We start from the raw sequence: 144,179 nt of genomic DNA on the forward strand, positions 1-144,179 counted from the left end.
TCAGTGTTTAGCTGTGGGTGTCTGCCTCTGCTTCCATCAGCCACTGGATGAGGGCTCTAGGATGGCAAATAAAGCAGTCATCAGTCTCATTATAGGGGAAGGGCATTTAGGGTAACCATCCACCATTGCCTAGATTGTCAGTTGGTGTCATCCTTGTAGATCTCTGGAAATCTCCCTAGTGCCAGATTTCTCCTTGAACCTGAAAAAGGCTCCCTCTGTTATAGTATCTCTCATCCTGCTCCTCTCTATTCTTCCCCTGACTCAACCTTCCTGCTCCTCCATTTCCTCCTCTCCCCTCCTCTTCTCCCCTTCTCATTCCACCAGCTCTCTCTTCCCTACACTCATGCTCCAGTCACAAAAAGACAAACATGGTATATACTCACTCATATATGAATTTCAGACATAGAGAAAAGGATTTCCAGCCTACAATCCTCATCACCAAAGGAACTAGGAAACAAGAAGGACTCTAAGTGAAGAATGCATGGACCCTGGAGAAGGGGAAGGGGCAGGATCTCCTGAGCAAATAAATTTTTGGAAAGTGTGACCCTGTGTCCACTTACTGCTCTCAGTGCTGGTACTCTATCTGGAAGTTCACTTGTACATCAGTCCTTTTGTGTCAAGAAGACACTTCCTATTTGGAGTTATCCATCACCTCTGACTCTCAGGATCTTTCTGTCATCTCTTTTGCATAGATTTCTGATTCTTGAGCAGAGCAGTTTGGTAAAGAGGTCCCATTTAGCATTGAGCTTTCAAGAGTCTCACACTCAGATCCTTGTCCAGCTGTGGAGCTCTGTGTTAATTTCCATCTACTGCAAGAAGAATCTTCTCTGTAGTAGAAAGCTGAGCTAGGCATTGATTTCATTCACAGCCTAGTGTGGCTACTTGGGGTCCCTAGTAGAGAGTGTTTCTATGGGTATAATGTAATGGAAAAAGACTAGAAGAAAAGACTGAAAGGGGAAGTAGAAAAGAACTTGGGGGAACCTGCATCAACATGAAAAAGCAGAATCCCAAGAGCAGCTTTTAAGTTTTATGAGGTCATATTTCTTAATTACTGAACTTAATTCATAGGCAAATGAAGTTCTACTAATACCATTTATAAAGCACTTTCCCATACCTGTGTCATATAGAATATTGCATATATATTCTTCTAGATATTACATTATTTCAGTTTTCACATTAAAATATTTTATGCATTTGGAATTGATATTTGTACAGGGTGGTAGATAAGGTATAATTTCATTCTTTAGCAAGTAGGCATCCCATTTTTCCTGAAGGTGCTGTCTTTTCTTCAGTCTCTGGTTTTTGCATCTTTCTAAAAATCTGATTACTTTAATTGTGTGTGTTCATACTTGGTCTTTTAATTTCATTCCATTGATCTACATGGTTGGTTTTGTGTCGGTGCAATGACATTTCTATTTCTATCCCTCTGTATTAAATTTTGAGGTCTACAGTAGACCTGTCACTTTACCCAGGATTGCATTGGATATACCCTCCCTTTCTCAATCTCCTACTTCCTTTTTATCCCCCACCCTTTATCTCCATTCCATATGAATTTTAGGATTTTCCTGTTTCCATACACCAAGAAGAAACATGTTCAGAAAGAGATCATAAACACACTCATTCTCACAATAGTCTAAAAAATATGAAGGAATTAATCTAGCCCAAGAAGTGAATAACCTCTGAAGAGATTGAAGAAAGCACTAAAAGATGGAAAGACCTCCCATGCTCTAGGTTCAAAACTTAATATTATGAAAGTGATCATTCTACCAAAAATAACTTGCATATTTGATGCTTATCTTTTACAAAGTAATAGCCAGAATTTTAGTGCTAATTCATTGTTTTAAATAACCACAGAATATTTGAATAAGCTATATCACATGTTTTCATTGAAGTAAAGGATATGTTTACAAAAAGATATTTTATAAGTTGTAAAGTTTATTGCATTTTAACAAACTGAAAAGAATCCCAAATCAAGAGTACATAGCTTCTCTTATTGTGACATATTTTTGATTATTTAATTATAAAATATTTCGCAGATGCAGAAACTACTTTAACAGATATTCTATTTAGCAATCAATTATATATATATATATATATATATATATATATATATATATATATATATATATAAGCATTATGTCCTCTGTGTTTGAAACTTGGCTAGTTTCAAAGAGCAGGTAAGTGATAAGCCATGCTAAGATGTTTTCTTCAGCATTGACAACATTAATAATAGAAAGTCATTTAATGTAAGTTTTTTCTGGAATTATTGTTACACTGATTAAAGTAGTCTTCAATATGGTGGAATGTATCATCTAATATGGATAGAACAAGTTATCAGATGTTCATAATAACAAAAACAAGTATGAATGTATAATGCACAGTATATAATACAGGGTGTTAAGGAGTAAATTTTTCTACTCTTGGTAATTTCAACAGAAATATCACTACTGTAAATGTACTACATTCACTTTCACCCCAGCTTACAGGTATTAAATTGCTAGGGCTAGGGAATGTCTGGTTTCTTTCTCCAAGAGCACCTTGTGTCAGAGCTCTATAGAACAGAATGTAAACAAGTGAAAAAGGAACCTTCAGCTTGCTAAATATGTGGCCTATTTTTGGAATAATAGTGGAATGTTTCTCTAGAACATCTTATTCTGCTCTCAAATTTACTGACATAACCTCTCTTTCTGTGAAGGAACTGTAAAGTCACCTGAAACATTTCTTCCTCGTCACGGAAGTGGTCATCATACCATAGTTCTGTGATTATAAATGTAACAAATGAGATATCTGAGATGAATTCATCTTTTAAAACAGTTCAAAATTGAGTTGGATGGGTTTCAGATAATGAAAGTAGAGCTAGTACACAAATTCCCTTTAGAGAAGATACATATAAACCTGGAAAAAGTTACACTATTAATTTTGCAACAGATTTTCATGTACGAATTGACAGGAATATGTGGCCTTTGGGATTGGAGTGAATTTCTTTATGCGTGTTCCAGTTTGGCTATGAAAATCAGCATGCTTACTGACATAGACAATGAATTCAGATGTGGGGCTTAATATACAGCATGAAGGTGGAATACACAAAGACAGCTGACCCCAAATCATGGGATCTCACTGATTTTAGACCAACAGCTAGGAAGTCTGCATGGGGAATAAAACTAGGCCCTCTGCATGTGGGTTATAGTTGTATATACTGGTCTGATTGTGGGACCCCTAGCAGTGGGATCAAGATCCATCCCCAGTGCATGAGCTGGCTTTTTGGAGTCCATTCCTTATGGTAGGATGACTTGCTCAGCCTTGATGCAGGAGGAAGGGTCTTTATTCTGATTCAATTGAACATGCCTGACTTTGTTGATTCCCCATGGGAAGCCTTATCATTTCTGGGGGAAAGTAGAGGGGAAGCAGGAGAAGGCGAGGGAGGCAGAACTGTAGCTGGTATGAAAATGAATAAAAAACAGAAAATATATAACAACTACCCAAAGCATAGCTTCTTATTTTTGTTGAGCAACTGTTTCTGAGCATGGGGACTATTCTGGTGTGCAACTGATATACACAGTGTCTCTCCATTGAAGGAAACAATTTTCACTCTTCCAGCAGTTATCATTTGTAAAGAGCTTCCCGCATAGAGAAGAGAGCTTGTGTCTACTTTCCCTCTTTTGTCCTAGGATTTTGTCAGGCTTGAGCTTCGGTGGGACTTAGGTACATTATCACAGCCTCTGAGAGTTAATGCATACACCTGTCCTGTTGTGTCTGCAAAATGATTTTTCTTTATAATTATCCCCTCTGGGTTATATAATCATTCTTTCCCCTTTCCATATAGGGCCCTGAGCCTTGAAAGAACAGCTGTGATAGAGAAACCCTATTACTAGATGAGTACTCCAACATCTAATCTACAGTATGCTTATTACATCTATAGTAAGCTACAGAGGTACCTGCTCATTTTCATTGCTGCTCCAATTTAGTAGGCAGAAATTGGGTTTAGCCAAGACAACCACCAACTAACGAATGGATAATGAAAATGTGGTGACAGAAACAGTTGACCTGACCAAGTGGAAGCACATGGACCCCCAGTCGTAAAGCTGAGGAACCAGCTTTGGACAAAACCAAGCCTTCTGAATGTGGGTGTCAGTTAGGAGGCCTGGGAAGTCTATGGGACCTTTGACAGTGAAACAAGTATTTATCCCTAGTGCACAAATGGACTTTGGGAGCCCAATCCTCATGGAGGACCACTCTCTTGGCTTACATGAACGGGGGAGGGCCTACTCCCCCAAATGATATGACAGACTTTGGTGATCACCCAGGGAAGGCCTCACCCTCCCTGGGGAGTGGATAGGGGTGGGATGGGGGGTCAGGGGGGGCATGGGAGTATGGGAGGGAGAGTTTTGATATGTAAAATAAGATTGTTTCTAAATTAAATTTAAAAAAGATTTACAAAAAAGGAAAGAAAATGTGATGAATTTACATAATGGAATGTTGCTCAACTGTTAAGAAAAATGAAACTAAAATAACTCCAGGTAATTGGATGGATCTAGAATCAATAATTCTGGAAGAAACAACAAAGAATTCAAACATTGCACACTTTCTCTTAAATGTCAATGTATATAGATAGATAGATAGATAGATAGATGGATAGATAGATAGATAGATAGATAGATAATTAGATAAATATTAAGGGACTCAGGAAGGATGGAATCTGGTAAGGAAAGTCATATAGAACATAGTATCTTAAAAGGATAAAGGGGGAATTAGAATAAGGGTATTAAATGGGTAGGGTTTGGGAGTACAAAGTATTCGTCTACTTTGGGGAGGGATAACTAATACTAAAGGCCATTTGAAAAGCAATATGGAAACCATATATATATATATATATATATATATATATATATATATATGTATATATATATATAATGATTTTATATATAGTAAGAGAGAGAGCATGGAGGGGTGGCATATACCTTTAATCCCAACATTTGGGATGCAGAGGCAGATGGGTCTCTGTGACTTTTAGGCCAGCTTGGTTGACAGAGGGAGTTCCAGAACAGCAATTTCTACACAGAGAAAACAGGTCTCCAAAAAACCTGTGTGTGTGTGTGTGTGTGTGTGTGTGTGTGTGTGTGTGTGTGTGTGTGTGTGTATACAGATATGAGTCACCCTCTCCTAGGTGAAGCAGTACCCTAACTAGTCAGCATATAGTACCAAACAAAACCTCCAGTATTAGAAATGTGCTACATCTTGCTGAGTTGAGTCATAGGCCAAAGCTGTGCCATAGACTTCCTCCCACCAAACACTATAGTTTATTGCTAATGCTATTGATTAATCTCAACATCTTGACAGTAAGACCATATTGCTGAGGACATTTATGGCACATGTACTGGTTAGATTTTTTTCAGCTTAACACAAACCAGAATCATCTGGGAATAGCAACTTCAATTGAGAAAATACCTTCATCAATCTCCTGTAGGCAAATCTGAGGGGGAAATTTTCTGGATTAGTGATTAATGTGGGAAGGCATGTTCACTATGAACTGTGGCATTTCTTATCAGGCATGCTTGTTTGTTGTAAGAAAACAGACTGAGAAACTCATGAGGAGTAAGTCAGTGAGCAGAATTGCTCTACAGCTTCTGCTTCAGTTCCTGACTTCAGGTTCCTGTCTCAGTCTCAGCCCTGACTTTTCTTGATGATGGACTGTGATTAAAATATGTAAGCCAAGTAAACACTTTCATCTTCAAATTGGTTTAGTCATAGTGTTTTATCATAGCATTAAAACACTTAGCAATGATATAGAATGTGGATAAATCAAACTGGAAGTTTCGCCTTTACTGACTGTAATTCATAATGCTAGAAAGTTCTATACATACTACTGAAAGGAAAAAAATAATACAGAAAGGAAATAATAATGACCTGATTGTAAGACATGCACACTGTTGCCATGAATGTTAGAAGATTAACCAACCAATATTTAATTGAAATTAAGGCCCACTTTGTGAGAAAGAACCCATGCCTGATACTGTTAATGAGGCCAAGGACATGAGACTAGATAAATCATGGGCCTGAGGTAATGCTTAATAATAATATAATAATATAATAATGCTATTATTATTATTATAAATGAAAATGACAATGAAATAATCCCATATTCACAGATCAGTACCTCACTCAACCATAAGTAGAGAAACTTCTTATTGAAGTAGATGGAAATTAACACAAAGACCCACCAATTGACAACATTCAGAGAAAAACAAATTTTGGAATGTCTCACAAACTTTTAATTTAAAAATTACTCTTTACTCTGATTCAGCTCTCTCAACTCCACTATTTTTCCATTATTTAACATCAAACATTGATTTGACTGTCTATCTCTGGCATGCTCTGTTCTTAACCCCCATTTCCCTATCATTTGGTCCTCTTATTTTCCTCTATTGTTTTCTTTTGATAGAAAAATATAGGCTATAAATGTGTGTAAGTTCTCCATACATCTACATTTTAGGGCCAGAAATCTTTACCTCACATTATTTGGCCTACTTTTGGCAATGCTTTTGTATTATTTCCAGTTCATACTGGTCTCCCTTCTCCTTGCTTTTTCTTAGACCACTTTTTGCTCAGCCAATCAAATATAATTACTAGTATTATCCTACTTTTGTCTATTTATCCCTACACATAGTATCAATATTTCACTGACAAATGAATAAAAGTGACTAAAAACTCCTCATGCAACAACCTAAAGCAAGATGCACAAATCCCAATGGGCAAGCACAAGCAACTGGAAAACCAAGGAAATATGACTTCTCCAAAAATTACTTATTCCATGCTATTCTCATTTATTCATAGAAATATATCAAATTCCAAGTGAACATTCAAAAGAACAATTATATTAAGTAAAAATGAAAAAAGACACAAATACATTCCTGAATGAATTACAAGAAAACAAAAACAAAGAAAGGAATGAAATAAGAATGTCAATAGAGGATATGAACATCAAGTTCATTAAAAGCTACAAATACTAAAGTGAAATCCTCAAATCTAAATATCAGAAAGTAGAAAATAAACTAGTCAAATAAAAAAATGGGTCACCAATGAAATAGATCAAGGGTAGTGTGCAATATCAGGTCTTGAAGACAAGGTCAATGATTTAAAGTTTCATAAAATGACAAGAATAATTTAATACCATCTAAACCAAAGATTTGGTGGATATTGGAAATTAAGAAGAGACATAATCTATGTAAGAATCTTAGTCATAGAAGGAGAAAAAAGTCATATAGAAGACAAATAAAACATTTTCAATAAAATCTCAGAAGAAACAGTTTCAAATTTAGTGAAAAGGATGTCCATCCATGTAACTGAGGTGCTTAACACACCACACAGAAGTATAACATACTAAAACTACTAAAAATGAAAAACAAAGTATATTGATAATTGTAAGAGGAAAACACCAAGCTATATATAAAGGCATGGTGAGTAACTTTAAAGATCAGGAATGTTCAGAATGATGGAATTCAAGATCCAAAGACGATTAGCAACCTGGACTTATTTGTTGTGGAATATTTTATTACAATGTGAAGAAGTATCTTTGCCAACGTGCCTTTAGATTGGTTAATAAAGAGATAAATGGCCAATAGCTAGGTGGGAAGAAATTAGGTGGAACTTCAAGGGTACAGAGAGGACTCTGGGAAGTAGAAAGAAGACACAAGCCAGACACAGAGTAAGTCGGATACATAGAATGGAATAGAGATAAAAGCCACCTGATATAACATAGATTAATAAAAATATGGGTTAATTTGGTATAAGAGGTAGTTGAAAATAAGCCTAAATCAAAGGCCAAACTTTCATAATTAATAATAAGTTTCTGTGTCATTAATTTGGGAGCTAGTGGCCCAAAGACACTTAGGAAAATCTATGTCATAATTAAAGGAAAAATATGAACAATGAATATAGGCTGACTGAATTGGTAACAGCTAAAACAGAGATGCAGAGGATACTTGAAGGAATCTTTCAGTCTAAAGAGAAATATAAACATGCCCATGAATCAACAGTAAAACCAAACCATACCAGAACGTAGTTAAACAAATGAAGAATAACAATACTCCAAATACTGTAAATTTTTCAAAGGAAAGAAATAGTATATATTAATATATGCTAGATAGTCTATCATGTTACTTTAGAAGAGGATATATATATATATATATATATATATATATATTGTATATAATATAATATATATTCAATCATTATATATATATATATATATATATATATTAAATGAATGAAAAGAGTAAAAATTGAGCTACCTTATAATTGGTCAATAATGCCCCTCCCAGACACCAGAGGCTAACAAAAACTCAGATCCAAGAATGAGTAACCACTTCAGAGTTGTTTGCCAATTTGATTCCATTGACTCCCAAACATTCTAGATATTCTTGATTATCTTAGCTATTATTAGCTATTGATAAGGACAACACATACTTGAACCATACAATATGGAAAAATCAAACCATTACTAACTTGGAAACTTCATCCTTACTGGCTAGCTTTCATAGAGCTGTGGTGTGTCATGTGCACTATTGGAAGAGAAAAGTAATTGTCAGTTTACCTAGCTGTGAACTCTGTAAGTTACAATAATGACTGGCCTGGTAAGACATGACCATTGGTACAATACTGGAATTGACATCCTGTGAGTAACCAAACACTAAATGGTTGGATTAAAGTCCTTCACAGTATGAAAATCATACTTGGCACCATTATCAAGCCAAGACCCAGTGGTTTGCCAGGTCATAGGTCCTAGGGGATATCCTACTACTCATATTCTGTCAAATGAACATAATATTAAGCTAACTCCTAATGATTTGTCACTATAACCATAAATTAATGCATCTTAATTTAGATAGATTTATATAAAAATTAAACAAATTCGGCTCTCTGGACCCTAATCAGAGAGCTTCTATTTGCAATAGGTGGTGGTGAGCACACAGACTTACAACTGGTCAGGGAGCAGATCATATTCGGCTTCAGAATGCTCAGCCTTAAATGGAACATATATACAGTACGCCTTCTTCCAAACCTTGTGGATAACTTTAGAAGAGAGGATAGAAACATTGAAAGAGCTGATGTGGTAGAAACAGAATCTTCTGGATATAACAACTCAACTATGCATATGAATATATAGTTGCCATAGCAACATGAACAAACACTATATGAGCTCAATCCACACAAAATCACAGTATGAGAGCTCAGATGGACACAGAACACATCTTTGTAACAAAGGTTATTGCCAACATTTACACAATGGAGTATTACTCAGCAGTAAAAATCAATGGCATCTTGAAATGTGCAGGCAAATGAATAGAACTATGCAGAGCACATGAGCCAGTCAATGGTGGTACTGAGGGGAAGTCAGATGGAAGATTCCTGAGTAGTTTACAAAACAAGATGATGATTGGTTGCCTAGATCCAATCAGATGAGGTTCACTAGGTAAAGCCTAGTGCCTGGGTGAGTGATAGGCTGACCTTTAAAGTCACTGGCTGTCTATTTTCCCCATTCTGCTATTTTTTCTTTAAAATATGTTTGCTGTGTGGTAATAAAGTTTCTGCTTGAGTAGACTCCCTGTTGCATCTGATTGTCTTCAAGATTCAGGGAGGCTGAGAACAGATGAGCAGCGCACTTAATCTTCCTCAGACCCAGCTCAACTGTCTGTGGTTGGGCTAAGACCCTGCAGAATTAGAAAAGAATATCCTGAGTGAGGTAACCCAGACTAGAAAGACACAGTATGTACTCACTCATATGTGCATACTAGATATAGAACTATGGATAACAAGATTATAATCCACAACCCCGAGAAGCTAGGTAAAAGGGGGACCCTAAGAGGGACACATGGATCTTTCTGGGAAGCAGAATTAGATGAGGTCTTCTGGGTAAACTAGGGGCAAAGGGGGTAGTAAAGGGGAGGGAGTGGGGGATGATACCTTGAGGAAATGGAATGGTGGAGTTGGGGGAGGTACATGGTGGGAGAGCAATGAAAGAGATATCTTGATACAGTCATTATGGTGTTAGGGAGAAACCTGGCAATAGGGAAATTCACAGAAATCTACAACAATGACCCCAGGTAAGACAATCCTAGCAATAGTGAAGAGCTTGCCAGAATTGACCTTCCCCTATATTCAGATTGGTGAACACCTCAACTGTCATTATAGAACCTTCATCCAATAATTGATGGAACTAGACACAGAGATCTATAACCACGCACCAGGCCGAGCTCTGTAAATCCAGTTGAAGAGAGGGATGAGGGAATTTATGAGCAAGGGAGATCAAGATCATGAAGGGGAAATCTACGGAAACAGCTGAACCAAGCTTTTGGATACTCATGAACTCTAGACTGGCAGCTGTGAAGCCTCCATTGGACCAAGCTAAGCCCCCTGCATGTGGGAGACAGTTGTGAAGCTTGGTCTGTCTGAGGGGCCTCTGGCAGTAGGACCAGGATCTATCCCTGGTTCATAAGCTAGCTTGTTGGAGTCCATTCCCTATGGTGGGATGCCTTGCTCAGCCCTAATGCAGAGGGGAGTGTCTTGGTACTACCTCAAATTAATGGGCCAGGCTTTGTTGACTCCTCATGGGACACTTTACCCTTTGAGAAGAGTGAATGGGGGATGGGATGGGGGAAACCAGAGGGCTGGAGGAGGAGTGGAAGGGAGAACTGTTATTGTAATATAAAATGAAATTAAAATAAATAAATAAAAATATAGAAACAAGATAACCTATTCAATATACAATGCTGTAAAACCTGGATATGCACATACATGAGAAGGAAGCTAGATCATTATGTCTTAACCTCCACAAAAATGAGCTCCAAATGGATCAAAACTTTAACATAAGACATGATACTGAAACTTTAAGAAGAAAATGTAAAGGAAAAGATTCATGGTATAGACATAGGCACAGACTTTCTAAGTAGAACTCTGGTCACTAGGGAAATAATGCCCACAATTGACAAATGAGATATCATGAAATTACAAAGCTTCTGTATAGCAAAGAAAACAGTTAATCAAGTGAAGAGACAGCCTACAGAATGCGACAAAGTCTTTTCCAGGTATATATGTGACAAATGATTAATATCTAGACTATACAAAGAACTAAAAAAACTAAGCAACAATAAATCAAACAACCTAATCAATAAATGAGCTAATGAAATGAACAGACAGTTCTCAAAAGATAAAATACAAATGTCCAATAAACAGATAAAAATGTTCAACCTCACTAGTCATCAGATAAATGCAAATTAAAACCACATTTAGTTTTTAACTCACCTCAGTCAGAAAGGTAGTAGTTAAGGAAAAATTTCTCGTGAGAGTGAACCAAGAACATCTTCATACGCTGCTAATGGGAATGTAAACTAGTCCAGCTACCAGATATTTATGAAGGTTTCTCAAAAAACAAAAATATATCTACCATATTACCAATCTGTACCATTCCTAAAAGAGCATAAGCAAACATATGAGATACTTGTACATATATGTCTATTGGGACACCACAATACCTAAGTATTGAATCCAGCCTAGATGTTCACCAAAAGAAAGATGGATAAAGAATGTATAGAATATATACAAATGGACTTTTAGCCATGAAGAATAATGAATTAGTGTTATTTTTAAGAAAATAGATGCAAGTGGAAATAACCACAGTAAGTTAATGAAGTCACTGCCTGTAAGATAGATCTTAAAGGCTTTCACTCTTTGCCATTTCTAGATTGTATATAGATTCATAAAATTGTGTATGTATATACAACATGAAATTAAATACAAAACTCTGTGTCTGAAAGCAGTAATGGGAATGTGAAGGGTAAGAAAAAGAAGAGTAGTGGGTATAGTAGAAAATGTCCTTATTGTGAAATAAATCCTTTTAGGGAACTGTCCTCATGAAACAAAATAACTCAGGCACATGCACACAAACACATATAATGCACACTCGCTCGTGCCTCCCCCCACACACAAATGAGACATTTTATTTTGGCTAAATCATTTTCTGAGACAGGGTTTCTCTGTGTAGCTTTGGAGATCCACCTGCCTCTGCCTCCCGAGTGCTGGAATTAAAGGCTTCTGCCACCAACACCTGGCTTGTTTTTAATCCCACCAAATGTATTTAGTTGTGCCTGTATGTGCATGGATGTAAGGTCATCTAATGGAGAATTGTAGCCTCTCAGGAACTTTATCCCTAAAAGAAAGCAAAATCTTTTTCCCCCCAGAAGCCACCAATTGTCAATAGTTTCTCAGCTAGAGATGAGAGAGACTTCATGAGCCCATCCTCCATCCATGCTGGGATTTTATTTTTTGAAATTAAAATGTAATTACATTATTTCCCTTTATGTCTCCTCTCTCCAGTCACTTCAATGAGCATCTCACTACCTTATTTTCTCTGTCAAATTCCAAGTAGTCAGCTCTGAACTTATATACATACAAGGAATGCTATATGGAATATATATTTAGGAATATATATGCAGGTGTGTATATTTACGCTATATTATATATATGGAGTGGTTGCATAAGAGCAATTAAATAGTAAAAGGCCAGGAACCATGTTGGATCTTTGATGGCTTGATGTTATGAAGGCATTGTTCATGCAGGCACTATGAATTCATGTGTATAAAAGCAACCATCCTACAATATGTAGCAAATACTATTTAACAGCTGACATATGCTGCTTCTGACTCTAAAAATTTCTCAATAAAAAGGAAATAGATTTTATAAAACTGTGGAAATTAATGGAAGAATATGAAGGTAAATTACTATTAAGTTTTTAAGGAGAAAATTTGTAAGATTAATAATGTCAAAATATAAGCTGCAGTAATTGAAAGAAGAGAAACAAAAAGAAACATGTCTATGGATATAGTAATTCAGTATATGGCTGTCAGGGGTTGAGGAGAGTGTGGAATGTACAGTGACACATAATGGGTCCCAGATTTAATTCTATGGTGTTGTGAGTGACTGTTCTTTCAGTGGAGCAACTGCCATCTTGGGGTAACCTTATTGCAAATGGCTCATGCCAGCTGGGCTAGCATATACGGGCCTGCAAAGACTAGGGGAGGGGCATTTCATCAATATGGCTTTAAGGAAGCTTTTGCTCTTGGTGAGTGAAGGCTTTCCAAATGTGATCTGTTAGGGTTTTTAGAGGCTCCGCCTCCCCCTTGTAAGTCACTCCTTACCTATTCTCTGTGAGGAAGCCCAATAGACTAATTAATTGGTTCCCCAGAGTAAACTTTGGTGGAATCATGCCTTGGTTTCCCATTGGAACTTTTAGAAGGGGTAGATGCTGCATATATCTTCCATAGAAAAGACTTTCAGCAACAGATGATGAAGCAAGTATCCTAGGGATACAGATTGCTAATGGTGACAAATCTTTGTGAACCTGCTAGTGACCATTGGATTGTGTACTTCAGTAAGGTGCATTTTACCTTAATAAATTATATCTCAATAAAAACAGTCAACACCTTCATGGTGGGAAGGGCATTTTGAAAAGGAGATGTTCATGCCATAGTGCCTAGGAAGAAAGACCTCTAGAGAACTGGTGGGTTTCTATTTTCTCTTTAAGGTCTACCTCACAAATAAGCATAGTGGAGGAGTTTAGTGTTTTCCTAGGCATATCTCAAACCATTCAAGTTTACAAGATTTACCACTGAATGGTACATCAAGTATGGGAGCTTGCTTACAGCTAAATCACACAAAGAGAAAACAAAATTAAAATAGACTGACAAGGCATTTACCAAGGAATAGAAAGATAGTAAGGAACAAGTTATTTCTTGTGAGTCTATGAAAATTAAAATTAAAAGATGACAATTAACAGTTAAATTTCAGGAAGGTCAAATTAGATGGAAAACTTTTCAAAATTCATTTGATTCAGTAATTAGAAGAACACCATTGATAACCTATAGCAAGACTATAAATGGATAAAGATAAGGATAGTGCAGTAGATTGAAGAAGGAATGTAGAATACTAAGGATAGAATACAAACTCATACACCTTTTGGTTTTGGATGAAGAGACAGTGTGTGGTGGTGGGGGTTAAGCACCACATTTGTTTTGTTATTAATTCATATGTTGAGTATCAAAAATTAAGGTAATAATATTCTTAAATTCACATTGGAAAAGGACTTTAATAAATGAAAAATTAAAACACAGAAATGTAAAAGTAGGTAAATGCAGCACCCATATGATCAAATGGTATTCAAAAAACACAGATACACCTGAAAAGTTAACATGTCATACAGATATTGAGGGAGAGAGATAAGGTAGGAGGAGCCGGTTTTCATCACTGATATATTGCTGTTGTCTAGATTCCTCAGTTCAGAAGGAATTTGTTTAATACCAGCTTTTCTGTGGGGATAGAACTATAGCCATCATTACAATGATGTGTCATAACAGCAGAATACTTGCTATTTACACTAATCACCAGAAAAGAGACCTAATTCTGTTAAAATCTGCCTGTCTTTTCTTGGAAAATTAAACTCTTACCTCATTTTGGATTTTAGATAAAATGAGGCAAATGATTACATTAAAGTTCTCTAAAGTCTGTTGTGAATGGAAAATACATAATGTTTTGAATTTATTGAGAGCATCTCTGTGACAGAATTTCTGCCGGATTGAAATTATTTTCTCATGTCCTATTTGACTGTGGGTATCCATGGTTTCAAGGCTGAGTACAAAAGGTATTTCCAATGTCAAATATAATTTGAAAGTTATGATTCATTTGTTGGGATTCTGTTTTGCTTCTGCTTGGAACCAAATTTTAAGGCCTTGGTGGCATTACTGAAATCTTGATTTTTTTGTTTTTTATAAATAAAATTTAAAGGCTCTCTTACATCTAAAAGCACACACACATATATATATATATATATATATATATATATATATGTGTGTGTGTGTGTGTGTGTGTGTGTGTTGTGTGTGTGTGTGTGTGTGTTGTGTGTGTGTGTATCCAAAAGTTGTTTTCTTTTATTTTGTAATGTGGTAACATAACTGAACACTTCAGTATGGGTTAAAAATTCTGAAAAAAATATTATTCTGAGATTTGCTTTAATACATTCCTTCCAAAACAATAACAATAAAACTGGAGACATAGGTGGAATCAAATTGGAATGTTACTTGGAACTATTGAACCTGTTTGAATTGGATTAGAACTTGTTATCTATTACATTATTATAGCTTTGTTTATAATGACTCCAAATATTTATAATTATGAAAGGAATTACAGGTTACATGTAGTTTTTACCTGCCTGATGTTTTGCTTTGCTTTGTGCAGATTCATACCATTAGCCTTGAGTTGGCTGAGTCTACTGGCTGACAACAAAGCAATGTTTTTCCATTAAAAATATAAGTTACACTACCTCTGTGCTATGGGTTGTGAGTTCCCAAATTTCCATATGGTTGAGACTTGTTCTGTACTTTGGAGAGTTGGTAAATCCTTAAGATGTGAGGCCTGGCATTAGGTTTTCAAGTAATTAGGAAGTATTCTGTGAAAGTTGATTGTGAGACCCTGGTCTTTTCCATTTTCTTTCAAGTTCAAGTCATGATATAAACAGCTTTTCTAGGCAAAAGGCTTTTCACTGTAATGTACTACTTGCACACAGATTCAAAAGCAGCGGGGCTGTATTAGCTTCTTTTCTTGCTGCTGTGATAAAATACTTAGTAAAGGCGACTTAAGGAAAGGTTTATTTTGACTCACAGTTTGAGACAAGATATAATCTCGAATAGTGTGGAAGGCATTGCAGCAGGAGTGTTATGTGCTGGGTCATATTTCATCTAGAGTCAGGAAGCCGAGGAAAATGAATGCTGGTGCTCACCTAGCTTTCTCTTGCTATTCTGTCTGGGACCGAAGTGCATGGAATTGTGCCACTCACATTTAGGGTAGGTATTTCTTCTTCATTTATACCCCTTTGAAAGCAGTCTTATACACACACACACAGAGGTGTGTTTCTATGGTGATTCTAAATAATAAAGAAAAGTTTACAAGTTTAACCATCATAAGAACTAACTGACTATAGATTGGAACATCTGAAACTGTGAACCCACTCTAATTTAACAAGCTTTCATCTCAGGATTATAGGTAATGGTGTCATTCTCTCTTAATTTTTTTCAACTTTTTTTTTATTTGAATTAGAACAGGATTGTTTGACATGTCAATCCCAGTTCCCTTCTTCCTCCCGTCCTCCCCTAGCACCCCCACCCAATTAAAATCCTACTTATCACATATCCTTTCTGCTCCCCCTGGATGGTGAGGCCTTCCATAGGGTGTCATCAGAGCCTATTGTATCCTTTGGGATAGGGCCTAGGCCCACCCCCGGGTGTCTTGGCTGAGGGAGCATTCCTCTATATGGAATGGGCTCCCAAAGTCCACACCTATGCTAGGGATAAGTACTGAACTTCTACAGGAGGTCCCGTAGATTTTCGAGGTTTCCTCACAGAAACCCAGGTTCCTGGGGTCTGGATCAGTCCCATGCTGTTATTGCAGCTATCATTCTGGGGAGCAAGTGTTCCCCGATGTTCAGGTCGGCTGTTTCCGTGGGTTTCACCAGCCTGGTCTGGACCCCTTTGCTCTTCACTCGTCCTTCTCTGCAGCTGGGTTCCAGTTCAGTTCGGTGATTATCTGTCTTAATTTTATAGTTCAATTTTAAAAGTACATTTTAAAAATTAATATACAAAATATTGTTTCATTAAGGCATTTTCAACATAATTTATTTTGTTGATTCTCTTTCTCCCATAATACCTCATTCATCTGTCCCCACTGTACCTTTCTACCACCAGTAGACTCATTTTTTTCCTTTTTATGTTACATGTGTTCTCCCCCTTTCTCAACTCTTATATTTCCTTTTGCATATTTCCCTTTCTAGATTCATAACATATACTCAAACTCTATGCCACATACATGTACCATAAAATAAATGTTTCATATATATACATATGTGTGTGTACATATTAAATTCTACACTTTTGATGACAGAGCACATGTATTATTTGTCTTTCTGAGCTGGAGTTTCTTTGCTTAATATAGTAATTTCCAGATATATCCATGAAAATTGTTCCATTTTTATTCATGACTGAAGAAAATGCCATTATATAATACATTTTCATTGTATATTCATCTTTTAATAGACATCCAGGCTAATTCATTATCATTGCTATTGTGAATAGTGAAGCAGCAAGCTTGTATCTCTGTGGTGGGATATCACCATGGAATGATACAACTGGGTCATACAGCAGCTCTGTTTTGTATTGTTTTCAGAAAATTCCCCATTGATTTTTCATAATGACAACAACTTTTACAATCTCACCAGCAGTGAATAAGGATAAACTTTCCTCACATTCTTGTAAGCATCTGTTGCCATTTGATTTCTTAGTAATAGCCATTCTGTCTGGGAAGGAGATAAAGTTGCAAAATCGTTTTACTGTGTATTATACTGATTGACTAAAGATGTTGAATACCTGTAAAAGTTATTTTTTAGTCATTGTGTGTTTTCCTTTGAAAAGGGTCTGCTCATTTCATTCATCCAATTATTAGTCTGGGCTTTGGATTTGGGAGAGAGTATTTAATTTTCTTTATTTATTCTATATGCTAGTTTTTTTTATATATTTTAAACATTAATCCCCTGACTGAAGTGTTGCTGATAAAATTGTTCTCTGCTTCTATATGCTGATTGTTTATTCTTTTAACAGTTTATTTTGTTGTACAACTCTTTTGATTCCACATAATTCCATTTCTTAATCCTTAGAGCTATTTATTGTTATTAGAAACCTTTGTTGCATATACATAAACATTTAAGTGTTTTCTCTGTGTTGTCTTTGACCACTTTCAGCTTTTTAGGCTTTAAAACTTCATTCTAGCCTTAATTGATCTTTGGGAAGTACAGGAGATAATGGATCTAACTTAGTTTTGTATGAATTTATTCAAAGTACTCTAATTTCTTCCATTGCTCTACCTGTTCATATTTTATACCAATACCATCTGGTCACCATGACTATGTAGTAAAATTTGAGGTCAGATTTTGTGAAAACTTCAACAGTGTTCTTTCTTCTTAATACAGCTTTGACTGCTCATGGAATTTGTTTCCATATGAATTTCAGGATTGTTTTTCCTACTTCTGTAAAGATTATTATTGGAATTTTAATGAGTATTGCATTGAACCCATGTATTACTTTTCACAATACAATCATTTTCAAAGCATTAATTTTGCAAATTCAGGAGGTCACTATATCATCTGCTGTTTATAATCACACCAGCATTGAATAAGGATAAACTTTAGTTGAATTCTTGTACCCAGCTGTTGCCCTAGTTGGTGCATTTTTCAATATTTTAGAATTTTTGTTGCAGGGTTCTCCTTGTAGTATGGTTTTTTTTCTCCCCTGGACCTTACATAATTCCTTCTTGGAGCAGAAAATACCTTGTTCAAGTAGCCTCGGTAATGCATTGAGATGAACAATAAAGAGAGATAAGTATATGGAAATGGTAATGGGGCTATTGATACTTTCTAGCATATGGAGAAGAGAATCACAAGATCTCATTTAGGAATCCAGCCATTATAAATTCCCATCTCCCAACACCTACAAATGTTCTTTGGAAATACTAAAATATATAATAAATAAAAATCATCAACCATGATATGGTGGTACTTTGTTGTGATGCAACTGCTTAAGGGTCACTGATAATCCTGTTAGTAACCCCTTACCATTGCTCTGTAATAAGCCCAATTAACTCATTTTCCAAGTTTTTCCTTAATGAAAACATTATTTTGGTCTGACAATGATACCTAATTTGGGTGAGTAGACATTTGTTCATGTCTTCCCAGGAAAAGTTAATGTAACAAATTGATACCTAACACTGGATATAACAAAACCCAAGATTAATTTTGGAGAAATAATTGCATGGCTTTTGTATTTCCATGTAAAGTTATGTAACCAAGGATATGGAACTCAAGATCTGGAGCTAGAGTAGCAATGACGGACATCCTATGGTCATTATATTCTATGCAGACCTCCCTTATGACTGAGGTCTACCAGATGACTGTGAGGGTATCCTGAAAGCAATTGAAGGTATACAGCACACATTGCAATTCTTAAGGATAGAATAGTTGTGACAAGATTGTTGAAAAAAAAACATTGTGATAGTTCTGTGACCAATGTGATTGGTAATAAGACAAGCACTGATGCCAAGATGTCTGTCAAGTGAGAAGTTTCTTGTGTAGATGTAAGATTACAATGAAAAAGTTACACAACACTAATTCTTCTATGTTAACTTCTGGTTCATTTTTTGAAATTGATAAAAGGAAGGATGGGATGAGGTTTAGATTGTCACTTCTTACATCTCGAGGTCCAAAAAATAAAGAGTTTAAATTAGATATGTGCTAATTGGGAAGAGTTAGCTACAAAAAAGGGACTAGATGGTATAGGAATGTTAGAAGATACCCATCAGGTCTAAATGTTAATATAGAGCAAGGAAAAGAAATCATTGATTTGGTACACAGATGGTGGTTTTAATAATGACATGGTGTAGGAAACCATTATACTCAGGGACTATTCTGTCTCCGAAGTCCTTGAATTTAGAAGCAGGAAGTGAAATAAAATCAGGTGGTGGTGTCACATGCCTTTAATCCCAGCATTTGAGAGGCAGATGCAGGTGGACCTCTGTGATTTGTAGGCCAGCCAGGTCTTCAGATCTACAGAGCTAGTTCCAGAAGAGCCAGGGCTACACAAAGAAACCCTGTCTAGAAAAAACAAAAACAACAAAGAAGAAAAAGTAAAAGAAATGTTCATAACCTGATTTGTGAGTCTATGAGATATGGATGCAGATGGAATCAGTCTGAGCCCTGTGAAGCAGAGAAACAGAAGAGTATACCATTCATTCCTCCTTGAAACAAAAGTTCCATAACATGAAGAAATTTGAGGTAAACCAGTCCCTGATGTACTAATTCACATGATCCAACAGAGACAGGTGGTTATCACAGTGTGGGGTCTCAAAGTATTTCAGGTACTGGAAGATAACAGAGAACCTACAGGAACTACTGAGGTAATTTGACACTCAGTTCACTGGGCCCAATAAGAATGTGCTTACCAGAGAATTAAGAAACAAATTATTTCAGTTGGGACATTGGGACTGGGATCGGGCTAATTTTGCTAAGGCTCATGCTAGGGTATGGTCTTTATGCAGTGATACAGACATTGTTTGGTCTAAATGACTTAAATGATATGTAAATCAGATCTGCTATGTCAATAAAAACTTCTAAGTGCTAAAGAAATCTAGAGATGAGAAACAGGCAAAACAGACAAATGCATCTGATCTGTCTGAGTCACTCAAAGGAATATGTAGCAAGATTTATGTTGAACTAGAGTTTTCAAGGGAAAAATGATAGAAAGCCAAATGTGCTAGTGAGCTTTTGGTAGGTTTTAAAGTCAAAAGAGTTTATGGAAGGCAAAAATGATAATGTGGTGAAAATGAAAAAAGACCATACTTTTCCTTGGGGCAAGCCATTACCCACACAATAAACTGTGTGCACTTCTCTCCTAAAAAAAGTGTATGCTGCTATTGATATTGTTTAGCCTGCCTAGGGCCCTATGAGCAGCTACATGTGGCTTGTGGTGAAACAATTACAACTGCACCCATAGTGTCATTCTAGAGCCTACCAAAGACCCATGACCCACGTTGAATATATGTCACAATAGATGCAAGCATGGCCTTACCTGGTCCTGGCCTTATTAGAGCAGACTGAGCTAATTCCTCAAAGATGATTTAAGCATGGAGAAATTAATGAAGGCTCCATTGAAGTACTCCAGGATGAAAAGGAGAAGTGGCACATGGACAATGATCACAGATTCAGAGACCTAAATAAGGTAGTGTGTCCCATCCATACCACAGTATCTAATGTGACTCCTTTTGAGGAAAAAATGATATAAACAATGGACTCCTTTCATTCTGTATTAGACTTTACCAATATTTTTCTTTAAAACATTCTAATCTAGTGATTACTAACATCAAACATACTTTGAAAGGTTGGTAGCAAGCTTTCAGAGATCTTGTTGATCTTCTGTAAAAAGGTTTTTACACAAATAATATAATACTAACCTCTCAAATTCTTACAGATTGTCCACGCTAGTGTGTTATTGACTTGACACAAGTTAGAGTTATCTGAGAAGACAGAACCACAGTTGAGAAAATTTCTTTATGAAATTGACTTATTGGCAAGTCTTTGTGACATTTTCTCTGTTTTGAAAGGAAAGTAAATCTTTATTTCAAGTTAAGTTCAATTTTCAGTTATTTAATTAAAGTAAGATATAATTACATTAAGTATTTAAATTAAATTAAGAATTTAAGCAGAAATGCAAATGCACCTTTTTCTTTTATTAATTTTTTATTTAATTTTAAAACAATCCTATTTACATACCAATCCCAGTTCCCTCTCCCTCCAATCGTCCCCCTCTCCCTATCCCACCCCAATGCACTCCTCAGAGAGGGTGAGGCCTCCCATGTGGGATCATCAAAATCAGTCACATAATTTGGGGCAGGACCGAAGTCTTCCTCCTTGTATCTAGGCTGAGAGGGTATCCGTCCATAGGGAATGGACTCCAAAAAGCCAGTTCATGCACTAGGTATAAATACTGGGAGGAGTGATGAACAAAAAGGTTAAGACCATGCTGGAAACCAACAAAAACAGCTGACCTGAGCAAATAGGAGCTCAGGGACTCCAGACTTACAGCTAGGGAACCTGCATAAGACAGAACTAGGCCTCCTAAATGTGGGTGTCAGTTGGGTGACTTGGGCAGTCTATAGGGCCACTAGCAGTGGGACATTTTCTTAATTGGTAACTGATTTGTGATGATCTAACTCATTGTTGGTGGTGCCACCCCTGGGCAAGTAATCATGAGAATGAACCAGTAAACAGTATTTCCCTCATGAGCTCTGCATAAATTCCTGCCTCTGGGTACCTGCCTTGATTTTTTTGCCCTGACTTCTTTTGATGATGGACTGTGATTTGGAACTGTATGCTGAAATAACCCTTTCCTCCTTAAGATGCTTTTGGTCATGATTTTTTTTTTATCACAGCTGTAGAAACTTTAACTAAAACATAGATCTGGAAAAATTCCTGGAAAAACAATAAAACAGCAGATTTAAAGTGTGGATGGAGGGGTCTTGTATGGGTGCCTTTTCAGCACTCCCAGAAATCATAATGTTAAATGAAGAACATAGTGTCAGGAATGGACTGCCTTCCTATGGGTTGTTGGCCAAATGATCCACAGAAAATCTCAAAATGAGAAAGGTTGTTGCCATTGCTGGTTTTTTTTTTTTTTTTTTTTTTTGTATGCCAAAACTACGTAGTAAGATACTGTTGCTGAAGATGACACACACTTTGGTTTCAGGACATAGAGAAATCAGACTGGGAACAAGTTCTAATCTGCCTAGCTACTGGCTGGCTGTAATTGTAACAGAATGGGCAGTGAAGGCTGCTGGAAAAGGACTTTTACCAACAATGCTACTCAGCTCTACCTTCTGCATATCATGCTACTGAAATGTAATGTGCCCCATGGCAAGGTGTGTCAGCTGGTGAAACAGTGTCATGAAATTTTACAAGAACAACCCACCTTCTGTTTGAAGGTGAGGCCCACTCCAGAAGACAGAATTCACATTTAATACTATAAGGATAGAACAACAAAACTGGGAAAGTCCTAGTAGGGAAGCAACTTCTATTTGTTGCTTTTATTTACTGGATGTGATATGCTTGTCTAACTGCCTTTTAAACATCTATATTTATGCTCATAGAGTACTGATGCAATTTGCCTTGAAGAACTTCTTATAGTGAGTGGTATTTGTTATTAGAAGGATTAATAACTAGTTAAACCATTGAAAATAAGTGACTGTTGTAGAGGTCATGGCTTTCCAATGCTCAACAAAGGATCATGGACATGCCACACATTCCAAGGAACACAGCATTCAGGGAACACAGCAGAAAAGGGGGTTAAAGGACTGTAAGAGCGTGAGGATAAGGATGCAGCCTTGAAGTATGGCCATATGCTTTCAGGCATAATGTGGTGCCGTCTTTGATAGACAATATCTTTTCCACGTGTCCATGGCAAATAATTAAAAAACAATAGCAATAACTACATTTATGGTAACAGTAGCAGAGCTATTGACAATATTGAGTAGTGGATGTCTAGCCCATACTTCTGCCAGTAACAATTGCCCTAGCTACTAGTGGTCTTAGGAGATGCTATGGCATATAGAAAGTGGAAAAAAAATAAGTATAAGGGTCTTAGTAAGATATAAAGATAAAACAAGTCTAATAGAATGGTCAAGGACAGTAAAAACAGGTTTGGGGGATACTGTAAATCAGTGGAAAATATATGATAGTATTACAAAGGAGCAAGAATGCAATAAGAGAAGACAAAGAAAAGCTGGTGAAAAGAGAGGCTAAGTGACTGGCTATGGTTGTAGGTTATCAGTAGTCAAGAAGTTTCTCGATATGAATAAAGAGAGTACAGAGGGGACTTTGACTACATGTACAATTGTAAGAATAGAACACACATTGCTATTTCTGGTCTGAGCCGAACATTGATTAGAAAAAAATTAATATAGTTTAAATTGGAAGTATTAGAATGGATCTGTTACAATTATCTAAATCTTCATCTAAAGTAAATATCAAAGTGGAGGGAAGAACTCAGAAGAAGAGCAAGGAAAGAGATACCTTAACAGAGGGAGCCATTATAGGTCTAAAGGGAAATCTTGCACTAAAAAACTGTCCAGGAATCCACAAGGATGACCCCAACTAAAAAATCTAAGCAATGGTGGAGAGGCTACTTTAAATGTTCTTCCCCTATAATGAGATTGGTTACTACATTAAATGCCATCCTAGAGCCTTCACTCAGTAGCTGATGGACTAGAAGCAGAGATCCACAGCTAAAACTGAACTGAACTCCTGGAATCCAGTTGTAGAGAGGGAGGAGTGATGAGCAAAGGGGTCAAGACCAGACTGGAGAAACCCACAACAACAGATGATTTGAGCAAGTGGGAGTGCATGGACCCCAGTCTGACAGCTGAGGAACCAGCATAAGACCAAACCAGGCCCCCTGAACATGGGGGTCAGTTGTAGGGCCTGGGCAGTCTATGAGGTCTCTGGCAGTGGAGCCAGTATTTATCCCTAGTGCACAAATGGACTTTGGGAGCCCATTCCCTAGGGAGGAATACTCTTTCAGCCTAGATACACAAGGGAGGGCCTAAGTCCTGCCTCAAATAATAGGCTAGACTTTGATTATCCCGCATGGGAGGCCTTACCCTCCCTGGGGAGACAATTGGGGATGGGATGGGGCCTTCGTGCAGGGCATGGGAGGGAGAGAGGAAGAGGGAACTGAGATAGGTATGTAAAATAAGATTATTTTTATTTAAATAAAAAAATTTAAAAAGAAAAAAATAACTATAAGGGGTCTTCATGATTCATCTCATCAGTGATGTGCTGCAACTTTGTGGTGATGCAGCTGCTTGGGGTCATATACACTCAAATAAGTACTATAACCTTTTGCTTGTGTTCTCTAAACCTATTTAGTGCATTGGCTTAGCAAACTCAAACTGGGGTTTGATGGAACCATTATATGGTACCTCATTGGTGCTCTGTCCACATTTTATATACTTATATTTACTTGATTGCAATGTTGATGCATACTCTCCATGTTTGCTTTCAACAGCCTTATTACCTTTTTCTCTGAGGCTGTTTCACTGACAGAAACAATACTGATCAGTGGGGTGGCTGCAATGGTGGTAGTTGGGACAGTGGAAGTATAGATGGTAGTGGTGGTCAACAGGGGCCTATTCATGGAAGAAAATAATTGGCAGTGCCTTTGGGGGCCAGTTCACTGGCCTAATCTATGCGTGATATAGTTCCAGCAGCTGCAGCACAGCAGCAATGGGTACCCAAGTCCTTTTGTGGGAGTTCACTCTTGTGCAGAGCAAATGATGATCAGAGATCCAGGAGCTGGCAACAACAGCTTGACCCATTGATACAACAGCCCAGTCTTCCTTTCTTTAACAGTATTCAGTCACTCAGTCACAGCTTCTAGCTTCAAACCTGTCAATTGATCCCACCCCACCTTATCCTAGTGACCAATCAATCTCCCTCACATTGTCCTTCCATGTGGTCACTTCTCAACAAGGACTAACAGTGTTATGTTTAGAAAGGTGCAAAAGTATAATCATTATATTTATATTTATATTTATATTTATATTTATATTTATATCTTCTGTGTCACTTCTCCTCTGACCCTTTTTTTCTATTAGTGTATATTATTATTATTATTATTATTATTATTATTATTATTATTATTAATTCAAGTTAGGGAACAGGCTTGTTTCACATGTACTTCCCCTCTCCCTCTCCCTCCCCTCACCCCCATTCCTTCTCCCCCACCTCCAACCTACCCCCCACCCCATCCACCCGCCACTCCCCAGGCAGGGTAGGGCCCCCAATCGGGGCTCCACCAAGTCCACCAAATCTTCCTGTGCTGGGCCTAGGCCCCTCCCCATGTGTTCAGAGACAGAGCGAATCCCTTCAAGTGGGATGGGCTCTCGAAGTCCCCCCCACCCAGCAGGGCAAAACGCCAGTCCACCGCCAGAGGCTCCCAGGAGTGCAGGGGCCTCCCCATTGGCATCCATGATCAGGGGGCTGGATTAGTCCAGTACTGGCCTCCCAAAGAGCATCTGGGGTCTGACCCTTTCTTTATGATATCCTTTATTTTCCTTCCCCGCCTTTTGGAAGTGTACCTTTTACTGAATCCAATAGTTGGAGAAACTACAATCCCTAGAGCACTTTTAATTCCACATGCTTGTTCCTGCAGCAACAATGTGGCCATGCCAGGAAGAGGTTTTGTTTAATCAAGTTTAATTCACAGGCTGTTGCTTCTAAAGTCAGTATGTCCTTTTTAGGCTACTGGCTACTAAATTGCTCTTTTGGAACTTAAAATAGTACAGGGGGCGTCTGCATTGATGAAGAAACAGCTTTCATTGCGTTTAACTTTATTTAATTTTAATTGGGCACATACATGGACACAAAGGATTCACAAAGGGTTGTAGTTTTAAACACTGAAAAAATATTCCAATCAAAATATACTCAAGTACAAAACCCAGCTGACACACTATATTCACAGTCAGCCAACTCTAAACCCTTAATTTGACCCCTCTTCCCTTTTGTCCAGATCATCTTAACATATCTACAGAGTAGGGCTTGGAGGCCCAGAACTTCATAATTCACTCTTGCTGCTTGTCAAGCAGGACAGTTTCAGAAACAGTTACTGTGTCTAGGTGAAGGGTTTCTATCAACTGTAACCTGTTTTAGATACATACCATAGTAGTACTCTGTTCCAAAGTCCAACATCAATATTCAGTCTTTTGGGGGAGTTTCAGTGTTCCATATAAACAAGCACATATAAGTAAAACAGATATTTTTTTTTCTTTTTTTCTTTTTTTGTTTTTTTCTTTTCTTTTTTTCTTTTTTGCAGTTTGTTTGCGAACTATTTTGGCAGGAAAATGGTACAATTTAACACCATAAAACACTTGAAGCACACTTCAGAAGAGCACCGTAATGAGTACTATTACACTTAATATATTACTATGATATCTAAAACATTGACAAATATAAATATGTATACAATTATTGAGAATTACATTGAATCATAAATAAAAGGAGTTCTTAGAAAAGACATGACAATTCAGAATAGAAACCCTGTGTCATTTCTATACTTTGTAAACACTTTACCTCTTTCAAGTTTTGTCCTTTGATTTCTTATCTGCCACTCTTCTCAGAGCAGAAGTGCTAAACTACTGAAAAACCTACTTAAGAGACTAACTCAAAATTATTCATTTCCCTATTACTTGGCTTGTGCTTCTTCTATTCAGTTGCCTAGAACTCAACTAGTGTCTCTGCTCTGGAAATCTCTTTCCTCTCAGCAGTATTCTGCCCAATGTAGTTTCAAGTAATCTAAACAGGCAGTAGAAGCTTCTCTTCTTCCACCAATGAGATATATCAAGTCATCTTTTCTTAAATATCTGCATAGCCTTCTGAGTTGTATACAGGTCAGCACTTCAAGGGGAGCACACCAACATCAATTTAACAATGTTAATTTAACAATATTTAACAATAAAGGTAGGAACATTTACAATTAGAGTAATATTAACAGCAATAATCACAAGGTGGGTAACAAGAAAATGAACCTATTAGCAATAATAATACCTGTTATCACAGATAACTCTTACAATAGCCCTATAAGGTAGCAGGTATTATTATCCACCTTTTATAGATGAGGAAACTGGGACACACTAAGGCCACATGACTTGCCTAAGGTCACACAAATACTTGACTCAAGAACAAAGAAGTCCTTGTCCCATTAGTCTGAGTCTGGGCTTGTTTCCATTATAGAACCTTCTTTCCTTATGTCAAAATCAAAGCACAAAGTGCTTTTAATAGTATACATGCTGTTTCTATCACACAAATTGAATATGTGCTAGATTTCTTTCAGTAACAGGATTCTTGGAGCCATTCACTCTCTGCTAAAGTAAATCAATCACATCACCAAAGGTCCCATACCTAAGGTAAAGTTTGTGGCCATGAATACATTTGTATTATACATAAAGTTAGCTGAAATCAGTTCACAATGATACAGTTCTTAAATTTATAAGCAGATACTAATGCCTACATTTATAATCAGATATTAAATTATAACTATTCACAAAGAAAACATAAGCAAACATTTAGCTAGAAAGAACAATCTCATTAAGGAATGCTGACATCTCAAGGAAACTGTTAGACTTTTCTCAATATCCTTGCACATGGTGCCCTCTGATGGGTTTTCTAAGCCAACATAATATACAAGAACAATAATGTTCACTCATGCTCACTTTTCTCCTTGGTAGGAAGGGAATGTCTGTGACAAAAAAGTGAAGAAACTCAAAGAGGGAAATCTGTGTAGAGGGAAAACCAAAAAGGGAATAATGAATTAATATAGACTTAGATCAACACCAAGGAGAGGAGAGAAGGAAGAAAGGAAGGAAGGGAGGGAGGAAGAGAGAGAAAGAGAGAGGAAGGTAGGAAGGATGGAAGGGGAAAGGAGGGAGGGGAGAGAAAAGGAGAGGGATAGAGAGGGAAAGTGGGGGAGAAAGAAAGCAATGCAGGGGAAGCAAACAGAAAGACTAGAGTCTATGATGAAACAAAGCACCGGAAATGAGGAGGCTTCAATTAGTGACGTGATGATTAGCCTCAGCACAGGGAGTTGTGAACCTCTGGTTAAGGCAGCAACCAAAATCCAAGATAAATATCCCAGAAAAAAAAATATGGAAAAGTGAGCACCGGGTGAAATGTTGGAAGGAGAGAGAACCAGTGTTGATTTATATGAGGGTACTTCTGAAAGGGAGTGTATAACACACCCTATTGTGAGACTGACAAAATTAATTAAAAATAATATAGAATATTAATTAAAGTGAATTGAGTTGAAATGGGTATATGAGAAAGGGAAATAAAATGAAAGCCACTGATAAGTGATAACTTGATATAGTTAGAGAAAAGCTTAGAAATAGCAAAGAATGGAGTTAGCAATAAGAGCACAAATTACATTATGAATCTGTACAATTTTCACAGGGAAATATACAACATCAAAAATAAATAAAATCAAACAAAAGATGAAGCACCAACTGTAAATAAATGCTGATTCCAAAGGCAAAGCATTGCCACACTCTCAGAGCCTCCAAGACTTCACTTTAAGGCATGAAATCTTGTCTAGGCTCAGTTAGCATGAAAATTACAGGTAGAAATAAGTGAGAGCACCAGGCAGGTGAATAGCATGAGGGGTAACAAGGAGCAATATATACATGCTTATACCTGTGTTAACATAAAAGTGTATGTATGTGTGTACATGTATGCACTTGATTATGTCATGTTTAGATGCAACAAATTATAGTTGATAGGGAATACTTTGGGGGGTGGAGATGCTGATCTGTTTGTCTTTAAAGTATTAGGAGAAAGATATGACCACAAGTCAGTGAATAATCAACTCAGATAACCAGTTCTGATAGGAAAGGTCAAAAAATTCATCAGAGAACACATATGCCAGTATACACTACTTAAATTAACTAATACAAACCCAAGTAGTTCTTCCAGATAAAGTCCACAGTTATATACAAGATGAGATATCTGAAGCTGGGGAAATCACTCTAAAAGCAAAGATCTGTAGGCTGGGTTTACAGAGTCACATTTACAAAGGCGGGGTAATAGAAGTCCAGAGTGGCTCCCCAGTATTTCTTGTTCCTTAAAATGAGTATTTACTTCAAACTAAGTTGACACAGAAAGCAATTATATGAGAGCACCAAGTCGGTGCATAAGGGCAGTGAAGACAAAGGTGTTCCTATGGCACAGAGCGGCTAGCACGTAGTCTTTCTAGTAATTCTTTACACAGATCTCTTTCAATCAAAGTTCCTCCATCTCATGATCACTGCTAGCAATAACCACAGGTCAAAGCTGCAGGCAAAGCAATAATCTTATTCAGGGAATCTAGTTCCCATGAATTCATCTGCAAAGTAAGTTAGGTAAGTAAATCAACAAGTTCCTTCAGGGTCTGGCACAGTAAGTTATCTACATTATGGTACAGTGGACCTATCAAGTAGAGTTCTAATGCCAGATCTGAGACTCAAACCATAACAATATTCAGAGAGATGGATCTGTGAGGGGGCACATGATAGCAAGACACTCTACTCAATATCTAAGTTATAGGTTATCCCATCTCTGACTGAATTGCCTGTGCCAAAGTACTAATTATACAAGATTCCAATGGATAAAATGGGTGCCCAACTTAGTGACTGCTAGTCTGCATGTGGATGCAAAAGTAAGCATCCTGGGTTGAGGGCCCTGCTGTTGCTGCCGCTGCCACCACCACCACTGCTGCTGCCTCTTCATCTAGGGAGGGATCTGGATCTTCCCACTCCCCTTGAACAGAAACCTGGGAATTATCCCCTGTAGCCAAACTGGGATCCTCAAATACCGGGGGCTCTGGAACAGCCAGAGGAACTCGCAGCAGTGAAGATGTCGGGAGTTCCCGAAGCTCATGACTCTCCTGTGGCTTTATATGCTGAACCTGGGAGCTCCCACACATAAACAGCGCCTGCACCCTGAAAGATGTAATGGATCTTAGTTTGGCACGGAAGCTCCTATTGAGCCAGCAGTAGATGAAAGGATTGTAGCAGGTGCTGCTCATTGCAAACCAGTGAAAGGCATAGAAAAGCACACTGTCATTTTCTACTCCTGCATTGGAAATAAGAACCACATAGAAATTAAGTGGAAACCAACAAACTGCAAAGACCAACACAATAAGGATCAGCATCCGGATGCTCTTCTTCCTCTTCTGGTAGTGTGCCATAAGTTGACGAGCAGATGCATCACCAATAGCATTCTGGATCCACAACCTCTTTCCTAGGTGAGAATAGGTTACAACAATCACCATAAGTGGGAGGATGTACAATAAGACAAATGTCCCAAGGTCCACATATTTCGAAACCAACTTGCTGGGCCCAGGAAAGGCAGGGAGGCAGTAGCTCCTGGAAGTACCATCCCTGGAGGAAAGCAGAACAAAAGTTACAATCATAACACTAACTGAAAGGACCCCAGAAAGCTTCTACATCTTCCATAACAAGTCCCGCCCAGTCCCTTGAAACTTTAGGTCTTAATTTCTTCAATTTTAAAATTAAGGGAATGAACTAAAATGTCATCTCTTATGGGCCCAGTCTAGGTATAAATCAATCTGAAAACAGGCAAATTCTTCATTTGCAGTGATCTTAATTTGGTGGCCCATTCTGTTGGTTCCACTAACACCTTAGAATTAGAAAATGACACCATATCTTCTAATCAGGAAAATGGGGAATGGATGAAAATGAAGTTAAAAGCATTGCAAATGTCAACTTCCTGGGAGTCTCTGGAAAGAAGAAAAGGTGAAATTACCCATTATGTCTGACTTACATGCCGATGAAAGTGAACATGTTTTGGTAAATTGCATGTGGAAGAGCCAGGAACACTGCAATACTCCAGATCACGGCAACAACTATGAGGCTTTGGGTGTGTGTCAGCCTTGGTTTCATTGGGTGCAGAATTACCTACAAAAGACAAACAACACCCTTCCTGAATCAGCCCAGGTCAGTGTGGTTTGCATAATCCCACAGGTTGATGAGTTTCTGATTTGATTGAAGAGTTTTCTTGGACTATTAATTTACCTGATTCCAATATGAACACAGAAGGATTGAAGGTAGTTTAGAGGGAAAAGAGACAACGTATAAAACATACATATGGTGCTGAAACTCTGAAATTCAAAACAGTATCCAGCTGTAGGAGTATGTATGATAGCTGGGAGAAGTGTCTAGCCAGTCCACAAACATGTTCTATTCTCAAATATGGCTCCACCCTGTAGATTTCTGCAAGATATCTAACTTTCCTGGCCATTTTGCATTCCTTGATCCTTTATTCAAAAGTGTCCTCAAGTGGTCTTACCCGGTGCCGGTCCATGGCAACTGCCATCAGTGTAAGAGTTGAAACGTGGAGGGAGCAGTACTGAGCAAAACGACTTACATGGCACATGATCCTACCAAATACCCATTGTCCAGTCAGGAAACGAGCCTAGGGTATGAAACCAAGAAAAAAAGGTAGGTTATTTATTAAAATATTGTCCACAAGCATTGAAGAGAAGCTAGAGTCTAGAATGGAGGCTCTATGCATGCTTATTCTCTTTGATTTTCTTAGTCTCATCACCCCCCTCTAAAGTGGAGCGGCCTCTTTTTATGTGTTGAAACCAACTCTATATAAATCACTCACCACAGCAAATGGACTGTTGAGCAGGATTATCAAAATGTCAGATATCGCCAGATTGAAGATGAGAAGGCCTGTTGACTTCTTGATTTCCTTGTGCTTGACAAAAACTTGGCATACCAGGGAGTTGCCAAAGAGAGATATCATTATGATGACAGCATATGCCAAAGACAGCACAATCTTTGCCACGATGTGGGGATTGCCTCCTATCCATCTCTTCAATGATCCTGGTGGTCCTCCCCATTCTGTACTGGAAACATTGGTTGCATTCAGATTTGTCTGATTGCAACTTAGATCCTCGATGAATGGAACCCAACTGACATTTTGTCCGAGACAATCAGTGGAACCTTCCATCTGTGACAGCAAAGAGATGTTCATTTCTGTTTAGGGAGAAGAATTTAACAGGTGTCAAGAGACCAGAAAGGATACAGACGATGGAGTTCTTTTCCAAGTCGTGGCAAACAGAAACTCCTGACCCAAAATGGAGAGGATTAAATACTTTAGCATTTTATAGAATAATGAGTCCAAAAAAGCAAGGATCTAACGTCTTCATCTTTTTGTAAGAGAAGCCAGCAGGCTTGCTAGTCAACCCACATTCACTAAGATGATGGAATCCTGTGAAGCCAATTAGATCACCCATATAGGAGATAGCTATACCAGCCTATTTTATTACCAGGATAGTGTATAAATCTTGTCTGAGTCACTGCCTTCTAATACATATTCCATTAATTAATTGCTTAGTAATTAATGCCTAATCAGAGTTGCATTATTGCAGTGTAGCAGAATAGGTAACTAGATTATTGCCATACAGTTGTAGGGTTATGAGAGTCTGACCTTGCTACCTTGCCTTGTGAAAGCAAAGATAGGTCTTTGACTGTTTTGACTTGTGCTGAGAATTTTACATAAATAAAAAGATCAAGCCAGAAGAAATGGGCTTCTAAATAGATGACTTGTCTCCAGCTGCAGGAACTGACACCTATTTAATAATGTGCATGTTAACATACATGTAAAAGGGTAGGATGTCAGAGACTGTAAATCTTAAAGCAAGATTTTGTTTACATTTCTATACTACCCACTCCTGTCACTAGCTTGCAGTATGACTGTGCAAATAACTATGATTAACAAAAATTAGTTACATATTTCTAAATTTCAGAAAGACCTTCGAATATTTTCACTATAAAGAAATGGTAAATTTATGAGATAAAATGTATGCCAATTACCAAAGTCTAATACATTTTTCACAGTGTACATTTCTCAAAATGTAATAATATACCCATAAATATGCATAATCATTGTATAAACCAAAAATTAAAACCAAATACTTAAAAGCATTTTTGTCTTGGTTTCTCAAACTACTCAATGACAATTATATATACTTCATAAGCTGGTGGAGAAGATTAAATTAACATGCATGAAAAAAATGTTTACCATTCAAACACCTTCCTCATGATGGAAAAATCTCTGGCTTTCCTAATATTGGAAACCTACTTTTTGTTTTTATTGTTGTTCTGAAGCAAGTAAGTTCTGGCCAAAAGGGAGAAAATAGGTGTGTGTGTGTGTGTGTGTGTGTGTGTGTGTGTGTGTGTGTGTGTGTTTTTATGTGAAGTGTTTTGTTGTTAGTTCATGTCCATGGAGGTTTGCATAGACAATTATGTATATGTGTTTTGTGTGACTTATTTGTTTTAGAAAGGTATGTTCTATTTCATATGTGAACTCATACGTAACATTACTATATTTCCACAATGCAGACTTGCATTTTCTAAATAACACCTGTGTTCATTTGTGTGATATGCTTTCATGCTGTGTATTTGTGTGATGAGTTTCTCTGCTGTACATGAACTTGTATGGTATGTTTTGCTGCATGTGTCTGGTATATGTTTGTGTAGAACAAAAATGTAGTGCTGTCTGTGATATTGGTAATACTGGGGAGGAGCCACAGATTTTCCTTCTTTTTTTCCTCTCTACTTCCCATCTCTTTCTGTCTCCTCCACTCCACAAAATTTACTATGGAAAATTGGGGATGTAGCTGAGTCACATTTGGTTTTTCACTGGGTTCCATATCCAACACTCCACAATTAAATCACAAATACTTTTTAACCAGACAGAGTGCTCCCCACTTGTTAATCCAGTAGCAGCAATGTAAAAGCAGAAGAACCATAAGCTTGAGGAAAGCCTGGGCTATAATAACCAGTTTCAGGTGGAACTGCATAGTGGGAGCCAGCCTTAATAATAATGTGGTATGGGGCAAACAAGGAGAATCCTTATGCTAAAGCTAGGGATCCCGTTCACCACATATTTTCCCTGAATTTCCTTTCTGACTGGGGGGCTGTCAAGCTATGGTGGGTGGCTCCTCTAAGCAAGGGCTACATAGCATTTAAATGAGCCAAGCTTTGGGCCTTAAAGGTTTGAGCCTCTGCCCCTCCCTTCGTTTCAGGGAAGTATGGGGGAGGAGGGAGCTCTACGCAGTTTCTGGCATTTTCTAGGCCTTCAAGTGAGGAAGGGATTTAAAAAAAAATAGATTATTTATTTTGTGAAGAACTACTTCTCCCGAGAAAGACTTCTCTTTAGCCAAATGATCAGAAGGGGGCAGTGGAGAGGAATAGGTAATAGCATTCATAGCCCCTTCCTCAAATTTCAGGAGGGCGGGGCTTTAAGGAACTGCGTCATCTAGAGACCTCTTAGATTCCTGAGGGTGGTTGCTATTGGTGACCACCCCTTAACCTCTAGCAACACCCTGGAGACTAAGAATCTATAGTTCTAATTACAGAGATTTTTCTCTTTTCTGTCTTGTGGGTAGAAATGATGGTGAACACTGATTCATCCCTACCCTATGCTGGGGCCCCCTCCCCAGGTATGGAGCAAATTATTCCAGCGGGGAAGGAAAGGGTTCCTGTGGGAGAAGACTTAGCCCCTGACCACAGTCTTTTCCAGCCCACTTTCTCCCTGGAGAGGGAGATGGGGAGGATGTTGTAGGGTCTGGGGGAGGGGGACAGAGACCCTGCATCTCTGAAACTGGCAGTCGCGAGGTCAAGCTTACAGTTTGAGTGTACTTTGACGCGCAAGAAATCACCACCACCACAACAACGACAACAACATTTCATTGGGAAGCGTGACAGTATGGGGGGCTAAAACACTCTTAGAAGCACGAGAATGGGATGGGATGGAGTGAATAAGGAGGGCTTTCCAGAGGGTTTTGGAGCAGATATCCTCACTTTTCAGGAGTGCCAGGATCCCTGCTGATAGGAACAAACAAAAATCAGGAGGGAAAGTCTAGGGATTCACCCAGAGCTCTTAAGAATTGAGTATTTTGCGCTTGAGGATAACCTGTGGAAGAAATGCATCCTGAAAACAAACAAACAAACAGGTTGAGGACTAGGGGCTGTCGGCGCGTGGACTTGGGGATTCCATTCCATGCCCCCAAAACCCTTCCATTACATGGGCAGTCTGCCCATTTCCCTGTTTACCTGGTTTCAGACGCAGCAACAGCAGCTCACCCCCAGATATCTCCAGTCTTTCCTGTAAATGTTGAGACTTACCTTAGAACGTTCTATCCGGAGAAGGACTGGAAATCCAGGAGCCTACCAGCCTCAGTGTGCTGCTCAGGCAGAGGAGAGATGAAGACTGACTAGCGGACTAGCCGCCAGTCCAGGTCTCAGCGCGCCTCAGAGCCCGAGGTGTCTCTGGCTCTGCGCACAGCCTACTGCTGCAGGCAAGGAGTCGTGCGCACTCCCCCGCGTCAGTGGGACTGGGTAGTGACCCTCAGCAATAGGGGGCGGGGCCCCGCGAGGGCTGGCAGAGCTTTGCGCGAGACTTTGAGGGCTGGCAAACACACCAGGGGGGGAGGGGGGGGGGGGGGGGGATGTGGGGGGGGGCACAGGTGGCCTCCGCTGCTAGATCAGAGCTAGTTTATTTTCCACATTTCCACTGTGTGACTGGGGCTCTAGTGTTCCCTACCAAGGCGCAAGCACTCTGAGGGCTAGACCAGACAGTACATCTGGATTTGGCGGAGAGCGGTTGCTGCCGATGGGGTAAATTCCTCTTTAAAAAGCAAAAACAAAAAACAAAAAGCCCCTCACTCATCTAAATATGCCCATTTCAGTTCAGCAACCAGGATGTAATTAACATACACCCCTCTACTCAAGTTCTTTCATACCTAATCTCCTGCTTCCCACCTCCCCAAGGTAATTTGGCCTTCGATTTTATTTATTTATTTATTTATTTACCTGCATGGAGCCATACCCAAGCAAACACTATGGAGCCTTCAGAAACGCAGATTCTGGGAATCTGGAGGTGGAAGGTAGCAGGTGAATGGGAAAAACAGTTAGGGAAAGGGCATCCATCTTCAGAAAGCTGTCTTTGAGTGTACTTGCAGTGGTGCCAAACAAAATCTGTGATATAAAAACTATTCATGAGCTTTTGCAAAACCAGTGTGGGGAATGATTGCCGTGCTTCCATTTTTTTTTCATTGAAAAAGGAAAGCAGAGGGGAAAACACAAAGAAGATGAGAAGAGAGAAGCAGGAGGCTCCTGGCATAAAATTCTCACTAAAAAATAAAACAAAAACCATTATTTGGATCACTTGAGGTTCGGCTATTTTATTTCTAGAAAATTTTTTTCTGCCCTTTTGTGTATATTAAGCTAGATAAAATAGCCTCAGACTGTATTTTTAATTCACAGACCGGGTTCCTCATTTCCTCCATGATCTGTCTTCTGAATTTTCTCGAAGGACTATGTAAACAATCAGAGCTCATATGTGCGTGACTCACCAAGCCTCCCTGGGTAGAAGAGAGATGCCCTTAATCTTTGCACATCTGATTTTCACCTTTACAGGTTTCTGTAAAGCTGGATCTTTCAGGTAGTGCAAAAATCCCATCCCCCCCCCCCCTTTACAGCACATTTCTCATGAAACAGTGCAGGAGTAACGCCATCTGTCAAATTCACCAAGTATCTTCCCCAAAGACAGAGTTTTTTTATTGTTTGTTTTTTGTTTTTAATTTTTCCCCCACACCCTGGATTTCCTTCAAAGACTGCAAGAGAACCCCACCCCACGTTCTATCTTTCCATGAACTTGTGTGATAAACCTCCACCCCCACCAGTTACCTCTGGCTTTCAATAAAAGGAAATCTTCAGGATGGGAACACCCCATAATTTTTCCTCACCCCAACTTTTCCCAGGAGACATCTACAATGGGTAAAATATTTACATAAAATGTGGGTTTACCCAAAACAGAGTGGAAACAAGTTTATCATTACAGCATCTAAGATTCCTTTTGTGACCAGTTCAGCAACATTGCAGTGTCTGCTGTACGTGACCAATTCACTACACACAGGGCCAGGAGACATTCAATCTTTCCTGAACATCAAATTTATCAAAATATCCAACGTATCTTCTTGGATGTCTCATACAACTAAATTTTAGTCCTAGGCAATATTGAAGGATCCCCTTTCTTCTCACACCTTTTCCAAATACCTCTCAACAAAAAGAAACCAGCATCTTCACCTGACTCAGCATTTCCTCTTTAAAGGGCCTATCTGTTAATTTGTTGTACACTGGAAGAGAAGCCAAGTAATCTAGAAACATTGTCAACTATCCCTCCACTTTACTAAATTCCAGTAACACAATTTTTGTCTACCTATGACAGCCACGGACCAAACCCCTACATGCTCACAATGTCTTCAGACTCTAAAAGTCCCCTTGACCAACAATGTGATATCCACAACAGTGCACAGCCCAAATTATCACTTCTTAGGAGTGCCTGAGGGCAAACAATGATTTCTAGATCTAGAAGGCAGACATTTTGGTAAGAACAAGCTAGCTTTCTTTCACCCTGCAATAGCCTTGAAGTAACTGCCTGAAGATCACACAACTCTATCTAGCTTAACTGTGTCCATTCCCTTCCTGCTCCTTGTGCCTATCCTAGGTAGACAGGCAATACCATCACTAACCTACTCTTTTTTACCCTGCCAGGCTTTGATACAGTGAAGACACAGCTCTCCCTCCCATTAAGAGCCCAGGATTTGAGATGGATCTTCAGGTCGTTTCTAAAGCTGGGTTTCCTGCACTACTTGGTAGTCTTGCGAAATCTTCCATCTAAGAAACGCAGCGGCTGCACGTGTGGTTCACGGAGAGTTAGCTCAGAGCAGCCAATCAAGGGCTGAGGCAGGAGAGCACCAGCTCCAGAGCTGCCAGGCTCTTCCCACAGATCAAAGCTCTCCTGGTAACAGATTTATAGCATTTCACAGGGAAGGACAGTGTGGGCGGCGCTCCAGACTATTGGTTCAGAGAAGGGGCGCGCGGGGGGGGGAGTGGGGAGAGGCTGAGGGCTCTGTGGCTTCTTTTGCTGCCCACGGAGTGCCAGTTTTGGATGCTTTAACATGGCAAGAGGTCTTCCAAGTCACTGTTTACCGAGAATTCAGGTTCAAACACAGGCAAAATGTCTGCATTTATCTTCCACTCCACCACAACCTGAACATCTCTCTAAGGCACAGCTCTGGTCCAACAAAAAGAGATAGGGAAAATTGGCTTTGGGGTTTTTATTTTTTGTTTGTTTGGGGGTGGTGGTGGCAAACACAGGAGCACACCTGGCACTTAGACTTATGCATTGGTAATTATTTTATAATTTTTAAATCAAAATGAGAGTGGATTTTCGTTTTCACAAAAGCAAACATTTTATCTTTTTAGAAAACAGACAAAAGGGCAAATAATATTTTAAGTGGGGATATGAGTGGGCTTTCCAGGCTGCCCCTTACACAATATTATTTTAGGCATTTCCATGATACCTCAAGATAAATTCTCTGAAGTGATTTTATGGATTTATTTTAATCATATGTTACACATTTAGGAATACCCGTATATTGCGTTTATACGAGATAATTTTGTAATTTGTGTATTTTTTGTCAGCAAGTAAATGTAGCTTGCTGCAGAGATAAAGTCAAGCTAACATCTTCCGTTTCTTTTAACTTGAGACTGTTTTTAGCCTACTAAATTACCTGACCCCGTGGGTGTTTGCTTCCACATATATGTGAATTGTTAAATTAACATACTCTAATTAAAAAGTAAAACATTAAGTGACTGGAGAGGTGGCGATTAAGATCACAGTCGAAGATAGGGAGAAGTGATAATATGAGAAAAGGGGTGAGGACAATTTTGGGGGTACCCACAGAAACAGCTGACCTGAGCTAGTGGTATCTCGTTGACTCTGAATGGCAGCAGGAGAAGCTGCATAGGACCAAACTAGGCCCTTTCAATGTGAGAGTTGTGTGAGTTGGTTACTGTGGAGCCACTGGCAGTGGGAACAGGATTGATCCCTAGTGCTTGAACCAGGTTTTGGGTGCCCATATCTTTGGAGGGATACCTTGCTCATCCTAGATATGGGGGGTGGCAGCTTCTTGGTCCTGCCTCAAAGTGATGTGCCACACTTTGTTGACTCCCCATGTGAAGCCTTACCTTCTCTGAGAAGTGGATGGGAGTAGGCTGGGGGCAGGTGCGAAGACCAAGAGCGGGAGGGAGTAGAAACTGGGATTGGTATGTAAGATAAGAAAAGATTGTTTTAAGTGTAATAAAAAGATAAAAAGAATACTTACTGCTCTTCCAGTGGACCTGGGCTTGGTTCTCAGAAACCAAATAGTGGCTTACAATCTGTAACCCCCAGTTTCAGAGTATCTATTGTTTTCTTTAGGACTCTGAGGACCAAAGGAAAACAACCACCTCTTTGTAATTAACCTTCGCCACGTTACCAAACACTTCAGACTACTATATTTAAGAGCTTACTAACTCATCGTTCTGACTTCCCTCCTCCCTGCATCCCTGGATATTGATAATTGTGGTTCATCAAAGTCAGATTAATCTAAATACAGATTGTTTATGTCATTCTCACTGCATATGCAGCTTTAATGGCTTTCATGTCCCTTGAGTTCTGTCTCTCCAGAGGCTGTTCTAAAATTTGCCTTCACATCATCCAAAACTTTTCCTCAGGCACTGGCCATAACATATCTAGTTTTTAGGTTTCCACCTTCAATTATAGTTCTCAGTAAAACCTTCCTTGCCTTTTTTCTAGTGGTATATTTAAATATAGTTCACACAATATACAAATGTCCCAAGTAAGCGATTTTTGGGTTGTTGGAATACATTCTAGAACCTTTTCATGACAATAAAAGAAAAAACATGCTACCCATTTCTTCCAATTTGCACCTAAAGCATCCCTCAACCTTAAAAAATAACTAATGTACTTTCTGCATATAGAATTATTCAATATATGATTTTATGACCAGATTGTTTTACATAAAATAGTGGTTTCCTTTATAAAATATTACTATACTTTATATGTATATGTGTTGTGCCTGCATACATGTATGTGTACCATATGCGTACATGGTGCCCTCAGAGGCCCAAAGAAGACACTGGATACTCTGGAAATGGAGTTACAGATTGTAAGCCATCATGTGGGTCGTGGGAACCAGACCCAGGGCCTCTGGAAGAGCAGTCAGTACCCTTAATCACTGGCCCATCTCTCCAGCCACTTTATTTTTAAATTAGAGTATGTTAGTTTAACATGGGAATGAGTTTCATTGTGGTATTTTCATATGGATATGTAATGTACATTGGTCATAATTCTCCCTCCTATTTGTCTCCTTCTACATCACTAATAGTTTCTGTCCCTCAACTTTAATATCATGTCTTTTTTAATTCCTCTAAATTCCACACAAAAGAGAAAATAAAAGGCTTATTATGTTTTTAGATTTGAAGGGAACTAGACCTACCAAGGACACAAGTCTCTGGGTATGACTACAAGGGACTGTTTAGGTGTTGATAATTGAGGTGTGATGACCTACCTAGAATATGACTGGCACCATTACATGGGCAACAGTCCTGGACTGAATGAGAAGGAAAGGTAGGATGAGCATACATATTTATTTTTCTCTGCTTCTTGAGTACAGATACAATATAAGCAGCTGCCTCATGCTGTTTTCACCATGACTTCCTCACTATAAAAGACTGTGAGGTAAACCTTGAGAACTCTGAGCCAAAACAAACCCTTTCTCTCTTAAGTTTCCTTTGTCAGGTATTCTATTATATTAACAAGACAAAAGTCTAATAGTCTTGTCTTCCTGAGTCTGGCTTATTTCACCTTACAGGGTGATCTCAATTTCTATTGAATTTCCTGCAGATGACAAAATTTCATTCCTTTTGGTTTTTTTTGGCTGAATAGAACCCTTAGGTAAATATATACTACATTTTTAAGGATATATTTTATTATTAATGGTGTGTGTGTGTGTGTGTGTGTGTGTGTGTGTGTGTGTGTGTGTACGCTCACATGTGCATGCATGTACCAACACACATGTATATACATGAATGCAGGTTCCTCCTGAAGCTGGAAGAGGAAATTGGATTCCTCAGAGATGGAGTTATACACCTGGCTAATATGGGTACTAAGAACAGGTTTCCAGTCCTCTAAAAGAGCAAGAATTGCTGTTAACTGTTGAGTCATCTCTCCAGCCCTCTACCACATTTTATTAATCCATCTGCTGACGGGCACCAAAGTTAATCTCTTCATTTAAATATATAAACAGTACTATAGTAGGAAATTACCAATATGGAGTCAGGTAGAAATATAAGGGTATTTAATGGCTACAGCTTCCCCTACACAGTACTATAATAAACATGTGTGAGACATGTTACATTGATTTGATTCTTTTTGCATACATGAAGATGTGATAGAGCTGAAATGCTTTATAAGTCTATTTTTTTAGTGTTTTGAGGAAAGACCATCCTAATTTCTATACTTACTGGAATAATTCATGTTCTTACCAGAATTTTACAACTTTTAAAAATACCTTACATCTTCATCAACATTTACCATTATCTACTTTCTTAATTATAATCATTTTGACTACTCTATTTACTTTTTGTTTGTTTTAAGCTAGACTAGTTATATTGTGCAGGCCATCCTGCACTCATAATCCTTTTTCTTCACTCAGCCTATGCTAGGATGGCAGGCCAGCAGTACATTCTCCATGTAATGTTGATTTATATGTGTCTGGTAGTTAAAGGCCTTGAACATTTTTCATTTAGATTTGACCATTTGTTCTCCCTTGTTTGAAGATGGATGTTCACTTCATTTGCTCGTTCATTAATTAAGATATTTGCTCATTGGTATTTGTTCACTTTTTTATGTCCTGGATATTAATTTCTCTCTCAATCTTAGATATTTACTTTTCCTCTTGAGGTGTTGAGAACAGGATTCTTTCTAATTTCTTTCACAGTGAGTCATTTCCCCCTATACTTGCATTTCTTTTTATAAATATGTATTATCTTCCTTACAGCTATCATAGTGTGCATGAATTATGATCTCACAGTGGTGTTTATTTGCAATTCTGCAGTCACAGATGTTGTTTAGTATCTCTTTATGTGACAGGTAACAATTTGCATATCTTCATTGTAGAAGTTTCTATTTAAATATTTTGCTTATTCTAATTTTTTGATTTTTCAGTTATTGAATCTTTTGTCTTGTTTATGCATTGTGAATTTAAGTCCTTTATTTTATATATGATTTATCAATAGTTTCTCTTCTAAGTTTTTTCTCCATTGATAAATTGAAACACAAGATACTTTACTTTTTATTATATTCACTGTATTTAATTCACTTTTATTACTGAGCTTTTTGGTGCCACATGTAAGAAACAATCTTTTTCTTATTTATTTATTTTACATACTGACTGCATTTTCCCCACCCTCCTCTCCTCCCATCCCCTTCCTCCACCCCCCCCCAATACACTCCTCTGTTTCCTTTCAGAAAGGTGCAGGCCACACAGGATTATCAACAAAGTATGGGATATCAAGTTAAAGCAAGACATGCACCTCCTTCGTGTTTAGGCTGGGCAAGGCAATCCAATATGAGGAATAGGTTCCCATGAGCCAGCCAAAGCATTAGGGACAGCCCCTGCTCATATTGTTAGATGCCCCATAAATAGACCATGTTTATCTGTCACTTATCTGTAAAGGGCTTATATAGGTCCCATGCAGAAACCTGGTTGTTGGTTCAGACTCTCTGAGTTTCTATGAGTCAGTTGTTTCTATGAGTTAGTTGTTTCTGTGAGTTTTTTGTGATGTCCTTGACCCCTCTGTCTCCTACAACCCTTCCACCCTCTCTTCTTCAGTTACTGGATGAAGTCTCTCTGATAACAATTGGACTAGTCACCAATCTGATCACAGGAGATGGCAAGTTCAGCCTACGTATCCACTATTGCTAGGAGTCTTAGCTGGGGTCTTACTTGTAGATTCCTGGGAGTTTCCCTTTTATCAGGTTTCTACCTGTCCCCATGTAAAGTTTTTCCTTTCTAGTCATCTCTTTCAGTACGCTCCCCTCCAGACACACACCCCAAACAATTCCCTCAAGTTCCTGTCCCCACCTGCCTAGTTGTCAGGATGGCTGAAGGGCCTCAGTTGCTGCATTCAGAAAACATCACTTAATGCAAGGTCATAAAGATTTATTCCTATCATTTTAAAAATAAAATTTTCAGTTTTATGCATTTGAGATTTTGTTCCTTTATAAGTGAATTGCTGAATGCCATATGAAATATGGGTCCTATTTCCTTTATCCGCATGTAATAGTCTGTAAAATACCATTTGTTGAAAATATTATTCTTCCTTCAGTACATTCCTTGGAATATTTTTGAAAATCAGTTCACTGTAAACATAAAAAGTAATTTTTGAATTCTCAATTTTGTTCTCCTGATACCTATATAACATTATCTCACCATCCTGATTGCTATAACTTTGTAGTAAATTTTAAATAGGTATTTGTGCATCAGATGTTTTCATTGTACAAGAATGATTTTGTTCTTATGCATTCCTCAGATATTCATGCAAATTCTGGGATCAGCTGTTCAGTTTGGATAAAAATAGCCAGTCAGAAGTTTGATAAGGATTCCATTGATATATACCTACCTATTGTGAAGAGCTTTAACATCTTAATATTTTACCCTCTAATCTAAGAATATGGGAAAAGCAGGATATCTTTCAGCTTATTTACATTTCATTTAATTTTTCAACAATGATTCACAGACTTCAAGTAAATACATTTGTATTTCTCTTGTTAAATTTATATTTTTGTTATTTTTACTAGAGACCTTCTAGTAATAAAGTGCTACAGTATGTCTTTATACAGACTATGAATGCATAACAGATATTTCTGTACTTTTATATTTTATCACTTTCATTTAAAAATGTTGTTTAGGTCTACATACAATTCTTAGATAACAGGTTATAGTACTTTTGGTATACTCTCCCTCTACCTTCTGAACTTAATTTCTGATTTTCATCTTATTGAAGGTTCCTTTGTATTAGAAAGATACCTTTGTTGTGTAACTTTGAGTTTGGAAACACACAGAGGGGAGTGGGAGACTGTCTTTGCATTCAGCATTTAAACTAATACACATTAAGTTATGGATCTCTAAGTTTACTTTGAATTAATTGATGGGTTTTTTATTTAGCATCATTAATTTTTCTTTCTGTTAGAATTATATAATCTCTATTGACCTATCTTCAAAATGTTAGTTCTACAGTACAAATTTGTTGTATCACTCTAGTAAATTTTCATGGTTCATGGCACTTTTTCTGTAGAACTTATACATGCTTATTTTTATTTATTGATATACTGTAATTTAAAGCATTGTAATTGAAACTTCTTTTATTTAACTAGGCACATTCCCTTTAGTTAAATTGCTATCTGTTGAATTCAAATTCAAAAATGCTGCTTCTCAGAGGAAGTTTCCATTGCCAGTATTTTCTCCTGTGGATTTCTGCATGCGTCACATGGTGGGTATCTTTTTTTTAAGTGCATGTTTTAGATAATCTATTGTGTAAACTCTATAACTAAAAGTAGAAATTGTTATTTGCTTATTTATTTGTTTTATTGAACGGACTGTACAGTTTCAGTGAAGTAAATTTCCACTACAACAATCAGCCTCTGATGTTGCTGTTCAGTGAGTTCAGGCTTAGATACTGCACAGTCATTCTGGGATGACAGTGGTGTTAGCAAGAATGTTTTTGCCTCTTTTCCTGATCTCTTTCTTTCATCTGTCTGCTCTGATGGTATCATACCCAGGTATTAACTTTCAGTGATTGCCAGATGATTGCAATATTGTTTTCAACAATGCCCTGGAAAATAAATTGCTCTACAGTGATGCAATTAAATGTGGACTTCTTTGCAGGGTTAGAGTTTTAAGGCCAGACTCCGAGACCCTCTCTAAAGTGCAGGTTGAAGATTGTTTTTAGCCATCTAATTTCCTGGCTCTTGCTTTTAATCTAGCTAATCTAAGGCTTAGGTTATTTTTCTTATTGGGCCACCAGATATATTTGCATTGTTTATTATCTAACTCTCTAGATTTCAGTAACTTTAAGGATTGACTTTCCTTATTTTCAAAGAATGTTATATTTGAGAGGGATATTTAACTACTATTCTTGTGTACTGCCTTTCCCTTTGTATAAAACCTCTGTATCACTGTTCCAGATCCAGAGGAAGGAAGTGTCTTTATCCTGGAGAGACACTTGCTTTATAAGCAGAATGCTAAGCAGGGTGATAACCATTAATCATGTACACCTACCTCTTCTGCCTTGGATTCTCTTTCTCACAAACTAAATGAAGATCAGTTTTTACTGTTTGTGTCTCACCCTTGACTGGGATATACCTTGTATTATTTTTGCAGGTTTGAGGCATTCTAAAACTCACAGCTTTTATCTGTATTAGACGTTCGGAAACACAGATGTTAAATGGGTAAGAAATATTGCGTTCCTACCCTGTTTCAGAAGATGTTATGCTTATATATTGGCATCTTGGAAGAAAGGAGACTTGCATTTTGGATGCTTCTGTCCATTATAGAGCATTGATCTTACAAAGCTGGGGATGGGAGAAAGGAGCAGGTCAGAGTTCAAACTCAACAGTTTTCATTATGACCAAGAATTACTGAATTTTCTTGAATGAAAGTCTTATAATTTGTGGCTTGTCCTTAGGGTAATTTGTAGAAATGTTAGTGGGCTATATGATTATTTCTAACTTTTACTAGGGTAGTGGTTTAACTAGAGTAAATCAGTTAGGATACTTGTCACTTTGACAAAATACCCTCCATAAACAACTTGAAAATTTTATTCTGGCTTATGCTTACATGTGTTTCAATCAATAATTGACTAGCTCCAATTGTTTCTGGACTGTGGTGAGAAGGATAATTATGGAGACAAAATGTGGAGTAGTCAATTAGCTTACCTCTCTGTGGTGATGTGTTATTTATGATTTATTAAAGCTTACCTGGGGGTATAGAAGGCAAAGCTAGCCACAAGCCACAGTAACAGGTAATGGTGATAAACAGCTTTGATCCCAGAAGCCATACTAGCTAGCCATAGAGCCAGGCAGTGGTGGCACACACCTTAATCCCAGGACTCAAGAAACTACCAGATGGATATCTGTCAGTTCACGACCACAATGAGCTACATGAAGTTGATCCAGTCCCAAATTGAAACAGCTCACACGGTGGTGATCTGAGTACTTGGGATCACATGCCTTTCTTTAATCCCTGCACTAGGGTGTTATGAAAGGAAGAACCAAAGGGTCTTATAAAGATATAGTCTCCAGCCACATTGTGGAGAAGATTTCAGTCTGAGGATTTGTGGAGCTAGCCCGATCACCCTTTCAGTCTGAGGTAGAGGTAAGAGCTAGTGGCTGCCTGCTTTGCTTATCTGACCGGCAGCTTGAACCCCAATATCAGTCTCTGGGCTTTTATTATTCCTGTTACATCTCACAGCAGACTGGAAACAGAGAGAATGCTTCTGATTTCCCCTCTTTTAGTCTGTCACAACTCATTGCCTTTTGGGTGGTACCACCCACATTCACAATGAGTGTTCCCCATTAGTTAATTCTCTCGGGAAATGCTCTGCCCTAGTGGTTGGTTCTCTTTATCCATTTTCTTGCTGCTTAACAACATCCTCAATATAAAACATCACAGTAAGCATAAGGGACCTCCACACATCACCACTCCAAACAGCATTCATTCCCTCTTCTTGACATTTTAAATCAATATACAACACAAGGCAGAAAGTAAAATATATACACGTACATGTTTGTGCTTATATTATGTATATACATGTGTATATAATTTTTATCCTCTCTCTTTTCTAATTTTCTATAAATTCTTTTCCTTAATTAAACAGAAAAACTATATAGATACTCTTACACTGCTTCATCATAAATCCTTGTAATGTTATAACTGTTTTCTTATTGCCTACTCTGTGCTGTGCCTAGAAATGAAGGTAAACAGGAAGATGCAAGGCTTAATTAGACACAGTCCCTATCCAATATTACCAAAAAGATAAATATGGACATGACTTAAAACAAGGCAAAGTATGATCACTTACGCAGAGATGCATAAAGAAAATGCTCTCTAAAAAGCCTAAACTTTTGTTCTTTTTCTCCCCGTCACTTGGATATAGAGTTAGGGTCTCCATATTGTTTAATAGTCTCTGATTCTAGAAGATGGCATTTAACTTGTACCTTCCTTAATGGGCCAGGAACTAATTGATGGAGGTGGTAAAGAGAAAATTATAAGCAAAGTAAAAATAGCTTTTAGGATCTGAATTAGGCAGGCTAGACAAAGAGAACTCGGCCAAATTATGAAGTCCTTGAAAAACCAGGCTTTGGAGTTGAAATTTCCTTCTGTAGACAGCCCAGTATTATAACATATTTTAATATAAAAATGGCATGATTGGTTGAGAAGGTTAAGGTGTGCAACAGCAGAATGAAAGATGGGTGTTTCAGGAATGGTAATGAAGAGTAAGGATATCAACGAAAAAGGAAACTATTACTACTTTCTACAGGACAAATGAGAAGGATTTAATTTCCAGCAATAAACAATGGGTGAACAAGTGAAAATAGTGAAAGGCCAGTGTGATCTTTTAAAACTGATAGTACAAGCTTTCAAAACTAATTTCATGACTATAAACTTGGAATGAAGGTTCAAAGTTCAAGTGATTCCAAGACCTGTAGGCATATCCATATGCTATAATGATTAAGACCTGATTAATTTTAGAATAGAAACTTAAGCACCACTTGGCAGTCTGTATCCACTTACCACTTCAGAGGAATATTTCAAGAACGCAGAAGTAATGTCAAGTCATTAGTCCTTTATGGAATAGAAAGGGAAGACACTTTAAAGTTTATTCATGCTTCTAAGATGATTTGGAATACACATTTATAAGGTAGTTTAAATTTTTTAAATTTAGGTATTTTACCCCAAGGTCTAACAAAGAAGGCTTTGTATGAAACTACCTCACAAATAGCTGCTGAATAGAATATAACCAGGTGTTACGATATAATATTTTATGCAGGAAGACTAAACAAATCAAGCCAGACAAAGCATTTCTGGATAATATTCAAATATGATATTAAATATACAAAGAATTCATGTAGTCTTTTTTAAATTTTTTATTTATTTAAAAGTTTTTATTTCATTTTACATACCAACTACCGTACTCCCTCCCTCTCAATCTCCCACTCCTTCCACCTTACCCCCATCCCACCCTTATCCTCTCCTCAATAATGATTAAGCCTCCCATGGGGAGTCAACAAAGTGTGGCATATCATGTTGAGGAAGGACCAAGCCCCTTACCCATGTATCTAGTCTGAGCAAGGTATCTCTCCATAGGGAATGGGCTTCAAAAAGTCAGTTCATGTACTAGGGATAAATCCTGGTCCCACTGCCAGTGGACCCACAGACTTCTTAAGCCACAGAACTGTCACCCACATGTAGAGGGCCTAGTTCAGTACTATGCAAGTTCCTCAGCTATCAGTCTAGAGTCAGTGAGCTCTCACTAACTTGGGTCACCTGTCTCAAAGGGTTTCCCCATCATGATCTTGACATCTTTCCTCATATATTCCCTCCTCCCACTATTTACCAGACTCTGGGAGCTCAGCCCAGTGCTTAGCTATGGATCTTTGTATCTGCTTCCATCAGTTACTGGATATAGGGTTATGATGACAATTATGGTAGTTATTAATCTGATTATAGGGGAAGGCCAGTTCAGGCACCTTCTCCACTATTGCTAGGAATCTTAGCTGGGGTCATCCTTGTGGATGCCTTGGAGTTTCCCTAGCACCAGATTTCTACCTAACTCCATAAAGGATCCCACTATCAAGATATCTCTTTCCTTGCTCTCCCTCTCTGTCCCTACCCCAACTTAACTATTCTGTTCCCTCAAGTTCTCCTTTCCACTCCCCTTCATCCTTTCCTCCCCACACTTGAAATTCATTCAGGAGATCTTATCTATTTCCCCTTACGGGGCCATTTATGCATGTCTCTTTTAGGGTCCTCTTTGTTACTTAGGTTCTCAGGGTTATGGATTGTAGCCTGGTTATCCTTTTCTTTGTGTCTAATATTCACTTATGAGTGAGTACATACTGTGTTTGTCTTTCTGGATCTGTGTTATCTCACTCAGGATGGTTTTATCTAGTTCCAAACATTTTCCTGCAAATTTCAAGATGTCATTATTTTTACTGCTGAGTAATACTCCATTGTGTAAATGTACCACATTTTCTTTATCCATTTTTGGTTGAGAGGTTGTTTCCAGGTTTTGGCTATTTTGGCTATAACAAATAATACTTCCATGAACATAGTTGAACATATGTCCTTCTTGTATGAATGTGCATCCTTTCTGGTATATACCCAAGAGTGGCATTGCTACGTCTTGAGGTAGAGTGATTTCCAACTTTATGAGAAACCACCATACTGATTTCTAAAGTGACTGTACAAGTTTGAACTCCCACAAGCAGTGGAGGAATGTTTCCTTGACTCCACATCCTCTCCAACATAAGCTGTCATCAGTGTTTTTTGATCTTAGCCATTCTGACAGGTGTAAGATGGTATCTCACAGTCTTTTGGTTTGCAATTTACTGATGGCTAAGGATGCTGAGCAACTCCTTAGAAGTCCTTCAGCCATTTGAATTTCTTCTGTAAAGAATTCTCTGTTTAGCTCTGAACCCCATTTCTTAATTGGATTATTTGGTATTTTTATGCCTAGCTTTCTGAGTTTTTAAAATATATTTTGGATATCAGCTATCTGTCTGATGTGGGGTTGGTGAAGATTTTTTTCCCATTCTGTAGGCTGCCATGTGCTTTGCCTTAGAGAAGTTTCTCAGTTTCAGGAGGTCCTGTTTATTCATTGTTTTTATCAGTGTTTGTGGTACTGGTGCTATATTTAGGAAGCAGTCCCCTGTGCCAATGTATTCAATGCTATTTCCCAGTTTCTCTTCTGTTAGGTTCAGTGGAACTAGATTTATGTTGAGGTCTTCGATCTATTTGGACTTCAGTTTTGTGTATGGATCTATTCGCATTATTCTGCATGTTCACATCCAATTATGTCAATACCATTAGTAGAAGATTCTTTTTTATCCACTGTAAAATTTTGGCTTCTTTGTCAAAAATCAGGTGTTCACAGGTGTGTGAATGAATTAATGTCAGGCTCTTTGATTGGATTCATGTGGTCTTAAGTGAAGGGTATAAAATCATAGAAAGAGCAACTGTATATTCATTTAGTCTGTAGTGAAAGGGAGAAAAATAGAGCAGATTCAGAAATAGACAATTAAAAGGGATTGGAAAAATGGAAGATCAATTATGTGTGTATAAATCCGGAGAAATTCTGTATATGGACTGGAGTATATATTACCTTTGGGTTAAAATGCACAGCAATGCAGAAGTAGCCATGTGTGAACATGCCATAGAGTATTACATCAATTTTTTGTTGAAACCATTCTACAAATAATGTATACCTATTGTGCACTAGGCATTGTATTAGATGTAAATAAAATGACCAGTAAATGATGAAATAGAATGGAAAGATAATTAAGGCACCATTGGTAACTATGGTGAGCAGAAAGGAGACAACAAGAAGGAATGACTTGTCATGAGGACCATTCAAATTTAAAAATATTTGACTATTGCTTAGTTTCTATTTCAACACAGACTTTTGTCTTAAATTTAAATACATCTTGTCTCAAAAATCTCTAAGGGAAGTGAGGGCACATGAAGCCACTTGAGACCTCTACCCTCTATGTGCCAGTTAAAAAAAAAAACTTCAGGATGCTTGTGACAATGCTATGGTAAAGATCTGGAGAGTGGCAATATCAATTTTCAATTATGAGTTATATTCATGCATATTCTGTTGTCCTATAAATTTTAGACTTTGTAGGAACAAGTATCAGAAATATAAGTCTATCTCCTTCTCCATCTCTTTAGATGGACTTAAAGACCCATACCTGTGGAGGGGAAAATTGTCAACAATAGGCAGCAAAATCACCAAGAGCTACATGAATCGTGTATACAGTAAGGACTATGGAAATTCTGAGCAGAGAGAGAGGGGTATTATAATTTGCAAACTGATACAATAATAATCTAGATAATACAGGACTTTATAAGACTCTTGTAGGCCAGGAAATGTTTCAAGATTTGTAGAGATAAATATGGAATATGGCAGGCTGAGCAAAGTACTAGCTTTTGGGTAATGGGTTGAAGAATGAAATTTTAATTATTATGGTAGTGCGATAAAATTATGTCAGATATCAGTACAAGTGAAGCAAGAGGAGAAAAAAATTTATTTAAATTTCACAGAATTATTGAATACAAAGTTTAAATAATTAGGTTGTCATGGATAGCGATGGTTAATGCTATGGTTACCTACTGCCAGCTATGCATCAGGCACAGTGATAGTCTGGCTATGACTCAGATATTTCTGATTTTCTTGCTGTTATAACTACCCTCTAGAGAAATCTAGAGTCTTCGTGTAACTGTATGTTAACTTGACACAAATGAGAGTCATTTTGGAAGAAAGAACCTCAGTTGAGAAATTGTTCCCACCAAATTGTTCTTCAGGAAAGCCTGTGGTGCATTTCCTGGATTGATGTAGGAGGCCCCAGTTCACTGTGGGCAGTTCCACTTCTATACTGGTGTATCAGAAGAAGGAAGACTGAGCAAACCATGAGGATCAAGGCAGGAAACAGCATCCCTCCACGGTTTCTGCCTCCAGGTTTCTGGTTGATGTTCCTATCTGACTTCTCTCCAGGATGGCCTATTAGTTTTAAGCTGAAATAAACTCTTTCCTCCTCATGTTTCTTTTGGGTATGGTGTTTTATCACAAATAACCCTAAGAAAAGTATAGAGTCTTCCCTATGTTGTTGAGTACTAGCAGATGTTTTGGAGCATGACACATTCATTGCTAAAATTTGGGGGAAATCAGGCACAAAAAATCCATAATTGTCATGTTGATTCATTCTGTTTCCCTATTATCTCCTTTTTTCTTTCCTTGCCTCTTTCTGTACTCTGTCTACATCCCAAACATGTCCTTTCTATGAACCTCAAACCTTCACTCCATTCTTTCTGTGTGTTCCAATGTCCATATGTGCAGCTCCAGAGCAATATGGAAAGATTTGGGTTATATATAACATTATTTTTGAACTGAGAATAACAAGGGTATCTTGACCAGAATCCTCTAAAATGAGAGATTAAACGTCAAGAAAAGTCTAATTTCCATTACTGACTGAAGAAGCTGTAACATTAAAACTCCTAATAGCTAGTGTGAATAATATGAAAACATATGAAGTATGCAACCTCAATATAACATATTTTATATCAACTTCAAAATAATTATGCACAGTAGTGTGTCTTTATGGCAATTAGGCATGTTTCCAAGAAGATCCTTAACATTTGTATTTAATGCTCACATATATACACAAACAGTACACATCTTACCCATCTATGTGCATATATTCATCTTTATTTTCAATATGGAAGTAAACTAGGCCAGCAAGACAATGTGAACTGGAAGCAGCTTGTGGTTTTCCTTTGTAGAAAACTGGAAGACAACAGATGACACTCAAGCATGGTTTGATAGAGTCTCCAGGGAATAATCTGGGGAAAGATGAAAAAACAGCTGGTTGTTGACTCTGGTGTTTCATATATGAAAGTCAATGCAAAAATATAGCAAAACCCTGAAAAATGGAGACTACATGTCTCCTCCAAAACAATAATTATGGCAATGAGAGTGACTTAGAAAAATTTCCACATAAGGGATTGAAAACAATTTGCTATAAATGTGTTACAAGAAATCAAAGAAAATGGGGAAAAAACCTTCCTTGAAGTTCAAAGAAAACACACATATACTCACACACACACACACACACACACACACACACACACACATATACTCACACACACACACACACACACACACACACACACACACACACACACACACACACTTTCTCTCATACAAACTCATACCAAATGAATGAAATGAGAAGTCAAGGCAAGATATGTAACTGTAATTTAATAAACAGAAATAGTGAAGAAAAGTGAAACTGAAGTGCTGGAAGTGATATTTTTAATCATTCAAATAAACAGCTAAGTGAGAAGTTTCCCCAACAGAATGGATGACACGGAGGAGAGAAGATGAGGTCTGGAGAGAAGGTAGGGGAATTGGAAGACTCAAGCAAGAACAAAAAAAATAATAAAAATATATGGTTGGAACTTAAGAGATCATTAAGACATAATGAAAAGATGAAATTTCCAATAATGGCATTAGACGAAAGAGAATAATTCCATGGCAAAGGTCAAGAAAATATTTTTGAAGAAATCAAAGCACTGAACTGAACTGGACACCAGTTGCAGAAAAGGATGAGTGATGAGCAAAGGGGTCCAGACCAGGCTGGTGAAACCCACAGAAATAGTTGACCTGAACAAGGGGGAGCTCTTGTTCCCCAGACTGATAGCTGGGATGACAGCATGGGACTGATCCAGACCCCAGGAACATGGGTGTCAGTGAAGAGACCTCGGAAATCTATGGGACCTCCTGTAGTAGTTCAGTACTTATCCCCAGCATAGGTGTGGGCTTTGAGAGCCCATTCCACATAGAGGGACACTCCCTGAGCCAAGACACACAGGGGTGGGTATAGGCCCTATCCCAAAGGATATGATAGACTCTGATGACACCCTATGGAAGGCCTCACCCTTCCTGGGTAGCAGAAAGGATATGTGATAGGTAGGGTTTTAGTTGGGGGGGTGGTAAGGGAAGAAGGGAGGGAGAGGGAACTGGGATTGACTTGTAAAACAATCTTGCTTCTAATTCAAATAAAAAAAATCTGCAAAAAAAAATTCTCAGTCTTTGTGTAAGAGATGCTGTATCAGTCAAGGTTCTCTAGAGAAACATATATACGAACATGATCACATGTGCATGATTGCACACACACACACACACACACACACACACACACACACACACACACACACACGGATTTATTATATTGTCTTACATGCTATGGGTCCAAATCTTCCCCCAATGGCAGTCTCCCAAAGTAAAGTTGAAGAACCTAGTAGATGTTCAGAATACAAGACTCTATGTCTCACTTGTTCTCCAGTATATACCAAAATCCTGAAGATGTAGGCTCTAATGTCAGTGAAGGAATGAACTTGCCAGTGAGAATAGGAAGAAGCAGGCAAAGAGAGAGCAAGTTTCCGTCTTCTGTGTCCTTTATATAGGCCATCAGCAGAAGGTGTGGTCCACATAAAAGATGGGTCATCTCACCTCAAAACATCTGGATTTAAAGTGAGTCTTTCCATTACAAATAATTCAATCAAGAAAAAGCCTTTGCCAGTGTAGCCAGCCAGATACTTGGGTTTAGTTAATTCAGATGTAGATTAAGTTGTTAACAAAGAATAGCCATAACAGATGCTTAACCATGCAGAACACTAGCATATATAACACTGAGTAGAAAAGACAAGAATAAAACTTCCTTACATCATACTGTAGTTGAAAAATACATAACAAAGGATATTTATTAAAAGTTGTAAGAGAGAAACACCAACAGTTCCCTCAAGAGCAAATGTGCTTAGAATGTTGTATTTAAACTTATGAAAGACCAGAGCTAACAACTGAGAATAATACAATATCCCCCTGCAAAAAAAGAAAAGAAATACTTATAATAATTTAAAGCCAAGAGAAATGTGTCCATGTTCCAATGAGGGCAAAAGAATTTATTACCATCAAGCCAGCTCTGCAGAAGATACTGAATTGGAATAATCAGAGGAGAGAGATGAAAACACACTAGAGGTTACAGGAAATAATAAAACATGATAAAACAGTAGTTAAGCAAATTATAACTAAGAAAACACCAAAACAATGCTAATGAAATGAAAGGAATTGATTCGCATTTTCCAATAATAGTCCAGATTATCATGGTCTCAACAATACCTTTCTAAAGGCATAAGAATAAACATGTGCAAAACTTAAAATTGTTAGAATTGAATAAAAAACGAAAGCACAACACACAAACTCTTACAATAACACAAAATAAAATGGTATCAAAACGAGATATGTAGGAATATCTACCTTGAAACAAAAACTAAGGAACAATAAGAACAATCAAATATTAACATGAACCTTGGGATTTGAGAGGAAAAGAATCAGTCAAACAGGAAGTCAGTAGACAGGGAGAAAGAATTAAGATAAAAAAATGAGATAGAAAAAATAACAAATACAATATATTGTACCAACAAAGTGAGTTCGTTCTTTGGAAAAATAAATAGGATCAATAAACTTTTAGCCAAACTCACCAAAATCAAGCAAAGATACACATCAATAGAATTATAGGTGCTGGGCAGTGGTGTCACATGCCTTCAATTCCAGCACTTGGGAGGCAGAGGCAGGCAGATCTCTGTGAGTTCGAGACCAGCTTGGTCTACAAGAGCTAGTTCCAGGAAAGGCTCCAAAGCAACAGAGAAACCCTGTCTCAAAAAAAAAAAAACAAAAAAAGGAAAGAAAGAAAGAGAGGGAGGGAGGGAGTGATGGAGGAAGGAAGGAGGGAAGGAAGGAAGGAAAAAAGGAAGGAAGAAAGAAAAAGGATTATAGGTGAATAAGGAGCCATTCACCGGATGCTAATGAAATTCATAATCATAAAGACAAACCTTTAAAACTTGTATTTCAGTGTCTGGGGAAATTTTTTAGTAGTTAAGAGCAAGTGCCAGGTTCAGCTCCCATGGTAAATCACAATCATCTGTAATTCCAGTTCAAGATGATCTGAATCCCTTTTCTGGATTCCACAGAGTCTTTCTCACATGAAGTGTACATAAACATAGAGCACAGTCTCAATCACAAATACACACACACACACACACACACACACACACACACACACACACACACACACACACCTAAATAAATGAATATCTTTAAAAGCCTATATTCCACTAACTTGGAAAATAAAAAATAAATGGGTTCATATGACAAAGTTAAATCAAGTTGAGATAAACAAGTTAAGCAAATCTGAAATCACAATAAAACAATTCCAAGTGAAAAAATATCCAAGCCCAAATGGATTCATAGTTGAATTCTGCCATAACATTGCAGAAGAATTCATGCTATTGCTTTTCTAATATTTCTATAAAACAGATAACACTACTTTCAAAATAGGTAGCCTCTATTATACTGCTACCAAAGGAATACAAAGACACAACAGAAAATTATAGATCAATCTACCCAATGAACACAACCACAAAAATTCTCAAAAGAAGCACATGCAAACTCAAAAACAAATCATAAAATTCCTTCACTGTGACTGAGTGGTTTTTTTTCTAAACATGCAGAATGGCTCTATGTAGCAAATCAGCAAATGTGATACATCATATAAGTGGACTAAATGCCTGAAATAACACGATTTCCATCATAGATATATAAAAGACACTTGAAAAAACCCCACTTCTTTTCATGATTAAGGTCATGAGCAGAGTAAGAATGGAGGGAACATAACTCAAAAAACTATAATCTACAATATGAAAAATATAATGCAATAATGTATTAAGTAGGAAAATATCAAAGCACTTCTATTAAAATCAGAAACATGAAAAGTATCAGGTTTTCTCCATTTCTATTCAATATATTTCTTGAGTCATAGCTAGAGCAATAAGACAAGATGGGAAAAATAATAGAACTGAAGTAAAAAAATAAAGGAAAATTCCAAAGTATTCTTATTCCAGATAATATGATTCCATACTGAAGAGACCTGAAAAAGTCTATCAGAAAACTCTTAAAAGTCCCTAAACATTTTCATCACAGTCACAGTTAACATACCAAACTCTATAGTCTTCCCATATGCCAACAAAATATGTACTCAGAAAGAAGTCAGCAAAAATCTCATTCACAATTGCCTCTAATATAATAGAATATTTTTAATAAACCTAATCAACTAACTGAAGGACCTATACATTGATAACATTAAAGTATGGAAGAAAGAAATTGAAGAAGAGATTAGTAGATGGAAAGATCTCTGATGTTCGTGGACTGGAGAAATTAATATAGGAAGATGGCTATGCTATTAAAATAAATCTACAAGCTTAATGGAATCCTGATTAAAAAATAATACAATTCTTCACAGCAAAGACACAGCAATCTTACAATTCATATGAAAGTACAAAAGACCACAGACAGACAAAGCAATAACAAGTAAACAAAATGAAGATGGAAATATCATCATTCTTTAAGCTACACTTCCACATTCTAGTAACAAAAATAACTTGGTACTGGTACAAAAGTAGATAATTAGACCAATAGGCCATAATGCAATACTCAGTTATAACCTCATGTAGCTACACCTGCCTTATTCTTAACAAAGATGTCTCCAGATGAGTGGAAAAATTTCAGCCTACCAAACAAATGGTTTTAGAAGACTTTGCTATCCATACATAAAAATAATGAAAGCAGGCTCCTATATCTCAGTGTCCATAGAAATAGGCTTCAAAGGAATCAATGACTTCAAAAGACCCCAAACTCTAAAACTGAAAAAGAAGGGACAATATTTCAAGATGTAGGCAAGAGCAATGGATTTCTCATCAAGATCCCAGTAATTCTGGTAGGCAGTGGTGGCACACACCTTTAATCCCAGCACTAGGGTGGTGGAGACAGGAATATCTCTGTGAGTTCCAGGCAAGCCTCATCTTCTGAGTGAGTTCCAGGACAGCCTCCAATGCTATAGAGAAACTCTGTCTCAAAACCAAAACCAAAACAAACAAAGAGATCCCAGTCATTCAGGAAATAAAACCAATAGCCAACAATGCAATTTTAAAACCTCCTAAACAGAAAAAGAAACAGTTCATCAACTGAAGAGACAGCCTACAAAGGGAAAGAAATCATCTGCAAACTATATACCTTAACAGAGAATATTTACAATACATAAAGGCTCAAAAACAAAAAGCAAATGAACAAGAAATCAAATAAAGCAATCAACAAATTGTTTAAACAATTCTCAAAAATGAAATACAAATGACCAATGGGCATATAAAAATGGCCAATGTCCCTGAACAGAAAAGAAACACAAATTACAACTGCATTAAAAATGCATATTACTCTGATCAGAAGGCTACAATAGCACACAACAATGTAGTTGAAGAATACAGAGATAGTGTTGAGAGAAAGGTAGCAGACATTTAAGAATTGAGCAAATTTAGCATAGTTCAACTGTGTGTGTGTGTGTGTGTGTGTGTGTGTGTGTGTGTGTGTGTGTGTGTGTGTGTATGTACAGGACTAGGTAAGTTTTACACAATCCACATATATGTAGCAGTAACAATTTAAAGAGATACTTCAAATCTGAGGAGACATGAAAGGAGTTGGAGCAGGGAGGAAGGAGCTTGTCCATGATGTAGATGGTGGGTAATCAGAAAACAGGGTATAGAATAGTATTATACTGTATTGAGTTGGCAGTAATTCCTTCACAATTTAAAATAACATATGTGAGCTGGAGAGATAGCTCAGTGTGTAAAGGCCCTTGTTGTCAATCCTGAAGACTCGAATATGATCTCAGAACTTCTCAACTTCTTTCTGGGACATACAGGAGAGAATTGACACTGCCAGTTTTCCTCTGGCTTAAAGTTACAGGTGAACACACACACACACACACACACACACACACACACACACACACACACACACACACACAAATAAAATTTAATTAAAATTTTAAAAATAATTTAAAAATAAAACAAAAAATCTAATATGGGTACATATTTAGACAAACAACTCTTACATTTGTCTGAAAGGCTGTATACTAATCCAGCCAATGTGAAAACTAGATTAAGGCTTTCTCAAAATCTACCAATAGATTGTCCATATGTCCCAGGTACATCAGCTATGGTAATTCCTTTTTATTTCATCCAAAGGAGTTCAAGCAACATCCTAAATTTATCTGCTCACCAATGTTAATTGCAACACTATTCACAATACATAAACTATGAAATCAACCTAGATGCCTAATGATAGATAGATGACAGTACAAACAATGTGTATATATATGCAATAAAGTGACCTTCAGCTATAAAGAGCAGGATACTCCCTAAACCAAGACACACGGGGGTGGGCCTAGGCTCTATCCCAAAGGATACGATAGACTCTGATGACACCCTATGGAAGGCCTCACCATCCAGGGGGAGCAGAAAGGCTAATGTGATAGGTAGGGTTTTAGTTGGGGGGGAGTGGTGGGGGGAAAGGAGGGAGAAGGGAACTGGGATTGTCATGTAAAACAATCTTGTTTCTAATTCAAATAAAAAATCTGAAAAAAGAGCAGTTGTGTTATTTCTAGGAAAGTGGATACAACTGTATCTAGTTATGTGAAGTTAATTACACCACTCTAGGATGAATAAATGCCATGTTTCATGTAATTTTTGGTTCATAGACATTATATACAGATAAATTATATATAAATTATTGTATATATGACATAAAATAGTAAATCTGTGGGATAAAAGATACTCATGGGATGAGATGACAAAGGGGTAAAGTAGTATGAAGATCAATAGTCTCAAAATACAATGTATACTTGTATATGGAAGCTGAGAATAAACAATAAAGCAGACTGATAAACCTGAACATCTCGAGATACCATGCTTCAACAAAAATGAACAGAATACCATCTGAGAGAGCAGTAGTTTAGGCATATTAACGAAATTAATTTAATAACATTTGGTCTTTGTTGAGCATCTGTGTGTAAACAAAGTAGAGCCTATTTGGTTTGTCCTTTCAAATCCAATGATTTGCAGATGAGAGAAGTAATTTTCATCATTTTCTGGCTTGAAGAACCCTGACTCATTCACACTAATAAAAGCAATTTGATTATCAAGAGCTTTCGTGAGTTTGAATATCCAGGGAGGCAGAAAGGCCAGAGAATAGATGAAACTGAAACATAGTCATTTCTGGGTATGAGGGGAAGGACAGAATGAAATGTAAAACTTTTGGTGAGGAGGTTTGGATTTAGAAGACAGACTAAGTACAGAAAGAATAACTAGGAGCTAGCTGCAGACCAACTCTGTTTCAGGATTGCCATGAACAGAAGTTGACTACTTCATTCTTTCCATGGGCTGGAATTCTTTTTATTTTAATTAGAAAGAAAATTGTTTTACATGTCAATCTCAGGTCCCTCTTCTTCCCCTCCTCCCTTGCCACCCCCCATTAACACCCTACCTATCCCATACCCTTTCTGCTCCTCAGGGAAGGTGAAGCCTTCCATAGGGGGTCTTGAAAGTCTGTCATAGTCTTTGGGATAGGGCCTAGGCCAACTCCCTTGTGTCTAGACTCAGAGAGTATCCCTCCATGTGGGATGAGCTCCCAAAGTCCATTCCTATGCTAGGGATAAGTACTAAACCACTACAAGGGGTCTGATATATTTCCAAGGTCTCCTCACTGACACCCACATTCAGGGGTCTGGACCAGGCCCATGCTGGTTTCCTAGCTATCAGTCTGGGGACCAAGAGCTCTCCCTTGTTCAGGTCAGCTGTTTCTGTGGGTTTCACCAGCCTAGTATGGATCCCTTTGCTCATCAGTCCTCCTTCTCTGCAACTGGATTTTAGTTCATTTCTTAAAGAAATCTTTCTTTAGCCCAGAGGAAGAGAACAAATAGAACCAATAGAGCTTTGAGGGAAGTTAATAAAATCATTATGTTGGAGTACTTGAATTAAGGTTTGGGGAATGCTGATTCTGAAGGGAGTATGAAAAGATCTGTTTAGCACCGTTCTCCATAGTACCTAGCACAGTGCCATGCACAAATAACCAAATGAGTACCCAACTAAAGGCGATATGGATACAATATCTAAATTCTTTTATCTTAATAAGAGCTCTAAAATTTCAGTCTGATAAGAACCACCAATTTCTGAAAATTAGCCTCCTTCCCAATAAGTAATCTCTATTATTTTAATATCCAGCTTCTATTTCAATATGTGATTGGATTATATAAATATGCTGATTAGTGTGTTATCCTAGTCCTGAAGGGGAAAATTGCCAATACATTTTCTCTGAAAAATGGGAAACAAAGCAAAACAATCTTCCTCTTGACAAATCTATTTAGATTAATATTCTGAAGATTGAAGGGATTGCCTCTGATTGCCAGAGACTTTGGGTAGGATAGCTTTTGTGTGTGAATGTAAAGGCCCTAAAACTGTCTGCCCAAATGCTTCTTAGTTTTCCAATGTTAAAATAATGCTACCACCTCTAAGATTAGACAACTGTATGCTGTAAGAAATTTGGGCTTAAATGCAAATCTAAATAAATAAATACATAAATAAAAGTGTTGTATGAAACAAACATTATAGATAACCAGGACTTGCTCTCTCTTACTCCACAGGTAACTACAGAACTCTAGGTGTAATAGACTGAACTAACTGGAGAAGATTAGTTCAGCTAAGCCTAAATGCTATGGGGTTTAACACACTAAAGCTCAATTTCTTGGGAAACCAAGCTGAACATGGATGACACATGGATTCATTCCAGGCTGGGTGTATTTGCTGTAAGTGTTCTTTCTCTACTTTTACAACATAAATGGATGATGAAATAATGATCAACTAAGGAAACACAAAGCACTCAATAAAGGGATAAGAATTGTTTACAGACACTGGGAGAATTTTCCAGACATTGAAGTGTTCATGGTCAGGCAAGGGTATTCAGAATGATCTTTAAGCAGAATTTCTCCTTAAGAAGAGAAAGCATGTATCCTTGATATGCCAAATGTGTTTGAAATTCATTCAACTTCATGAATAAGCATTCACTAAATACTCATTTCACCTAGCAGATTGTTATGTACAGGACTCTGACTTGGAAAACTGCGAGTAACAGAGCATTGATAAAAGTGTTGATTATTTGTGCTCAGTATCTAAAAATGGTACAATTATATCTTCTTAGGGAAACTACCTAAATGACTGTTTAAGAACGAGTTGCAATTAGTATGCAGAGTGTAACAGTTTGCCTAACATGCTGGAAAATAATTCTCTTCAGTCCCTTAATTATCTCTTTGCAATTTGGTTTACACTGTCATTTTTTAAATGATCACTTTAACATGAGATGGAGAAAAAATAATAGCACAGACTCCACACTAAATATCACTCAGGCTATATGAATGTGACTGCAGTCAAGTGGAGATTGTTCCATCTAGTGGGGGAATGGAATGACCTTGGATAACAATAAATCATTTTACTTGCTTTAAGAATATGTTTTATGACTTAAAAGAGAGGAAACTTTACTTTCAAATTCTATTTGATTTTCTAACTCGGATTGGTAGCAAGATGTAGCCTATGCATTGAAATGTGGAGTTAGTAGGATGAGAACCTCCTATTTGACAAAGTAGGATAATTGACAATGCAGATGATTCAAGTGAGTAAATGGGTGTGTTTACAATACCAATAGTTCTGAAATACTGCTTTCCATACTATAATACTGAATTCTGAGTTTCCCAATTCAAGATTCAAGAGTTCTCATTCCTGCTAATGTATACACATCTCTCTTCTGGTCCTTTGTAGGAATACTAAATAGCATAAACTATAGGTTAGACCAAGAAGGATTCAAATATTCACTATTCCTCTTAAAATTCACCTGAAAAACTAATTTAATCTTAAAGATTCAATTTCTTCAATTAGAATATAGAACTGGCATTTTATCATAGAACTACAGAGAGTTTCAAAAGAAAAAATATACAAATGAATTAGCAGACAATTGCACCACAGATTATCCATATCAGATCTACACTGCAATTTCTCTACTATTCGTTGATTTGTATGTAAAGGGATCTTACATTTGGAACTGATTCTCGTGGTCATGACTTATATTTATAATAATTTATTTCTTAAGTTTTAAAGTGAAAGTTTGCTCTTCACTGATACAGAAGGTTCACCTGTATCATAACCTCCCCTCTCCTAATATGTGTATTTTTGTGGGTATCCTTACAGAGATTATGCTGTCACACAGACTAATGGCTTTCTAAGCCTATTTAAGCCCCTAAACCTCCCAAATATTTCCCGAGGTTCATAATGAGTTCCATAAATTGTATGATGTCAAAGATGGTAAACTAGCTTACCAGACAGACTTCTACCAGGGCCCAGAATATTATATATATATATATATATATATATATATATATATATATATATATATACTTTTTGTCGATTGTTAAATAGCTAGTAAACTTAGATCTTAGGAATGCATTTTCCTTTTGCTCCTGGTATTGCTCCTGGTATATAATGAGTTCCAGAAAGTAGCCCACGCCTCTTATACCCATTCTCTGTATCACTAATACCTTATTCATAAGGCTCTAATCACAGTAGGCTGCTGTGAGCTTAATGATATCTCACTCCTTGCACTTTTGTTCCTCCATGGAATGTTGGATGAATTTGTTTTTGAGTCAAAAGTTACTAATATTAGACCTGGGTGAATCATGCAGGCTCCTTCAGTTTTTCTCTAAAGTACTTAAATGAAGGTAGTCATTATAGAAGCTGTATTAAGGGGTTGTTGTGGGGATTACTGAGGAAATATACAAAAAAGAAAATGGAAAATAGTAAGAATGGAATTAACAAAATTGATAATGCCAAGAAATATCTGTATCCACCAAGGTTGTCTAGAGAAATGAAATCAATAGATTATACATAGAAATTAAAGAGGATATTTATTATAGGGATTGGCATGTGTGACTGTGGATGCTAGGAATTTTTTAATGCATCATCTACAAGCTGGAGAACAAGGGAAGTTAGTAATATAATTCACCCTTAAACTAACTGATATCCTAAGGGATGCCTGATGATCTGAGTCCCAGTCTCAAGAACCAGGGTTTCAGTGTATTAAGGCAGGAGATGGATGTGTCAACTCTAAAACAGAAAACACATTTGTCTTTTTCCAGTATTTTTGTTCTCTTGGGGGCTCTGACGAGATTAATAACACCTACTCACTTTGGATAGGGCAGATCTTATTTACTCACTCTGCTATTTCAAATATTATTGTCTTCTGCAATCTCTACTATTACACCAACAGACCTAGCAGTAATGCTTGTTTATTTATTGCTGCAGGGGACTAGACCTCTAGTCTCATATAAGCTAGGTAAACACTCTACCACCAAGATCTATCTGCAGCCTCTAGGTATAATGTTTTAACAGATATCTGAGATTCTTAGTCCAGTCACATACACAAAAATAGCTATTAACTATCCTTACTGAATGGGTGGAAGTAGAAAAGAAAATCTTCCTCGGTGTAGTAACCCAGACTCAGAAGGGCAAATATTGGATGTATTCACTTCTATGTGGATATTAGCTCTTAAGTCAATGATAACCAAGCTACAATCCATAGAACCACAAAGATTTGGTATAGATTAAGGGACTAGGAGGGGCTGATAGCACTTCCTAGGAAAGGAAAATAGAATAGATAGCTATGGATAGATATAGAGGAGGTAGGGAATGGAGGATCTGGTGGAAGCTGGAGGAAAGAGAGACACAGGGAAGGGAATACAGGGAGAGACAACTGAAATTAAGGGCCATTTGAAGAGTAATATGGAAACAGAATACAGTATAAGCTTCCTAAAATATATTCATATATGAAGGCAATCTAAATGAAATCACCAAACAAATGGGGAGACAGAGCCCAAATAGTGATCTCTCATTGCTAAATGAATCTTCCAATATAGAGATTGGGGTATATCAAATTAAGTTGTTGGCCAAAGGGGTTTCTTGGGAATCCCGAAACTAGCCAGGATGTTGCCAAGAATATAGGTTGCCTCCAACAAACTGACAGCCAAACTTCATTCTTAAAGACAACACCTACACACTGAATATGGATAAGTCAAGCTTCTGCCTACATATAGCATTCACCCCTACATGTTAGTGCCTTTGTTACAGGAAGGTACTCTGCACACTATAAAGGACAAATGTAAACACTAAACCATAGTTAAACCCTTAGATCTGTAATGGTGTCCTGCTGCAAGATATGCTAGTTAAATTTGGCACAAAATATGTGGAAGTAGCCTGGTGTTGGTGGCATAGGCCTTTAATCCCAGCACTTGGGAGGCAGAGGCAGGGAGATCTCTGTGAGTTTGAGACAAGCCTTGTCTACAAGCGCTAGTTCCAGGATATCATCCAAAGCCAAAGAAAAACCCTGTCTCAAAATACCAAAAAAATGTGGCAGTTACCAGGCATTATCTGATTTGACTGAAGGCCCAAGCCACAAAATGAAATCATATCCAACACTCCTTGAGTAACCAAGAACCTGAGACTAGATAGCCCAGAGACATAGGGTAAAACCAAATACTATTGTTCAAAAAATGTAGCACTAAAATGACTTGTAATGACATTGTGCTATACTAACAGATCAGTGCTCAGTTGTCATCAGTGAAGATTCTGCCTACAGCAAATGATAACAAACACAGATGTGAACAGAGACCCACCACCATACATTATGCAGATAGTTAGAGATCTTGGAACACTCAGTCCTAAATAGGATGTCTTCATCAAATCCCTTTCCTCAGGAGTCTCAGAATGTTCAGAAGAGGAAGCAAAAAGAGTGTAAGAGCCAGAGAGCATGGAAAACACCAAGAAAACAAGACTCTCTAAATCAACATGATCAAAGCTCATATGAATGATCAAGAGACTGAGGCAGCATGCACAAGGCCTGCATTGGTCTGCACCAGCTGGGGGTCTAAAACCAAAAGGAAAAATGGTCACATTCCCCAATCTCTAACCCAGTAGCAATCTCCAATTGATAGAGACTCTGAAATGAAAATCTAGTTTCTTCTAAGGGGGCTCACAGGGGAAACAAACTACTCTTAAGTGTAGGCTGCATGCCCAGCCATAGATGGCCAATGGGAAATGAACTCAACAGCATCATTAGAGGTTCCTTACCTCATAATGTCATGTCAGGGCTCTTCTTTTTAATTTTTATCTTATTATTTTCATTCTTATCTGAAAAATATATTTATACATGCGCGCACGCGCACACACACATGTATACACACACTCACATATATAGTCATATATTACACTGTAAGTACTTTGTATAAAAATTATGGTGTCTAGTTTAGTGTTATTTTAGGGGGTTCCTAAGTGAGTGAATGAGTGGGTCTCTGTTTATTGTGCGTTGGCTTGGGCTCTTTCCCTTTTTTTACTTTTGTTTTGTCCAATTCCAATGTGTTAGTTTTTCAAAATCTTATTCTTTTTATTCTGTTTTACTGAATAATTAGAAATATCCTTACTGGACAGCACCATAGGAAAAAAAACTATTACACGTAAATATTTTCAAACACATTGCATAATATTCACAAGAGCTGTTACATCCAGAGAAATACCCGAGTGTTTTCTTTGCCTGAGTCACTAATTAATTAAATTATGTAAATGTCAGGTTCTGAGTAGACAAAAATAATGCTTCTTAACCTTAGTGATTATTGTCTCTTGCTAGAGCTTCAAGGTAAACACATTTGAAACAGCTTGTTATTAATGAGCAAAGCATAAATTTGTCAAAGATTTTTGGAAACTTTTATAGATAGATTAATATCCAATTAGAGACAAAATAGATTGGATAAGCATAGTCATTTTATATAAAAAGCTGTATTTCCTTGAACCTCTGAAAAATATACAGTAAATGCCAATATGTAGCTGAAAGGAAAATTTAAAGAGGTGCAAATATTTTGGCAAAAGTCAGCATCTGCCCACTAATTGTCAGGTATCAATGCCAACATGGCATAATACTGGTTTTTGACGAACATTGAAGTGTAGCTTTCTGAACAGTCAGTTTCATCTTGCCTGAGCTTGTATGGGCCTGAGAATGTCTCTGCAACCCTTACTGTGTTTTTTTCTGGGTGTTAATGCTCTTGCAGTGTTCTGGTACAGGCTGTTACTTCTTTGAGAGTGAATTCTCTGATTGCCCCAATGTTTTTTTCCCACTCCATCAGTGGTGTATAGCACTTTTACTATATAACTGTTCAATTTTCTTTGTGCCTTAATGAAAGGAAAATTTGCCTCATTTTTATACCACTTTACAAAATTCAAAAGTCTTTTCAATATCTGTTATGCGGATGAATCTACTGAATTTGTTTTTTACTAATCATTAATGAATTCAGACACTTGTTGTTAGTTCTTTTACATATTTGGATTTTATTTCCTCTAATCTACTCACTAATTGTTAATTCAATATCTACTATGCATTAACCATTCTGGTCATCAGTAATACAAAGACTTTTAAATGTATAATTTTTACTCCTCGGGAGCTTCAATGTTAGTGAGGATGTATGACCTTTCTCTATTTTCTTCATCTTCCCTTACTAATAATAATTGAATACAAAATAAAATGATAAGTATTATAGAGGTTAAATCAGATAGAATATAATGTCAAGACCTAGATCATGGAGATTCTTCAATACTACAGAATCAGGGAAAACTTTATAAATATTTTAAGTATGAAAATGACAGAAAAACATTAATGTTGGAGAAAGGTCTCTATTAGTCATGTAAAGTCAACTGCTGAGTAGAAGTTGGATTAAGGGAGTGAGTTCAATTTTGAATTAATGCAGAAAACAAAAAAACAGGCAATGTAGCACTAATAAATTGTAGAGCTATGAAGAAGACTCAGAAATCCTCAGTTCACATTCAGCCTCCCAGATTCTCTCTCTCTCTCTCTCTCTCTCTCTCTCTCTCTCTCCTCTCTCTCTCTCTCTCTCTCTCTCTCTCTGTGTGTGTGTGTGTGTGTGTGTGTGTGTGTGTGTGTGTGTGTGTGTGTCTGTGTTGGGGTGGGGGAGTGGTATTAAAGAATCAAATTGTTACAGTTTACTGATGTCACTGAACTGTAAGAAATTTGAAGAGTAATAAGATTGTCATATGACTGAATTGAAGGACCCAGTTTTTGTTGTTGTTGGTGGTGGTGTTTTTTTTTTTAAGAATAAGGATACTGGATAAGTTAACATTAAAAAAGAAAACATTTTACAAGTAATTTTCGTATTAACAGATGGGGAAATAAGAAAAAAAGCATATCTTCCTATATGGAGAAATTTACTTGGATCTCTTAAGGACTTGAAAACTAGATGCAGTGCTCAAGTATGTAAAACTCTAAATGGGTCATGTGTCTCTTTAGCTATGTAGAATGACAGGCTGCCTGGCACTAAATTTTGTCTCTGCCATTAATTTACTATGTAACTTTGTGCATATTACTTTTATTCACTTTGTGCTTCAGTTTCCTCATCTGTAAACTGAAAACAGCAAGAGAGCCAAGTCAGACTACTCTACACATGTAGTCTGACTTAATCAGCACAATAGCTCTATCTTAATTTTATAATTGGAAAAGCAGAGACAAAGTTTGTTACTTGAGCAAGGTCATCCTTTTGGGAAAATATTGAGCAAAGATTTGTTAAAAAATATATGCCCCTCAGCAACAAAATACTATCTTTTACAAATGTTGATAACAATACTAACCAAAATCACAAGTATATTATGAATCTTTTTACCATGTTTTATTTTAAAAACAATCTTTTCTCATTTTACATACCAATCCCAGTTCCTACTCCCTCTTCTCCTGCTCTCCCCTCCTTCCCTTTATCCCACCCACATCCAATACTCAGAGAAGGTAAGACTTCCCATGGGGAGTCAACAAAGTCTGGAAACTTACTTTGGGGCAGGACCAAGACCCTCTCCCCCTATATCTAGGCTAAGCAAGGTGTCCCTCTGAAGAAAATGGGTTCCTGAGAATATTATGAATATTAAATGGGTTATTTCTTTAAAAGCACTCAGAACAGCAGCTGTCACTGGAGAAGATATTCCATGCTGATAGTTAAAATTGTTGCTACTAGACTATTGCATTTGTGTTGGTAGTAGCACCAGCAGTGGTTGTAATGTTTCTTTTTGAAACTAAACCCCATTGTATTATATTAGAATCATATCCACTAATACATTCATTTCTTCAGTAAATATCGTGGCTTGCAGTATGCCTGAGCAACTGCTCATTTTGAGGGTATTGTAGTGAATGAAACAGGTAAGATATTTGCTTGGAGGTAATGTTTCTCTTCATTCTACCTTATACATCCCTGTTGGATCCATGTTTCCAAACTGTCTCATTGCAGTCTAAGCCTTTCAGAACACTTCCTTAATCTGAAATTTTATGAAACTTGAATTATTCACCCTTCTTCCTCCCATGTTCTCATTCCCACATTCTGTTCTTCCTCCCCTCCAGGCATCCTGTATCCTTCCCCTCATTTACCATTCTGTATCTAGCTCGATTAACCATTGGCAAATTAGTTCTCCACAAATCATTCTTCAATCTTTTTGTATACAGACTCCCTCTGTAATATTGCCTCAAAATTCTAGGTAGGAAAGATAAAATCTCACAAAGAAGGAACCAAGGTCCAGATTGGACAACACCTCTGACAAGCCCTCTAATGGTCTTCCCAGATGACTTATGGGAACTCATTCAGCTCAAACACCTTTGTTTCCTCAACCTATCCCTTTCTATAGCAAATATTTCCTTGCTAGGAATATTGTAACATTCTCCAAGTGTTGTGCATATGAGTTTGCCTATGTGGGCACAGCTGGGGCAGAATGGAGTAGGATGTACTAAAAGCGTACTCAGTCTCCATAGCCTGTCTTGAACTGACAAATACAATTTCAGCCTGTCAAGAAGCTGCCACACTTCCTCAGCCAGCTTCAAGAGATTCTGCAAGGTATTTGTCACCAAATTGAAGTTTTTAATAATGTCACAGCCCTGCGGCTAGAAGCAGCTGAACAGCTTTGGAATCAATAATGGTTTGTCCCCCACTGGAGCAGTAGCTTGTCCTCACATTCTCTATTGCTACCCATCCACATTTCCATCTTTGGTTTCTTCTTATCCTCCTCTTCTCATTGTTTAGACAAGTCCCATCTCCAACAGATTCTACAATAGGTCCAAGCTGATAATCAACCATCCCACCAATGTATTGTCAGATAGTTAATAATAAAACTACTCAAACAGTAAAATGAATTTAAATCTTAACAGGACTTTGCATTCTAGATTGGATAACATATGAGACACACCCCTTCCAAGCACAGAGGAATAAGAAATACATTTTTGATCAATAAAGATTCTCTACTAAATTTTCTGGACTGCATTCTCAGATTTGTAATTCTAGATATTTTCTTTAGTATAGGTTAAAGATGAATCAAGACATTTTACTTACCTTATATAGGTTTTTATGTTAATTAATGGGCTAGCAAAAGGGGCTCTTATTCAGAAATGACAATGTTTATGCATGTTTTTAGGGCATTAATTAGAATTGTGTTGTGTTCTGTTGGCTAAGCAAAAGCTGTCCCAGCACTGATAGTAAGCCTTTATCTAAAAAAAAAAAGTATTTTTAGCATACTTTTCTATTAGGGACCTATATCTCAATTTTCTTTTATCATGTTTTTTTTTGGAATTTTGGATAGAACTCAGGGTGTCTCCCACATATCAATAGGCCTTTTACCAGTGAGCTACAACTCCAATCCACATATCTCTATTTTCTGAAACTTCAGCATGGAAAGAGAAAAACAGATTTTCTTCATATCTCTAGCTAACCATATCAAAATAGGGCAAAATAGACTGTCAGTTCTCTGGACTGGGATGTCTACATATAGCTCTGTTTAATTTAACAACCCATCCAATTTTGTTCATTTGTCCAAGAGAAGAGGATTATGAATATAGAATATTAATTATAAGAACTTAAAGCATATAATATGACCACATAATGATGTGCATCACTATTTCAAAATTGCTACTCTGTTTGAGTGAAAGAGAATGTGTGTGTGTGTGTGGGGTCTGTGTGGGGGGCTCTGTGGGGGGGGGTCTCTGCGTCTGTGTGTGTCTGTGTTTTAGGACAAAATTATCAAGGTTTATGCTGAAATCCAGAATTTGTTTCATGTGTTTTTAGCTTGATAGTTACAATTCTTTAAATGATATGTAAATCTTGGCATCTTTAATGACTGTTCCATTGACATACTCACTAGTCTTCAAAAAAACTGGTATATATTAGGTTTAGAAAAATGCAAAATAAAAAGTTCCCTGATAATTCAAGCCACATGGGAAGCTTAACTTACTCACACATTGCCATAATGTTTATTGCTTGCCTATACATATGTTCGAAAATGTGTCCACAGGTATGCAGTGCATTTGTATGGAGTGTCAAGAAGAAAATGGGCTTTGAAAAAAAGATAGCCCTATTTAAACGCTCACTTCTGCCACCAGCTTGAAATGTGATAATGGATGGGCAAGCCAATTAATCACTTTAATCATTAATTTCTTTGTGTGTGAAATAGGAATAATTCATGTCTCAGCAACTCTTCAACATTAAATAAGAAAAAAAATATTTCAATGTTAAACTTAATTGTATGTCAGTTCTCTTCTCCCTTCTCCCAGAGGGAGTTTGGCATTTTAGTGTAACAGAGAGAATGATCTAGGCCCTGTCAGTTAGTACAGCTCTGACCCAAGTTTAATTCACAAATTTGTTGAAACCCTTGGGCTGAGAATTATCTCTGAATTTGATCTACTCTGTGTCTTGGAAAATCCCTTTACTTCTTTGGACGCCAGTCTTTTTATCCACAAAATAGATCAATTGAGCCACATAACCCTGGAGCATTACTTTCTCATGCATAGTCTGTAATTCTCTACACCATTCTTTGTGTTTCTCTGCTGTACCAAGAAATAAAGCCTGTCTTTATTTCTTTTGATAACATATTGTTTCAGTTTGGTTTAATAATTTTTGCTTTCAATTAATGCTGAGTATAGAATTATGTATTAGTAGGCACTTAGTATTAGCTGTGGACTTCATTGGAATTCATGTTATTACTGCCTCAAGTCTTTTAAGGGAAGGCAAATTGGCAAAATGTTCATAAGACATATGGAGAACAAAAATGATTTTTGATGCTTCTTAGAACATGGCTTCTCATTTTGTGAAAATGAAAATGGAAAACTGAAGAAATGGGGAATATGGAGTTAGGTCCAGTGTGCATTAGAGATAGACGATAGCTTAGAAACATCCTTCCCAATGTTCGTAAATCAAATGAAAATGTTCAAGGTAGTAAATGGCTCTTCACATCTCAAACTATTCAGTGTAAGATCTTGACAGAAGTGAAGGTGTCTTTATGCTATGCCTTGTATGTTACTTCCTCACAACACATTGTATCTTGATTAAATAAGGAATAAATTTTACAGGCTGGAGAGATGGCTCAGAGGTTAAGAGCACTGGCTGCTCTTCCAGAGGTCCTGAGTTCAATTCCCAGCAACCACATGGTGGCTCACAACCATCTGTAATGAGATCTGGTGCCCTCTTCTGGTGTGCAGATATACATGGAAGCAGAATGTTGTATACATAATAAATAAATAAAATCTTTAAAAAATAGGAATAAATTTTTCAAGAGGTGGAAGGATATATGCAAGGGTAAGTGGTTATATACTCTTGCTGAATGAAGTAAGGTACAATCAAAGCTAAGGAGGTTGGATACGATAACACACAACTGAAATATCATTTTAGCATTAGTGCTAAACACAGGGTTAAATCCCACCAATCTCTTTTTCTCCCAAGAGCAAAAGGGTACAAACTTGAGGGGACAGGAGAAGATGAGGAAGGGCAGTGGAAGCAAACATGAGCAATGTGAAATGCTATCTATGCATGGAAATTTGTGTATTAAATGTCATGTTCAAACCCAGTACTTTGTGCACCAACTAAAATAAAATAGTTAAACATTTACAGAAGCAATAAAAACGAATTTTTCCTGGAGGCATAGTTCTAAAAGGACCTGTTGATTTTATTTCTAGGGAGCCTTAACATCTCTCAAAGTTAAACTTAGGTATGGGTTAGGTAAAGTGTGAGTATTAATCAAGAATTAACAGTGTAATTTCCTAAATGTTTTCAGTTGTTTCCTAATACATACTTGATAATAATGATTGCATGACCTTTATTATAGTGAATGCACAAATATCTATCAGATATATGGGAACCTATTTTATATAGAAATGCACACTATAAATATGCATTTTTTCAAGAGATTAAACCCATGACTATATCATATTAAATCCTAGTCATTTTAGTCATTGGTCTCTTGAATAAACCATAATTCTTCTTTCCAATCCTTTCAGAGTCATGCAGAACCAAATCTAGTTCCTCCATATATGTTTTATACTGGGTAGAAACATTGCCAGGAGGGACCTATTATAGCAAACTTTACACATGGTTCTTTCCATGAATAAAAGGGAATGACTTTCATATTTTACATGTGTCCTAGACTACTCAGTTACTGTATTGGCTAAAATATATTATTGTCCTAAAGCCCTTTTTGGATCAGAGAACACTACATGGTGATAAAACTTTTCTCTGATGGAAATACCATGGTATAAGTGATTAGATGGGGGAAACAGGAAAATGAGGGGGCTCTAATTAAGGAGGAGAGAAGGAGATAAATGCAGAAGGACAGGGAAGGGTAAAATAACAATAAGGATGTCTGAAAAGTCATAAGGAATCATACTATTAATGATTTACCTAAAGTACTTAAAATAAACATAAGTCACCATGTAAATATTCATATACGGTTTAAATGAAATCTCCCCATCGTTGCTGACAATGCTCCTTCCAAGAGCCAAAGAGCATCTAACAAAAAACTCAAAACCAAGCATCATAGGCTTCTTCTGAGTTGTTGGTTAATGTTGCCCAAGAGTTTCCCAAAATATTATAGGCCATCTCTATTCCCTAGCTTATACCCCAGAAGTAGGAGATGAAAGGGTACCTATTGCTGAAAATACTGTGCAGTTCAGACACTGGGCCCAGGGGTTTCTGAACTGTAACTGATTGAAAGCCTCCTCCCTTAGTATTAGCCTTCTTGGTACCAAAAAGAGCCATGTGTGTTTTCAAAGGAGGGAAGTAACTAATAGTGCTATCTGGATAGGATGCCTATGAACCACAGCAATGGCCAGGGCAACATGACGACAAATTTAGGGTGTAACTAAAAGTAGCGGTATGCATACTGTGGTGGCAGTCAACAGCTTTCTAATTGGCCTTAAGACCCACTCTACAAGAGGGAAAACATGCCTGCACTGAAAACTTAACCAGTTACCCAGGGCTAGTGAAGTCTTGGATCTTGGAGGAATACCTGGGATGAGTACCTACAACTACTTTACTTACCCAGCACAATTCCTAGTGAAAGACCCCTGGAGGCTCAGGACCCCAGGATCTCAGCCCAGGACCGAGGCCACCCCAATGACCATGTGGAGGCGAAAGCTTGATGCAAACTGCATGAGGCTTTATTGTAGTTGTTTAACGAGCTAACCCCATGTTAGCTCAGGCCTTTTGGCCATCCACCATGGTGGGTGACTAGGAAAGACGCTTTGAAGCCACTGCATAGAGATCTTTATAGGGCAGCATAAGGGGAGTGTCTAGGGGTACGCACAGGCTCAGGATTGGTGTGCCTCCAGACTTGTCCTGTGTTGATTGGTCAACTGGTGGTTATGGCCCATAGGCCCTCCCAGGGTGATTGCTATGCTCTGCGCGTCATTGCTGTGCAATTGTCCAGAAAGCACACCCAGAGCCGTAAAGCATAGCACCACTAGCTAACTTCTGATTGGTTCCTTGCCACGAGGCAGGCATCTGACTTCCTAGTGACCAAGACAAGGTCAGGCAAGCACGTGTGTATTCAGCTGTTATGGCTGCTAAAATGGGGAGCTGGTCCCTTCATTAGCTGTATGCTAAATATTTGTTTTTACACAGAGATAAGTATACACCTCACCCCTCATGTAGGACATTTATTTTTGCCACAGAGATGATTAAAGAATACCACAACCAATCAATATGCAGATTAGTGGAAACCAATCCCAATGGAAACATATCAAACACAACTTATGTACCTTAAACTCAGACATTATTACAGAAAAGAGGATGCGGAAAAGATTTTAAGACACAGAACATCAGTAAGATTTTGCTGTAAGAGTGTGTCTCCTACGAATATCAGAAGCTACACTTACAAAGTCTAACCAAAATGGTTACCTAAACAGGAACTGAAGAAGGAGAACAGCAATAGACATGCTAATTGGGACAGAGAAATGCTGAAAGGGGCCTCAGTTTTAAACAAAGAATCACAGGTAATTAAGGAATGCTAAGAACAGGATGCCTGCTAGGGGTGGGAAAGGGACAAGGATTCTGGGTAAAATGGTGGCTGTTATGTGAACATGTATGATGGTATTCCTGACTGGTCTGTATACCCACACCTGTTAATTCTAAAAGGCTAAGAAACCCCTGAAGTCCCTCCTTTAGATATTCCAACAGATTGTTACTACCTATACTTGACATAAAAAATCCTCTGGTTTTCCTTCCATTCTCAAGCCTTTTTGTTTGACAGCTGTCTGATTCAGTGAGCTAACACTTCATAATGTGGTAATGTATCCTTTGAGTGACAGGGGGTAGATACTGCAAATGTCATTAGCAGACTGTAAGACATGATATTTGAAGGAACAAGGAGGTCTCCAAATGCCCTTCAAATCATTCCACATAAATGACTCTCTGGCCTGTCCCTGCTAAATGCGTCAGTAAAAATTTTAACCATCACTGATGGTGACTCACTCTGTGATTGCGTAGATCCAAAAATAGGAAGCAGGAAACACGACTGCCTGTGTGGTCCTTTCGCTCTCTTCTTTCAGCATCTAACCTGCTGAAAAGCTTTGGACAGTGTGCGTGTATTTGTGCGAATGTGCTTACGTGTATGTATGTGATGCTCAGTGTTTCTATTTTAAAACTACCTTGTTTATTAACCACTGAGCCTTATCTGGCTGGGGACAGAATTATTGACAAGACTCTCAGTATAGTTTCTTAGTGTTAAGATTACTTCTATTAATACGTAAATAGACATTCTTCACTGATACATCAGAGACTAGCTTCCTTCAGAAAGATGACAGCAAAATTCACTTGAAAATGCTGGAGGCTTTTCAACAGAAAATGTATGTTTTGTGGGTTATTAGGTTTACAAATGATAAGAGCTCTTTAACCTTAACAAATAAATTCTATTCTGAGAACTGATGAAAACAAAGGCTTGTTATAGGGTATGAGTTTGTATGTATAAATAATACTCTCCAATAAATTTCTTTCTTTTTGCTTCAAAACAGCACAGAAATTGAGTATCAAAACATGCAAGAAAAATGAGAACTGGGTTGAAATATACTCAGCTTTTCACATCCACAAGTTACATATCTAAATTCAACCTCAGGTTGAAAATATTTGGTAAATTTTTTCTATCCTGAACACATAGAGATACATTGCTTATTATTTCTGCAACAATACAGCAACAATTATTTATGCTACATTTATATTGCATTTGACATGGTAAATAATCTAGAGAGAATTTAAAGTGTATGAGAGACTCTACATAAATATTATGTTGCTTTTACGTAAAGAATGACAGCCCATACAAGTTTTGTTATGCAAAGGGCATCTTAAAATCAATCTCTGGTGAATACTCATGGGCAATGATACTACGGAGTTGAGCAAGGATTTCTCAAAGATGAAGTTATCATAGAAATTATTTCTTCTTTTTTTAAAATTTATTTATTTATTTTAGGAGCGATCTTATTTTACATATCAATCCCAGTTCCCTCTCCCTCCCATCTTCCATGCCCCCCCACAGACCCCCCATCCACTCCCCAGGGAGGGTGAGGCCTTCAATCAGGGCTCATCAAAGTCTATCACATCATTGGGAGAGGGCCTAGGCCCGCCTCCGTGCATCTGGGCTGAGAGGGTATCCCTCTCTGTGGAGTGGGCTCCCAAAGTCCTTTTTGTGCACTAGGAATAAATACTGATTTCACTGTCAGAGGTCCCATAGACTACCCAGGCCTCCTAGCTGGCACCCACATTCAGAGGGCTTGTTTCAGTCCAATGCTGGCTCCCCAGCTTTAAAACTGGGGTCCTTGTGCTCTTACTTAGTCAGGTCAGCTGCTTCTGTGGGTTTCTTGACCCCTTTACTTATCACTCCTCCCTCTCTACAACTGGATTCCAGGAGTAAGGCTCAGTACTTAGCTGTGGGTGTTTGCTTCTACTTCCATCTGCTACTGGATGAAGACTCTGGGATGGCATTTAAGGTAGTCATAAATCTCATTACAGGGGAAAGGAATTTAAAGTAGCCTCTCCACTATTGCTTAGATTCTTAGTTGGGGTCATCCTTGTGCATCTCTGGACATTTCCCTAGTGCCAGATTTCTCTTTAAACCTATAATGGGTCCTTCTAATAAGGTATGTCTTTTCTTGCTTGCCTATTTTCTTCCCCCACTCAGTCTTCCTGATCTTCATGTTCTCCTCCCCCTCCTCTTCTCCCCTTCTCTGTTTCCTACCTCTCTCCCCCTTCCCCCTTCCGTGCTCCCAATTTGCTCAGGAGCTCTTGTCCCTTTCCCCCTTTCCTGGGCACCATGTATATCTCTATTAGGGTCCCCCTTGTTTCCTAGCTTCCCTGGAAGTGCGAATTGTAGGCTGGTAATCTTAGATTTTTTTTCTTTTTAATGATCCTTTTACCATTTCAATTTTCTCAAGCCAGCCAATGTTCTTTACACACTCCAAAATGACAGTGATGCTGTCCCTAGATCTTATTTGATGTACCTACATTCTAAAGATTAATCTCATATTTTTTAAAAAAATCTGCTAATTGTAATACATCTCCCTGATTTAACATAGGACATTTTTTGAGGAGACACTTCATGTCCAGTATAGTACTAAATTGGAGATGCAGAGAGATTAAATAGAACAATGATGTCTGATTACTGGAGTTGGTGAACTGATGGATGGCCCGACATGTAGCACCAGAAGTAATGGGCATAAACTACTTTGGTGCTATAGAAGCACTGCGAATTCAGATGGGGAAAGAAGTTTACAAAATAATTTATGGGGATATGATACTTTGTTCTCTATTTTATATTAAAGATATCATTTTCTAGGTGCCGTTTATATAATATGGGTTGTACAAAGGCAAGGAGTCATGAGCAAACATAGAGCAATGAAATAATGGAAAGTAATTTTAAAAAACATGGTTATCAAACACAAAGAAGGTGCCAAAGAAAATGAGACATTGGCCTAGATACTGCTGTGACATTTGAAAGAGTGTGGATACACTTCTATGTAACGAAGCTCCTCTGTGTGTTTTCATTCTAAGCCGATTACTCTGATTACAACAAAGAAGGTACATTGAATAGGGACAAGACTGTTGGCAGGGAAACAAATTAAGGGTTATTGTAGTAATATATACAGGAAAATGATGACAGTCTGAACTAGTTAGTGACATTCTAAACAGAAGCAGATAGAAAAATGGAAGCTGACAAACCAAAATGATCCCTAACACAGTACTGATACTTTGTACATGTGAGTTCATTATTTACTTATATAAAAAATTAAGATACCTCTTTGAAATAGGGGCTCACATTATTTCCATCCTCATAGGAAAGAAACCAAGGCACCAAAGAATAAGTTAAATAAGTTAAAGAAAGGAGGAATAAAGCCCACATATTCTTGTTTCAAAGATGTTTGATTCCAGTTAGGTACTAAATATCAAAGCTATATGATATGTTAATGTATTTGTCATGAAGAAAGGATGCAGAGTGGTGGGAAAGTAGAAGGTAAGGATGCTTTTCAAGCCCCTAATTGTGATTGTTCTTACCTCAGCAAAATGAAAGAAAAGAGATACAGTGGTATGGAGAAAAATAAGCCAATTAACTCTGTGAGCTACCTAGGATGCAGACATGTATAAATTAGCAAGCTATTGCTAGTAGTTAGAACCACAGGTAAAGACATCAAGAAGGATATACATAAAAATCACAAAGTCAAGTACACACCTTGGAATCACCAATTTAAAAATCATTAGATTTAAGAGGGTTTCATGAATATTGATGAGGAAAATTTATTCAGGTTGAAGAAAATTCAGAGGAGAGAAGTTGCCATGTAAGTCAAGATGACATTTTCTAAAACAAGTTCCAGAAGTCAGATGAAATGGACTAGAGATTGAGAGGAAAATGAAGAAACTGAGGATGTAAATGACAGAATGAAAATACTATTACACAAAGTATGCTGTAAAACAGAGAAGCAATGATAAGAAAATGGAGTGGTTTGAAACATGAGTATTGTGATGGTAGATATTTAGCCAAGTCCATCAGCGCAGTTTGTAATTTCACTTTCAGAGAGCAAATGAGGATGATGAATTTGAAAGCAGCCTTTCATTATGAAGCAAGTTCCAAACCGGCCTGTGATACATAGCTAGATCTTGTCTTAATAAGTAAAGCTATTTGAAGATGTATGTATGTATGTATGTATGTATGTATGTATGTATGTATATGCATATGTGTGTGTGGACTGATGGATGGATAGATAGATAGATAGATAGATAGATAGATAGATAGATAGATAGATAGACAGATAGACAGATAGATAGATCCAGAAATCATAATTAAGATGTAAGACAGAGGTGGTGTTACATAAATCATATTGTTGGAAGAATGAATGGAATGAGAGAAGTATGTGAATCAACTTTCAAGTTCCTAGGTTTTTTATTTATTTTTTTGAAGTACTGGAACTTGACCATAGTACCTAGCATATGCTAGGAGGAACTCTACCACTGAGCTATATTATCAAGCCTTATATTAAGAAAGAGACCTCTCCTCATCAAAATGAAGAGAACAAAGGAAAGATAGGCAAGCTCACAATAATAATATTTCTTCTTGGTGACATCAGAGGTGGAAGATTTAGTGATTTTTCTGCTAAAAGATTGCTTTTTCATTTGTTAATAATCAGAATGAGGCTGGGCTGTGGTGGCGCACACCTTTAATCCCAGCACTTGGGAGGCAGAGGCAGGTGGATCTCTGTGAGTACGAGGCCAGCCTGGTCTACAAGTGCTAGTTCCAGGACAGCCTCTGAAGCCACAGAGAAACCCTGTCTCGAAAAACAAACAAACAAGCAGAAAACAACCAGAATGTAAGAATGCAAGTGATGAAATAGAAAATTTAAAGAATAGTGTAAAATTAGATGTAGTCGATGTGTGTGTGTGCATGTGTGTGTGTGTAAGAGAGGGAAAGAGGAAAGAGAGAGAGACAGAGATTTGACACTTGAAAGTATTTACAGGCAGAATTGAGAGTCCAGATCATATTGCAGGTCACAAACTTGTATCATCATCAATTTACATAGTTTTGCATTTCAGGAGCAGATGTATACATAGGGAAAAGATAATTAATAAATTAGTTTAAGTTAAGAATTTGAAAAAATTGCAAATATCTGGCTAATGTTAATATGTGTCAGGAAGGGTGTCTTGAACTGTCCATAGATTGATTCCTTTTTTTGCTTTGTATACATACATAAAATTATATTCTTGTACTCACAGTTTTTTTTCTGATATTTAGAGAATCAAAGCAAAAAGAGTTAACATAACTCAGCCAGCTATACAGAACTTAGTACCAAACAGATTTAAGTTGTACAATCTAGGCTTTTTATTTATTGTGAATGGATAAATGAATATAAGTCTTCTAGAATCAGAAATGATGGAATAGTCAAGGGACTGGGGCATTTTTATGATTTGAAGAACAGGTATAGAAATAGCTAAATAGATGCTATCACTGGAGAGAAGAAAATGTAGCTTCATGTTTCCAATTGGGAATACTTCTGGATGGTCATATGATAACATAACATAGCATAACATAACAGCTTGCTTGTGTGAAGAAAGAACTGAAATGAAATGCATTTAAAACCGTTAAAATAACGAAGTAGTTTAATATACATCAATAAAAATGAAATTCAACAAACTTGATAGCAGAATTTTACATGGTAAAGATGAAATCAGATGTCATAGTTGTCAGAAAGTACAAATTCCCTAGATTTAATGGACAATAGTGACTGTAGGAGGTTATAAAGGTTATTAAGTAAGAAGTTTAGATGGAGAGTGAAAGATTAATTGCCTGGAAATGACAAATCCTGGGAATGTGGTAGTTCCACCTACATCATAAATAGTTGAAGTTGATGATTCTATGATTTTTAACCAAACTATATATTGATTCCTTATAATCCTTTGCCACAAATACAGGCTTGAATTCAGTCTACTATCTGTTTCAACCATGAGGAGAAATAAACCACAAAATCATTGAAAATGTAAAATATAACCTCATAAAAGGAGTCTTAATATTTTGAACTGCATGGTTAGACAATGTTGCTCTGAGAAAATATGGTTATTAAATGAAACTCTTAGTACAGTCATGGAATACCTCCCTATGGGTTATTGGTTAGAGAGGCCATAGATGTCTCTAAAACAATACAAGACATTCCCATTGATCTTAGTTACCCACCTTAACTACAAGATGAGTCCCTATGGATGAAGACATCACACATTTTGGCAGCAGGACATGATGAAATTAATCTTATACTGACTGGGAAATTTTCTCTATGATAGCTAGTTTTTATACAGCTGGAAGGCACAATTCAGGCTTATGGTGGAGAAAATATATCAATGGGCTTACCCAGCACTGGACACCATAGGCTACCGCACTAACATGCCAAGCAATATGTACCTATTAATGCAATAATATGACTGTTTTGGATAAGTAGTCACTTTCAAATTAGATTTGAGGCCGAATCTACACTAAGGAATTTCATGCCTGGTACTGTAATCATGGTTCGAAGTCCTTATCCCTAGAGTAGTATCTTCTATTGTTATTTTGATAAATAGGCATGATGCCAAAGTGCATTCTAAATATTTTGCTCCTACCAATAGATCTAGGTTTCTTTCAGCCTTGATCAGAGAAGCTTTATTTTTGCAGTGAAGAGCAGTCAATGGAGAGATGCACAATTGGCTGTGATTGGTAATCTTGGTTGTCAATTTGACTACATCTATAATCGTTAAAACCCAAGATGTTGGGCATTCTTGAGAGGGCTTTTCCAAATATTCGAACTTAAAGCCAGAAAATCCACCATAAACCTGGTCTACACCTTTTGGTGGCAGCTCACATGAAAGGACGTGAAAGAAGGAAACTTTGCTTTGGGCCTGCCTGCCCTCACTCTGGTGGGCAAATTCATCTACCATGTTGCTGTAGCTAGTATTACATTCAATTTCTTCAAGCCCAATATAGAGTGTAGACCATCACCTCTTCAGGAATCCTCCAGTGTTTCAGATTTCAGTGATAGATTTCAGCTGCTGAGACATCCTGCCTTGTGGAATGCACAACTATTGGAATCTCATCATTTCCATTGTGAAACATCTATTATTGAGGTACTATGACCCCATTTCGTAAGCCAGTCAAATAACACCCTACACACACACACACACACACACACACACACACACACACACACACACACACACAAATAACTAAACAAATAACAAGGAGAAAGTGAGCCAGCCACAATTATTCACTGTTGTCTGATTTTAATGTAACAATTATAAAAATGAAGGATGGAAAAATCAGTTATAGGATCTACCTTTTACTTTCTTGTTCTGAGGTATGGTCTAATGTAACCAACCCAGATGGGCCTCTCACTGCCTGAAACTAAGCATGAGCCCAAAGTCAGATCCTCCATGATTCATCTCTGTTTAGAGAGCTCATACCCTCCAGGGGTAACTGCTAAATGGATATTGTATCAAACATTGCTCTTATTATTCTAAATAAATATCTATATAGCTATAGGTTAGTGAAGGTTTCAGACCATATAAAGAAGGTTTATTTGTACAGTGGACAATGGTTACTACATAAACAATTCATCAAAGTTCAGAGAAAAAAGTGTGTTAGAATAAATTCATCAGCTGCAAATCTATATCACATGTCATTCTACAAGGCTAAGGTACAGTAATATAAAGAGGAAATAGAAAACCTGTATGAGACACAGGTCAGGACGCCTGGGACAAAACAGTGTCATCTGGATACGACAAAACTAATGCACCCTTAAAGCACAGCAGTTGGAGCTGCTTGTATTAAGACATGCACAATGCCAAGCAAGTCATCCTTCTAGTATGAAGGGTGACAAAGTTCATGAACTCCAAGACTCAGTTGTTGAGAAAACTCACAGAAAAATTTTAGAAGTAGAATAAATTGAGCATAATGCAGAATATCAGGACTAAAGTGTGAAGTACAAGACCTACATCAAATAAGCAAAAGATATGGAAAATAAAAATTAAAAATAAGTTATTGAAGATGTTTTCTTTTTTCCATTGTATATTTCTTGCTTCTTTATCGAAAATCTGGTGGCACTGAGTGTGTGGATTTTTGTCCATATCTTTAATTTGATTACATTGATCAATGTGTCTGTTTTTATGGCAATGCCATGTGTTTTTTTATTATTCCTATAGCTCTGAACTACAGCTTGAAATCAGGGATGGTGATATCAACAGAAGTTTTTTCATTGTACAGAATTGTTTTAGTTACCCTGTGTTTTTTTCAATGTCTGTAAAGAATTGTGCTGGAATTTTAATGGGGATTGTGTTGAATCTATTGATTGTTTTTGGTTAGCATGGGCATTTTCACTATGTTAATCCCATCAGTCCATAAGCATGGGATGTCTTATCATCTTTTGATATCCTCTTCAATGTCTTTATTCAAAGACACAAAATTTTTGTCATACGTGTGTTTCACTTGCTTGGTTAGATAGTTACCCTATACTGCTATAACTTTATGTACCCTATCTGATTACAAGGAAATAAACTTTAAAATTGACAGCAAACAAATCTCTAGTAAATACATAAACTCATGGAGATAAAAACTACTCGTTACTGAATGATGTATGTGTTAAAGGAAAAAAAAAACAAGAAAGAAATAAGAATTTTCTAAAACTTAGTGAAACTGAAAATATAGTACAAGAAGACCTCTGTGACATATTGAAAGCCACCCTACAAGGGAAAATACTAGCCCTAAGTGCCTATATTTAAAAAGTCAGAAAAAAGTCAGAAAGAGCACAAATAAATAATTAATGATACAACTCAAAAATTGGAGAAACAAGAGCAAATAAAATCCAAACCGATTTGAAAGAAGGAAATAATAAAAAGAAAACATAACAAAAAATTCACAACAAAGAAACAATCATTTTGTTGAAGGGGAAGCATACAGAATAGAAACAATCTTTGCAATCTTTACATCTAACAAATGATGACTATCCAGTATATGTGAAGATCTCAAGAAATAGAGTAAAAAAAAATTACTCATTGAAAAATGTGCCTATAATTTGAACATAGAGTTCATAAAAGAAATAATCCCCTAGTTACTAAGGAAATTCAAAAAAAAAACTCCTGGGATTTTATCTTACTCCTGTTAAAATGGCAAATATCAACAACAATAACAACAACAACAAAACCAACAACAGGTACTGCATGGGGATATGGAGAAAGAGAAATTCACTCACTGTTGGTGGGATTGCAAACTGTTCAACCACTCATGAAATCACTGTGTAGAATTGGCAAACAAAAGTAAATCACTAAAAATAAATCTACTGTATGATACAGTTCTACCTATCCCTATGAATGGATACTATTCCGGTCCATACACATCAAGGAGGGCCTAGGCCCTCCCCTAAATGATATGAATGACTTTGAAGGTCCCCCGTGGAAAGCCTTAATATCCCTGGGGAGGAGTAGGGGGATGGGATGGAGGAGATGGTGGGAAACATAGGAGGATGGGAGAGCCAGGGAATAAGGGGATGGATATGTAAATATGAGTGCCTCTAAAATAAAAAAATTAAAAAAATAAATCTACTATATGATACAGTTCTACCACTCCTTGAAATTTTGTAAAGGAACTATCCCTGGTAGATGAGCTGGCTTTTTGGAGCCCATTCCCTATGGTGGGATGCGTTTCTCAGCCTTGATGCACCAGGGAGGGGCTTGATCCAACTCAACTTTATGTGCCAGACTTTGTTGACTCACCATGGGAGTCCTTACTCCCAATGAAGAGCTGCTGGCCTGGGATTGTGGGGAGGTAGGGAGAGCAGGAGAGGGGAAGGGCAGAACTGTGGTTGGTTGATAAAAGAAATAAATTTTTTCTCCATTTTTAATTTAAATTAGAAAGAAGATTGCTTTAAATGTCAATCCCAGCTCCCTCACCCTTCCCTTCTCCCCACTGATACCCTACATATCCCATACCATTTCTGCTCCCTAGAGACAGTGAGGCCTTCCGGGGGGTGGGAGTCTGTCATACCCTTTGGGATAGGGCCTAGGCCATCCCCTATGTGCCTAGGCTGAGAGTGTATCACTCTATGTGAAATGGGCTCCCAAAATCCATTCCTATGCTAGGGATAAGTACTTATCTACTACAACAGGCCCCATAGATGTCCAAGGACTCCTCACTGAAACCCACATTTTATGGGTTCTGGATCAGTTCCATGTTGGTTTCTCAGTTATCATTCAGGGGACCAAGAGTTCCATGCTGTCCAGGTCAGCTGTTTCTGTGGGTTTCACCAGCCTGGTCTTCACCACTTTGCTCATCACTCATCCTTCTCTGCAACTGGATTCCAGTTCAGTTCAGTGTTTAGCTGAGGGTATCTGCTTCTATTTCCATCAGCTGCTGACTGAAGGTTCTAGGATGGCATATAAGTTAGTAATAAATTTCACTATCAGGGGAGGGCATTTAAGGTAGCCTTTCCATTGTTGCTTAGATGGTTAGTTGGTTTCATCCTTGTGGATCTCTGGACATTTCCCTAGTGCCTGATTTCAATTAAAACCTATACTGGCTCACTATCTGATGGTATCTTTTATTTTGCTCTCCTCTATTCTTCCCCATATACAACCTTCCTGTTCCCTTATGTCCTCGTCACCCATCCTCTTCCCCCTTCTCATTCTCCTATCCCACTCTCTCTTCCCCTCATGCTCCCAATTTACTCAGGAGATCATGTCCCTTTCCCCTTCTCTAGGGGATCATTATGTTGCTCTTAGAGTCCTCCTTGTTGCCTACCTTATCTAGTGTAGTGGATTGCAGACTGGTAATCCTTTACTCTATGGGTAAAATCCATACTTGAGACAGTGAATACCATGTTTGTCTTTTTTGTGACTAGGTTACCTTGCTCAGGATGGTTTCTGGTAGTTCCATCCATTTGCCTGCAAATTTCAAGATTCCATTGTTTTTTTACCCGCTGAGTAGTACTCCATTGTGTAAATGTACCACATTTTCTTCATCCATTCTTCAGTTGGAGGGGCATCTAGGTTGCTTCCAGGTTCTGGCTATTACAAATAATGCTGCTATGAACATAGTTGAACAGAGGTCCTTGTATGAATGTGCTTCTTTTGGGTATGTGCCTGAGAGTGGAATTGCTGGCTCTTGAGGTAGACTTTTTCCCATTTTCCTGAGGAATCTCCGTACTGATTTCCAAAATTGCTGTACAAATTGGCACTCCTACCAGCAGTGGAGGAGTGTTCCCCTTTCTCCACATCATCTCCAGCATAAACTGCCCTGGGTGTTTTTTTTTATTTTAGGCATTCTGACTGGAGTAAGATGGCATCTCAGAGTTGTTTTGATTTGTATCTCCTTCATGGCTAAGGATGTTGAACACTTTCTTATGTGTCTTTCAGCCATTTTAGATTCCTCTATTGAGAATTGTCTATTTAGTTCTGTACCCCACTTTTTAATTGGATTATTCGGTGTTTTTGAAAACAGCTACTTGAGTTATAGTAAATTTTGGAGATCAACCCTCTGTTGGAAATGGGGTTTGTGAAGATCTTTTCCCATTTTGTGGGCTGTCATTTTGTTGTGCTGACTCTGTTCTTTGCCTTACAGAAGCTTCTCAGTTTCAGGAGGTCCCATTTATTACTTGTGGATCTCAGTGTCTGAGGTACAGGTGTAATGTTCAAGAAGTTATCTCCTGTATCAAATCATTCAAGGATGCTTCCCACTTTATCTTCTGAAAGTTTCAGTGTGCCTGGATTTATGTTGAAGTCATTCATCCATTTAGACTTAAGTTTTGGGCATTGCGATAGACTTGGATCTATCTGCTATCTTCTACATGCCAGGTTTCAGTTATGTCAGCACCATTTGTTGAAGATGCTTTCTTTATTCCATTGTATATCTTTATAGCTTCTTTGTCAAAAATCAGGTGTTCTTAGGTATGTAGGTTAATATCGGGGTTTTCAATTTAATTCCATTGTTCTACCTGTTTATTTTTGTGCCAATACCAAGCCATTTTCAGGACTATAGAGTTTGAAGTCAGGGATCATGATGCCTCTGGAAGTTCCTTTATTGTATGGAGTTGTTTTAGCTATCCTGGGTCTTTTGTTTCTCCATATGTAGTTGAGTATTTTTCTTTCAAGGTCTGTGAAAAATAATGCCAGTATTTTTATGAGGATTGCGTTGAATCTGTAGATTTCTTTTGGCAAGATTGCCATTTTTACTATGTTGATCCTACCTATCCAAAAACATGAGAGATCTTTCCATTTTCTGGTATCTTATTTAATTTCTTTCTTTAAAGACTCAAATTTCTTGCTGCACAGGTCTTTCACTTGTTTGGTTTTACCCAAACATATTTTATATTGTTTGTGGCTATTGTAAAGGGTGATGTTTCTCTGATTTCTTGCTCAGCACATTTATCATCGATATATAGTAGGGCTACTGATTTTTTTTTCTTAATCTTGTATCCTGCCACTTTGCTGAAGGTGTTTATTGGCTGTAGGATCTCCCTGGTAGAGTTTTTAGGGACACTTATTTATTTAAACTATCATATCATCTGCAAACAGTGAAAGCTTGACTTCTTCCTTTCCAATTTGTATCCCCTTGATCTCCTTTTGTTGTCTTATTGCTCTAGCTAGAACTTCAAGTACAATATTGAAGAGATATGGAGAGAGTGGACAGCCTTGTCTTGTACCTGATTTTGGAGGAATCATGTTGAGTTTCTCTCCATTTAGTTTGACGTTGGTTGTTGGTTTACTGGATATTGCTTTTATTATGTTCAGGTATGTTTTCTCTGATCTCTCCAGGAACCTTATCATGAAGGGGTGTTGGATTTTGTCAAAGGCTTTTTCAGCATCTAGTGAGATGATCGTGTGGTTTTTCTTTTTCAGTTTATTTATATGGTGGATTACAGTGATGGATTTTCGTATGTTGAACTTCATCATGGTGGATGATTTTTCTGATATGTTCTTGGATTCGGTTTGCCAGTATTTTGCATCAATATTCATGAGGGATATTGGTCTGTAGTTGTCTTTCTTAGTTTTGTCTTTGTGTGGTTTAGGTACCAAGGTAATTGTAGCCCCGTAAAAAGAGTTTGGCAAGGAACCTTCTTCTTCTATTGTTTGGAACAATTTGAGGAGTGTTGGTATAAGCTCTTCTTCAAATTTCTGGTAGAATTCTTCACTGAAGCCATAGGGCCCTGGGCTTTTTTTGCTTGGGAGACTTTTGATGACTGCTTCTATTTCCTTAGGGGTTATAGGTCTGTTTAAGTTGCTTATCTATTCTTTATTCAATTTTGGTAAGTTGTACATATGTTTTCATAACTAGCTAGCTAGATGATAGATAAGTGGATGCATGCATGCATACATACATACATAAACATATACATATGTGTGTGAATAATTGATGAAAAAGAACAATGAGGGATGTATGGGAGGGTTTGAAGGATGGAATGGGAAATATAACCATAACCTCAAAAATAAATGTTGTAAATTCTAAAAACAAGTTAAATTCTCTCTTACTTCAAGAAGGAAGAACCAAGACATAATCACAACCAAAAAATAGCAAAACTAAATTCCAACAAGTTTGCATTTCTTTAGCTCCATCATGCACAGCATTGAGCTCTTCTCCAGCCTTTGGACAGCCTCATGCAATGTCTGCTGCTGTCCTTGTTACTAACATCTCCAAAAATACTGGGGTCTTCTGCTGCAACTTAAATGTACTTTCTCCAATAGTCTCTCCTGACATATATTCAGGGACTCTAACCTGCCAAATTGTGCCAAATCCCAGCTTCTTTCCATTTAGCCTACTAACATGGTGTTTTCACTGCTATCAAGTCTCTGCCTTCAGGAAGATCCTCTCCTTGCCTCTCACAATGCAAAATCTCAGCTACTGTCTATGACCCACTCTTATCCTCAAATTCAATAGTTAAAAGCCCTTCACCTATATTGAGATTTATGACCACTTTAAATACCATCATAGAGCCTTCATCCAGTAACTGATGGAGAAGAAGCAGAGATCTACAGCTAAGCACTGATCTGAACTCCTGGAATCCAGTTGTAGAGTGGGAGGAGTAATGAGCAAAGAGGTCAAGACCATGCTGGGGAAACCCACAGAAACAGCTGAACTGAGCAGGTGGTAGTTCACAGACCCCAGTCTGACAGCTGGGGAACCAGCATAGGATTGAACCAGGCCCCCTCAACATGGGTGTCTGTTGGGGGGTTTGGGCAGTCTATGGGGCCGCTGGCTGTGGAAGTAGAATTTATCCCTAGTGCATGAACTAGCTTTTTGGAGCCCATTCCCTATGGAGGGACACTCTTTCAGCCTTGATAGAGCAGGGAGGGTCTTGGTCCTGACACAAATGATGTGACAGACTTTGATGATCCCCCATGCGATGCCTCACCCTCTCTAAGGAGTGGATGGGGATGGGATGGGGAGATGGTGGGGGAAATGTGAGAACATGAGGGAGAGGGAACTGTGATTGATATGTAAAATAAGATTGTTTTTAAATTAAATAAAAAAGTTAATTTAAAAAATCAGTAGTACCTGAGAGATTCTTACACATTGCCAAGTTGCCAGCATGACATACAACCTTGCATACCTCAGGATCACAGTTTCTTTTTTCTGGCAGTGACGAAATATTTCTAGATTTACAATCCTCAGTGATATTGCTTTCTTATTAATCTCCCATAATTTCTCAGCCCCAGCTGATTAGCATCAAATATTCCAGTAAAACAAAGATTTCAGTTTATTGTTTCTGGTCTCTTTTAACCACAGCCAATTTGCTAGCCCCATTTGACTAGAGTTACAGATTCTTTTTTTAAAAGATTTATTTATTTATTTATTTATTTATTTATTTATTTATTTATTTATTGTATATACATTGTTCTGTCGGCATGTATCCCTGCAGGCCAGAAGAGGGTACGAGATCTCATCATGGATGGAATTTAACTCAGAACCTCAGGAAGAGAAACCAGTGCTCTTAACCTCTGAACCATCTCTCCAGCCCAAGCCACCCGATTCTTAACCCTAAAAATATCAACTCCAGTAGAGTCTTTAAAGAACCCTCAAAGTCTGCTCTGAAACTTCAGAAGCCAGGCCTTCATTATCTGCATTGCTCTCAACATTCTTATCCTTTAAATATTCCACAGAACAGTTCAGTAAGCTCTGAACCCTCAATGGTTTTTCCAGCCCAAAGTTGCAAAATGTTACCACAGTCCTCACAAAACATATGTTTATGTCTGTCACAACAATTCCCCGTGAACTGATGCCCACTTCTGTCTTAGGGCTTCTACTACTGTGATAAAACACCATGACCAAAATCAATGTTGGAAGGAATGAGTTGATCTCATCTTACAGCTCTCAGGTCACATTCTATCACTGAGGGAAGTCACCTCAGATACTTAGAGGCACTAAATGGAGCAGAAGCCATGGAGGAGTGATGATTACTTACTTGCTCTCTATGGATTGCTCAACTTGCCTTCTTACAATGCCAAGGACCACTTTCCAGGAGTGGTAAAAGCCACAGTAAACTGTGTCCTCCCACATCAATCATCAACCAAGAAAATGCATCACAGACTTGTCTTCAGGTCAGGTTTGTGGGGACGTTTTTCTCAATTAAGGTTCCTTTTTCCCAAACAACTCTAGCTTGTGGCAAGGTAACATAATTCTAGCCAAAATATGTGTGCTAATCATAAATTATTTTTGAAGTGTGCTATGTGTCATTGGAAAGTGAATAAAAGGCAAGTAGTAGAAGATGATATATAATGAAGGGCCAGATCATACAACATCTTTGAACTCATTCTTCAAATCATAAATACCTAGCGTTGTGTTGTGTAGATGTATGTGTATGTGTACATATATAAACATTACATATATTGATATTTTCCCTCATATATAAGAGAGATCAACAATTTAACTTGAGGTATCTGTAAATAAAGCAAGGCAATCTGGATTTTTAATGATGCTCCTATGGAAGATATTTAAATACATCTTTGCTAGAACAGTTGACTTCCTGATTGTGTCCAAAGGCAACTAAAAGAAGAAGAAAGGGCAACCTCCTCACCTTGACTCACTCTGCAAAGGTATTTTGAGCATTCAGAGTGTCCATCTAAACTGTTAATTGAGATCATGATAGACTCTCCACTAAATTACCTCATATAGCATAAAAATGTTTTTTATGTTGTTTCTTGCCCTAGACTGTTTTATTATACAGAATAGTTCTGGTATATATTTGTGAGACAAGGTAACTGCAACATTTGGATAGACCTAGAAATTTCACCATCTGTCAGGCATCACCCATCCAACACAGAAAAATCAATGACATATTCTTAGGGAAAAGAAGTAAATTACCCTGAAAGTTTATTGAGATAATAGAAACTGTGGGGTACAAGAGTATATTAAAATTCTACCTGGAAACAAGGCTCAAGAACTTTTCAGACACACCACACAGAGAAAATGGTGCAATTCCCTTGTCTGTATCTCACAAGTGGATGGACAATAATGGCATGGTCCCATAGCAACTTGAAATTTTATGTGTGTGTCAAGGATTGCCTTCATATCTATTCGGTCCCCTGGTGTTTATGTGGCCTACCTAACTGCTTTTTTGTCCATTTATTGGCTCATGTGAACACGGCCTGAACCTGCAATTTGCTGCTTTAGACCTAGTTTGGCCTTTCACCTCACAGCTGAAGTCTGCTGCTGTTGTTCTCAAACCCTGACTCCAGCAGCTGCAGCTCCCTGCAGGCATTAGTCACTTTGGTCATCTTACCATTACATACTCTCCTCATCCACTTCTGAAATGTCACCAACTCTGTTGTAGACTTTTTAATTTGTATTCATTTTGTGAATCATATATGCATAGAGATATGTTTGCTGTGGAATATTAGTAACCAAGATTAAAATAAAATAAATTGCCTTCACCTTGACCAGGTTACCAATTTAAGTGGGATTATATGACAAATTTCTCTCAATAAACCTGTTGAACTTCGTAAACTTAGTGTTTCATAATAGATTCTGACATAGTGAAAAGACACAATGTATTCTTCTATGTTTTTGACAAAGTGCATTTGTGACACCATCTCATTTCTCTTCAAGGCTGAAAGTGAAGGAAAATCATTATCCTAAATCTGCAGACACTTTAGATTTCATGAATATCAAATCCTCATAAGACAGGCCAACCCCTTATGAGGCCAATTACCCACAATGAGAAAGCAACACCCTGGACTAGAAATAATCATTTTGTAAGAAATAGATGTATTCCCCCAAGCAATGACATTGATAATAATTCCTTCAGACCACTTTGCAGAATCGGAACTGAGACAATGATCAACCAGAACACACTTTTAACAGCACTGCTTAATTATAAATGCATTCCTCTCATTGTCCAGATTCTTCCTGTTTAAACCTGAAGCTTTTGTCAGTACTCTAAAGGCAAACTCAGGGACATTGAGCCCTTTATTTTTCCTCTTCACAACACATTGATTAAATCTCTTTTCTCTGCTGTCCACCACTGCTTATCTCTTTAGAATAGGTGGCTGGTCCCAACCTGTTGAGATTGCTAGAGATGGAGCTTTTACCCCTAAACTCTGATTACACTTCCAGTACTAGCATTTTCTATTTCTGTGAAAATTGAAAAAGGTCTTCGAGTGGGAAATGGGGTTAGTGCAGAATTTAATGTGCAGTAGAACTCTTTTAAGCTCAGGGAGAAAACATGCAACAAAACAAGGTGAATGAATACACACAAAAAACGTACAGAGAGTGGGAACTGTCTCATGCAATAGCGTTCCTGACAATACCTGTGACAAAGAGAAAAGTAGAGGAGACAGAGTTACAAACCAATACACAAAAAATGCTTTCAGAGCAGCAAAACCACAGACTGGCAAAGCAGGAATGGGTCTAATAAACCAATTTGCCTAACTCTTTGAATGAATATGGGCAAAGAAGAACATGGAGAGGATAAAGAACTATTTTAATACCTCTGAACACATCTGTAGTAGAGGCAGAACTGACTTGGTGAGCTGCACTTAGCACCTGTGCTTTTCTCATTATGCCAAAATATATATTTAAAGAAGAGCTTGAGATTTAGAAATAATAAGCAAAGTCTGTGGGAAAATCAAACATGTAGGTAAAACATATATCTTTATCCAGAGGGAAAATTAAAGAAATGTGGTGAAACCAACTCCTTTTTAACTTCAGGAACAGCAACAGATAGTAGGAAAAAAGTAAAACATGCTACTACTGCTAAAACTGCATGAAGAAATAATGTCTGGTTAACACTATATCCTGAATACCCAGTATGGTGGTTCAAACATGTAATCTGAGCTCACATGTAATATAGAAGCAGAAAAATCTGAAATTGAAGGCCACCCAAAATTTTGTGATACCTAATTAAAGGGGGGGTGACTTTAAATAAAACAAAAGCAAAAAGGAAACTAAGTAAGAATAAGGAAGTTGAGGAAAGAAAGCATAGCAGGGTGAATCTTAATACAGATATGAGGAAGGAATTTTATGAGTACATAGATTTTTGGATAAATACTGGAGAATCACTTATCTAGGGCTTAGTCACAGTACTTTGTACAGAGTGGGTGTTAGGAAAATAGATAACTCTTGAGTTCAATACAACAATAAGAAGAAAAGAGATGATACCATGGTCATATGAGACAAAGAAGGGAGTTTTGACATCTGACAACATCCATGGCTTTATTTATTTGTACCTAACCGGATCCGTTTTAGCAGAGTGGTTTCTTTCCAAATACTTGAGATAAAAGCTTTTATCAGCTAGAATTCTTAAGGACTTTGAGTCAGAGTATAAAAAGGAATGCAAAGGGTGAGTGACACATTCGCGTATCCTGTAATGAAAGAAAAATGAACTCAAACTGTCAAGAATATGAAAAGAAAGGAATGCCTTATGTAAGTTGCTGACCACTGGGCAAAATGATAGAATCATCTCACAAAAAGGAACTGGAAAGGGTATATAAAATTATGAAAGTGCTTCTATTGCTGAAACTGTTAGTCAAATATATTTTAATGAAATAGTATTAATGCAAAGTATAGGAGGATATAAAGAATGCCATGTGACTAGAAAGATTTGTTAGCTTCTGTCTCTTTCAAAAATTGTAAATACTCATTACAGAGGTTTGGCAACAAAGGTGGTTTTCTTTCTTTTTTTTATTACATTCTTTGAGAATTTCTTACAATGAATGTTGATCATATTCACAATCCTCCCCAAGTACCTCCCATATCCACTCCCTTCCCTACTCATAAACTATGTATTCTATTATGCATTTATTTGTTTATTAGTAACATTATTTTTGTGCACTTGATATTTAAGTACCATATCTACCTCACTTCAACCCCTCCCTCTCTCTTTCCAACACTTCCCATGCCATCTTCCAAATAACATGCTCTCTTCTCTATTGTTTTCATGTATATATGCAAATATACAAACATGTAAATGTAACCTATTGAGTCCATTTATATTTATTTGCATGTGCATGTGTTCAGGTCTAACCACTGAACACTTGGGATTGGACAAACCTCTATTGCTTCAGACATAGGACTTGGAAGAACCAAGTTGAAACTAACATGGATGCCTCATCCCTAAGGACTAGCTGTCATAACATAAAAAGTATTATGCAACCTGCCAAGGTAGAGTAGCAATCAGCATTGCAAACCAGCTGTAAAAGCAAAGAACCTCAGACTAGATATATCACGGATCCTACTGTAAAATCTACTGTAGGGAAACCTTTAGCCAGCCCCTAAGCAGGCTACTACTATTCTATTGAAAGAACGTAGCAGTCAGGTTGTGGTGACATGTGCCTTTAATCCCAGTACTAAAGAGACAGAGGCAGGCAGATCTCTGTTAATTAGAAGCCAGCCTGGTCTACAGAGTGAGTTCCAGCATATTAGAAGCAATTTCGTTTTGCATGTCAATCCCAGTTCCCTCTCATTCACCTCCTCCCCTGGCCCCCACTAGCCCCCTATCCCATTCGTTTTCTGCTTCTCAGGGACGGAGAGACCTTCCATGGGGGATCTTCAAAGTCTGTCAAATAATTTGGAGCAGGACCTAGGCCCTCCCCCTTGTGTAGGCTGAGAGAGTATCTATGTGGAATGGGCTCCCAAAGTAAATTAGTATATTAGGGATAAATATTGATCCACTCCTAGAGGCCCCATAGATTGCCCAGAACTCCTAACTGACACCCACATTCAGGGTGTCTGGGCCGGTACTATGCTGGTTTCCAAGCTATCAGTCTGGGGTCCATGAGCTCCCCTTTGTTCAGGTCAGCTGTCTCTGTGAGTTTCTCCAGCCTGGTCTTGACCCATTTGCTCATCACTCCTCCCTCTCTGCAACTGGGTTCCAGGGTTCAGCTCTGTGTTTAGCTTTGGGTGTCTTCTTCTGCTTCCATCAGCTACTGGATGAAGGCTCTAGGATGGCATGTATGCTAGTCATCAATCTCATTATCAGAGAAGGGCTTTTAAGGTAGCCTATAGACTATTGCTTAGATTGTTAGTTGGGGTCAATCTTGTAGATCTTTGGAAATTTCCCTAGTGCCAGATTTCTCTTTAAACCCATAATGGCTCCCTGTATTATGGTATCTCTTATCTTGCTCTCCTCTATTCTTTTCCTGACTCAAATTTCTTACTCCCACATGTCTTCCTCTTCTTCCCTTCTCCTTCTCCTAACTCCCTCTCCCCTCCAACCATGCTCTGAATTTGATCAGGAGATATTGTTCCTTTTCCCCTTCTCTGGGGAACCATGTATGTCTCTCTTAGGGTCCTTCTTGTTTCCTAGGTTCTCTGGTGCTATGGATTGTAGCCTGGTAATCCTTTGCTCCATGTCTAACATCCATATGTGAGTGAGAATGTACCATTTTTTTTGTGACTGGGTTGCCTCAATCAGGATAGTTTCTTCTTGTTCCATCAATTTGCCTGCCACGCTGATCCTCTTAGAAGAGAAAGTGGGAGATACCCTTGAATGAATTGGTACAGGAGACTGCTTCCTGAACATAACAGCAGTAGCACAGACACTGATAATGACAACTAATAAATGGGACCTCCTGAAACTGAGAAGCTTCTGTGTAAGGCAAAAGGCACAGTCAACAAGACAAAATGGCAGCCCACAGAAAAGGAAATGATATTCACTAACTCCACATCTGACAGAAGGCTAATTTCAAAATTATACAAAGAACACAAGAAGCTAGTCACCAAAACACCAAATAATCCAATTAAAAATTGGGGAACAGAAATAGAGAATTATCCATAGAGAAGTCTAAAATGGCTGAAAGACCCTTAAGAAAGTGCTCAATATCCTTAGCCATCAGGGAAATGCAAATCAAACAACTCTGAAATACCATCTTGCTCCTGTCAGAATGGCTAAAATCAAAACCAACAATGACAGTTTATGCTGGAAAGGATGTGGAGAAAAGGGAACACTCCACCACTGCTGATGGGAGTGCCAACTCATACAGCCACTTTGGAAATCAGTATGGCAGTTCCTCAGGAAAATGGGAATCAGTCTACCACAAGATCCAGGAATACCACTCTTAGGCATATACCTAAAAGATTTACATTCATACAACAGGGACATCTGTTCAACTGTGTTCATAGCAGCAGTATTTGTAATAGCCAGAACCTGGAAGCAACATAGATGCCCCTCAGCCGAAGAATGGATAAAGAAAGTGTGGTACATTTACACAATGGAGAACTACTCTCAGTGGAAAAAAACAATGGAATCTTGAAATTCGCAGGCAAATGGATGGAACTAGAAACCATAGTAGTTTTTCTTATGTTTTAAAAATGATAATCATGAAGAATATGTACATCTGTAATACAGTTATGATGTACTCATAAGATGTTATAGTATTTTTTAAATATTTCAAAGGTCTGGTTGTTTTTAAGGCAATAGTTTACTTAAGTATAAATTCTGGCTGAATGTGTTTCATGAAAACAAAAAGCAAATTTGTTGAATGGTCCAAGAGTTGAAGAACATTTTTATATTCAGATTGCAATATTTCTTCGTTTTTTATTAAAACAGGTTTTGTAGAGTTTGTGTAACACTGTGAGGAAGGTTTAATATTTATGGAAGTGAGAAAACATGATGCTGAAATACTGTGTAATCAATGCCTATGATATGAAAATATACAGACACAAAAGATAACAGAAACATATGACACAGTTTCATGATCATATTTAGATAGGCTTATAGTGTCTTTCCACTTCATTTTGTATGCTTGCTTTTAGATTTTTATGGTAAAACTGTGGAGCACTATGAAAAAATTACTCCGTTTAAATAAAGGGCAAATAAGACTTATAGAAACTTAAAAATATGTACAAGTATAAATAGGAGACAATGGACCTCAAAATAATTTTTAAATTCTATATTAAGCTGATGGGGTAAAAACTGTTTCTTTATATCTTTTTATATCTGATTTTATTGTTACATAGTTTTTTCTATTAAAACAATGCTTTCAAAAACTATGTAATAAAATAAACTCTATAATGAGGAATGCAAAAAGCAGGAAAAATTAAAATGCTATATACATATTTTTAAAAATCCATGAACAAGTGAAACAAAGTTAAAGGAAAATACATCAAAATGATAATAGTACCTTTATTAGGGTTTACAATTAAGGGTGTTATTTTTCTCTCTTTTATTTGCTGCAGTTTCATAATGTGGTTATATTACTCTTATAATTAGAAAAATAAATATGCACCCTCAAAACAAAGGAATGCAAAAACAAGCTTTAGACAAGTATGTACAATTGTGAATAAAATAATATGAATGTGGGGAAAGAGGTAGTGGCTATTACTGGCATTGGGCAGTTTAAAAAATTGGAAAATATCAAAGAAATGAATGTACCTCAAATCCAACATTAAACCCTCGTGCTTTCCCGACATAAAAGGGATGAAATTAAATCAAATGGGAACGGATTGGTTTTCTATCTAGTACATATTGTTTTCCCCTAAGCTAGTGACTTAGAAGAGAACATCTGGAAAGAAAACAAGCTGTTTTTCTACTATTGCATGGCAACATTAACTATAAAATACGGGAAACAGAATTAAAGGCAAATATGTACTGAATGTCTCCTCAGTAAAATTCACTATGACACATACATGGGTATGAGCAAAAATAAACTATATATGTATCTATCTAGTTGTTCACCTTCTTGTTCAAGTAATAAAATGTTGATATGTATGATATCAAGAGCAACAAAGCTAAAGAATCCATGTATAAGCCTTACTACACTCTACACCCACCTCTCCTTATTTGAACAGGAAGCAGTTTAGAACTAAAACAAAGAAATTCTTGAATGTTTTCCACAAATATGGAATTCAAAATCTAGCAAATCTTAGATTCGATTGGAGTATTCTTTTGCCACATTGGGAAAGTCAGTCTTCATAGCATACTTGAGCAGTATTATGATAATGTAGTAGAAAGATCTTGGGCAGCACATGATTGATTGCCTCACAAATTAAGAGTTCAACCTATAAACACTAAAGAGGCAAATGTCACTTATGACTTGGGTTCTTGTCTGTATACTGGGAAAGTGGCGTTTGTTAAAACACACCAAAAGGCAATATTACCTAAGGTAAGCTAAGCAAATCTGAGAAGGGCAATGATTAGTATCATGACATCCCATAAGTGTAGACTACAGCCATTTTGGCACAGTCATTTCTCAGGGAAAAAAGACAAGTCTGGAGTTACAGAAGTTGGCACTTTGATATCATCGTAATGCACTTTTATCATTTTTGTAGTTGCAGATTTTGTGAATCATAAAGTAGGAAAGATGCATACAATATCTGCATATAAAATAGTAAATTTATTACAAAACCCTGATTGTCATAATAATCACTCAGAGCTGTCTTTCATTTGCTATGAACAAATTGTTCCCATAAAAACAAACAGAATATGTGAAATATTGAAAGATTACCTAGTAATTTGTTGAAGGCAGAGATGCATAATCTCTGGGAAGCAGCCAAGGTTGTAATGAGAGAAAATTTGTAAACACACACAACACACACACACACACACACACACACACACACACACACAACACACACACACACATATATATATATATATATATATATATATATATATAATCAAGGAGACATTAAAGTCCATTTTATTATCCATATATAAGATTAATTATTTATTCAGATATTTCTAAATACTTCTAAAATTTAAAAAGTGACTCATTTCTTATTTTAATGTTAGGATAAACTTAGAACTAGAGACAAATGAATCATATAGAAAAGTAATTTGTTGAGTGAATTGCAATTTTATTTTACCTGTTCTCTCTTTTTCTGACTACCTACTATTTATCAGAAAACATTCTAAGGTGGCAAAGCTTATAGCCTAATGAGGAACATAAAGATGTTAGCCACACAGTCTTGCTTGGTTAAGACCGATTTTTTACTTTCAAACATAAATTAGAGGACATTTTCTCTTTGAAAAATATGAGTAAAATAAAAATGGACTTTAAATATATTCTTTATTTTCCAATATATAGTGGAGAAAAGGGGGAAGATATAAAGCCAAACGCCTTACTGAACCAGTATAGATTAAAATATAGTATTCATACTATTCACTGATAAGTCCATCAGCCTTATATATTGAACAGTTTCTTAGCACTTGTAGTAGGGTAGTTTTTGGCTGACTAGTCTGGGCACATTGTTCTTGTATTCTGGAGATGCTTTTCACAAACTGGGTATCACATTCTGAGAAAAAGAAACGCACAATATTGTGACAGCTGATTCAGGCAGTTCCAAATGAATTACACTAACTGAGTATATGTGAAGTTGTCTCTGGCTGCCCTCTGTATTTGAGAAACATACTGCATGTAAATCTAATTTGTATTGAACTGAGAAAGACATTAGGAGTTGGCTAGCTCAGCCAGCCAAGGAAATCATCAATCTCATCCCCTTTCTTCCATTTGTTTCCTTTGTGTGTACAAATACATTTAAAAGTTTTATACCCTTCCTTTTGGTTTCAATAGTTTTGTGGTAGTCCAATGCCACTTAGTATAATTGAGTATTACTGTTCTCAATTTCATCATATATGTGAATCTTTTCTTATTGATGCTTTCACACATGTACAGGAGTAAAGACATTATTATGATGGATTTCCATGTGCCTAAAATAAAGTGGGGACAATTTTGAACTCACAACCAATCTTTTTCTACTTTACATTTTTACCTATTCAATTATCTCGAACAACTGCCATTTAAATAAATTTTATTAGTTTTGTGCTTCTTTAATTAAATATTAAGGAAATGAAATTTATGAAGGTAAAAGTTTTAGCTCAGTTTTGGAGGCAAAAAGTTCAGAGTGGCACAGTTTCTGACTCTAGCAAGAGGCTGAAGGTGGGTGGTAGATGACAGTGGCACAGTTACAATGTAACATAAGGAGGTGTGTTTCTGGGTGTAGCCATGTGTGCTGGTTCACATGTGAAAATGTTTGTTTAATATGTGATGTTTTCACAAAAGATGCCAAAAGAGACTAGGGTCCAATAATGTCTTCTAAGGGCATCTCCAAAGCAACCAGGCCTTTCTACCAAATACCATTCAAAGCTTCCATCACCTCCAATAGTGATATGCTTGGGGAAAAGGTGTTATTCATAATGGATGCCTTGGGAAATATAATCACATAATTATGTATCATTCAAATAATAAAATGTACCCTGTATAAATTGCCTGCATCTCTACGACTTAAAATAAAACATAATTCTATGATCATATCTCAAATATTATAGCAAGCTCAATATTATAAAAATCCCAATTCCTTCCATTATATCCTCAGTATTTTGTAGTTGTTTTGATTGGATCAGAATATAATGTCCACACATAGCATGTGGTTGATTTGTTTCTTTAGTTTGTTTGCTTGCTTTTTGTTTTTGTTATTTGAGACAGGGTTTCTCTGTATTGCTTTGGAACCTGTCCTGGCCCTCGCTCTGTAGAACTCACAGAGATCCACCTGCTTCTGCCTCCCAAGTGCTGGGATTAAAGGCCTGCTCCACCAATGCTGGCTTTGATTTGTTTCTTATTTCTCCTTTAGTGTTTGGGTCCATCTTCCTGTTTTGTTTTTCTTTTTTAATTTGTTGAAAGAAATTATTTTTGTTTCCAATAGTAATCTTCTAAAAGAATACTATTTGGAACTTCAACTTGTGTGAAATTACATTAGAAATATTAAGTCCCATTCAGGATATACTGAAATTAAAATGTGGCAGGTGCTACAATCTGTACTTAAAAGTCCCCAAGCTGGCTATAGTGACCTCAGTCTGTAAGCACAGGATTTGAGAGGCTAAGGTAGAACGATCACTATAAGATAATATCCAGTTCTAGCTACATAGTAACTGCCAGGCTGGTTGTTGTTCCTTAGTAAAACCCAGCATGAAAAAAATAAAGGCTCCATGTAACTTTAACCTAAGAGTTTCAAAATATTTTATTGAGATAATACTTAGTATACAGTAGATTACAGGTACATAAAATAGTATAATTGAGATAGCATACTTATCACTCCCCAATGTTCCCTTATATGCTATTGTAGTCCATCCTATCCTCACCCCTTTCTCTAAGAGCTAAAAATCTAATTGCATTGTGTATAGTTAAGGTATGTAAAATTCCCTTTTAATGTATGAGTTGAACTCATAATTAAGTATGCTATTTTACATGGCCACCAACTGTCGTATTAAAAACACTGTACTGAAAATCTCCTTTCTATATTCTATAGAAATTGATTATGGCATGAACAGGCCATCTACTGTAATCAAATTGGTGTCTACCCTAATTGTCATCAGAGAGCCTTCAACTAGTAACTGAAAGAAGCAAATGCAGGGATCCACAGCAAAGCACTGGGCCGAGTTCTGGGAGTTGAAGAGAGGGAGGAGGGATTGTGCAAGCCAGGGAGATAAAGGTCATGATGGGGAAAACCATAGAAACAACACCTGAGCTTGTGAGAGCTCATGGACTCTGGACCAAGAGTTAGGGAGCCTACATGGGACTGAAGTAGGCCTCTGCATGTGTGTGACTGTTGTGTAGTTTGGTCTCTTTTTAGACTCCTAGTAGTGGGATCATGTACTATCCCTGCCATTTACCTGTCTTTTGGGGATCTTTTCTTCATGCTGGATTACCTTGCCCAGCCTTTACACAAGGGGAGGAGCCTCAACATGATGTGCCATTCTTTGCTGAAGCCCATAGAAAGCCTGACCCTTTCTGAATGGAGAGGGAGGAGGAGTGGAAAGGGAGAGGGTAGATGGGAAGTGGGAGTGGGGGGTCTGGGAGGAGAGGGAAGGGAAACTACCATTGGTATGTAAAATAGATGAAAGAAAATGTTATTTGAATAAAATAAACCACTATTCCTAACTTGAAAAACCACAAAACTGAGAAGAAAACAAACCAAAACCAAACCAAAACAAACAAGTAATGTCATGAATTGCATATCCCATTGTATAGGAAAAGAAGAGAGATTACCCTAGAAACAACCCCATCTGGAAAACTCTATGCACCCTTTTTTGACATTGAGGAAAAAACATTCACTGATGGCATTTGCTGGCAATGAAAAAAAGAAGAAGAAAGAAATTAACTGTGGAGGATAAAATACAAATTATAATCATCTTAATGTATATTATGTGACTAGTCTTCATCCTACATAGCTATAACGTTTTAACCCTTGATTTTTCCTTTTTTATGTAAATTAGAAATAAGCTTGTTTTACATGTCAATCCCAGTTCCCTCTCCCTCCCCCCCACCCCTGCCCCCCAATAAGCCCTTATCCCTTCCCATTTCTGCTGCCCAGGGAAGGGAGGTCTTCCATGGGGGAATCATCAAAGTCTGTCCTATCATTTGGAGCAGGGCCTAGACCCTCCCTCATGTGTCTAGGCTGAAAGAGTATCCCTCTATGTGGAATGGGTTCCCAAAGCCCATTCATGAACTAGGGATAAATACTGATCCATTACCAGAGTCCCCATAGATTAACCAAACCTCCAAAATGGCATCCTAATTCAGAGGATCTGGAACAGTCCCATGCTGGTTTCCCAGCTATCAGTCTGGGGGCCATGAGCAACCCCTTGGTTCAGGTCAGCTGTTTCTGTGGGTTTCACCAGCCTGGTCATGACCCCTTTGCTCATCACTCCTCCCTCTCTGCAGCTGGGTTCTAGGGTTCAGTTCAGTGTTTAGCTGTGGGTGTCTGCTTCTTATTTCATCAGCTACTAGATGAAGGCTTTAGGGTGGCATGCATGCTAGTCATCAATCTCATTATCAGAGAAGGACATTTAAGGTAGCCTCTAGACTGTTGCTTAGATTGCTAGTTGGGGTCAACCTTGTACATCTTTGGACATTTCTCTAGTGCCAGATTTCTCTTTAAACCTATAATAGCTCCCTCTATTATGGTGTCTCTTTTCTTTGATTTTTATCTCTGGACTTCCATCTTCTGTCTTTGGTAACCATAAATTTATACCATTCCTATGCTGTTGAAATTTTTCTTACATTTCATATGTATTTTCTTAAAAATCATACTGTATTTGTCATTCTAAATCTGGGTAATTTCAGCTAGCATGCATAATATCAACTTGTTTTTTCAGTTTAACTTGGTATACTCTTTTAAAATTAGTTCTTTGAGAATTTTGTATAATGTACTTTGATCATATTCATCAGTCTTTCCCAAACTCCTCTTTCACCCCCTACCTTACATGCCCAACTTTCTGTCCTCTTTTTAAAAAGCTCTTGAGTCTTATCTGTGCATTCATATTTTATTCTCATATATCCAGGAGTTTTAAATAACATGCCTTTTGTAACATGAAATTCCCAGCCTCATACTACTTTTTCTATTTACATCATTCTTTACTTTGATCTAATTACTAATTTGATTTTCACTTTGTTTTTTCTTTAAATATTTTTCATATATTTTACCATGTTTCCCCTACTGCAACTCTTCTCAGATACTCTCCATTTCCCTAGTCACTCAATCTCATGCTCTCTCTCTCTCTCTCCCTCTCTCTCTCTCTCTGTCTGTCTCTCTCTATCTCTCACTGTCTGTCTGTCTGTCTGTCTGTCTGTCTGTCTGTCTGTCTCTGTCTCTCTGTGTGTGTCTCCAAAAAATGGGAAAACAACAATAAGGAAGAAATAAAATAAAATAAAAATGTCTCTCTCAAGCCTTTAGTCCCAACACTTGGGAGGCAGAGGCAGGCAGATCTCTGTGAGTTCGAGACCAGCCTGGTCTACAAGACCTAGTTCCAGGATAGCCTCCAAAGCCACATAGAAACCCTGTCTCAAAAAACCAAAAAAATCTCTCTCACTCTCTCACTATCTCTCTCTGTGTCTCCAAAAATGGGAAAACTAACAAAAATAAGGCAGAAATAGAACAAAATAAAATAAATCTCTCTCATGCACACACACACACACACACACACACACACACACACACACACACACACACACCACAAAACATGGATTCCATTTTGTGTTAGTCAGCTACTTATGGGCATGAGGCTCTGGAGTACAGCAGGTATACTCAGGCACATTCAATTGAAGAAAATTGTCTGTCTCTTCCCCAGAATTAATCAATTGCTAATAGTTTTCCTGATATGTGGTGGGACTTTATGTCTGCTCCCCCTCCCAGTGCTAGGATTTTGTTTGGTTAGAACCTGTGCAGGTCTTGTGCATACTGTCACAGTCTCTGTGAATTCACATGTGTATCAGTTCTGTTCTATCTGGAAAATGCCCTTGCCTGCTTGCAGTCATCCACCACTTCTGTCTTTTACAGCCTTTTTACTTCTTCCTGGGCATGGGTTCCTGAGCCTTGATGGGTGGTGGTTTTCTGAAACTATTCCTAGAATATCTGCATGGATTCAAGAAAGTTGGTGTTGACTGTCAAATTTAGTTGCCAATCTGATCTTATTTTCATTATGTGTCAATAGGACAAATGTGGAATCAAAATCTTGTCATCCCTGGATTATATGAACCCACTGAAGGTAGGGTACTAAATATCCAGCTCAAGGAGTCTGTGTTTTACCTGAAGACTGGATTAGAGCCACAGGCACACAACAACAACTAAGATCACAATATTTTAGATTCCATTTACTGCACTGACCACTGGAAACTCAGAAATCAGACCCTCATACCCACAGTGACTTCACAGAGCATTGGGACCAAAGCTCCATTCTCTAACAGAAATTTGGCAAACTGGAGCTGAAATTTGGGCCCTTGATGACTTCTGAGACCACTGGACTAGATTCTTGATCACAGGGTGCTCTCTGGTCCCACCAGAGCTGGAAGTCTCACAATCAGATGATCTCTGATCTTTCTGGAACTGGAGCCTCCTGAGAAGGGGAGGATTGCTATTAATTCTTTTTTTCTATTGTCTGGTAGAACTCTCTCTCTCTCTGTGTGTGTGTGTGTGTGTGTGTGTGTGTGTGTGTGTGTGTGTGTGTGTGTGTGTGTGTGTGTGTGTGTGTGTGTACCTGAAAAAGATGTATGGTACATGAAATTAGGAAGGGGTTGTGGAATGAAGGAGTCTGCAGGAGTAGGATGGGGCATAAGGGATTGACTTGATAAAATTATAGTAATTTCTTATTTGTATAAAATTTATAAAGTTTCATAAATATTACACAATTTATTTTTGTAAAATAATTATGTCGTCTTCGGCATTCACTATATTTCACAGAAAAGGTTATTGTGCTCCACATTTAATGAAGGTCACAAAGAAAGTTAATGGCTGGATTGTATTCATCTTCAGGTATTGGTGGTGGCTCTGAAATCCTACAGTATATGGCAGGACTTAGAATACAGAGGGTTCTTAATGTTGATCCAGAGCTTGGGTATGATTCAATTAAATGTTTTGAGTCATTACAGGGTTTAGAGAGAATTGTTAGAATAAATGTAAAGAGAAATGTGTTTCAGAAAGGGTTTTCTGGGAGAAAATGTATTGAGAGTAAAGAAGCTATGGATAGTAGGGATGTAAGGTAGATTACAGAAGAGAAAATGATTAGTATGCTGTTTGTAGGTGGCTGTTTAGGTATGAGGGCCTGATCCAGTTCAATCATGGTGAAGAACCTGCTTTGTGCTGTTATTATCTTCATTTCAATATTAATTTTCTGTTCTCTTGTTTGCTTTATATTATGGCATGGTTGAATAACATATTGCATCAGAATGATATGTAGGTCTGGAAACTTTGAAAAAGAAATACAAATGAACACAAAGAGCCCTGGAAACAAAATACCACACTAGGCTTCATTTTTGAAAAAGAAGTATCTATTGATGTTGCAAATGTTAATGTGATAGACACAGTGTACCCTGTGCCAGCTGCTACTGCTTGTATAAGTATTGTTGTGGTCATTTTTTCCATTAATGGGAAAGAAATAATGACAGCATAAGGATACATATTTGTTGGGGAATTAATTTATTCTGAGAGGGGATCGGTATTCAGTGTTTCCACAGATGTAAACATGCATTAACCTGCATAATATAAAGAATGAGAATGAACAAATTGCTATTGTGGAAGAACAGCTATTCAGACACAGAGAAATAACAATTTTGTTGTGGCATAATTAAAGCAGAAAATTTCTTTTCACAGCTTGGCCCAGATCTAGGCAATGTGGCTCTGCCAAATAGTTTTCCTTTCTCTGAGTTTCAGTCTCATCATATTTTCCTACCATAGGGTGGTTTATACAATCTCAGAAGCCTTTGTCAGGATAATAATATCATAGTCAAATTATCTGAATGCTTGTCAGCAAAAACATGATACAAATATTTTGCTAAAAGTAAAGGTGCCCTCTGAGATCTCTTTTGAATATTTTGTCCTACTTTTGGCCCTTGTATATGCACTTTATAAGGCAAAGGGTATTATTTTAAAACATTAAAAATGCCCCTTGTCTGTTACCTAATTGACTGCAGTAATGTTTGTCAAATTTGAGAAATGTGGGACTCCTCATGGCCCCTATTTACAAATCAATAACCTCTTTTAATTTGATTATTATTACTACATATATATGTATATGTATTTATGTATGTATCTATGTGTATATACATATAACACTCTGAGTCTGTTTTTACTGTTTGTGTGTATATGGTTTCAATGCATATCAATGTGCCTTGGGTAACCAATAAGGAGTTGCATCCCTGGGAAAGCTAATTCTTTTTCTTTTAGAAGACATTAGGTGCCTATTGTTCTTTGTATAGGGGCACAACCCCAAGAATATTACCCCATTTCATGCTAATTTATGCCCAGGTACTGACATTTTTAGGTGTTGTCTATACAGCAATTAATAAGAAACACTATTTCACAGTTGACTTTTTGAAATTCTCGTTCTCATAGTCTTTTCCCCACTTCCATGATGTCCCTTGGTCCATGATGCAGGACTTATGATGTAGATGTATACAGTGAGGTTGGGCTCCCCAGGATTTACTGATGTCTGAATTGTGTCTGGCTATGGTTTTCCATGATGGTTTCTGCATTCTGTAAAAAGAGGCTTCTTTGATAAGAGGTGACTTCACTTATCTCTGGGTATGAGGATAAGATTTAGAATGTAGTAAAGAATTATACTGGTCTAGTAAATTGCAGTAAAGTTCATGGCCTTACAAGCTCCAGGAAGCTGGCTGTTTCCAATACCAGGCATGATTTCCAATTCCCTCCTGTTGAGTGGGCCATAAGTTCAATCAGACAACTGTTAGTTGCCAGCAACATGTGCATGTCAATTATTGCACTTTTAGGCATATGTTACCATGATTGCAATTGTCATGGTTCTTAGGTGTTGCAGCTGGATAGGACTGTTGAATTGCTTCCTTCCATTGGCAATTTGCATAGTATTCTCTGGAGTTAAGGAAGCTATACTACAAAAAATAGGCTTTCCAGGTTGTCTCAGTAACAATCTTCTGAGGCCTATATCATAAGTGCATTGTATCTTCAGCAGTAAGAGCCCATACTCAACCTCTGAGATGTGCCTAAGTGCTACATCAAAAATCTATATCTGTTAGGGAACTGTTTGACCAACAATGGGAAAGGAGGTTTCTCAAGTTTGGTACTGGATATTAGTTAGTCCATGGATAATGTAGAGAACACTGTCAGCAGCAAATGAAACTGAACATGAGACATTTGTCTTTCTGGATCTGGGATACCTTACTTAATATGCTCTTTTCTAGAGCCACTCATTTGCTTGCAAATATCAGGTTTCGTATAGCTTAGTAGTATTTCATCATGTGTATGTACCATATTTTCATTATTCATTCACTTGTTGAAGGAAATTTTGGTTGTTTCCATTAATTGGCTATAATAAAGAAGGTGGTTATGAGCATTGCTGAACAAGTACCTACCAATTAGGATGTCAAGTCCTTTTAGTGTGTGCAATGAGTAATATAGCTGGGTCATATTGGATATTTATTTTTAGACTTTTGAGGATTCTTTATACTGATTTTCAGGGTGGCTGGAATAGTTTGCAATGACCCCAACAGTAAGTAAAGGTTCCTCTGTCTCATTACTTCACCAGCATTTGTCATTATACATTTTGTTTATCTTAGCCATTCTGATTGGATTGAGACAAAAATCTCACAGTTATTGTGATTTGCATTTTGCTAATTTCTGAGGATAATAAGCACTTTTGGAGGTATGTCTTAGCAATTTTTGTTTATTTACTGAGAACTCTATTCATATGCCTAGCCAATTTTTAATTTTGTCTTTGTTTAGTTCTGTAGTTCATATTTTCTTGATATTAATAATCTATTAGATGCTAGTTGGCAAACATTCTCTCACATTCTGTGGATTTTTTTCATATGATTGATTGTTTCCTTAGCTGTACATAAACTTTGAGATCTATGAGGTCCCGGTTGTCAGTTGTTGGCATTAATTCCTTGAAAATGGAGTCCTGTTCAGAAAGCCGTTTCCTACATTTGTATCTTATAGAGTGACACTTATGTTTTCTTTTAGCAGTTTTAGTATTTCAAGTTTTCAGCTAGAGTCTATGGTCCACTTGGATCTATTGCTTATGCAGGGTGATAGCTAAGGATGTAATTTCACTCTCTGCATGTGGACATACAATTTTCCCCTGAAAAAACCCGAAAGATGATGTTTTCTTCCAATGTTTGTTTTACCTCTCTGTCAAATATCAGATAGTTGTACTTAGGAATACTTATGTTTGTCTTCTATTTTATTTCATTGTTCTACATATCTACTTTTGTGTCAGTTTTGTCTTATTTTATTACTATAGCTCTATAATGCATCTTTCAAGGTAGAACAACAATTCCTACAGTGCTTTTTTTTTTCAGAATTGCTTTGAATAGCCAAGATTTTATCCAGTTCCAGGTAAATTTTATGATTTTTTTTCAATTTCTGTGAAGACTGTTGTGAATATTTTTTTATCTGGATTGCCTTGAATATATAAATTTCTTTTAATAGGATTGTAATTTTCACAATATTAGTTCTTCTTATACATGAATGCAGAATGTGTTTCTTATAGTGGATTTTTAGTTTTCATTGTAGAAGTTTTTGCTTCTTTAATAATTATAATATAAATATAGTTCCTATAAGCTATAATATGCAATTATATGTGAGAACACACTGTGTATTTCTGGGTCTGGGTTACCTTATTCAGGATGATTTTTTTCTAATTCTGTCCATTGGCCTGCAAATTTCATGATGTCAGATTTTCTAACAGTTCAGTAATAGCACCATTTGTATAAATATACAACATTTTCTTTATCCATTATTTAGTTAAAGGACATCTAGGTTGTTTTCAGTTTCTGGGTATTGTTAATAAAGCTACTAGAAACACAGTTGAGTAATGTCCTTGTGGTAGGATGGAGGGTCATGTGGATATATGTCAAGATTGGTATAGATAGGTCTTGAGGTAGATAAATTTCCAATTTTCTAAGAAATCAGTACATTGATTTCCAAAGTTGAATTACAAGCTTGCACTCTGACCAGAAATGGAGGAGTGTTCCTTGTTCCACATCCTCAGCAGCATAAGCTGTCATTTGGGGTTTGATCTTAACCATTCCAGTATTTATAAGATGGAATTTCAAAGCAGTTTTGATTTGCATTTCCTTGATGTGTAAGTGTGTTGGACATTTTCTCAGCCATTTGATATACTTCTTTTGAGAATTCTGTTTTGATCTGTACCTCAATTTTAATTAGATTGTTTGGTTTGTTGATACCTTAATTTCTTAAATTCTTTGTATATTTTTAATATTAGCCCTTTATTTGATGTGGAGTTTGGGGAAGTCTTTTTCCACTCTGTCAGATGCTGCTTGTCCTATTATTGTTGTCCTTTGCCTTACAGAACCTTTTCAGTTTTTTTTTATTAATTGTTGATCTTAGTGCCTGTCCTATGGGTGTTTAGGAAGTTGTCTCCTGTGCTGGTGCTTTCAAGTCTATTTCCCATTGTCTTGTCTATCAGGATCAGTGTGTCTGGTTTAATATTGATGCCTTTGATCCACTTAGACTTGAGTTTTGTTCAGGGTGGTGATAAATATGTATCCATTTGAGTTTTTCTACTTGCAAACATCCAGTTATGCCAGCACCATTTTGTTGAAGATGTTTTCTTTTTTCTTTACATATTTCTGGCTTCTCTAGCAAAAATCAGGTATTTGTGAGTATATTAAACTGTCTTTTGACTTTTAATTCCATTTATCTATGTGTCTGTTTTTATGCCAATAGCATGAAGTTGTGTTTTGTTTTTTAAAAATACTATAGATGTGTATTATAGCTTGAAGTGACAGAGGGTGATACCTCCAGAAGTTCTTTTACTGTTCCGGATTGTTTCAGTTATCCTGGGTTGTTATTGATTTTCTGTATGAAATTGAGTATATATGTAAAGAATTGAGAAGGAATTTTGATTGGGATTGCATTGAATCTGTAAATTACTTTTGATAAGATGGCCATTTTCACTGTTAGTTCTACCAATCCATGAACATGGGGCATCTTTCCATTTTCTGATATCTGCTTCAAAGACTTGAAGTTTTTATCATACAGGTCATTCACTTGCTTGGTTAGGGTTACCTCAAGATATTTTATATTATTTGTGGCTATTGTGAAGAATTGTTTTACTGAATTCTTTGCTAGCCCATTTGTCATTTGTATACAGGAGCAGTATTGTTTTTGTTTAATTGTTTGTTTTCAGAGTTAATCTTGTATTCAGCCACACCACTGAAGGTATTTATCAGACATAGGAGTTCCCTGGTAGAATTTTTGGTGTTGCTTATTTCTACTAACGTATTATCTGCAAATAACAATAATTTGATCTCTTCCTTTCCAATTTATATCCCCTTGATCTTCTTCAGTTGTCTTATTGCTCTAGCTAAAGTTTCAAGTACTATATTTAAAAGATATAGAGAGTGGGTAGTCTTGTTTTGTTCCAGATTTTATTAAAATTGCTTTGAGTTTCACTCCATGTAATTTGATGTTGGCAATGATCTTCCTGTAAATTTTCATTATTACATTTAGGTATGTCCATTTTATCTCTAATATCTTCCAGGATTTTTATTATAAAGGTCTGTTGGATTTTGTCAAAGGTCTTTTTATTGCATCTAATGAGATGATCATGTGTACTTTTTTCTTTCAGTTTATTTATTTGATGGATTACATTTACTGATTTTATTATATTGAGCCATCTCTGCATTTCTGGAATGAAGCCTCCTTGATCTTTTTTATATATTCCTGGATTTTTTTGCAAGAATTTGTTGAGTGTTCCTGTATCTATGGTTATGAAGAAAGTTGGTTTGTAATTGTTTTTCTTGGTTGAATCTTTATGTGGCGTTTGGGTTTCAGGATGACTATGTCCTCGTAAAATGAATTTGACAGGGAGGGGCCTAGGCCCAGCACAGGAAGATTTGGTGGACTTTGCAGAGCCCCGTTGAGGGCCCTACCCTGCCTGGGGAGTGGTGGGTGGATGCGGTGGGGGGTAGGTTGGAGGTGGGGGAGAAGGAATGGGGGTGAGGGGAGGGAGAGGGAGAGGGGAATTACATGTGAAACAAGCCTGTTCCCTAACTTGAATTAATAATAATAATAATAATAATAATAATAATAATAATAATAAGAGAAAAAATGAATTTGACAATGTTCATTCTGTTTCTATTTTGTGTAATAAATAGAGAAATATTGTAATTTACTCTTCTATGAGAGTCTTGTAGAATTCTGTGTAAAGTACTCCAGCAATGGAGGCTTATGTGCTGGAAGATGTTTAATGACTGGTTCTATTTCCTTATAGGGTATAGGTTTATTTAAGTTGTTTATCTAATCTTGTTCTAACCTTGGTAAGTGATATCAATCAAGAAAATTGCCCATTTCTTTTTGATTTTCCAATTTTGTAGAGTACAGGTTTTTGAAGTATGACCTAAGGATTCTTTGGATTTCCTGGATATTTGTTGTTACATTCCCATTTTTGTTTCTGATTTTGTTAATTTGGATATTCAATATCTCCCTTTTAGTTAGTTTGGATAAGGGTTTGATTATCTTGTTGATTTTTCTCAAAGAACTAGCTTCTTTTTTTCATTGATTCTTTATATTGGTTTCTTTGATTCTATTTTATTGATTTCAGACCTCAGTTTGATTATTTCCTGCCATCAGCTCCTCTTGAGTGTGCTTATTTCTTTTGTTCTAGAGATCTCTGTAGGCAGAGATCTGTTTCTCTGTGTCTTGACAGCCATTTCCCAAATAACCACACAAATGCTTAATATTAATTATAAATGTTATCAAATAGCTTAGGCTTGTTACTAACTAGCTCTTACAAATAAACTTAACTTGTATTGCTTATCTAAGTTCTACCATGTGAGTCATGGATTGTCACCTCATAGTCTATACATTCTGCTTACTCTGTGACGGGCTGGCAACTCCCAAAACACTCTGCCCTTCTTCTTCCCTGTTTCTATAGTTTGATTGTCCCAACTATACTTTCTGCCTGGCTACTGGTCAGTCAGCTTTTTATTAAACCAATCCAAGTGGCAAATCTTCAAGGTGTAAAAAGATCATTCCATAGCATTTTATACTTTTGTCTAGTTGAAAAGAAAAGTTTTAACTTAATCAGGATAAGATTATGTACAATGAAAACATTTATCAAGTAAGAATTATAGTTATACTATCCAGTCCATTTGTATTTGACAAAATTAGAGAAAATATTCTATTATCTATCTTATTTTTATAAATCTGAAGTTTTATAACTAAGGAAAACTTTAAGTCTAATTATTTAGTCTTTAATTCCAACAAAGACCCCAGAAGGGTGTAATGTTATCTAATGACAGGGATATCCAGATGCCTGAATAGACACTCAAAGTTCTTTAGTAAATTTGGGTATACCTCATTGGCCTACATCTAGCATAACTGACTGATTTTTTTTGAAGGACTGTCCTACCTTGTCTTGCCAAAGTTTGTCAGTCACTTTCTTCTGTGTCCTGTTGGTTCAGTTTGGATAGCAGCCTTGAAACTCTTTTGAATGCAGAATTTTTTAGGACACTGAAACAGAGGCATTGCTAAATGCTGAATCACCGGAGGCATTCATTTTCATTGGTGTTTGGTCCCCTTGTTCTGAAAATATATAAACTTTTAAAGGTAACATCCATTATAAGTATGGAATATATGGTGTGCACAAGTCAATTAAAGATATTTTTATATTTGAGCAGATAAAAATAAATGTTTTGTGTCTTACAATTCTTCTAGGTATATTTTTTATGTGTGTAGCCAAGATTTCAGAGGCTCTACTCTGATCAAGACTGATTCTTTTTAAACCAGAATGAATCCACAGTTTCTCATTTCCTTGGGAAGTAAAAGCATAACCTCTCATCCAAAGCATCACAAATTTTGACTTAAATTTTGAAGTCAAGATATTTATAAAATATATAGGTTGGTTTAATCTAACAGTTTTCATAATCTAGTGTGTCTTAGCAGCTGTCTTTCCTTCATTAGCAATCAGAAAATCTAGACAGTATATTTTCCACCTTTATGCAGCTTATATTATTATTAATATTATTATTAATAATATTAATTTTTACTCTATTATTTTTAAGGACTTTTCTATGACTGTTTCTACCTTTTCTCTTTTCTCTCTCAAGGCTATGTTCAGGGATTTTTTTCCATCTGAGTCTGTCTTTCTTGTGTATCTATAATCTTTTTCTGACTGAGTCTTTAAACTGTTAAGCACATGGCTAGGACTTTTATCTATGTTTGATGCCTGGCTCTACCCTGATTGGTTCCCTAAGAGCCTAGCTTCATGACAGATGTACCTGCTTGTGAATGCCATGGTTACTGCCACAACTCTGGGGAGTTTTGAGGTCTATCTACTCTGCCAAGGAGTAGTGTGCTGCCTCTGCTTGTAAACCCCATTTAAGTGTTTGGTAGCAGGGCCTCTTAAAAGAGATGTGCTAGTTTTTACCACTGTCACTGAGCCAGGAACTCTTCTCTTTAAAGGAGCTATGTGTCTCCTTTTGGCTAGCATATCCATATGGCTACCAGAGAAAAGGTGTTTGACTCAAGTGTTTTTTGAATCCTCTTTTAAGCTTTCTCAAGCTTTATGTGTATGTTCATGATCCTGGACATTGAACACCATTTGTAGGCAGAGTGTGCCTGTGTTTTGACACCCACTTCTCAAATAACTACTCAAAGACTTAATATTAGTTATAAATGTTTGGTCAATAGCTTAGGCTTGTTACTAACTAGCTCTTACAACTTAAATTAACCTGTATTTCTTACTTAAATTCTAGCATGTGGCTCATGGCTTGTTACCTCATATTCTATATGTCCTACTTCCTTTGAGTCTGGCTGGCAACTCTTGAGACTCTGTCCTTCTTCCTAATTTCCATTGTTATTGTCCTGCCTATATTTCCTGACTGTCAGCCAATCAGCATTTTATTAAAATAACCCAAGTGACAAATTTTCACAGTGTATAGAAGAATTATTCCACAGCAGCTTTCAGATATGCTTTTAAGCTATTAGTGTCATTAGATCTCTCCATTTTTTTAATGTAGGTACTTCGTGCTATGAACCTTCCTTTTAGCACAACTTACATTGTGTATTGTAAGTTTGGGTATGTTGTACATTCCATTTCATTGAATTCTATAAAGTCTTTAATTTCTTTCTTTATTTCTGTCTTTACCCAATAGTCATTCAGTAGAGAGTAGTTAATATACCATGTGTACATAGGCTTTCTGTTATTTCATTTGTTGTTGAAATCCAAATTTAATCCATGGCGGTGTGATAGGAGACAGCGGGTTATTTTAACTTTTTGTATATGTTGAAACTTGCTTTGCGACTGAGTATTTGTTTCATTTCGAGAAAGTTCCATAAGCTTCTAAGAAGGTATATCATTTTTGTTTGTGTCTAAGCTTTGGCAGAGATATACCAGATCCATTTGATTTATACTGTTAGCACCAATATTTCTCTGTTTAGTTTTTATGTAGATGTCCTGTCCATTGGTGAGAGTGGGGTATGTTTGAGGTTCAATGTGTGATTTAATCTTTAGAATTGTTTTTTTTTTTTTTTTACAAACGTGCATGGCCTTGCATTTGGCATAGATATTACAAATTGAAACATCTTCTTGGTAGATCTTTCCTTTGATGAGTATGACGTGTTGTTACCTGTCTCTTGACTAATTTTGGGTTAAAGTCAATTTTCTCAGATATTGTAATGCTACAACAGCTTGATTCTTAGGTCCATTGGTTTCTTAATCCTTTTTCAACCCTTTATTCTGAAATAATCTCTGTCTTTAATGTTGAAATATGTTGTATGCTGCAGAAAGTTATATCCTATTTTCATGTCCATTCTGTTAGTGTGACTTTTTATTGGGAAATTAATTCCGTAGATATTGAGAGATATCAATATCCAATGATAATTAATCCCTGTTTTGTTGTTGTTATTGGTGGTGGTGTTGTTATTTTGTTGTTGTTGGTAGTAGTAGTCCTGGTGTGTGTGTGTGTGTGTGTGTGTGTGTGTGTGTGTGTGTGTGTGTGTGTGTGTGTTTCTCTTCTTTTGCTTTTTTCTGGTATAAGATTATTTATTTCCCGTGTTTTCAAGAGTGTAGTTAAACTCCTTGGGTTGTAAGTTTTCTTCTAGTACCTTCTGTATGACTTTTTTTCTGGATATATATTGTTTAAATATGACTTTATCGTGGAATATCTTGTCTTCCCTGCCTATGGTGATTGAAAGTTTTCCTGAGTATAGTAGTCTTTGTTGGTATCTATGGCCTCTTAGAGTCTGTAGCACATCTGTGCTGGCCCTTCTGGCTTTTAGAGTTTCCATTAAGAAGTCAGGTGTCCAAAACCAAGAATTAGGCCATGCTCCACAAATCCAGGCTAAGAGAGGAAGGAGGAAACATATGAGCAAGGGAGGTCAAGACCATAATGGAGAAATCTATAGAGACAGTTGACTCGAACTTGTGGAGACTCATGAACTCTAGACCTACAGCTGTAGAGACTCTAGGGGACCAAACTAGGCCCTCCATATGTGGGAGACAATTGTGAAGCTTGGACTATCAGAAGGGCCCTTGGAAGTAGGACCACAATACAAACTTGGTACATGAGCTAGCTTGTTGGAGCCCATTCCTTGGGGTAAGACTCCATGCTCAGTAGCAGTAGGACCACTATACAATCCTGGTATATGAGCTAGCTTGTTGGAGCCCATTCCCTATGGTGGGATGCCATGCTCAGGCTTAATGCATGGCAGAGGGGCCAGGTCCTACCACAACCTATTGTGTCAGACTATATTGACTCCTCAAAGGAGCCCTTACACATGAGGAGGAATGGACTAGAAATGTAAGCTAGGGAGGAGGTCAGGGATGGTAGGAATAGGTGAGGGAGGTAGGAGGAAAAGTGGGAAGGAGAACTGTGGTTGGAATGTTAAATAAAATCACAAAATAAAAAGTAAAATAGAGCTAAAAAATAAGTCAGTTGTAATTACAATTAAGTGTGCATTTGTATGTTACTGGGCCTTTTTCCCTTACAGATTTTAATATTCATTCTTTGTTCTGTATGTTTAGTGCTTTGGTTATTATGTGGCAAGGGAATTTTCTTTTCTGGTCCAATATATTTGGTGTTCTATTAACTTCTTGTACCTTGATAGACTTGCTCTTCATTAGGTTGGGAAAACTTTCTTCTATAATTCTGTCGAAAATATTTTCTATGCTTTGAGCAGGTATTATTCTCCAGGAAATAATCACAAGTCAAAAGAAAGAAAATAATTCAAAGATTCATTATAAGAAAGAGTTGGTCCTTCGAGAAAATCAACAAGATAGAAAAACCTTTATCCAAACTAACCAAAAGACAGAGAGAGAACATGCAAATTAACAAAATCAGAAATGAAAAGGGGGACATAACAATGTGGACACTGAGGAAATCCAGAGAATCTTCAGGTCATACTTTGAAAACCTGTACTCCACAAAATTTGAAAATTTAAAGGAAATGGACAATTTTTTGAACAGATATCACTTACCAAAATTAAATAAAAAACAGATAAGCAACTTAAACAGACCTATAACCCCTAATGAAATAGAAGCAGTCATCAAAAGTCTCCCAACCAAAAGAAGCTCAGGGCCAGATGGCTTCAGTGCAGAATTCTACCAGAAATTAAAAGAACAGCTAATACCAATTCTCCTCAAAGTATTCGACACAATAGAAGGAGAAGGGTCACTTCCAAACTCTTTTTATGAGGCTTCAATAACCTTGGTACACAAGCCACAAAAAGATACAACTAAGAAAGAGGGCTACAGACCAATATCCCTCATGAACATTGATTCAAAAATGATCAATAAAATACTGGCAAATCAAATCCAAGAATACATCAGAAAAATCATCCACCATGATTGAAAAGGCTTCATCCCAGGGATGCAGGGATGGTTCAGCATACAAAAATCCATCAATGTAATCCACCATATAAACAAACTGGCAAAGAAAAACCACATGATCATCTCTCAAGATGCTGAAAAAGCCTTGGACAAAATCCAACACCCCTTCAGGATAAAGGTCTTAGAGAGATCAGGGATAACAGGAAAATACCTAAACATAATAAAATCAATATACAGCAAACCAACAGCCAACATCAAACTAAATGGAGAGAAACTCAATGTGATTTCTCTAAAACCAGGAACAAGACAGTCTGTCCACTCTCTCTATATCTCTTCAATGTTGTACTTGAAGTTCTAGAGAGAGCAATAAGACAACAAAAGGAGATCAAGGGGGATACAAATTATAAAAGAAGAAGTCAAACTTTCACTATTTGTAGATGATATGATAGTTTACTTAAGTGACCTGAAAATCTCTACCAGGTAACCCCCAAGGCTGAAAAACACCTTCAGCAAAGTGGCAGGACATAAGATTAACACACAAAATAAACAGGAGCCCAACTATTTGCAGAAGATAAGAGGGCTGAGAAAGAAATCAGAGAAACATCACCCTTTACAATAGACACAAACAACACTGAAATATCTTGGGGTAAAACTAACCAAACAAGTGAAAGACCTGTATTGAAAGAACTTTGAGTTTAAAGAAATAAATTAAAGAAGATACCAGAAAAATGGAAAGGACTTCCGTGCTCTTGGATAGGTAGGATCAACATAGTAAAAATGGCAATCTTGCCAAAAGCAATCTACACATTCAATGCAATCCCCATTAAAATACCAACACAATTCTTCACAGACTTTGAAAGAATAATACTCAACTTTATATGGAGAAACAAAAGACCCAGGATAGCCAAAACAACCCTATACAATAAAGGAACTTCTGGGGGCAACACCATTCCTGACTTAAAGCTCTAGTATAGATCGATAGCCCTGAAAGCAGCATGGTATTGGCACAAAAATAGACAGGTAAACCAACAGAATCCAATTGAAAACCCGGATATTAACCCACATAGCTACAAACAACTGATTTTTGACAAAGAAGCTAAAGATGTACAGTGTAATAAAGAAAGCATCTTCAACAAATGGTGCTGGCATAACTAGATGCTGGCAACTAGAAGACTACAGATAGATAGATCCATGTCCATTGACATGTGCAAAACTTAAGTCCAAAAGGATCAAAGACATCAACATAAATCCACCTACACTGAACCTCTTAGAAGAGAAAGTGGGAAGTGAAAGGTTCAGGCATTATGCTGGCCTGCCCCTGTTACCTGGTGGAATCCACTCAGGCAATACCCTGGTCAGCCCAAGGTTCCATGGGAAAGAAGTCTGCACGCAGGTGCAGAGGACCCCTTTAAAAGATAGGCCCCTGCCCTCTCTCTCTCTCTCTCTCCCCGTTCCTGCTCTGTGTCCCCTCTCTGTTTCCCCGCTCTGTCTCTCTATGGCGACCGGCCATGGCGGTCAGCCATTTACCCTGTTCCTCTTCTTAGTCTACCCATTCTGCCTTATAATAAACTTATAGTCAATATGTCTGTCTCAATAGCTACCCTGGGGGCCGCCATCTTGGTCATAACCAGGTGACCTGGCTTAGGCCTACCCACTCAGTTCAATGACTTCCACCGGCAAGCACTGCCACCTGACATCTTGCTTTTTATTTCTTTCACTTGTTGGGTGCATTTCCTAAAGGTCAGGCATGGGATCCCGCTCCAGGAGCGGTGCTTTTTTGCTTTTTTCAGTTCGGACTGCTGGGTCCTTTTTCAGTTTCGGGACAGCTGTGTCCCCTTCGGGGCCAGGCCCCTGGCAACTCCCACGGGCAGACGTGCATCCGTAGAGGAGCTTTTTGCCGGTTCTCCACCTGCCTCACCCATGGGAAATGCATAGAGGAACCTTTCTGGTTTCATCCAACAAGCAGGTAAACAGACAAAAGCGGCTTAAGGTTGCTGCCGTTTTGGTCATGTGACCTACCTGTAGGCACGCACAGCTCCAGCGGCCTATCGAGCAAACCTGTCTGCCAGATTTTTGATTTCTGCCAGATCTTTTTGCTTTTTATTTTATTTTTTGTCTATGATTTCTTCTTTCACTGGCTCTGTTGTTCATGGCTTGTTTACTAAATACTGTGCCTTTCCAGGGCCCTCTGTTTAAGTCTACCCTGTCTCTTTAAATCTCCTGTCTGTTTGCTACAATGTATGGATCAGAGATTGCATCCTAGTTCCCCTTTACTGTTATCCAGTCCTGCTTGTCTCTGTACCTGTAATTTAACTTTATACTTATCTAGCTTATATACAATTTAAATTAAACTATACTAAGTCTTATATTTCTAAATTGCTATATATCTTTAAATGATGGTAAACATTTAAGGTCATAAAGGTATAATTTAACTATACTTAAAATATAAGCTAAGTCTATACAACTTAAATTTAACTCATATCTTTAAATGATGATAAAAGTTTATAATCATAAAAGATCTATTTCAAATTAACAAAATATTTATACCACTCAGTCTGTCCTATAAGCCAGTTACAAAGGTACAGCTTTTATTACAAAAAGGGATTTTTCTCTAACTAAAGGCAAACTTTTAACTGCTAAGATACTAAACAGACAGCCCTCAAATGCTCAGAGATCTAGAGAATATGGCATTTAAAATGTTTTGTTAAAAAGCTTTTTATAACAGAGAGATAGGCCAGCTGCTGGCCCCACCCCATTTCCTCCGAGAAGACTGGGCACTGAAGAAGCTTCATCTCGAGTCAGTGACAATGCTGGTCACTGATCAACCCTGCCCTTCACCTCAACTACTACAAAGTATTCCAGACCATGGACAAGAGAACGATGGAATCGACTTTCCCGGCGTTGCTTGGGCCAACGGTAGGCGAGTCTTCCCAAAGTCTGTAATCCACAGGTCACAAGTTATCAGCAAGAAGGCAGGTGTCCTGCAGCCCGCTACTATGGATGGAGGACCTTGGGGATGGCTGTCCATGCAGCCTGCTGGCAAGTCTCTGTTATTCTTTAATGATTGATTCAGGTAAAATCTTATCCTTCTCAAGAACTCTGATGCTTTTGACGACTGATAGTCTTGCCAGCTTAAAGCAAAACAGATTCCAGTAATAGGTATTTTAAGGTTTATCTATGTGAATATAGGAAAGTCTAAGATGTATGAAGGCCTGAGGATAAAAAGGCTTAAATGATGATAATGAGTTGAGACATTAAAAAGAATAAAATATGTTCCTGATTTCTCTATTTCTCATGCTACTGTTCATAGTAAAGTTCAACAATACCACTATATGATCATAACTACAAGGTCAAGATTATGATACTTTTCATTGTCAAAAAAAAAATCTGTCTGTTTTAAAATGGTAATGCTTTTAGCCAAGTTGCTTCTAACATGAATATGCTTCTAACATGTCTAATACTTATGTTTCCATAAACTCTAAGGATTCTTGTAAGTTCCAGGGAGCCGAATCAGATCCAAACAGGTCAGGTTCACTCCAGGTAATATTCAATCTTTCCCTGGTCCCAAATTCCCTTCACTCATCTTGGGACTCCTCGGGAACCCCTCCCTCATCTTACAATCTTCCCCTCAAGTGACAGGACCTAAGAAAAAAATTTTTCTAAACTCAACCTTGTTTTCTGCTCTGTCAACATCTTGCCAGGTCTAAGAGGCGCCAGGGAGTTCCATACAGCCTGGACTACAATGAAACAACCAGCTTCCCCAGGACGTGGCAGCACCCCAACCTTCTCGGGTCCCCCAAAGATGGTCAACGCCCCCCACGTCAGCAGGAAGCAGTCTTAAGAATTCGACGCCCTTATTCCTTAACCTGCCATGTCTAAACACCCCACCTTTTTTAATAATAAGTAGAGGTGGGAATGAAAGGTTCAGGCATTATGCTGGCCTGCCCCTGTTACCTGGTGGAATCCACTCAGGCAATACCCTGGTCAGCCCAAGGTTCCATGGGAAAGAAGTCTGCACGCAGGTGCAGAGGACCCTTTAAAAGATAGGCCCCTGCACCTTTCTCTCTCTCTCTCCCTGCCCTCTCTCTCTCTCTCTCTCCCCCTGTTCCTGCTCTCTGTCCCCTCTCTCTGTTTCCCCGCTCTGTCTCTCTATGGCGACCGGCCATGGCGGTCAGCCATTACCCTGTTCCTCTTCTTAGTCTCCCCATTCTACCAGGCCTTATAATAAACTTATAATCTTATGTCTGTCTCAATATTTCTCTTTTCTTCTTTTTAAACAAAAGAATAACAGGAAGTACCCTTGAATGAATTGGTACAGGAGACAGCTTCCTGAATATTACACCTATATCACAGAAACTGAGATCGACAATTAATAAATGGGACCTCCTGAAACTGAGAAGTTTCTGTAAGGCAAAGGACACAGTCAGAAAGACAAAATGATAGCCCACAGAATGGGAAAAGATATTCACCAACCCCCTATTGGACAGAGGGCTGATCCCCAAAATTTACAAAGAACTTAAGAAGCTATTTTCCAAAACACCAAATAATCCAATTGAAAAGTGGTGTACAGAACTAAATAGAGAATTCCCAATAGAGGAACCTAAAACAGCTGAAAGACACATAAGAAAGTGTTCCACATCCTTAACCATCAGGGAAATGCAAATCAAAACAACACTGAGATACCATCTCACTCATGTCTCATAATAGCTAAAATCAAAAACAACAATGATAGCTTATGCTGAAGAGGATTCGGAGAAAAGGGAACACTCTTCCACTGCTGGTGGGAGTGCCAACTAGTATAGCCACTTTGGAAATCAGTATGGCGATTCCTCAGGAAAATGGGAATCAGTCTACCACAAGATCCAGCAATTCCACTCTAAGGCATATACCCAAAAGAAGCACATTCATACAACAAGGACATCTTTTCAACTATGTTCATAGCAGCATTATTTGTGATAGCCAGAACATGGAAGCAACCTAGATGCCCCTCAACTGAAGAATGGATAGAGAAATTGTGGTACATTTACACCATGGTGTACTATTAAGCAGAAAAAAAAAAAAAACGATGGAATCTTAAAATTCGCAGGCAAATGGATGGAACTAGAGGAAACTATCTTGTGCAAGGTAACCCAGTCACAAAAGATAAACATGGTGTGCACTCACTCATATATGGATTTTACACATAGAGCAAAGGATTACCAACCTACAATCCACACAGCCAGAGAAGCTAGGAATCAAGAAGGACTCTAAGTAAGACATACATGCTCCCCTGGGGAAGGGGAAATGGACAAGATCTCCTGAGCAAATTGGGAGCATGGAGGAGAAGAGAAGGAGATAGGGGAATAAGAAAGGGAGAAGGAGGGATGAGTACAAAAGGGAGCAGGTTTGTGTAGGGGGAAGAATAGAAGAGAGCAAAATAAGAGATACCATAAGAGAGGGAGCCATTATAGGTTTTAAAGAGAAATCGGGCACTAAGGAAATGTCCAGAGATCTACAAGGATGACACCAACTAACAATCAAAGCAACAGTGAAGAGGCTACCTTAAATGCCCTCTCCTGATAATGAGATTGATGACTATTTTATATGCCTCCTAGAGCCCTCATCTAGTAGCTGATGGAAGTAGAAGCAGATACCCACAGCTAAACACTGAACTAAACTGAACTGAACTGAACTGAACTGAACTGAACTGAACTGAACTGAACTGAACTGGAATCCAGTTGCAGAGAAGGAGGAGTGATGAGCAAAGTGGTGAAGACCAGGCTGGTGAAACCCACAGAAACAGCTGACCTGGACAGCAGGGAACTCTTGGTCCCCTGAATGATAATTGAGAAACCAACATGGAACTGATTCAGAACCCATAAATGTGGGTTTCAGTGAGGAGTCCTCAGAAATCTATGGGGCCTGTTGTAGTAGATAAGTACTTATCCCTAGCATAGGAATGGATTTTGGGAGCCCATTTCACATAGAGTGATACACCCTCAGCCTAGACACATGGGGGAGGGCCTAGGCCGTATCTCAAAGGATATGACAGACTCCCAAGACCCCCCCCCCCGGAAGGCTTCCCTGTCTCTAGGGAGCAGAAATGGTATGGGATAGGCAGGGTGTTAGTGGGGAGCACAGGAGATTGAGGGAACTGGGATTGACATGTAAAGCAATCTTGTTTCTAATTTAAATAAAAATTACAAAAGAAGAGAGGGGGTTCTACCCAGCAGCACAGTTGGAATGGCAAAGTAAGAAATGTTGGAATGTTTCTTGTGGCCTACAGAAGGGAAAATTAAGTATTCTGTCTTGCACTGTTGTTGGTGTAAGCTCCCCAGAAAGGCAGACATAGTTTTTTCTGCATTTACTTTTATCATATCTTTAGTCCTCTAAAAATTGCAGTTTTTCCAGATTCTTGATTCATCTGTTTCCAATTCTCTTATTCTTTCCTCTTACTTTAAGCAATAAAGTCATGTTACATGCCATGTCATTTGATAATCTGATTATTCAATAGTATATCTTCAGATTCAATACTAACAAAAGATTTAGAAAATCCTCCCCCTGCCCTGTAGACCAGGTTAGCCTCCAACTCACAGAGATCTGTCTGCCTCTCTATCCTGAGTGCTGGGATTAAAGGCTTGTGTCACCACTACCAGACCTTACCACATATTTTAAGTATGCTTTCTTTTAAGGAACTGGAGAATTTTTTTCTAGAAAGGGATCACATAATATAAGCTTTTCTGATATGACTTTGGGTCTAATATAGTCTATAATTCAATCTCGGTAGTTTTATGAAATTAGCTGTGACAAGTTTAATTTTTCTTCACTTTCTACTGCTTGAGTTATTAAAATATTTTCCTATAGTATTGTATGGTACTGTTTGTTTTTCTTTCCCTTGGTACCAATATTATTCATAATAATGACAAAACAAATGGGTTTTAGAAACATAGGTGGTTGCAACAGAAACTGCTGAATATCAATTTTAGGGCCAGTGAATTGGTTTAGTAAGTAGAGTCTCCTGCAGCTTAGACTTGCTCCCTAGGAGTCAAATGGAGAAATGAGAGAACCCATTCCTAGAAATTTTCTTCTGACTTATACACACATACTATGGCACCAGTATGCCCACACACTATACACACAAAAGATTAAAAATAAAAATACAAATTTTGCAAGTCTATCTAATATTAATGTTTAAATTATCAAATAAATCAACGAGCCTTTTGAGTACATGCCTTATTCCCAAGTTCATTTATCTGGGTACATTGCTAAGTATTACATAGTTAAATACTATATCCAAGACACTGGCCTACCAATCCAAATTCACAGCCCATTGAGCTCATTGGTATCACTTAACTAAAACATTCTTTCTCATGCTATCTCAGTATTGAAGACTTTTCAACTTTTAGAACATAATAGATTATCCATTTCCTTCTACATGTACTCATATAGGTACTGAATGTCTACGATTTTGAGTTCCTATCTTCCAGATGTTTCTAAATATATCATGATGACAATGGAGATTGACCAACATTAACATTTATTTTGGTATTGTTTGCCCAAACTGTTACAAAATGCATTTTTTGTTTATACACACTATATTTGTGACAATTTGTTATAGCAACAACATAAAATTAATACAGTGGAAACTGCATAGTGGCCAAAAAACAGGAGAGGATAAGAAAGGAGTAGAATAATGGGACTACAAGTGTATTAATTGCTTTTCTTGTTACCAATGCAAGAAGCAAATTTAGAGAATAAGGGATTATTTGTGTTTAGAGTTTGAAGGATATTTTTCATCATAGAAAGGAAAATATGGGAGAACGAATGTGAGGCCATTGGCCAAATTGCATCAGGAAGCAGAGAGCAATAAATGCTCATGATCACCTAGCTTTCTCCCTGTTTCAAGAAGTCTGAGGCCCTAGCCCAATAAATGGTGTCATCACATTTAAGGTATTTTCACCTCAATTGAGCTAACCTAGAAAATGGATCAAATGGGTCCAGACATTTGCCCCCAAGGATATTCTAAATCCTCTCATGGTAACAACCAACGTAAAGCATCACAAATCCACATCTTGTCAATTTGACATAAGAAATATCATTTAAAGCCACAACATTCCACATCTTTTCTGTATAGGTTCATGGCCATCTCATAATACAAAATGTTTCAGTCCTCCTTCAAAACTCACCATAGGCTAACAGTTCCAACCTTACTCAAAAGTGATTATTCAGTCTCTTTTGATACTCAGGCAATTTACTATGAACCCTGTAGCATCTACACCACTTAATGTTGTTGAAATAGAAAATGTCACCGAATAAACAATCCCATTCAAAAGAAAGAAATGGGGGCATTTCATGACAAAACCTAGAGAAAGAACTACCCGGAAATAAACATGAAATCCTGTAGATCCACATCCAGTATTTAAAGCTTGTAATGAATTCATCTCTTCTCCAAAGGGATTAAATAGCCTCCCTCCTCCATCTATGCTAAAGAAGCAAACAATAGCCTTTCTTGGGCTGGCTTTTTTCTATACCTGTGGATTTCCTGAGCAGATGCCTCAGAGTCTTAAGATCACAAACATCCAAATCTCCATTGCAGCTTAAGCTTTACTTTCACAGATTTATTCAGTTGCCTGCCTGAGCCTCCTTGCAGGGACTCTGACCATGCTATGTGTTGGCTAGATTCAGCTACTCTCTAAAACTGAGGTGAAGACTCTTTAACAACTTTTATCTTGCATATTTCATGTCTTTAAAACCAGCACAATAGAGAAGATGTCCAAGCTCTGCCACCATCTTAGGATATAGCCTTGCTCCTTGGATCACAGCTATGGAAGGTTCTGTGTATGCCTTGGTGACTGAATCTGGAAAATTACTTTCCAAGGAAATTATTTTCCACAGGGAGAAAACTCCTGCAGTATATACAGCTTACATTTTCACCTTTCAAATCAATTGGAATTTTCCCAGGTTGGAGCCTTTAGTGAATGGGGTCTTGCACTGTTGTCTCTGGGAAGAGTAGGATGTTTACCAGTTCCAGCACAGCATCTTGTTTTCTGCATGGTCCTTGGCTGCAACTTTAAACTTGCCCAGTCTCTTTTCTAGAAAATTGTAGATTTCAAATATTCTTCTGCCTCATTTGTTGCATCTTTTCACTGTAGACTTGCGTAAGCCACAATCTGAATGCTATCCTGCCTTAAAATTTCCTCTGCTAAACACATTAACTTGTTTTTGATTCTTGTTTTTGTTGAAAAGTTTTTAAAACGATCTTATTTTACATACCAATCCCAGTTCCCTCTCCCTCCTGTCTTCCTGCTCCCCCATCTTCTCCCCACCCCACCCCCTCACACCTCAGAGAGGGTGCGACCTCCCATGGGGAATCAACAAAGACTGGCATAACAAGGTGAGGCAGGACCAAGGCCATATCCCCTGTGTCTAGGCTAAGCAAGGTATCCACAGGGAAAGGACTCCAAAAAGCCAGTTCATGTTCTAGGGATAAATACTTTTCTACTGCTAGTGGGCCCACAAACTGCCCAAGCCACCCATATTCAGAGAGCCTATTAGACATAAAGCAAAAGATACTCAGCCTATAGTCCACAACTCCAGAGAAGCTAGGAAACAAGGAAGACCCTAAGAGAGACATACAAGAATGCCCCCAGGAAGGGAAAATAGACAAGGTCTCTGAGTAAATTGGGAGTATAGGGGGAGGGGGGATGGTGATAGAGAAGTGGAGAGGGGAGAAGGAGAGAAGGGGAGGAGGGAAGAGAACATGATGGATTGGGGAGGCAGAGTTGGGGGAAGGGCAGAGAGGGAGAAATAGGAAAGAGATACCTTGATAGAGGGATCCATTATGGAGTTGTCGAGAAAAATGGCACTAAGGAAATAAGTTGTTACTTTTAAATTCATCCTCGTTCAAGTTCTCAGTATATGGACTTAGTGAATCCAGATTCTTTGTCAGTATATTATCTGAATGGCCTCTAGCCCATATAGTGATACAGCCCTTAGCCCCATGTTAAATTTCAAGAGCCCAATCGCTACTGTCTGTTTTTCTTAGCATTCTGGTGTTCTTCACTCCCACTGGATCAGCCCATTAATGCCTTTTTCACAGTATTGGAGGTGTTTTCTAGTCTAAATTTCCAAAATATTTTCAAACCGATGTCAGGTTTATCAAAGCAATAGGCACTTGTATCTGTACCAATTTTTATATTGTTTACTCTTTTAATTTTTACATAAATATGCCCAACAAAAGCAACTTCATGGTGGAACAAATATGGTGGCATGAATTGAAGGCTGATGGTTATACTGTATCCACATTAAGGAAGCAGAGAAGAACCATCAGCATTCATGCCTAGATGGCTTTCTCTTTGGGGGGTAATCTGAAATCCTAGCCCATGAACCCTTACACAGACATGTCTAGATATTTATTTCTAATGTGATTCTAAATCATCTCAAGCTGAACACCATTATTATCATTTCTGGGGCAAAAGGTCAGGACAAAAATGTGGATGGAAAGCTCTATAGTATTACTTAGCTACCATGCCTGAAGAGATGCCTGAAGAGGTTCTGGGCTCCATTCCTAGCACAGAAAATAATATGCAAAAAGTAAAAGAACAAGATTTGGCAAAACCCGAGAGGAATGTCAGGCTCCTAGGAATCCTAGAATCTGTGTAATTATAAACAATAACATATCAAAAAGAAAAAAATGTATGTTGAACCATCCTTGCAACCCTGGGATGAAGCCTACTTGATCATAGTGGATGATTTCTCTGTGTTCTTGGATTCGATTTGCCAGTATTTTATTGAGTATTTTTACATCAATGTTCATGAGGGATATTGGTCTGTAGTTCTCTTTCTTAGTTGTGTCTTTGTGTGGCTTGGGTATCAAGGTTATTGAAGCTTCGTAAAAAGAGCTTGGCAATGACCCTTCTCCTTCTATTGTGTGGAATACTTTGAGGAGAATTGATATTAGCTGTTCCTTGAATTTCTGGTAGAATTCTGCACTGAAGCCATCTGGCCCTGAGCTTTTTTTGGTTGGGAGACTTCTGATGACTGCTTCTATTTCATTAGGAGTTACTGGTCTATTTAAGTTGCTTATCTGTTCTTGATTTAATTTTGGTAAGTGAAATCTGTCCAGAAAATTGTGTGATGTGCATCTTATATTTTAGGTAGGATTTTATAATTTAAGATTAATGGATAGATGCAAATACACCCATTTCTTTTGTAACCAATAATAAAGTACTCTGACAAAAGCAACTTCAGAAAGTAAGATGTACTCTGAGTTCAGAGTTCAAGATACAGTCCATCATGAAAGGGAGTCAAGGGTTCAGGAAGCTGAAGCAGCTAATCACATCACATCACATCCACACCAGGAAAAGGAGTAATAAATGCATACTAGTACTCAATCTGCTTTCTCCATCCTACAAGAGTCCAGAATCCTCTTCCTAGGGAAGTTTTCAGCCTAAAATTAAGATTACTGCATCAATTAACATAATCAAAATACTATTTAGCATCTCACTCAAGAGGCCAACGTAACCTAGATAGGCCCCTATAAACTCTTTCATTTCTTCCAGTTACTCTCCACACTACATATTTGCCACTACTATAGCACATTCGTTGTGTAGACCATCTGCATATGTGAGTACATTTATCAAAGCCATATTTTTTAAAGAAATGGAAGTATGATCTATAAACTTGTAATTTTATACTTTTAAATTATATTTAATCAAGTCAGATGTTAGGTTTTAATATTTGAATGCATTGAGAAGCTGTTGAGCCATAATTAATGGTGTTACCACCTCTGTTCATGAAGCTATTGCAGTTTTGCTGCTTGGACATGTGGATATTTTGTTAGTATAGCAAGAAATATGAGACCAGTTTGTGCCAATAAATATACTACTTACAAACAATCTAAAGAAAGTGTTTCAGCGCTGAATATTTTCTCAAAATTGTCTATTGCTACTTATTGATAATATATCAATAGTATCAGCACTAAAATTTGCAGATAGTTATTGGAATGTGGGAATAAAATTATGACGATAATAGGCAAGAATACTCTGTAAATTTCTTACTAAATGATTGTACAGGGCAGTTTTATTGACAGTTTAACAGAACCTAGAGTCATTTAGGAAAAGGGAAAGTCATTTGAAGAAATACCCAGATTATATTGGCCTGTGGCCAGGACTGTAGGAGACAATATTGATTAATGATTGATGTGAGAGGGCCCAGTCCACCATTGGTGGTATTATTCTTAGGCATTTGGATCTGGGCTTTTTAGAAAATTAGCTGAGTAGTAAGCCAGAAAGCAAGTCAATGACCAGTATTCCTTAGTGATTTCTACTTTAGTTCCTGCTTGAATTTGTGGGCTGAGTTTCCTCAGTGATGACTGTGACTTGCAAGTATGACTTGGAAGTATGTGCCAAATAAACCCTTTCCCCTCCATAGTTGTTTATTGTCATAGTGTTTATCACACAAGAAAGTAAAATTGAAAAACTATGCATGCAAAAGCATGTGTACCCATGACTAAACTAGAAATGTTTCCCCAAGACTAGACTCTGAAAAGAAGGTTTAAGAATATCTTTAAAAAATCATTTCTTAAAAAAATCATTTCTTGTATTTTATTTTGTACTATATGACAAATATAAAATGATAAAATATCAGTCTCAAATAGCCTAAATTAGAAAAATCAATAAGACTAAAATATACATTTATAGTCAGAAAGAAAAGTATGTGGTTATATATTATTTATGAGTTATTAAAACTTGCCTAAGGATTCAGAAAGCAAAGTCAGCCACAAACTATAGAAACAAAGCACACCTTTAATCCCACTACTTGGCAGATAGAGGTAGATGGATCTCTGTTAATTCAAAGCCACCACGACCTACACAAGAGTGAACAGCAATAGAGCTCATGCCTTTGACCTCAGCACCTGGGATCACATGCCTTTAATCCAAGCATTAGGGGGTATTTAAGACAAGAACAGGGTCTCAGAGTTGTTATATCCTCCAGCCACATTGAGGAGAGGAAAATTAGCCTGTCCCAGGATGATCCCCCTTATTGGTTTTCTAATGCAGAATAGCCCGTTCTGAAAACACATTCACAAACAACAAAAACATATATGCATGTTGTGTTTATGTACTTGTTCATTCACGTAGTCATATATACGTATACATAATAATAATAAAGAAAGAGTCTGTCAACTTGAGAGTTGGGGTATGGGATGGTTTGAAGAGAGGGTATCAGCGGGCGTTAGTGGCTCACGCCTTTAGTCCCAGTACTCTGGGAGGCAGAGGCAGGCGGATCTCTGTGAGTTCGAGGCCATTCTGGTCTCCAGAGCGAGTGCCAGGATAGGCTCCAAAGCTACACAGAGAAATCCTGTCTCGAAAAACCAAAAAAAAAAAAACCAACAAGGGAGGGTATCTGGGAGGAAGAAATGGTATAAATGCATTTCAATTAAAACATTTAAAGAGTTATTTAAAAATAAATTTTAAAAATATAATTATAATCCTTAAACATTCCTATTTTCACATTATATGTGACAAAGCAAGAAATATTCAAAAAGTACATCAGCTGAATGTGAAAGTAAAATTATTATCTCCAGGAAAAGTACTTGTTTGAGTTAATATATGAAGTAGTTCCTTTACTGAGTAAATAATATGATAACTTGAAAGAATAGCTGCCAAATTATGATTATTCAAAATTAGAAAATTGATATATATTTTCCCTGAAAATGAATAAAGTTTGCCTATCATTTCTAGTAGAACAATAAATATCATTCTTCAGCAATGATAAACATTTACAAATCTAACTAAAATTGGAATTCCAAAAACTCACTTGATAGCTTTTCAGTGATTTTTCTATTGAATTCCGGAGTGATATTAGGAAATAATAGTTTTGTATTATACAATGAAATGAATAACTTGAATGCATAGTACAGTAAACCACTATTTTTCAAATGTCCCACATTATTACAATATTTGATATTAAAATATATATATACATAAATTAAGATAAAAATAATTTTAAGATCAAATAGAATGGTACGGAACCCAAATAAATCATTGATGTGCCTTCAGATTCCACACTGAAACTTAATTTTTCAGGAAATTACCACTTGGCATGTTTTGATGTGGTATCAGGGAAGATTATCCTTCATGGTTTATAAAATTTTCTAATGACCTATCTGAATGAGGCAGATTATTTTTACATATGATTCAGACAAAAAAATATACCCCAAGCTATTAAAGGCCAAAGTAAATGTCTCTGACTTCTAGTGAACATGATGGTAAATACAATTGTTTTTAAATATAATCTTTAGAATAACACATGATTTATTCATTATTTTAAATAATTTATAAATATATATGTTTCAATTCTTAATGTAGTAAATATGAGTAGTTACATTACATTAAAATCTTAGTCTCAAAACTTTATCCAAAGGAGTTGAAATTACAAAGTTTGAGAATCATTGTATTTTTCTCATATTTTATAAGGCTTACTATACTTTCAGAGTGATATATTAATCATATTAAACCTGTAATTGATTGTATCTTAATTTTAACTTATTATTGTATGTCATTGAAATTTTCACATTTAACACATTGAGATGACTACATATTGTATTTGTGTGTTGAAGTTTATCCAACAAATATAGTAATGAAGAATTCACAGGGTATTTTAGGATATTTTCCAATTATAAATGTTTCAGCAAAAAATCATTGTACATATATCATTAAATTCTATGCACACATACCTGTAGATCAAAACTTTGAAACTTTTTAGAGTAGGTGCCAGTAACATTTTTATAAATAATGCTAAAATATAACTATTATCTATTTTTTGTTATTCACTTTAAAAACATGTACATTTCTCTATGGCTCTGATGCATCTTTTAAAAATGTGACTGTTAATGGCAGTGTAAATGGCATTCAGATAGATGAATCAAAGATTTTTACTGTTTTATAAAAGAGTGTATGAGTATGTCTAGGAACTAGTGTTGCTGAAATGCTATACTACCTTTTATGCCTATAATGACAAAACACTGTTGTAAATGACTGAGGTTTCCTGATCTTGTGGAAGAGTTTGCTTGATTTGATGTTCTGTCTCAATGAAAGCCACTAATCCTGTTAAAGTTCTATTTTTCTCTTCCTCAGTCTATCCCTCTCCCCCATTTTCTTCTTTCTTTCAATTCTTTTCCTCTCTCATTTATTCATTCTCATAATGAAATTAAGTTTTAATAAGTCCTATTATCCATTGGACACTGTTTTGCAAAGAAAAATGAATGCGACCAGGATGCATTGTGTAATGTAAACTTCTTATTTTGAGTCTGAATTAAATTTAAATGCTGGATTAGCTACTTCTTGCTTGTGCAGTTCTGAGCAAGGCAGTTAGTTGATATACTAGCATTTCAATTCCTTGGTCTTGAGATAAGAATGAGAAAGAGTCCAGCCAGGGAAGCAGGTAGACTAATGGCATATCTTCTCCTCTCCTTTCATACCTCCAAGTCTAATTGCCTCATCCCATCCACTGCTTTTGCTTCTGTCCACTCACTGCACTCATTCCTAAGGGACTAAGCATATCCTGATAAAACTACCTGATCTTCACCCTTTTGTGTACCTACCTATCCCTAAGTGTCAGCTTCAAATACCTAAAATTACATTTTACCTGGAACCCCCAGTGGACATACCTATCAGGATGCCAGAAGGACTCCTTACTACTCGACAGACAGCCACCACTCTCTCCCAAGAAACAGAAAGGGCAACAAAATCCAAAAAGCAAAACACTCACCCAACCAAGACAAGACTAGATATTAGTACCTATAATTACACTCTGCCCAAATACAGATGCCTAGATGCCAGTGTAAAAACACAGTCAACAACATCTGGAAAAATATGTCTCCACTAGAGCCCAGCAACCCTATCACAGGAGTCCATGGGTATTGCAACATAGTTGAAGCACAAGACAAAGAAAGTAAAACAGCACTTAGGAATATGATAGAAGTCCTTTAAAAGGAAATGAATGAACCCACTAAAGAAAACTAGGAAAACACATAGAAAAATTTAAAAAACCGGAAAAAATGAATAAAATATTTCAAGATCTGTAAATGGAAATAGAATCAATAAAAATCACTAAGGGAGACACGAAAATGGAAAATATAGGAACCCTAGAGGCAAATCTCACCAACAAAAGACAAAAGAGAAAATCTGAGGCATTTGAAGACACAATAAAGATGCCTGTTCAAAGAAAATGTTAAATCTAAAAATCTCCTGGCACAAATCATGCAGGAAACCTAGGACCATGAAAAGACCAAACATAAAAGTACTAGGAATGGAGGAAGGAGAAGGGACCCATGTTCTGAACCACAGAAAATGGTTCAGATGGTTATAATTTTCAACAAAATTATAAAAGGAAAATTCCCTAACCTAAAGAAGTAGGTGTCTGTCAAGATAAAGGGCATATTGAAAATCATATAGACTGGAGCAGGGCAAGAAAATGCTGCTGGCATAGTATAATCAAAACACTAAATGTACACAAAAAAAGAATGAATATTAAAAGCCATAAAGGAAAGAGACCTAGTAACATTTAAAGCCATACCTATTAGAATAACAATTGACTCCTCAATGAAGAATATAAAAGCCAGAAGGTCTAGGACAGATGTGCTGCAGATTCAGAGACCAGATGTCAGCCAGCACTATATTACCCAAGAAAATTTTCAATCACAATAGATGGAGAAAATAAGACATTCCATAATAAAACCAAATTTAATCAATAGCTATCTATAAATCTAGCCCTACAGAAGGCACTAGAAAAAACTCCAACCTAAAGATGTTAAACATCCCAAGGAAAACACAAAGAATAAATAATCACAGACCAACAAATTTGAAAAGGGAAACACACACAACACCACCACAATAAAATAACAGGAATCAACAAACCAAACACTGCTCACTGATGTATCTCAACATCAATGGCCTCAATTTCACAATAAAAAGACACAGACTAACATAATGGATGTGAAAACAGGATCTATCCTTCTTTATCCACGAAACACACATCAAGGAGTGACATTGCATCACAGTTAAAGCATGGGAGAAGATATTCCAAGCAAATGGATCTAAGAAGAAAACTAGGATAGCCATTTTACTATCGACAAGATGGACTTTAATACAAAAATAATCACAAGAGATAGGGAAGGATACACATATTCATCAAAGAAAAAAAATCCACCAAGAGGACACTACAATTCTTGACATATATGCAGCAAACATAAGACCACCCAAGTTCATAAAAAAAACACTACCACAGCTTAAGTCACATATTAACCCTCACACACTGATTCAGGAAGACATCCATGCTGCACTCTCAACAATAGGCAGGTCAGAAATGTTAGAGCTAATTGAATTATAAAGCAAATGGAATAGATATTCACAGAACATCTCACACAAGCACAAAAGAATGTATCTCCTCAGCATCCCTTGGAACTTTCTCCAAGATTAGACACATATTCAGACACAAAGCAAATCTCAACACATAAAAGAATATGAAAATACCACCTTGCATCCTATCTGACCAATACAGATTAAAGCTGGATATCAAACCACAGGAACAACAAAAAGCCTACAACTCATGGGAACTGAACAATTCACTAGTGAATGAAAAAATATTTCAGGACAAAAATTAAAAACTTTATAGAATTGAATGAAAATGAACATACAACATACCCAAATATATGGGACCCAGTGAAAGCAGTTCTGTGAGGCAAGTTATAGCATGACATGCCTAAATAAAAAAATTAGACAGATCTCGTGTTGTTAACCTAACAACATACCTGAGAGCTCTGGAATAAAAACAAAAATCACACCTAAAAGGAGAAGACACAAGGAATAAAATCTCAGGTCAAAAATCATTAAAATGGAAATAAATTAAAAAAACTACAAAGAATAAATGAAACAAAAAGTTGGTCCTTTGAAAAAGAATCAGTAAGACTGATACTCCTATTCAAATTAAGTAAATAATGGAGAAAGAATATCCAAATTAACAAAATCAGAAATGAAAGGATAGAAATAAAAACAGAAAGAAAAATCAGAAGGATGTACTTTAAAAGCAAATACTATAAAACAACCTGGGGAATGTAAAGGAGTGGATAATCTTCTCTATACATACCAATAACAAAGTTTGAATAAAGATCAATAAATTTAAGCAGACCCATAATCCCTAGTGAAATAGAAATAATCATTAAAATATCACAACCCAAAACAAGCCTAGGTTCAGATAGTGTTAGTACAGAATTCATATTATATTTTCAAGGAAGAGTTAATGCCAATGCTCCTCAAATTATTCCATAGAATGTAAATAGTATGAACATTGTCCAATTTGTTTTATGAGGATACAATTACCATTATATGCAAGCCACATAAAAATACAACAAAGACAGAGAATTACAGACTAATTAAACTTATGAACATAGATTCACAATTCTCAATAAAATACTTGCAAACCAAATCCAAGAATATGCCAAAAAATATTATCCACTATGATCAAGTAGGCTTCATCCAAAATACTAAAATATGGTTCAACATAGTTAAATAAATAATTGTAATCGTCATGTAAAAACACTGAAAAAGAAAAAAAATGATCCTCTCATCAGGTGCAGAAAACACATGTAACAAAATCTAATCCTCCTTCATGATGAAAGTCCTGGAGAGATTTGGGATAAAGGAAGTTACAGGAAGCACATAATCAACATCATCTTAAATTGAGAGAAACTCAAAGAAATTCCACTTAAGTCAGTAAGAAGTCAAGGATGTCTACTCTCTATATACCTAATTAATATAACACTTGAAGTCTTAGAGCAATAAGTCAACAGGTAGATATCAAAGGGATACAAATTGGAAAGGGTAATTCAAAGTATCTTTATTTGCAGATGATATGACAGTATAAATTAATAACCCTAAGAATTACTTCAGGCAACTCCTATAGCTGATTCAGCAAAGTAGCTGTATACAAAATGAACTCACAAAATCTAGTAGTCCTCCTGTATACAAATGACAAATGAACTTAGAAAAATCAGGAAAACAACACCATTCACAATAGCCTCAAATAATATAAAATATCTTGGGGTGACTGTAACCAAGTGTACTAGCTGGTTTTGTGTGTCAGCTTGACAAAAGCTACAGTTATCAGTATAAGGAGCCTCAATTGAAGAAATGTCTTGATGAGTTCCAACTGTAAGCCATTGTCTCATTTAGTGATCAATAAAAGAGTGACCAGCCTATGGTGATTGGTTCTATACCTGGGCTCCTGGTCCTGGGTTCAAAAAAGGCTGGGCTGAGCAAGCCATGGGAAGCAAGCTAGAAAGCAGCACCTTTCCATGGGCTCATCATCAACTCCCGCCTCTGGGATCCTGGTCTGTTTAAGTTCCTGCCCTGATTTATTTCAGTGATGAATAACTTGCTTTTTGGTCATGTTGTTTTGTCACATCAATAGAAATCCTAAGACACCAAGCAAATGAAAGGCTTACAGGATAAAAACTTCAAGTCTTTGAAGAAAGAACTTGAGGAAGATATCAGAAGATGGGGCGTTCTCCCATGCTCGTGGATCTGTAGGATTAACATGTTAAAAATGGCAGTCTTACACAAAAGCAATCTATAGATTCAATGCAATCCTTATCAACATTCCAACATGGTTCTTCACAGAAATTGAAAGGACAATTTTCAATAGCCCATGGAGCATATAAAATCCAGGATAGAAAAAACAAAAATCCTGCTGGAGGTATTATCATTCCTGATTACACATTGTATTACAAAGCTATAGGAATAAAAAACCAGCTTTGTATTGGCACATAAACAGATACAGTTAATAAATAGAATCTTATTGAAGACAAGATATAAGTTCACACACCTATGAAAACCTGATTTTTGATAAAGAAATGAGAAATACATAATGGAAAAAATTAGAATCTTCAAAAAATGGTACTGGTCTAACTGGATGCCTCCAGGTAGAAGAATGAAAAGTAGAACCATGCTTATCACCCTGAAATAAACTCAAGGATTGAAGACCTCAACATAAAAGCAGATACACTGAACCTGACAGAAGAGAAAGAAGTAGGAGTGGCCTTGAACTCATTAGCATAGGAAAAGACTGAACTGAACTCTGATAGGCCAGGCAGCAATATCACCAATTAATAAATAGGAACTCATGAAAACTGAAAGCTTCATGAAAAGGGCAGAGGACAACTGTAATTCAGACAAAGTCACAAGCTACAGAACAAGAAAATATTTTTACCAACTATATATCTGATAGAAGGCTAATATTTGACACATATAAAGAATTAAAAAACTAGACACCAAGAAAACAGAAAACCCAGTTAAAAGATACAGTATAGATCTAAACAGAATTCTCAGTAGAGGAAACTCAAATGGCTAAGAAACACTTAAAGTAATGTTCAATATACTTACACATCAGGGAAATTCAAATCAAAATTACTTAGAAATTTCATCTCAATCCAATCAGTATGGCTAAATTCAATAGCATTCGTGATGTCTTGTGCTGGCATGGATGTGAAGTATGTAGAACACTCATCCATTACTGGTGGGAGTTCAAACTTGTACTGCCACTATGGAAATCAGTGTGGCAATTCTTCAGGAAGATAGGGGTTGATTTATCTGAAGGTCCAGCTATACCACTCTTGGACACTTCATGCTACCACAGAGACCATGTTATTACTGCTCTATTTATAACAACCAGAATTTGGAAACAACCTAGATGTTCCTCAACAGAATGGAAAACAAGAATGTGCTAGTTATACAGTGTTTTTTGGCCATTAAAAAATGGAACCTTGAAATTTCCAGGTAAATAGATATGAGTAGAAAGAATTATTTTGAGTAAGTTATCTCAGAACCAGAAAGAGAAATATCATATGTATTTGTTTGTATGTGGTCATTAGTTGCCAACTCAATGTTAACAAAGCTACAGTTCACAGAAACACCAAGATTTGATTTGAGTAAGGGACTATGGGGATAGTCATATCTTAATAGGAAAGGGGAATATAACAGACAGTTATGAATGGGGGCTGTAGCTCAAGGGTCAAGTGGAGAGGGAGGGGGAAATATGGAAGGGAACTTGAGGAAAAATAGCTAAATTAAGGAACATTTGAGGGGTAATGTGGAAGCCTAATACAGCAGAGGTTTCATAAAATATGTAAATATATGAAGACAACCTAAATTAAATCACCAAATAATAGAACAGACAGAGCCACAACTGGATATCTCTTGTCACCAACTGAAACTTCCAGTACCAGAACTGGATTTTATCTAATTGAGTCGCTGGCCAAAGGGGTCCCATGAAAATCCCCAAACAACCCAAGATGCTGCCAAGACTATAGCTTGCTCTCTATAAGTGGATGGCAAGGCCCCACTGATTACTATAACACTTTCACAATTCATTTAACCTGGAGATGTCAAGCTGATGCCCACACAGAACTCTCATCCCTACATTCTAGCATATTTGGTAAAGGAATTTATACTGAATGCTACCAAAAGAGAACCATAAATACAAAACCACTTATAAACCATTTGATTTACAATGGTGTGTGTGCTGCCTACAAGACAGTCTAGGGAAATGGTGGCACAAATCTTGTCAGTATAACCAAGCAACATCTGATATAACTTAAAGCCCACTCCACAAGCTGGAACTCAGACATGACCAAGAATCTGAGACTATGAAGTCCAAAGATCTAGCATAAAACCAAATACTGCTGTTCCACAAACAAGCAATAAAATGACATCTTATGGCATTCTCTTCTAGATCAGTGCTTTGCTCAGTTATCATCAGAGAAAGCTCCCCTGCAGCAGATGAGAACAAATACAGAGATTCAGAGCCAGACAATGTAAAAAGATTGAGAGACCTTGGAATACTCAACTCTAAACAGTGTGTTTCCATGAAATCACTCCCCTCAGGGGTCAGGAAACTTGCATAAGAGGAGACAGAAAGGATATAAAAGTGAGAAAGGATGGAGGACACCAAGGGAGTAGGTCTGGATGGGAGGTGTGATGGGGAAGACCTTGGAGGAATAGTAGGAGGGAAATAGTAATCAGGATATATTATGTGAGGAAAAAAGGCTGTTGTCGATGAGAAAAGGAATGAGAACATAACAAATTTACCCCAGAAGGCTATTTTGAGAATTAAATGACTGTATACATAAAGCATTTAAAAGAATATTTGGCACATACTAAGTAATGATTTATTTGTTTGTTTGTTTTGGTTTTTTCAAGACAGGGTTTCTCTGTGTAGCTTTGGAGCCTATCCTTGCTCTCTATGTGTAGACCAGACTGGCCTCGAACTCACAGAGATCCACCTGCCTCTGCTTCCTGAGTGCTGGGACTAAAGGCATGCACCACCACTGCCCAGCCACATACTAAGTAATTATTAATATAACTACTTTTACTGTTATTGTTAAAAGCAAGAGGAAATGCATATATTTCCAACACAATTGAATGGACCATATCTTCTAATTGTGAACCAAAATAACACCTTCTATCCTTACGTTATCTTGTCAAATACTCTGCTACCACATTAGAGAAGTAAGTAAAATAGCCTTTTAAAATAATATGAATTATTTTTCTTAAAAATATTTTCAGATATATAAGAGAACATGACATGGTGAGGAAAGTGCAAAACACCAAAACTTTGCTGGACTAAATTTTGTTAGGAGGAAATGACTTTATACATACTTGCTTAAATGGTCAGAAAGCCCAATCTTTAACAGGCTAAGCTTACATGATCAGTTGGCAGTTTGCTTCTTGACAAACTATGTAAATATGATTTCAAAGCCATTTTGAGCTCCTTTAGAAAGAACACATCAATTTTGTCATTGATCTTTGCTTTGGGCATGAGAGTGGGAAGGGTACAATTTTATAAATCTTTTTTTGGTAGTACATAGTTAGTGAAAAGGGTTGAGTCATGTAGAGGGTTGCAGATAGAAAGGGCACTCTGTCAGAAAAAAAGATGGATTAGAGACTATTACAAACACTGAGATCTGAGAGTTTATTATTTTTTTTTTACTAGGCATGAACTTATTTGGTCTTGAAGAAGCAGAGCTTCAGCATGGACAAAAAGAAGCAATTAAATTCTGGAATATTTATGAGGTAAAATCAATAGAACTTGTGATTTATCAGATATGGTGAGGGATAAGGGAAAAGAAGATCAACTGAGATGTGTAGTTTAGGCAATAGAATAAATGTTGTAGTAACGAACAACAAAAAAAGAAATTTCGCCAGCATTTACGTTACAATTATTCTGGGTTGAACATGTTGAATTTGGGGGTCTTAGAAAACATTCAGATGAAGATACATTCATACAATGGAGAGAAATAAGTATTAGTGAAAATATTCAATAGAATATTTACAATAGAATGGAAAGTTGAAATAATTGTCATGGATGGGGTTACTTAGCAATGTACAGATTGAGAAAGTGCGCGAGGATGATGACTACAAAAATGAAATTAAACAAATAATAAAATATGGGTCACAAATCAAGAATGATTTGTGTCATATGAACATATTAGAAAATTTCAAAAACAGAGCAATAAACAATGTCAAATGTTACAATGATTTCAAGTAAAGCTAAAACAGAAATGCTGTCCATTGGTTTTAAGTTATGGGAGTGGAGACCTTAGTCAAGTCTGCCTCAGCTGTGCGACAAGAAGCAGAAATGAGATGACAGTGGGTGGGAAAGAAAAAAAAAACATACTGTGAACTACTAAGCATGGAGAATGTTTCTTATTTTCTAAGCTTTTTTGTTTTCTATTAGTTCTTCAAGAATTTTATACAAAGATCTCATAGTTACTCCCTCCTCCAACTCCTTTCATATCCACCACACATTCTCTACCCACCCAAGTTTGTATCCTCTTCTTGTTCTGTTTTTTTTTTAACCCAAACAAATACTATTTATATTGCTCATACACTCCTGGATGTGTGGCCTCCCACTTGAATTGTGGTCAACAATTAGTCAAGATGTTGGGAATGAATGATGAAATCTCAGTCCTATGGAAGACATCTGTATCATACCCCCACCTCCCAAAGTTTAAGCGTCATTGATGAAGAGGGTATGGGAGGAGTGGGAGAGCCAGAGGCAGTGGATGACTATAAGAAAACAGTATTTTCCAGAAGCGGCAGGGCATTTACACATACCAATCATTGCAGCTATGACAGCACTGATTCTCTAAGCTCTTATTTCAAGACAGAAGAGTATGCATGTATACACACCTATATACATGTACATGCATGTGTGAAAAGCCTGTATCTCAATACTTATGCTTTTTTAATGACAGACCTGCAAAGTAACTGTTTATGTGGGGGTAGGTGTAAAGTTACATATATTATAATATTAAGAAACATGAATATATTTTATATTCCGAAGTACTTGTAAGTGGAAAGGAACATTTCTTTTTCCATTTATGAAGTTGTCTTAAGAAAAACTTGAAGATGAGTTTGTAACTTTAAGTACTATATTGTGGGCTAACCAACAAAACTGTTGTAAATACACCTTCCTATGGAAAAAATTGGAAAGGTTTTATGTAGAGGTAAATTATATGTACATTTTTATATCCTCTTCTGGCTTCTGTATAGTCAAGAGATTTAAAATAACAAGTTCAGAGGAAGCTAATAAAAACAGAGGAAGCTACATTAGTCTACATAAAACGTAGCCCAATGGTAATGGAAATAAGAATGAAAACCCAATTTCTATAAATATTTACAAATCTGAAATTTGTTGATTAGACATCAGGTCGGATATAGGAGAAGTCTGTGTATTTGTAATTGATATGGTGTCATTAACTTTCATGCATAAGATGAGAGTTGGAGATTATTAATAAATTATCATGAGTTTAATTACAGATATATTATATTTGATATTACTGCTGAATATGCATAAACTTAGAAATATGCCAGGGTGAAAAGTTATCTGCATACAAGATGACAATTTGGCCTTTAGAGAATTTGAAATAACAAGAACATGTAAAGTGATAAGGCCATTGATCTAAAGAGAGCACCTTGAAGAAATCTAATATCAAGTAGATAATTGGAGGTGAGGCCGATCATGAAAGAGGGGAATCTGTGATATAGGTAAAATTAGAACACATTGAATGTAGTGCTTGAAAGCACTGAGAAAATAATCTTAAGGAACTTAGAAGAGTCAACAGAGTGCAAAACAGGAACAAGAATTCTAAAGAAAAACCTTGCTAGTATGTAGAAAATCTTGTGGTAATTGAAGAACAATAGAACTCATTTATTATATGAGAGCTAGCCAAATATATTAATAAAATACCAGTGCCAGGCATGAAAAACCTTATTTTAAATTGTTAGTCAAGGGATTTCAAGAGACTCCAAAGACAGTATAAACTATTGTGGCCCTTGGAAATCGAAAGTAATACCCCATTGTTGAAGGTACCATATACCTTGAGCGTAGGACTTAGAGGAATTGATCTGGAGAAAACCTTAAAACTCATTCCTGAGGACTATCTCTCATAGTAGCAGAAGCAGACAAGGGAAAAAGCAATCAATAGTATTACCCAGTTGTAATGCCTTTAAGCCACAGCAATGTTTGGTATAGCAGGATAGTCTAAAATGTGCAATAGGGATATTTATATCCTTTGGGTAACCAGCCAATATTTAATAGGGCTTAAATCCTGCTTGATAGGACAGAATTAGTAAGCCTAGCCCACTACCTGTAGGTGATGAGGCTAAGGTTCCTAGAGGAGAACATATTACTGACACTTTCTTTCCTTTTTCCTCTTTTTCTTTTCTTCTTCTTCTTCTTCTTTTATTTTTCTTCTTTTTTTCTTCTTTTTTTTGGGGGGTTTTTCGAGACAGGGTTTCTCTGTGTAGCTTTGGAGCCTATCCTGCCACTGTCTCTGTAGACCAGGCTGGCTTCAAACTCACAGAGATCCGCCTGCCTCTGCCTCTGCCTCTGCCTCTGCCTCTGCCTCCCCAGTGCTGGGATTAAAGGTGTGCTCCACCAACGCCCTGCTTGACACTTTCTTAAATTAGTATAATTTCTAACTGCACTCCAAATAGTGATTCTTATAGTCACAGTTAAATTCAGCTCTCACCTCTCATCAAATAAGCTTCTTTTTTTAATCTAATGGAGATCATTACAGAAACCCACAAGTGTTCACAAGGCAC

General features: G+C 37.2%; 1 protein-coding gene and 1 long non-coding RNA gene across 2 annotated transcripts; one reads left to right on the top strand and one right to left on the bottom strand.

Moving 5' to 3' along the window:
- Positions 1-29,846: 29,846 nt before the first annotated feature.
- Positions 29,847-39,183, bottom strand: LOC100751949 (probable G-protein coupled receptor 83). The gene is made up of 8 exons (XM_027431922.2): positions 39,118-39,183; positions 37,911-38,059; positions 35,839-35,884; positions 35,311-35,362; positions 31,853-32,226; positions 31,532-31,657; positions 31,007-31,140; positions 29,847-30,603 (listed from the first exon to the last, which is right to left on the bottom strand). The coding sequence occupies exons 1-8, from the start codon at positions 39,181-39,183 to the stop codon at positions 29,847-29,849; spliced, it is 1,704 nt and encodes a 567-aa protein (XP_027287723.2).
- A 1,092-nt stretch (positions 39,184-40,275) lies between these two features.
- Positions 40,276-92,206, top strand: LOC107978846. The gene is made up of 5 exons (XR_003488184.2): positions 40,276-43,915; positions 44,546-44,661; positions 45,552-45,619; positions 61,538-61,699; positions 90,190-92,206. It is a non-coding gene; the product is annotated as an uncharacterized LOC107978846 (long non-coding RNA).
- The last annotated feature ends 51,973 nt before the right edge of the window (positions 92,207-144,179 follow it).

This window comes from Cricetulus griseus, chromosome X, assembly GCF_003668045.3.
Source record: "Cricetulus griseus strain 17A/GY chromosome X, alternate assembly CriGri-PICRH-1.0, whole genome shotgun sequence".
Lineage (NCBI taxonomy): Eukaryota > Metazoa > Chordata > Mammalia > Rodentia > Cricetidae > Cricetulus > Cricetulus griseus.

What these genes read in the sequence shown, in the direction of transcription:
- LOC100751949 (XM_027431922.2), bottom strand. Translation starts at nt 39,183, where the DNA reads ATGGGCACCCAAAACCTGGTTCAAGCACTAGGGATCAATCCTGTTCCC. An exon ending in AGATTTCGCAAGACTACCAA is followed by an intron (nt 35,885 to 37,910) that starts GTAGTGCAGGAA and finishes TGCTTTTTAAAG; the next exon opens with AGGAATTTACCCCATCGGCA. An exon ending in GTTGCTGCGTCTGAAACCAG is followed by an intron (nt 32,227 to 35,310) that starts GTAAACAGGGAA and finishes CTCCCTAAACAG; the next exon opens with AAATGAACATCTCTTTGCTG.